We start from the raw sequence: 144,179 nt of genomic DNA on the forward strand, positions 1-144,179 counted from the left end.
GAGGATCTACACTGGCAAAAGCGGATGGGATACCACATAGCAGCACGAGGCGGTGAAACTGCCGCCTGGAGGAGGCAACGGGACGGTGCACCCTCAACAGAGACTTAGGGTACAAGGCAAACGAGGAGGTAGGACCGCACAACGGCGAATGAGGATGTGAGAAGATGTACACGAGGTGGGGCGTACACTGACAAAACAGGCGGTAGACCTGACACTGCGGAAGGAGGCTCTGGGACCGTCCTCAAGTGAAAGCGATGGTTGGACGTACGGTCCACGTGCAAGAAGCGGCAGCACCGTATACCCTTGAAGTGCAAAGGGAAGGCGAAGTGAGATGTTAACGTTGCAAACGAGGTGGTGGGATGTACACCAAACAAAGGAGCTGCGAGGAGTTTAATGAAGTGCAGCGATTCACCCCTTCAAGAAATAGTGGAACTGTAACAACACCCCCCACAACCCCTAAAATATAAAATGTCACAGTGACTGGATGAAGAAGCAGTAAAACAATATTCCCATCAAAAGTAGCAGGTATAATCCTTAGTCAAAGAGTCGGGGGCATGCTGCACTGAAAAATAGGCAACGATACACTTACCACGGGGTCAGTGTGGTCATAAAAGAGGCAGTTACACAGTCGATAGGGGAATAAATGCATAAAAGTGGCTACAAAAAATAATCATGAAAGACACAGATGAAAGAGAGGCAAGCGTTGGTTGCAGAAGACAGGGGTACCTATAATTAACAAAGGAGAGCAGATTGAAAAACGTGGCGTGCGACAAACCTTATAACAGTGGCAGTTGTACTGGTAAACTATTGAGTGAAACAGTAAGGGAAGTGCCAGTGACCCCTCTCCATGCTGTACAATTTTTTTTTCAAATGACAAGCTAGACATAAGAGGTGGTTGGTGGCAGAGACTCGAGTATTGGACAAGAGGATGTTGGTGGTGGACAATGACTAAACAGGATCAATCTGGCAATAAGTGGTGAACAAAAATACGGATGAGTGACGCTGGGTTACAGATAAGAACAAGCGCCACGGAAAAGGTGGTAGTTTCTGAACAATGAGCGGTGCAGAAGTGGCTCTTGGACAGTAAGGTTTGGGTGCTTGTGCTCTTAACAAGAGCGGAGGGTTGTGACTAAAGCAGTTCTGACAACGTAGCTCACAATAAAGGCACTGGCATTTCACTGGAGGTTGTAAAACCGCTGTTACAAACTCCCTAAATGTTGAGACCGTAGTGTCAAAATAACTGTTTGTAAAGATCATGAGGCAGTCAGCAGAAGTAAGAGAATTGTGGAAAGTCTACTCTGCTAATATATGCTAGGAATTGAACGACAAAGCCCAAAAGTCACTTAGTCCAAGGAATAGAGACCTCAGTGCAGACTGGAACACGTGATCAATGTTAATTGGGAACTCTAAACTAGGTTGGTCACAAGGGAATTGTATAATTCTTGTGCTAATACAAACTGAAATCACACAACTGTCGGATCTATCCTAATTCTTCATCTACCCTTACACTCAGTCTGGGTAGCAACTAAAAGTGTTTCTATACACAGTTTTCCCCGCTACAAGTCCACTTTGTGACACACTGTAGAGCACCAGCTTTGGGATGTCGTCTACACCTTTCCACGTGGAGCCCCCTGAAGCATTTAACTTTGCGGAAACACAGTCTTGGCCCCGCTGGATCCGACGTTGGGAGCGCTTTCGTGTGGTGTCGGGCCTGGATGGGAAGCCAGAAGCCTTCCAAATCAACTCACTGATCTATGCGATGGGCGATGAAGCTGATGACATACTAGCCTCTCTGCCACTCTCTGATGCTGACAAGGAGCACTATGAGACCGTGCGAGAAGCGCTGGAGAGTCACTTTGTAGGGCGCCACAATGTGGTGCTTGAGCGGGCCCGCTTTAATCAGCGAGTGCAGGAGCCTGGCGAGCCAGCAGAGTCTTTCGTTAAGGCGGTTCACGGCCTGGCTGAGCGATGCAAGTTTGGTGCCATGAAAGAAGAGCTCATCAGGGACCGAATAGTGGTGGGGATCAGAGATGTACGGTTGTCAGAACGACTGCAGCGTGATGCCAACCTCACCTTAGCCAAGACAGTGGCCCTGGTGCGGCAGCAGGAGAGTCTTAGAAGGCCCCTTGAAGGTCCTCGGTGCCAGGGCAATGACGGGTATCCACTACCAGGCCACCCAGACTCAGCTAGGAACTTTGATTACAAAAAGAAAGGCCAACGAGGTGGTCCATCACTACACGGGCCTCTACAGAGCACACCACCCCGCCTCTACACCAACAACAAAGATGGACGCAAGAAGTACTGCAACCGATGCGGCCGCTACCCTCCCCACTCCTGGACAGAGTGCCCCGCACGGGACATAGAGTGCCGCAAGTGTCGGAAGCGGGGACATTTTGCCTCCTCTTGCCGGTCACAGCCCAATGAAGTAGTGGCTGTTGCTCAGCAGGACGGTGCTAGTGGGGATGGAGGCTTTACTTTTTTGGGGGGTGCTATGGGAAATTTGAAGCTCTCTGAAGCCTGGCAGGCTGTCAGTGGCCAGGTCCAGGATGGGAAACCAGGTGTTAAGAAGAATGCTGGTCGTGGCACTGCATCACCAACATCATATCAGGCCAAGCGAAGCTCCGGAAACTTCCAGAAACCTGGCCCGGTGTTGTGTGGCCAAGAGAATCCACCTGTGGGGGTTCCTGGATAGCTGGGGTTCTGATGCGTTAAATATGTCTGCTTGCCCCCCCATTACCAGAATTGAACATTGAACTCTTGCACAAGCCAGTCTGGAATAATATTTCTCAAGGGAGTTTTTTGAAAACCAGATACATGTAAGGTATGTCTGTCAGCCGAGTATCTATGGAATCCACTGTGTTTCCCCCCTCCATTCGCCCGCCCATTCAATTATGGGTGGAAGAAGAATGTGCTCAAAACTGCGTTTACTTTGTGTGGAATTCTACAGAAACTATTTAGTTCATAAGATTTTGTATAGAGGCCTTGATAAAACTCTGGAAATACAAAGAATTCTGTGGAAACTTCTATATCATTGAGACCACCTTTTATAGACATTTGTGGGATTTGTAAAACGATTTCAGAATTCAAAAGGGTTATTTTATATGTGACTACAGAAGTTGTACAGAATTCTTTGTATTTTCTTTTTAGACAAAGATCATGTCCAGAATTCTGTTTATCTCATAGACATTTGTTTATTGGACTCCAGAACATTAGGACAGAGTTATATTTATTTACAGCAATGTAATAAGAGGCACAGGTCTCTGCTTTTTCTGAAGATTTGTCTGCAGAGCTCTTGTGGTCTCTGTACAGAATTGTTTGTTTCCTGTGCATATTTTGTAGAACTCTGCATTTTCTGTTTAAACATCAACTGTATTTTGCAGTGTGTGTATCTAGAACGGAGCTAAGCATGTGGACCTCTGGAGAGTAAAATGCGCTCTGGTTTACAGGATATCCAAAATGTCAATGTAAGAAGTGAATCTGCATATAGTGATTTTCAATTGAGAATAAATAGTAATTCTGAAAACTCTGCTGGATTTTACTATTTGACTGAACGCCTAGCCCATTTTAGTGTAAAATTCTGCCTGTTTTTAATGGAAACGTTTTGGTGATCCACAGAAAGTGTACTACATTTGGTCTTTTGTATATCAAAACTGACAAAACAATTTAACGTGAGTATAGAATCAGAATTTGTTGTTTATAGAATCATCTTCAGCTCTTAAAGGTAGAGAATTGGGCTAATTTTTTAGTAAAAGAACTACTGATGGTGAGGTGACACCATGTGGTTGATCTGTCTGTAAGCGCGCTGAAAATCAATGAAATACCATGTCATCTACAGGTATTCCCAAATGAGTTGATTTACTCATTTCCAATTATCACATTTTTGCTGCACATGCTACTGAGTTGTGTATTTTTTCCCGTGGAAAATAAACGGAATTGCAAACACTTTCTATCTGCAGTTCCATTTTCTATAAAATAATCAATTGAACTCTATTGAAGATGCATTTTCTCTGAACATTCTATCGAACTTTAGAACATAATTCTATTTCTTTTTTGTGGAAGTGTCAAATAAACTTTCTAGAAGATATCCAGATTTTACTTATGTTAGAAGTACTTGTGGGTTTTTTAGCAAGTGTACGCAATTCTTCCACTCGTTTCCTGATTTCTAACGGCTGATATAAAGCACCATTAGTATACGCATTTGGTAGGCATTCTAGAGACTCTCGTGGAATCTTTTCATCGGGAGATGCTCTCTGCCTTCCTCCTATGCTTATGCGGATTATCAATGTTTTGAACATATTTCCCGGTTAACAAAATTAAAGGAATCAAACTTAAAACAGTGTTTTAATGCATTGAAAAGGGTGTGGGGTGATCGTGGCGATATGTTTCGGGGCCTTACTTCACTCCCCGCCATCACCTACAGACCCTTCCTGGGGTGAGTTTGGCTTCTGTTACTACGGAAAAGGGCAGACAGTTTTTCTAAACATTTGATATTTGTATTGAAACACTATTCGGGCCCTTTCTCTGCAGTCTGATCCAGCATCAGTTGGGGCTGGACCAGCAACAATGGGATGCTGTGAAAAACCCTGGAAAGCTGACAGACGTGGATGCTTTCATGTCTACGGGGGTCTTCAACCTATACAATCTTCAAAAGAGCAAGAAGTGAGGATCGCACTTTCCCATAGGAACATGCATGATTTGCTACCACAGAAAAATAATGCTCCTGGCTATTTCATCATGGACCATTTCGAGAGTTTTCCTTCAGAACAGCCTATAAACCAAGCATTGGCATAGCCAATAGGTCTCGCATTTGGGACCTTCTAAGTGTTTAGCCACGCAACAGTTGGTGGTGTTGCACCAAGGATATTCTGCTGCATAATTAAATACTTATAAGGTCCCAAAAGCGAGACCTATTGGCTATGCCAATGCTTGTTATACAGAGGTAGTGTGAATAATTGTGGGGATGATTTGTGGAAAACTATACCAACCGATTATTGAACTACCATTTTTTTACATCACGATATAGAGTAATTGTCTATGAATGCTGGGAGGACGTTTTGTTCCCAAGCTGGTGGACTGATTCCGCACTTGCATTTCCTATGCCAGATTAACCAGCTAAACTCACAGATGTGGGGATGATTTGTTTAAAAATCATGTCGGTGGATTCTGCATTAGCGCCTTTTAAGCTGCGATATAGAGACATCACTTATAAATGCAGGGATGAATTGAATACAATCTTGCCAACTATTTTTGCTCTTGCACTTTTTATGCTATGTTAGTCTGCAATGGGAGAGCTTAGTCTTTTACGGCAGGTTTGACCTTTGCCACATGTTTTCCCTGAAAAGCTGTAACCATAAGGCTGCTTTTTTTGCACAGTCCTTGTTTGCTATTCTTTACTAACATTGGGGATGGACCGCATTAGTATCACTCAGGCCGAGACAGTCCATGTTAACTGGGGATGAATTATTATTCACAATTTTGGTGATTTTCTATTGCACTAGAACTCTCCAACCTATGTTAATCTGCAAGGGGAGAGTTTGGCTTTTAATGGCTCTTTAGATTTTTAATAATAGAATACATTTTAAGGACCTTTTTTGAGTCTCCATCCGGGACGGAATGTCCCTCGTATAACCGCAGTTTTAATAGCAGAACTTTCTCTTAAAACTTAAAATGGGGTGGGCCAAGGACACTTTGATGGCCCGAATTAGGGCAATTAGCATGTTGTATTTTTGCACAGTTATTGTTTACAAAATGCACGAGGTTCGTTTTAACAGTCCTTGATGCTACAGGTGTGATTTTGCCGTGATTTTAAGTAATTATGCAATAAAACTATTTAATTTATTTATTCATTCATTCAAGTTTAGAACAAGAAAAGCCCTGATATTTGAGTGCAAGATTAGGAGTTTTTCACATTCAGGCAATAGCAATCTGTATATGTCCATTAATCGCTGTCTCAGCACCGTCACATATTAAACATGCAACTTACCCAAAACAAGTGAAAAGCGATGGAAAAAGAGAATACCCCAGGTCCCCTACCCCTTCCCAGTGGCTTCCAGAATCCACATGACCTATTGATATAGTAGAAGTTGTTCCATGCGTGTCCTCCGTTACCAAACATATGAGCATGTTTAAGGATATTTTAGAGCGACAACAGTAAGTGTGTGTTGCATGCCAGCAATGGCCAAATTCATTTATTCCATCCATTAGGGAGGTGGTTCTGGGTCATCTGTCGCCTTCAGCTCCAGAGGTAGCTTCTCCCGCAGTCTCAGATAATGCCTGTGTAATTGCCCCCTGTTGAAGTAGGGCCTCTGCCGCCTTTGTCTTTGCGGGTTTTCCTCATATGAGCATTTTCTCCTCTGGCCCACTCAATTACATTTTTCCAGTCTAATTGTCGGGGCGGAGGGCAAGCAATGGGTGATCTGTTGTGGTATCGTCCACCCCGTGGCACGCTGTATATGTGAAAGTACTGTCTGCCAGTATGGGAACAGTAGTGTGCAGTGCAAGAGCAAGTGTATAAGTCAGCCTCTGCATGCGCCACAGTGGGTGGTGCCTGTCAGGGTAAATAAAGTGTGGTCGCTTGGAGGTAAAATCTACCATATGCAGTATATTATATTGTGTTTGTTTTAACGGCGCACAGGCAGATGCCCTGCAGACCCCAGTGTGTATTTGACACCGATCTTTTTGTAGTGATAGGCTCATCAGAGATGTTGCCAAATCTCCTCCAATCGCAACGGCATTGTCAGTTTGTCCACCGAAAGCGCTCTGTACAGGTGTTAGCCTTTGCCCACGTGCCATATTGAGTAATGCCATCATCGCGTGAGGATTCAGGTGTGTCTGAGGAATGCTGGCCCCAACTGTCGGGCAGTGGCAGCTATCTTTTCTTTTTTTATATAACTTTATTTATAATTTGTAAGACAGTCAATATAACATAGTTAGGACAACCAGAAAAGCCATCTATAATTGGCCAGTATGTCAGATAACAGGACACATGTAGATTACAATACAGTATTACAATCAAAACATACATTTCGGCCACATTGGGTATCCAAGGACTATGGTGAGCGAAGCATATGGGCATACAGTGTACAGCAACATGATTGGGATAATGCGGTAGTGTGGTCTAGTGCCGATATATGTATCGTGGGTCCGTGTTGGTGCAGTGCATGCGTTCCAGTACCCCTGTTAAGTAGGAGCTGGGGGGGCTGACCGCTGTATGGATGGGATCGTCTCCACCAAGCGCCGGTGCCGCAATTGCTGTCAGAGTAAAGCAATAGAAAAAAATATCTATTTCTTTACTTTTGCTATAATCGCGGCACCGGCACTTTACTTTTAAAATTAGAAGTAAAGCGCTGGTGCCGCGATTATAGCAAAAGTAAAGAAATAGATGTTTTTTTCTATTTCTTTACTTTTGCAGCAATCGCGGCACTGGCGCTTTACTCATGGTTAAAGGTAAAGCGCCCATGTAGCGCGCTGGTGCCGCGATTGCTGCAAAAGTAAACAAATAGAAAAAAAATCTGTTTCTTTACTTTTGCTATAATCGTGGCACCCGCGCTATACTTTTAAAATTAAAGCGCGGGTGCCGCGATTATAGCAAAAGTAAAGAAATAGATGTTTTTTTCTATTTGTTTACTTTTGCAGCAATCGTGGCACCGGCGCTTTACTCATGGTTAAAAGTAAAGCGCCGGTGCCGCGATTGCTGCAAAAGTAAAGAAATAGAAACAAGCATTGGCCGCGCGGAATGCATAGATGGAAAAAAAAAGACGCAAGTACAGTGGAGGGCGAGGGGGCAACGCAGGGGGCAGGATTACAAACTCTAAGGGAGAGGGGAGCAATAGGAGAGCGATGGAAGCAATAGAGGGCAGGGAATGCGTGGGGGAAGGGGAGCAACACGGTGGGTGGAGGGAAGGGAAGCAAACTAACAGGGAGAGAGTAACATGGAGCAAGCTGGCCGCTGCGCGCATGCACACTCGCGTGAACGCAAGCGCTAGGCCAGCAAAAGCCTGGGGTAGCACTTTTAAAAGCACACTACAAAATGTCTCGCAGAGCAGCGCATGCACTGACTCAGCAAGACCTAAAAACATGTAGGTTAATATCCTTTTAGGAGTCTGTTTTGCAAAATCAATTGTTTAGCCCCTGTTTTAAAAGAAAAATTGCTGGATTGGGTCGGACTTGTTCACTAGCTTGTTTTAATAAGAGACTGGTATTAAAGAGTTTTTCAGGCCTGATACCTGGGCTTATTGGAACACATTATGTTTTTTCGCCAAAATGGTGCCCGCCATCATTCCAGGAGCAGAGTTGGTAAAAAGTCAAAAAACAGAATGCTGGTGGGCTGGTCAGCATTTTTTATGTTTTCAAAGAAGTCATTTGTTCAATAGTCTTTATTCAGTCACAAAATTGACCATAAACATAATTTAAAAATATATTAACAGATCAAAGGAAGACAAATTTTAGAAACTAAATTCATAAAATAAAAAGGCATCTAACATGCTTAGGAGCAAACTTTAGTATGTTAGCACGTCATTTTCCATAAGTTGATGACCACAGAATACATTTTATACCAACTAAAAGTTTTGACATGCCATAAAACATATTCGTTCTAAAAAAGCAACAGATATTATTTAAGGGCAACAGATATATAATACAAAAATTAATTAAATATGTGTGCTTTTAAAATATAATGTATGGATTACTTCACAAACAGACAGTGGGGCTTAAAACCTTAAAAATTATCAGTCTCATGAGGTAGTTATCTATCATATATGAATATATATCAAGATGATATAAGGCATGCCTCTTCTTCAGTTTGATTGCAGCAGAAATATAGTTAGAAAAATAAGTCCTTGTCCCTGATCCTTTTGGAGCTTTCCAGCCCGCATAGGACAGTCAGTTTTTAGGTCGAGCCTGGACAGCGCATGCACTGCTCTGTGAGCCATGCTGTAAGTATGTACTTGAAGCCCCGCCCATATTTTTCATTGGCTTGTATCATTGTCCTTCGTAAACGTTTGCTTCAGATTATTCATTAGGCTTGTTAGTACCGCCTTAGTAACACCCTGTCTTCATATGTAACCTCCCATGAGGACTGGCCTTTTACTTCGGCTGTTACACGGTCCGTCTTATTTCGTCGGGAATCACTTTTTTCTTTAATGAGTTTCTGGTACTGCAGGCACGAGTGCTTTCCTGCAACATTTAGGCGCCATGCGCGCTTTCACTTTTATTTAGTGCATTTGTTTTGTTGACTTGTTTATGCCTACATGGGTCGCCTTCGCTAGATCTGCAATTTTTCCGCACTTGATCTTTAAAAAGCTGGATTGCACACCTTTTATTTATGTTTTAAAAACCAACACATAAATAAAAGGCATTGTCATTTTCAATGCCAATAGCTCAAACTTGCATAAATGCGAGACCTATTGCATTGCAAATGCTTGTTTCCTTCATGGGACCATGATAAACAAGAAAAAAAACACCAGACATGACACACCAGGATGAGCCAGTTGTCCTGCACCAGTGAGGGTTTTCCCGCTGGCAGTCAACTGTTCCTCTGCCTTCAGAGACACAGTACTTTCTCTATCTGTAAGAGAGGTAGCGGGTATTGGAAGGTTGGTGGAGAGGACAGCTGATCATTTTTGATGGTTTCACAGTTACTTTAACTTTTTTAATGATTTCCCCGGAGATTAATGTGGCTGATTATTGTGATCTTAGTCTATCTTGTAGGTTACAGGCTCCAGACCCAATAAGATTGCTGAAGGGTTTAATGAACCCAAGCGAGATGTGAGAACCGTTAAGGTCACAGGTTCATTCTAATCCCAGCACAGTAGCAGACAGTTAATTCAAATGTTGGTGTGGAGAAATTAGTTTAATCTGCTAGGTACAGGTTATAATCTTTGTGAATCAGATCAGTGCAAACATGCCTGCTTCAGAAATGTATGCTACTTGCAGAACGTGAGCTCATTATAATATCAGTTGGTGCTATGCACCAAATGATTAGCCCACCTGCCACAGATATCTGTATGTCAAAAGTTTCAGTCTCCGTAAAATGGCGTAGGTTAGCCAAGCTACTGCTTTCTCAGTAGCTGTAGACTATAGGTACTCCATATTTTTTCTTAATGATACCATATCTAGGTTGAGAGGGACTAAAAGACTCGGGGCATCTAACACAGACTGCCTTGGGTTGACAGGTACCGTGTCAGCCAATCAGCTGCTGCTGTGGTGTGCCCAACCGAAGAGAGGGTGGGGATGGGCATGTCACTGCCTTCCATGCAAGCAGGGGTTGTGCACTAGATGAATCTGGCTTCTGTGCTGGTGGTGCCGAGTGAAGGCATGGGGTTCCGATGGACTACCACCGCAAAAGTCCATCACCCTGCAAAAATCTATTACTGTTGTCAATATCACACCGTCTCCTTTCTAGTGTTCTGCATACACTGGCTCCTCAAAACATGGTTATTTACCCCAGCTTATGACTGAACTCAAGCATATGATAAACCAACAAGGCCTCAGCATATCCTAGAATCCGCGCCAAGAAACCAATCGGTATATGTGCGCTCTACAAGAAATTTTAACATAACATTTCACATAACATAACTGGCTAGCCTGCTATTTTTTCATTTCTGAGATATATGGTGTTGAATAACAACGAAAGCCACACATTTCAGAACCCTATCAGTGTCGTATAATCAAGAAAGCACTTTTATAAAGACCATTTTGAAAAAGAACTTATACGGGTATTTTTTCAGTACATGCAATTGTTTGGAGAGTTAACGATTTTGGAGTGTAGTTGTTTTCCATGTGTGAGTCGCGCATGCTGACTAGTACATGTCCAACAGAGTCACCATAGTGCAGTCGGAATAAAAACACCTGCAGGGTGACGAGACCAGCACCAATAACAATCAAAACAACTCTGCTTCCATTGCCTGCCCAAAGCACTTCAATGCCCGAGAAACGGTTCTTAAGCATACACAGCGCCGGAAGTGCAATTATCTGGCTTGAACTGAGATTAAATTTAACCTGTGTGCAGCACAAAGAATCAGGCCAACTAGATATTTTATTATTTTGATACCAGAACATTTAGTCACTGAATTTGTGAAGAAGTAAAACAGTTTCTGTGCAGGTTGCAGTAGCATGACTCTATAAAGCCAGTGGCGGCCTTCGACAATCATAAGTTGCAACACAGAGGGTGGAATTGCACAGTGCCTGGTGCATGCACATTCACAATCTTTTGAAAGAGGTTCTCACTTGTTTGCCTGTCAACAGCATAGTTACTTTAGCTGTGCCTAGGCTGCTCCATATAACAGTGACCTACTAGGTTAGGACTACTATTCAATAAGCGGAAAAAAGAAATAATCAACACAAACTCTAGCAGTTTGTGAATGGACCCAGAGCTTCATTTTCTTCAATTTTCACAGTTAAAGATGTGTTTTTTCATCTTGAGTTGATCATCACTGCATCGATTTTCAATATGCTGTCCTGTATCTTTTTTTTCTCTTCCTCATCAACAGGACCTATAAGTCGACTTTGCCTAGTTATGGAACACATCAGCATAACTTAAAAAAATTATCGTTCGGCATATGAATTGGCGATAGGAAGCATAAAACCAGGCTGTTCTTGAGTGTGCAATGTGGGTAAAGGAGAGAAGGAGCGGGATATGAAAAAGAGAACACACGTGTATGGGAGGTTAATTGTGAGATGGGCAGATGTGTGTGGGGGCAGAAAAGAGGATATTTGAGAGGAAGGTGTGCGGTGAAATGAAAAGATATGTGAAAGAAAGATGCGATAAGGAATGCATGAGATGATCGTGAGATAACTGCCAGGAAGAGTGGTGTGTGTGGTCAAGCTTGAGGTAAGAGGATAAAGCAGGGTATCCAGATGGACAGAAATGGGTGTACGAACTAAAGGTGAGGTAGGACAGTAAGTGGGATAGAGAAAAGGAAGCAGTGGCGTGAGAAGGGAAAGTTTGAAGGTCATGTGTTTAAGAAAAGGAAGAATAACTAAAAAAAAAAGAGTTCTAGAGTACCTGTGAGAAGAGAGGACAGTGTGAGAGACTGAAGAGATCCGGGGTAATTTTGGATCAGAGAGTACTATGTGGATGTCTGAGCTCCCACAAACAAGGGTTTCACATGTATGAATAGCAAATGTGGCACAGTTGCTAGACTGGGTGGTAGGGAAAAATGGACCTTGAACTAGGATGGCAAAAACCCTTGTTCTTGGCCCTAGGTCGTTCAGAGTGATATGAAAGTAGTAGTGAAGAGGAAGTAAGAGAGGGGTGAGTGAGAGAGTGGGAAAATGTATTTTGACTAAAGGCATGAATAATACATTGAGTTGAGAGAGAGTTGCAGGTGTGAATGAAGATACATGTATTCCCCCCCCCCCCACCTCCCCCCCGGTGATAAGCTGTGATATACAAGTACTTGATTGATTGAAGAGCGTGAGGGAGTGGAGGGGAAGAGAAAGGGATGATAAACCAAAGATGAAACAAGGAAATTAGTAGGAACAGATACATGTAAAAGGAAAAGGTGAATATCAGGTGAGGCAATGGGAAACAGAGTAAAGCAAGCGAATGAATAGAGCGAAAGGGGGGATATGTACTAGATGGAGAGACCTATTGAGGAAGTAGGGGCAAATACCAAAGAGAAGCATGGAGGCATTTTGTATTAAAATTACCATACTGGGCTATTGCCTTGTCATCCATTCCCTGTCGCACCAGTTGTGAAAGTCTACTGGCATAGCAAGTGGTCAACATTTGCAGAATAAAACAGCAGTCATAGGAGACACACCAGGTCTCCGAGTGACAGCAGGAGGACTTTTGGGATGCTGACATGTAATAATCCCTAAGTGAGAATGGAGTCAAAAGTTTGTATATTCACTCTTGCGTATACATTCCTTTTAGTGAATTATGCACCTGCTCCAGAGATCAGTCTATAACCTACACATCACTCATACCTTAACTGTACATGTTCTGAGAGCATTGTAAGTTTGTACTTATGTGCCTAGCTGAATATGTTCTGTGGGGAATAGAAGATTACACTTGCTGCCCTATGTGAGAGGGAAGCTTGCTTTGCCACAGCCGTGCTGTCCCTGTTCTATATGGAAAGAAAGTGGGCATGGCTGCTTCCTGATTTGTATGTGCCCTGTGAGTATGTAAACTTGGGCTGTTGCCTAGTTTTACATGTTTTCTGGAGGGAATATTGCACACTTTTTGCTTCAAAGGTACCCATTCCACGATGAAAGCGTGTTTCCATCACTATTACCCTATCTTTTGAAAAAGCAATGGATAGATTGAATGCACCTGCATAACATGCCTTTGGACTGCTATTGGACTATTTGCTGTGTGATATTAAAACCTATAGTCCTGAGGAAGGTGCCTGACTTTGTAGGGACAATATCCGTGCTCTGAAACATATCTACAGAAAATAGAAGCAGTATCTGTTGCTCAGTACTCCTGTTTTTAATCGACACTAGTAAAATGCATTTTTAGCTAACCTACACACAATTTTATTTTAAGTCTGACAATAACAAAAGGAGAAGATGCATGTTGCTGTATGGGATATATCATCTCCCAAACTAGGAAATGCAAAACTATGAGATTGTAAAGCCAGTGTACAGTAATATGTAGAACCTATTGAAAAAACATACCACACTAGTTTGGTGAGGATTAATCACCATATGCAAGTAGAGGAATATGCAGTAAATTCCACAAGAAGTTTGGCTGTTTCTTCCAGGAGTGTTGTACTTCTAGTATGCTTTGTCTATTTAGGGATAGCGTACAACCGTCCTTTAACTTGTCTCATTCCTTTTTAACTGTGTTGGCTACTTGTGTTGTACCTGTTCTGCATGAGTAAGAAGACTTGTGTGATTTTCCTCCTGCCACTTGCCCTTTTCTTGTTTTGTGTCAGAGAAGGTTGCACTGCTGCTGCCCATGTTGTACCTTTGTTGTGAAGCGTGATATTAAACACACCAGACAACATAAGTTGCATTGGCCAAGCTTGGTTTGATTAATGATGTGAATGAAAGAGTCAACACTCAAAATATGTGAGCAGTGTTGACTTTTACATGTGAATTAGGCATTTTTTTATATGGACCAGACAACAGTAAGATTTTAAAGCATAGCTGACAAGCAGATAATGTAACATATTACACCCTTTATCCAGTTCTCGCATTTAAGCTGAAAGCATTTGGCACGGTGTTTTTTAGCCCATAATGATAGTGTTAAATATAAAACTCCAAGTCCCACAATGCAAAATGCTGTTTGCTGATAGTGTTATGTGTCGCAGTGTCACTTAACAGATTTGTAAAATGTAATATAAAATGTAGCTCCTAACTTTCTGTTATTTATCTTTTAATCAATCGAGGGTTAAAATGCCAAGTGGATGAGAAGGCAAATATAGACTGCTAATGGGCTAACAATAACAATTCTTTAAAAAAAGAACCTGGCATGCTAAAAAGACATTACAAGAACAGTGTGAGCAGCAGCTGAACATGTCTCAAGAGACACGAAGAAAGGAAAAGCAATGTGCTAGTACTCATCTTCTTGAGCCTATCCCTGGTTTAGAGGTTGGTATGATTTAATAGGAGGACCTGCAACACAACTATGATGCCTCTTGTCTAGAACCAGTGCAGCATATTCTGTCCTGCAAGGGCTTGTAATCCGTAAAGCACTGTAAGGTGAAAAATAGTGTGCTACGCTATTTTGAGCTTGCTAATTGTCCCTGAACTGCCTGTAAAATGTTGATGTGTAGATTGGTGCCAGACAAGCGTGGTACACAGCATAATTCAAAACGGTAACAGTGTTTTAAGTTCAGTCTTTTGCTAGTTATTGTTATTTGACATTCCATTGCACAGTCTGGCAATGACAATGTTTTGCAGCACTTTTCAATTGCGTTGATCTCATCTAGGTCAAAATCCACACTGCCACTTTATCTGTGTCACCTACAGAATGACGTTTTCTGTGCTGCAATGATCCAACCCAAGGTCATGTTATGTGATTTTTAGTGATGTCATCCAAATGTTTATTGGTGAGCTAAAAAAATATTTTTGTCACAGTAAGTTGGCAAGCATGTCCAACATAGCGATCCTTAATGTATTGTTTAAAAGATACTTTACAGCCCTGCCAAGTAAAACTCATCAGGGGTGAGCATAATGCATTTCAGGGCTGGTGGCCGCATCACCACACCACAATGCGTTAGTCACCTTTTTAGGTCTCGGCCTGATGTAAGCAGCGCACGCGCTGCTCTCGTCTTACGAGGCTTCTTGGAATCAATACGATTCCAGAAGCCTCGTCTCAGCTCCGCCTTAAGTTTTGATTTGTGCGTGTCGTTTTGCGTCACGAATTATACCAAAGGCAGTGCAATGATTGCACTGAAGGCATGTCAATAGGCACTTGTTGCCAACCTGTCTCCTTTAAGCTCCGCCCACCGGGATTTGATCTTTTACTTGCGGCGGGAGACAGTGTCTCCTAATTAGCCGCTACGCACTTTTTGTGATCATTTCCCTTTGGCAAAGGCAGCGCATGTTTAGAATTGCATCGCGCTTTCACTTTAAGTGAAAGCGCGATGCAATTATAAACACGAGGCTACCTTTGCCACAGCCGAGAGCTTTTTATATATTTTTTTAATCTTTGTGTATTTACTGCTATGGTTTGCACGTAAGCACTAGCCTCGCCAATGGCGTCCACTCTAGACGTGTGCATCAGCACTTGGTGGCCTTTCGGTCGGAAAAATGTAGAAGCAGATGCCCCGTACTGTCCCAAAGGCCCCCGTGGCCTCTGCTTATTACAAACCAGGAATGTTCCAGGGCAGTGAATGCTGCAGCGAGAAGAGTGCATCAGAGAGTAGGGTAAAACTTCAAAAAGTCTGTGGTTGGTGATGGTTGTTCTCTGCTCCTTCCTCTAGAAGCAGAACATGGCTATGCTTCAGTTCTGCCCTTTGACAGCGATTACTCTGGGAAGAAAAACAAAGTGTCTGTGATGGGTAGAAGGTCCCCCAACAACAGGTAAAACTTCCTTGAATTTTTGCTTAGGGTGAAAGAAGTAAATGTGACTGGTTTACTTGTTGCGTACCAATGTAAACTCCTAGTGGTATTTCAGCAATCTTACAAGGTGGATGTGAGATTTTCCTAATATTTCCAGCGATATGTGTTCGAGGTGCATATATAATGCACAAGGTCTGACTGCATCACTGCCAAGCTTTTGCATGGCACGCGTGAGACTTTCAGCAGATCCTGGCTTTTAAACAGCAGCACTTTGATTGTTCGGATTTCTGGTTCTCTACCTACGACCTTTAAACGCACAACTACGTGCCCCACAATTCAGCTATTTGACAGAACAGCCAGGCCTGGCGGGTGGTGTCATACTTACCTAGTAGCCAATAGATTGTGTTGCTAAGTGGCTGTAGAGACATGGGAGTCAGATGGGTGTGAACGCGAGTTCGGGGTCATCAGTTTACTTTTGAGGAAGGATAACGTAGACCTATCAGCCAGCCCCCATCCTCTCCGAGGTTAGTCCCTACCGGCGGCAGGGGACTTAGGAAAGTCCCTGCCAGTGCGTCGGGAGGGACCCCTGCGCCAGCAGTCGCCATCTTCCTTGGCCGCCGATGGGCTTGGCTCTGTTTTGATCTCATATAAACACTGCTACGCGTACAGCGCCCCTCTCCCCGCCCTGCCTCCTTGCAGCCCTCCTTACTCCCGCCCCCACTCCCTCCTGCCTGCCTCTCCCTGCAGCGGCCTGTGTGCTGTCATCGGACCTAGCCTCAGTTTTGTCTCCTGAATCCTCGGTTATTTTCTGTTACAAAGTTGCTGCAACTCGCTCGTTGCATGGAGTTGCCTATTCTGTGCACCCTGACCTGTGGGTAACCTTGTGCGGTGAGATGCACCCAGCCAGCTACCTTTAAAAATAGCCCCAGCCAGACACCGGGGACCTGATCTGTGGTTGGGCCAAGGTCACTGCCTCAGAAAGGGAGAGCTCCCAGTGTCTTCTTCGCCTGCGGGCCTGCCAGCTCTGTATCCATTTCAGGTTGCACAGAGGATACAGAGAAAAACACCCGGCATGAGACCACTCATGACATTTCGTTCTGGCAAAAACAAGGAAGCTGCTAGCATTTAACATAGAAATGCATGTTTAGCCCATTAACCCCCGTAGCTAAGAGAAACACTTCCAGTAAGCTTTTTTAAATTGAAAATGATCAGGTCGGGGTTCCAACGCCCCCAGGCCGCCTGGTTTTTATTGTATTTCAAATGTTCCGCTATTTAAATAGTACGATTGTTAGCCACACACAGCGCCTAAGTGCGCTGTGCATAACAACACCCGAAGTATATATGACATTCGTAAATAAGAGGTGGGGGTGCAAATGGGGGTGGTGGGAAGAAAAATGTTCGAATGTAAATAATGCCATGCACCATCGTTCCAGCGTGAACGTGGCGCTGTTGCTCTCTTTGCTCTCACCGATTTCGGATGTACCGGGAAAGGTTGCAGGTTAAGCGGTAGGTTAATGCCTGGCACCAGAACTTCAGAAGACCTGGAGCCGATGTGAACGAGAAGCAACGCCTGTCTCAGTGCACTGAGCAAGTGGCCATGCCATTGAGTATGATAAACCTGCCCCTGCTTTTCCGCCTGCTTGCTGCATGCTTTCTGCAGGGTCATGCGAGGACAGCACATAGTTTGCGTAACTCTGTAATTTTTCCATGATTGCCCATTGTTACTGTTGTGCGGGACACAGGGGGCTTGCATGTCTCCCGCTGCCTGCCCTTGTCCAGGACAGACAGGGCAGTGACAGTGCATTCTCTGCCTCAACATGGTTCATAGCATCCTCCAGGTCATTGCATGAGCTGCGGAGCTGGCTTGGGCCACCTGCCCTCCTCACCGCCCCCCCCCCCCATGTGATCGGACTGCGAGGGTTCATTGCATGCGAAGGTCTGGCAGCCTGTCGTAGTATTCCACCTAGTTTAAACTCATGGCCACGGTATGGGGTGTATTACAGGAACTGATTTGCAGTGTGTTAGTGCATAGGTCTTGAGACTCGGGATTCCCACCCGGATCTTACAGTCTGCGTTGCAAAAACACAGGGGTGGCAGGGAGTGACACAGGCATTATTTTCAGGTTATCTGGCAGTACTTTTTAGGTCTCGGCCTTGCGAAATCAGTGCATGCGCTCCTCTCGCCATACGAGGGCTTCTTGGAATCGATACGATTCCAGAAGTTGTGTCGCGGCTCCACCTCCAATTTTGTTTGGTGCGCGTGGTTTTGCGTCATGGATGATGCAAAACACAGTAATGATTGCACCGGAGGCAATCATTACACTGAGGGTTGCCACCCTGTCCGCTTTTGGCCCCGCCCACCGGGATTTGATCTTTTACTGGCGGCTTTACACACTGGCCTTTAAAAGACAATACGCACTCTTTTCTTTACATTGTCAGCGCCGTCGTCTTTGGCTGCGCTTGTTTTTATTTGCATCGGCTCGTGCCCAGCTCGGCCGCGCTTATTTAATGTGCCTTGATTTTTTTTTTCCAGTACTGGTTTACTTTATTTCGGAGTGCGGCGCCCGATTGAGGGTCACCGCGCTCCGTTTAGTTATTTAAACTTATTTTTTTGAGTACTTGTTTTTTTTAGGTCGAGATGTGCGCTGCTCTGCGAGGCATGTTCCTGGACTGCAGTGTCAATGAGAGAAGTCCGGACTCAGTCGCCGTGAGCCCTCAGTGCAGCAATAGAGTTCGCCACTCGCATTTCACTGCCGCGGTATTCATCCCGCAACTGCGAGAAAGCTTCGAGCTTTCAAACTGCAACATGTCCTCTTAGCCGGTTGTGAATTCAGGGAGTGGAGCCTGCGCATTAAAATCAGAATTGGCGGGGGTGGTTGGACCCTGGCCAGAGGGGCAGCAAGCATCGAGGGACTCACACTCTCAGCATGGGATGGCGCCGGTGCTGCGGGAGGGAGAGGCAGTGGCTGCATGCAGCAGTGTGCAGTCCCGTGCGGACGTGACCGGTGCGGCCCGTGGCCGCCAGGACGCAGTGTCGACGAGACAGTCAGTAATTTTTAAAAAAATGTCATCTGCCCTTGTGTTTGTGCAGACAGTCCAAGCACAACACCGCCCACTGCACAAGCATGCTGCTGTGCTAGCAGGGCTTCACTGTTGTGTGTGTCTGTGTGTGTATGCGTGCTCTGCCTGCCAGCAGGGGCGGACACACAGCTCCCGTCTGAAGCTCTCTCCCGCCACCATTGTGTACCGAGCCACATAGCTCTTTAAAAGGACCTCCCTTTTCGAGATGCAACCCCTGCGCACCCAGAGTTTGGCGCTATTTGTGTTCTGCACACTCTCACTTTATAGCATCTGTCCCTGGACTGTGCCTCTAGTCTAAGCCCCTGAATTCTTGGGTAAAGACCGTGTATCGACAGGCAGTTCAAACGTTGCCACGCTAATGACTGGGGCACGTGACGTGGACAAGAAGGGTCTGCGAAGTGTGGACAACCACAGGAGCATACGAAGTTTGTAGTACTTAGTGAATCATGAAATGTGAGGCTGCTGGGGACATCCAAGAGCGGGTATTTGTTAAAACATCCAAGTTAAAGCACACAGCACACACTCCACCGAAATTCACAAATAATAAACCACAGGGAATACATTCCCCCCACATGTTCCTGTAGCAAAACATGAAAAATGTAGAGCTCTGGAAAATGGTTAAAGTTGGGGATCTTATTTAGGTTTACCCACTGCTTAATTTGTTAAAGAGACCGGAAGTGCAGGGTGGTAGAATAAAATACACGAGGTGGTAACAAGACAGGCAGTCATGGTATTCGGCTATGGACTCCATATTGTCTTTATTTATTTACAACATTACAACATTTTAGCTATTGCCATTTTAAATCAGAATGCATTTTATTTATGTTTTACAAAAGAAAACCAAAACCAAAAAACAATGTCATTTACCTATTGCTTGTAAAAGGGGCTCCCGGTTTTATGGTATTTATTTTTTGAACATATCCGTCTGTATTTATCCATATTTATTTTTTGCCCATCTTATTGGTATTTATCCTTATTTATTTTGTGTTTTGTAAACAGATGAGGTGATAACTCGTATATTTCTGCATTTATTTAACCAATAAACGTGGACTCATACTAAGATGGCTGTCAGGTTTTAGCACATTACACAGCCAAAAATACGAAAATAATAATCCATATTAAAAAAATAGTGTTAACACATTTACATGTTGAGATATGCAGTAATTAAAGTACATCTCATTGAGCTTTATAGCTCCGCATGCTGTCATTATGTACAGCTACTAACCTGAAAGTCATTGATCTCAGCATCGTGAATCACTGAAATGAAGCTAAATTATCTGTACTTTTCTGCTTTTAAAAATAAATACAGACAGAAGAGACAGTGTTTTCTGTCTGGTTTTATCTGTAAAAATCAGTAAAAACGGAAAACAGGGAGCCCTAATTGTAAATGATACAGTGACAATGTTGGAAGGTTCTACCGAGCAAAGATACCTACTATTGTGAAGAAACATTTCCGTTATTGTGCAGACTCTGTATGGAATTGTACACATTGGTTGAGCAATCTGCCCCCCCCCCCCCCTGCTTGTTGAAAAGTGCCTGCCAGACGCCGTATTTCCTGGAGGGCGGCACGGTGCTACTTCGGATGAATGAAATCACGACTGGCGTATGTGCACTACACTAACGGGGAAGAGGGCTCTGCACACTCACACTAAAAAAACACACCCAAAAAACATTACCCTGTTTGTGTACTTTAAGCACAACACTTGGCTGTGCGACGAGTCAGCGATAGGACACACATTACTGTGTACATAATGTTTAATCCTGAAGTGTCCAAAGACGGCTCTTGCCTTGTATAGTGTCAAGTACATAAAAGAGTATGGGGTGGGGAGGTTCAAGTGTGGGTCGTTATTGGAATTGAAGACAAATGGGTATATTTGAAGATGCGTTCTGTGTTTTTTTAAGCTTCCTGTTGCTGTTTATGTGGGAGTCTGGGTACAGTGTGTGTGCGCTCTCTCAGAGTCTGTAAACACACGCTGTGTCTGGGACGGATCCAGATGTGTCCTCCCCTGGGAACCTCTCTGCAATAGGTCTCACCTTTCATTAAGTTAAAGCCACTTGCTTTGCTATACAATACCATTAGCAAAACTAATGGCTTTAACTTAATCAAAGGCGAGACCTATTGTATTTTCAATGCTTGTTTTTATAGCTCCTGGGACCAACATAAGCGGCGCTGCATTCCTGTAAGGCAGTCAGCTAAGCGCTCGGCTTGTCCAGCTGCAGTTATAATTATCAGCTCATCACTTAATCAATCTCTCAAATAGAAGTAACGTTAAGATCTTGGCTCTAGCATGCAGATGTCTTTTAGTGCATAGTTTGTATGTATAAGAAGCAGGCACGGCGGAGAGAATGATCCTGGATTTGCCATTATCAACAAACTGATATTAAAATGTATAGTTTGTCTTGCATTATTGTACTAAGTCTAAACGTTACTTTGTTTATACATCAGTTGTCTCTAGGTGACTGCACTGACTTCAGCACCTGTTAAAGCAATGGGCGGTCATTGTCTTTACAAGTAGTACATTAGCTGCGATCTGAATGTTGAATGTATTTCTAAGCACACTTTGAAAGAGTGGTATTATATTAGCAATTTCAGAGAGTAACAATTATTTTGTAGTGTTAGGTTGACCCAATGAATGAAGCCAACAGCCTATTGGTGTGGTTACATCCCCGTTAAGACCCGGTGCATGGGTTTATCACCTCATTTTGTTTTATAACTTCTAGGACCAACATTATAAGGGGTGCTGCATTTATATAGGGCAGTCAGCACACTTCGTGCTCCAGCTTGTTCAGCCGCAATTATTATCAGATAATCACTGACTCAGCCCAGCCGGGAGGTGTGAACTTTTCTGAGCTAGTAATCAATCAAGCAGCAGATTTCTAGAGCGCTACTTATCACCCTTTTGGGTATCAGGTGCTGGCAGGGTCCAGTTGATTAGCTTAATAGCCAGGTCTTCTGGGACTTTCGGAACTCTGGAAGAAATGGGGAGGTCCAAGGATGAAAGGGTAGCTCGCTCCATGTCTTCACTGGTATGCTAGGTAGGATAAGGAGTGACCTCCATATCTGCTGTGTCGGTTGAGGGGGTGAGGGTTAGAGAAAGGGACGCAGAGCGGAGGCGGATGGAAGTTCAGGCAGTGGTGTGAGTAGGCAGGTCCGCAGTTGTGTTGGACCTTGCATGCATGGGTCAGGAGCTTGAATTGGCATCTCTTCTGTTCAGGGTGCCAGTGGAGTTCCTTGAGGTAGGGAGTGGTGTAGATTTGTCTTGGGCTATACAGAATGAGTCTGGTTGCAGCGTTCTGTTTGGTCTGTAGTCGGGGGAGGTGAATTGAAATTCCTGCGTAGAGCGCGTTGCAGTAGTACAGTCAGCTGAAGATGAGGGCCTTGGTGATGGTGCGTCTTGAGATTTGGAGTAGCTATTTGATTATCTTACGAAGCATGCAGAGGACGAAGAAGCTGGTAGAGGAGACGGAGTTGACCTGAGTCGTAATGTAATGGTCATTTATAAAGCATTCTGTTACTCCGGGGAGTGTCCTGGCACTATGCATCACTATTAGTTCTGATTTAAAAAGCCACATTTTCAGATTCTTCCAAACTGTGAGGTGGCTGAGATGCTCCATAACTCCTGAGGGAGTTTGTTCCATATTGAAGGTCCTAAGAATGAAAAGGACCTGCCTCCCGTACTGGGCCAGCTCATGGTTAGATTGTTATCCAGAATGATGCCTAGGTGGCTAGAGTGGTCAGTGAGGGTAGGAGTTGGTCCGTTTTCTGAGGGCCACCAGGATGTGTCCTATGGGGAGCTTTTGTTTCTGAAAATCAGTACCTCTGTCTTGTTCGTGTTGAACTTCAGGCAGTTTTCCTTCATCTAGCTGTGTGTAAGACTGCGTCACCATGTGGCTGCTGCCTTATCTGCCACGCCTGATGATTGGCTCATGCAGCTCGGCCTGCTGTGCCTGTCTGTTATGGTGGCGCCATACAACCCCTGTGCTCTTTGTGGCACAAGTGCAGTTAATAATGCTAGGGGGCATTGCAGGATGTTTTCTTCAACTGCTGCCAGACATGGTCTCTCTTCTCTAGTCCAGCCAGCCCCTCCAGGCCTTCTGACATACTGCCAGGCCCGCCAGATGCTATTAACTTAAAAGTCAACAAGTTTTAGGCCTCATCTGCCCTCCTGTCCCCTGTGTGGGGTCTTTGTAGTCACGTCCAATGCCGACGGCCAAGCGCACATTTTAGAAATGCTAGCCAACCTGCCGTCAGCTGTCATGTGTTTGTCCTCCAAGCAGTGATGCTGACTTTATGACTGTGATTCCACCAGAGCCTGTCAGTAGCACATGCTGCACTCAGGGGAGCACGGCTGTCAATGGCAGCAGTCTGAATTCAGTGGCCCCAAAGCACACTCCAGATCCAAGATGTTCTCTGCTGTTTGAGTATTAGCCTTCCCTAGCAGTCACTTCTGAGTTGCACAGATAAGTTCGACAGCAGGACAATCTACTCAGTGCAATGAGGCAGTGTTAGCGCATGGGGGTGTGTGGGGAAAAGGGTGGATAAAAAAGACGAAATAATTCTGTCTGTATTTTGGTTGGTTGTTCACCTTACGGTAACTACATTTAAAATATCAGTCTCACTTTGTGAAACTCATTTGGCTACTGCAACCCCTCTGCAGGTGTCTTTCTGTGTGTAACCAGCGAGAAACAGAAAAGAATCCAGCCTGGCGGAGTAGGGAATAATAAGGTGCCTACTTATAGAGCTACGACATCACATCCTGCAACTGTGAAAACTCTTAATGACTGTACAAGTCATTAATTGTATCTCGGACAGTAAAAGATAAGTGTCAAACACTTGGCTTCAGAATGCCACTCCAAAAGTTTGTTCGTAAACTTTCCGGCACATTTTGGAATGCTTGGACCTAAGATTAGCGTTCTCTGGAAGCCTACTAATTTTAGGTTGTCTACTCTTTCCCATTCCAAAATGGACATTTCTTCGTGTTTATGGTAAGGATGCACCACAACGTGCCGCAGCGCCCTAAAAAGATTGCCTGTATATCATCATTCCGAAAAGATCGCAGGACCTACATACTGTCAAAGGAGTACCACCTACTCCTCTTGACCTCTCGGAAGTCCGTCCTATAATAATTTGAAAACGGCGAATAGAGGAGTCCGCTACTGCCTAGTTAATGCCGTTCCAAGATGGCCACTGTTTTGACGCAGACACGTGGGTGTTTACAAGTCTGCGTGACGGCGGTGAGTCAGCAATGCGCAGGCGTGGTGCGAAAACGTTGCGCAGCTTGTTTTCCAGAAGCGGGAAGAGCAAGGCAGAGAGAGCTGTGCAGGGGCGGCAGCGGGACTGCGTCACTCACCAAAGAGCTACTATCCTAGCCCAAGACTGCGTTCGTAGCCAGCGACTCGCGCGCTATTGCAGTGGCTCCGTCTCAGGCATCGGGCTGCAGCAGCCGTGCAGGCGACAGCGTTATTTACTCCTTAGTGCGTCACGAGCGCATCTTCTGCGTCATCACAGCACATCACTGTTAACTGTCATTGCAAACACTGAAGGGGACATTGGGCGCTGCCGAGGGAGGGGGCGCCTTGCACTGATGTTCCTTGCGAGCACTGCACTGAGGGTGGGCGTGTCTCACTGCACTGAGCGGGTTATACGTTGCAGGAATTGCAACAAGGGACTATTTCCCTGTGAGTTATATTTGGTTACTTGCATTCGATCGAGGGAGTGTTGATCGCTGTGCATTTATAAGCTTGGATCTGCTCGCTGCTAAAGGGGGTGTGTCTGAAGGCCCTGATACGGGTGCGCCAAACACGTGTTTTGGTGAGCTTCCTTGAGAGAAGTAGGGGAGGCTCACTGCTAGATAGCACACACAACGGTGGAAAGGCACTGCAAGGATAGTTTGGTGCAGTGTTAGAGATTGGGGATGCGCTACACGCACTGCATGGCAAAGGGCGTGGTCAAAGTACAACCTCTTAGAAAGTACGTTAGAAAGATACAGTGAGAAAGGGTTGCTAACGTGACAGCACACTCGTACTGCAAAGGAGAACAGCAAGCGTTGTGAGGGCGCACACACTGGGGTTGCTCAGAGTGGATAAGGAGCCGTCCCTTGACGCTTCAACTTGTTATGGTGGCTATTGAATAAAGGCACAACAGGCATTGCAGATTTAGGGCTTTGCTAGAGCATTGCGCGGGTGCTTCTTAGCGAATAGACGGCTGCAGGCCGTCGGTGTAGTGCAAGAGGGCGCCCACCAAGAGCTGAAGATTGCGGCCCTTGCCCTAGCGGGGCTCTGCCCTGTGCTGCCGCTGTCCGAATCTACTCTTCTCTCCTGCTCGCGGCAGCCACCCTGCACGATTGAACCGCTGAGTCTCTTCCCGCCCTTCCGGGCCCTTGCTGCTTTCGTGGGGCCCCGTGTCGAGCCTCTTACACCGCCCCGGGCCTCCAGCCCCGACTGGTGCATGGAGCTGTCAGCCATCGGAGAGCAGGTCTTCGCTGTGGAAAACATCCGCAAGAAGCGCATCAGGAAGGTGAGGAGAAAGCAGCGCTTAAGCATCCAGGACCCCCATCCTGTTTCAGAAACCCTACCATTCCCCCGCTTGGTATCTGAAGTCCACGTGGATCTCTGTCATCTAATTCCTCCTTGTGCATACTCCAATCTTTACATGGGCCTGCATCTCCCCAGGTGTTTTGCAGCCTGTGACTGTTGCCTGAAAAGCCCGTTAAAGGGACCTCCCCTTCACACCCCTATTGTACACCTGTAGAACATAGCCACACCTAATGTACATTGCCAGCTCCAGCCCCTACAACCTTGTTCTTCATGCCTGCTCAAATAGAGGAATTTACTCCCTTCCCATGCCACTCTTAACGTATCATTTCACCTTTGCCGTATTCTAGTCATGGCGTGACAACCTTCAAAGGATTCGCCAAGCCACCTCCTCTTCTTTGTCCCATTGGAGCATGGTTGTACAATCTATACATAACTCGTCCTTCATCAGGTACGAGCTCCACTAATTAGATCACTCGCACGTGATCCTGTCTCCCCAGACATTTTACACACTCTGGAGTGGTGTATTAACGCCAGGTGGAACAACAACCCAATATGTCAGTTCACCCTTTGAAAACGTCTTGACCCCGTATGACCCTTCCCCTTGCTTATCCCAGCCATCTTTAGAACACGTCCTGCTCTCCCAGGGAGGTTTTGGAAAAGTCTTAAACATTTGTTTTAAAAAGCATTTGCCTTAGGAAATGTCATTTGTTTGACTCGTGCGATCAATTCAGCGGACCCATCTGTATTTGTCACATGTACCAGAGAGTTCACAACACAGGTAACAATGTTAATAAAAGATATCTAGATTTGGTTTATTGTTGGGTGTGCTGTCCTGTGTGCATAACTTGAGGGGTTCACTGTTATTGATTCAACTGTGTATGGCTTCTTCAATTGGCTTGGCCAAAATGTTCTCTAGGTGTCAGATGGGATGATGATGTAATGTACTCTGTCCTCGAAGAAATCCTAGAAGGGTAATTTCAGGTTATATTAGGTCACACTTCCTAGAACGATTTGCTGCTGAGATGTAATAGTCCTATTGGGATTACTTTGTGGCTGTGCTGAAATAGCACCTCTCTAGGTGATGTAATAATTATTTAAGTTTAAAAAAAAAACATTGTAATGCAGAAATATCGGGCCACAAAATGCAGAATGTTAAAGGCATCGCAAACGAAGATTTGTTGAGAAGACAGGCAAGTAAAAAGATTAAGAGTAAGATTACGTATGTAAATATATCTTGAGAGTATGTAAATATTACATTACACAGTGGCGCTAGGTACTGTGTAGTTATGGTGCAGCTGCATTTTCTATTTTTATTTTTTTGTTTGCCCCCCATGAATTTAGATCCTGTGGATGGATTTGCACAAAATTTGGCATATCACGAGTTTAATCACCTACGGTCCGACATGCCAATTTTCGTGCAGGGAAATAAAGTTCAAGGTGGGGGTGTTTAAAATTAAAAAAAAAGGGGGGGGGGGGAGTAATTTCCCCAAGTTGGCTCCCACAGGAAACCTTGCTTATACCTACAGCCCAAACTGCTGAATGGAAAATTACGCCAGTTGGCACGAAAGTAAAACTTTACTGAAAAGCGAGCTTTGGTGTAAATCTGTTAAGTAGTTCTTGAGATATTAGAATTTAAAAAATTATTTAGCAGGCTTTAAAGGGTTAATACGTTTGTGTATACACCTGCTAAGAAATGTGATTAGCTTAATAAGGGCTGATATTTGTTTCAGCTATCTTGTCCTTGTGTAAAAATGTTTGCACATCCAAGGGCGGCCCTCACAGGTGCCTGACCCTATGGGAGGGTTAAGGGGTACTGAAAGGTGTGGAAACTGAGGGTCGGTCCCACACTAGGAAAAACACCAAGATTAGCTAGTGTCGCGAGTCACTTAAGATTCAAGAGTCGTGAGTGGCATTTAGGTGCCGGAATCAGCCACCATTTTGTGGTTAGCCCTCAAATCACTTCTGACTCAAGAGTTTAATGCTGTTTATTAAGAAAAGGAAAATAAAGCTTAACGAGTCTCTGACCACAAGCAAAGATCAAGCCCTTTCCCGGGCTCGCTCAAATGCTGTGCAATATAGGCTGAAACTCTTACTATGTATGGCCGGTTGTGCACAGCGGGGTTGACTAACGGTCGAGAGCTAGGCGCAGAACCTGGCCCTCGGCCCAACTTCTGGAGCACAAACCTTTAGTGGGCGGTGGCCTATCCGCACGGTTTGCCCTGTACCCAACCCCGTGGCATACAAAGGAGGTGAGAGGGTTGGCCAACTTCTGTGGCCTACTGCTGAAGTTCGTGTACAGCAGGGATTGGAAATTAGGTACTATATTTTTAAAAAAAAGTGAAGTTCGATGAAAAGACAGTTAAAAAGCTATTTATGGTTGTGGCTCAAACGTGATAGACCACTGAAATCTGCTAGTTACGGTTGCAAACGCGCACAGCACACGCTCAAAACTCTAGTTTGCAAACTGTGCAGTAACAGAGAGAGCTAAAAAGAAAATACCATCGCTTGTGGCGCATGTTCTTGTGTGTCTTATTTGGTAACTATAACCAGCGATTTTCAGTGGTTTGTTACATACGAGCTAGAAGCATAATCCAGTTTTTTAACTGGTATTTTTCAGTCACTTTATATACGAAGAAGTTTAAAACGAAATGGAGGGGCAGCGGCTCACCTCTGTAAATAAATATTATTCATATTTTATGAATCTATTTAAAACATGAGGGATTTTTAAAAACACTGAAGAAAACTGCAGTACTCCCCTTAAAGGAGAAAGTCGAAATACAAATAAATAAGCTTAGGGGAACATTTGATGGCATAAGAAAAGGAAACACAGCTCCGTAGGTAATGCAAGACTGCCATCTACAGGGGAAACCTACTCACAAATGTTTAATTATTTGAATTTAATTCCAAACATAAGAAGTACAAGAACTACTTCCTTATACCGTTCTTGATTAATGTTAAAGGACTTATTTGCATTGAAATAATCAGACAACCCTTCACTGGTTTTGTGGTTGGAATTAAAGTAGGCCTACAGGTTTGTCCTTTCACATCATCTGCGGTTTCCATCCTCATTTCTCGTTTTCCCCAGTCGAATCCCGGAGAATACATCCCATCCCACTTTTCATTGCATTGTATCGTTTTGTCCAGAAAAGACATAAACGCAACTTTGCTCCTGATCCTGAATGCATGTGCAATACCACTGGCTTTCTCCCACAATTTGAGGGTTTTCATGATGGAAAAGAAGTGTGCAAGAGGAGTATTCCTGCCACGAGGGCTTGATTAGTCGATCTTGCTTTTGTGGGAAGGATTGATGAAATGTTCAAGAGTTGTAGCAGCCATCGGACTGGAGCGGATTGCCTCGCCGGATTGGTCTTGGTTAAAGAAATGTACGAGAGGGCTACAGTCCCTCCCCTCCATTAATGCACTAGTTTGAACACCCATGACAAGTGTACCCGTACTCTAGCTCTTGCCCCCATCATCAGCGGATGGCCCAATAAAGGCATACATTCTAAGGAAGAAAGGTAGCCTCACACACAGCTGGATCTGAGAAATACTGGGTGGGGTAGTCAGATGGAGTGGGCCAAATGAGGAACGGGCCAAAGCAGCCCATTTAGGTTTCATCCTCATTCAAGAGACCACAGCCCACTTAATACCAGCTGTATACATTTGTGTTTATTTATAGCGTGCACTGACACTTGCCTTTTTAAACTTTATTTCTCTTTCTCCAGGGAAAAGTGGAGTATTTGGTGAAATGGAAAGGATGGCCACCAAAGTAAGCTTTATTAATTTCTTATCACCTTTTCCCATGCTTTAATAGTGCTAATAAGAGTACTTTTATATTATTAGAACAAAATTGTCATGTTTATTCACAGCCCAAAAAGGAACAAGTCCATCACTAAGAGGGGATAAGCGATCCAGAAAAGGTGCCCATGTTTTGTCTACAGACCCAAAGCAAATCTTTTATCTATGGCATGCACAAATAAGTCTTGAACTGAAACGTGCGAACGAAATAGAATATCGTGGAAAAGTAAATTACAATTCTAAAAACAAGAAAATCAAGATAGGCTAACTGAATTTTTGTTTTCTGAAAGATAACTCGGTTTCTCCTTAAAATATCAGTGCTAGGCATTCATGTAATCTAAATTTCCAGGTGAGTCTGGGTTCCAGAGCTTTACTTCCTTGTCTTAATATTCCCATCACCAAAAATAACGTGTATGTTCGCCTTTAACGGAATCTGTTTCGCAACTAATTGTCTTTTGCTGCACGAGTCCTTAAGAATGATATTACGAGACTGAACGGAACCACCTGCTTTGATCTTTTATTCTTCTGCATCTGAGCTTCACCTCATCTCACAGGAGCGCCAGCAGAGACTTTCGCTTCCTACCCACTGTGCTACATTTTTGCAGGCTTCTTGAAAAAGGAAACACATACTTATAATCCTAGTTCTCCAAAGTTGATATTTTCATTTAAGTAATACAAGTTAAAATAGTCCCATCCATGTGCTTGGTCCCAAAACACTTTTTAAATTTATATAAATCCTATACATGCTTTGGGTGTATATGTAAGCAGTTGTAGCCTATCTAAGGCACATTTTCCAGATTGTGTTTAATTCTCTTTTAAAATGATATGTTTAATTTAAAACGGTGCGCCTGATCTTCTCTGCATAAGTGTTAAAGAAAACCTGTAGGAAATAGTGGTGAATATTGAGGTGGATGGCCGAAAAACTAACAGTCGTTTAAGGGGATTGAAGCTTCCATATCTCCATATGTTTTGTATTGTGAGTTGCTTCAGAGCCTCAGTCATTTGTGATGGCTTTGTGGAATCCCACCTCACAGCTTTTAACCATTATGAAGTCTTAGTCAGGGAGCTGAGTGGGTTTATGACTAGATGAAGATTTCTAAGAGACAAAATTAGATTGCAAACATGTAGATTTTCCTTCTGCATTGCAGACTTTACATTAATAGTCATAAGCTCTAGAATAGCAAGAAAATCTCCATAACTCGCGTGAACAGGCTGGAGTAGGGGGTGTGGGGGGGGCGACTACACATGGAACACCAGGCAATACGTAACCAAATATTTTTTTAATGCTGCTTCGGCTACCACGATATTTGCTCAGGCAGAGTCAAGGCAGTAGTATATTGTCAAAGTGCAGAAAAGTCTGCATGAAGCTATTTTACAAATGGCCGCAAATTGGGGGGGGGGGGGGGGGCACCGGGAGCTGCTGTTCCTCCCTTTGGTCAAATAAGCCATTCGCTTGCCTGTAAACATTTGTTTGCTGATAGCGCAGCATTATGCGAGACACAATGCCCAAGGGAGCGTTGGTTCTTTATAAGTAGAGACCCTGTTGTGATTTCGCCATAATAAAATCGAAGGACTTTTCTAACAGCTGCCATGTAGCAATCTCTCTACTGGAGAGCTGTGATTCTTGAAAAAATAGAAGTCCGCATAGAAATGGTTAACAAGAAAATCTGAAACATTTTGAAAGAAACACAGTATGGGTTTGGAACACTGCAGTTCCCAGAGTAAGTAGAGGTTCGTTATCTCTTCTAAGTGGCTTTGTGTATTGGCTCAGATGGTAACGCTATTTTATTCAGAAACAAGGACGATGTCCATCAGTTTTCCATCATAAGGGCTGTAAAAAGGATATCCTGGGTTTTTCCTCTATGCCATTGTGGCTGCCAGGTATACATTTATGAAGTACTTGTACAAGCCTGTTTTAGCCACAGGCAGATTAAGACGACGCGGTCTCTTCCAGTCAAGCAATGGTAGAAACCCTCTGCTGAGACTATAGATGGAGTATCTTTTTCACTTGTAGGTGAATGCTGATCTATTTTTTGAAATCATCAAATGTTCATAATGTCCTCACTGTATGCATTCTGAAGACAAGGTGCAAAGTTCACTATTGTACGATTGGGACATTTTTGACTCCTAGAAACTGAACTGCCGTTATTGTCTTGAAATAAATAAGCCGACTTGAGAGCAACAGAGTTCTTGATCTTGTGCCTTCTTGATTTGGAGTATTGTTGGTTGTCAGGGATTGTAGGAAAGCCCTGAGGGCTAAATGTGCTGCCCTAAATTACAATAGGGTGATGTTATAAGTCCACCTATGTTCAATCTGGCTTCTTTCAGAACGAAATAAATGTGCAGAATCACAGAGCTCAAGTGTGATGATTTGGCATGAAGTTGGGTAATAGATTGGCTCGTGCTGATTGTTTCTGCTATAGGGATCTTGAAGCTCATAAGTGTCACAGATGTAACATAAGATACAGTGCAAACAAGGCTTACCTCAGCAGGTTAAAGTCCTCCCCATAATTATATGTTTGAAGTCCATTCATCCAATCATGGTGTGTAGTGCCTGAAAAAACATAAGCGACTCAACATTGGGGGCGTAAACGTTGGCTAGTATAACTGAATGGCCCGCCAATGTCTCGGTCACGAAGACGTACCTGCCATCCTCATCTAAAATGGAAGCTGTTGGATGGAACAGGAGATTCTTATGGATTAAAGTGCAGACACCCCTTGAATATGTGCTGTAGCAGAAGTAATAGCTGTTAGGACCCCATGTTGATTCAAACAAAATGAAATTTCCCAGAGGGGAGGTGGGTTTTCTGTAAAAAAAAAAAAAAAAAAGAGCGTGGCCAAGATGGTGGCGAGGTGAGCCTTGCTGTCTCTCTGCCGACTTTCAGCACCAGCCTGCAGCCTCCCGATGTACTGTCCTCGGGGGCGTCAGTTGCCGCCAGCGACCCTGCAGCTGAGGGGTGAAATCCAGCCAGCGCCGGAACTGACATCCAGCCGAGCCCTGGGGCTCCATGACGTAGGCGCGGCCTCCCTCCACTCTGTGGCCGCGCCGCGAAAGAGACTCACTCAAACATGCCGCTGCCTTCGCCTGTGGCAGATGGTGCCTCATGACTGCTCAACCAGGGGCAGCTGCTGGACGCTGGAGGAGTGGAATCTGGCCAGAGCCGCAGTGGACGTCCAGCCGATCGCGCCGAGCCTCAGGGCCCCCACAGCGGTGGCGCGGCCTGCCTCCATGCTGTAGCCGCACTGCGGAGAAGACTCACTCCTGCACACCGCCTCCTCCAGTGGAGGATAGAGCCTGACGACCGCTCAGCTCTGCGTGCCCCCCCCCCCCCCCCTTGAGATTTGTTACAGGAGTTGGTGGGGGCGGACCTGGGGGCAGGAGGGGATGCCCCAGCGGCTTCGAGGCCTACAACCTGACGGCGTCCTGGGCTGCCTCCCCAGCCCAGGGTGACCATACAGGGCTTCAGGACGGGCGACTTCCTGCCGCCGCGGGCTGCTTGACTCCTGGACTTGGAGTGATGGCGCTTGCCTAGCACCTGGGGCGCTCCTATGCCTGGCAGAGAGGAACGTGCCACCATGGCTGGCATCCCCTAGAGGTGGGCTACACCTGGCACGCTGATGTCCAGCTCCTGCCGACTGAATTGGAGGCGGTAGCGGCCGCCCGACCTGGGGTGGACCAAACAGAGAGCCCTGGTGAACAGGCCCGGCACTGTCCCCTAACTGGCCTTCAGAGGAGGAAGCTTCCTGAAGTAGGCCGCACCTGGCTGGGGAAGTGCAGCAAGCTTCTGAGACAGACAACAGCTGGCCCTGTGTGGGAGACAGAAGTTCCCGGGATATCGTGGCCCCTGCCTAGGGGTCTGAAGGACGTCGCCGGGCTTCATCCATCGATGTGGCTGGCCCTTCCTGGTGTGGGTGACTTGCGGCCTGAGAAGGGTACGGCCTGGGGGTGTGCGGAGTGAGTGCCTGCTGTGAGACGACTGGGACGGGCGGGGTGCGCTCGACGTTCTGGCTGCCGCACCCCGGGCCCTGCATGTGGTGGAAGCTGGACTGGGCTTCGAGTTGCTATTGAAGTTGGCCCCGGGCTGACCCGCGCGATCTTGTTTCGACCATCATTCGACTCACGCCAGGGATGTCCTCCACCCGATCCAGGAGAGATAAGACTCAGAAGGACGCCAAGCCTGAACTCCCAGTGAAGGACCTCTTTTCGCGCACACAGCGGCCCTCTCAAGATGGCCCATTCATCCCAAGTACCGGCGGCCATCCGCTGTCTCGAGATAACCCAGGATGAACCGGTGATCCGGGCCTTCATTGAGTCCCTTTTTACGACATTCCGGGAGGCTCTACAAACCATGAAGCGCGATCTCCCCTCCGAGATAAAGGACATCCGCAGGGACGTCGACAGCATTGGGGAACGCATTGCGTCGTTGGAGGATAGAGGTGATGACAGGGACACTGAACTCTCCTCGCTTCAGCAAGAGGTCATTCGCATACACGAGCAGCAGGTCGACCTCCAAGCGCATTTGGAGAATCTCAAACCGCTCTCTGAGGCACAACATAAGGATTCATGGGGTGGCCACGAATTCGGAGGCAGGGGACATCTTCGCCTATGTGCAGGGGCTCTTCAACCACTTGCTGGGGAATCTATCCACCTCCGAAATTAAAATTGACAGGGCCCATCGCAAGATTGTTTGTAAGGCCAGGGCCATGCACCTGATCGTTTTTATCAGGATCAACGTCCCACCCTCTACCAAGACCTAGCGGCGACTACCTTGCAGAAACGTAGGCTCTTCCGTCCCATAACGGCTCATCTCCGCCAAGAGAAAGGAATTAATCGGGGCTTGAGCCTAGTGGCTGGCGTTTCACCATCGGTCTTGCAGAAACAGCAATGCCGCAGACGCCCTAAACGGCCAGACCCTGCCGAAATCGCGATGAGCCAGAAGGCAGCCTTGGAGTCACTCCCTGAGGAACTGGTGAAAACCCACCCTTCATGACAGTAGAGGAGGCTGCCTGTTCTTTATATTTTGAGGCGGTAACCTTGGCCACTCCATGGACCCCTAACCAAACTCTTTCTGTTCATCCTGGGATGACTGACTTTCTTGTTCCAAACATGATGTTGTAGTTTTGATTCTTGTTGGGGTTGTTGTTTCCTTTTTTGGGGGGCCCTCGTCCACTGTTTTTGTAATATTGGCAGTGATGGGCCTCCTTTGCTTACTATTCATCCCTGCTTGCTAGACCCTGGGACTCTGAGATACAACTGGACTCTTGCCCATTAGATGACTCCCCCCTACACTTCGTATTCTTACCCTGAATGTGCGGAGACTTAACAATCCCATTAAGCGGAGGTCAATCTTATCTTATCTAGAACTCTCGGGGCGGACATCTGCATTCTTCAGGAGACATACCTGTTGGCCAGGGTCTTTCACCGCCATAAATCTCGTCTCTTCCCCACTCAGCTTTTTTCCTCTAGCGCCACCAAAACGGCAGGGGTGGCCATCCTGGTCTCCCGCTCCTTCCAGGGAAAGGTTCTTCAGAGGGAGGCCAAAATTAGAGGGAGACTTCCCACATACCAGTTCAACATTGGGGCGTTGACATTCACGATAGGGTCTATCTACGCCCCTAACGAGGGGCAAGAACAGTTCTTGCATGAAGCACTGACTGAAGCCACAGCGACGGTAGAGCGTAGAATTTTGCGGTGTTTCACAACTCCGACAGATCGTCGCAGCGCTCTGGCCAGACGGGCGCACTCTCCCAGAGGGTACTAGATCGCTTGAGGACCTGGGGATAGTGGATCTTTGGCATACTACGCACCCTAATAACCGCAAATACTCATTTTATTTCAGTGTCCACAAGACCTGTGCCCGCCTAGACTATTTTCTGGGCACGGAGGTGCTCCGAACCCTGCTGGCAGAGTCGAAGATCTTAACCGCTACTCTCTGATCACGAACCTGAGATGATAACCCTCACGCTTCCTCCACTACAGCGACCCTCCCCCCCGCCACTTGCGCGACACCCTCTTATACCATGCAGACGTTGTCCAACAGATACAACGCGCGATAGACTACTTTATGACCCATAATGACAACAATGACACCCCACTTTCTACATGCTGGGCAGCGCTTAAGGCAGTCTTAAGGGGAGAGATCATTGCTATTGCAACGGCAGATAATGCTGACTGTAAGAGGGACAAACTTACACAACGAACTAAGGAGCTGGAACAGATGCTCCAGCGCACCGGGGCGCCTAGGATCTGGAGGCAGCTGCGCGCTGTACGGGCCCAACTTGCGGCCATTGATAATGATCAGGCGGAATACGCTGCAACAGGCTTTTTACACGCGGGGCGGCGACCGTTTACTCGCTAAGAAATTGCGCACGGTTCGGCAACGTCAAGGGGTCCAGGAACTACGCAATGGTGCGGACGAGCGGTAATGACTGATGCGGGCATTGCGAATGTCTTCCGCGACTTCTATGCTCAACTGTATGCGCCGCAAACATTAGATAGCTCGCTTAGCGAGACGTGTATATAGCTCCAGCACAACTTCCTTCACTCACGCAACCTCAGGCTGACCACTTGAGAGGGAGATTTGCGTGGAAGAGGTCACGCCTCAAGCTGGCAAAATCGCCCGGACCGGATGGCTACACAGCTGTGTTTTATAAAAATCTTCTGCCTGACAATAGCTCCCCTTTTGACACGCCTCTTTAATTCCTTTGCGATCACTGGGGCAATACAGGAGGACATGTTGGAAGCGGCCATCGCGGTCATCCCGAAGGCCGGGAAGGACAAGACCAGCTGTGGGGCCTATCGCCCCATCTCGCTCCTCAACATTGACCTTAAACTTTTTACAGGGATCTTGGCTGCCCGACTGGCACCCCGCATGCCGGGACTCATTGACCCAGACCAGGCGGAGTTCATCCCTCAACGCCAGACGAGTGATAACATTAAATGTGTACTTCACATGATTGAGAAGGCCTCTCGTGTCCCCGGGGAATTCATGCTCCTTACCATAGACGCGGAGAAGGCCTTTGATTGGGTCCATTGGCCATTTTTAGAACAAGTGCTGATCCACGTGGGTTTAGGGGAGAGATTTCGTACTTTAATTTTCAGCTGCTATCAACACCCTACGGCCTCGGTCCGAGTTAATGGACATACCTCGTCCCGCCTACCTATCTCCAGGGGGACCCGCCAACGATGTCCTCTCTCTCCCCCCTGCTTTTCGCGCTATATATGGAGCCCTTTGCCCAATGTGTTCGCACAGCTCTTGTATTACTGGGATTAAATTCGGGGAGGACGTCCACACCATTATCCTCTAGGCTGATGACGTCCTGGTGTCTCTCTCTGATCTCTCTCGAGCTTTGGGTGTTTTCATGGTGGAACTGGATCGCTTTGCTCGGGTGACTGGCTTCAAAGTTAATGTTGAAAAATCAGTTGCGCTTAACCTCTCCATGCCACCCTCTACCCAGGCGCGCCTACACGCCGCTCACCCTCTTCAATGGGCGAACGGACTTGTCCCCTACCTTGGCATTCGGCTGGCGCCCACACTGCCAGAGATAGCCGCCACCAACTACGCTAAACTGCTGACACAGATCCGAGCGTATCTGCGGCGGTGGAAGAACTTCCCGATTTCCTGGCTGGGGAGAGTGGCTGCTTTAAAAATGACTATCCTACCCCAAATACTATACATCTTCCAGACTCTTCCTTTACGACCACCCGGCGGGTGGATCAAGCAGTTTCATTCGGAGCTGTCACAATTCATCTGGCGGAGCCACCGCCCCGCATGCAGGGAGCAATTGTGAGGCTGCCTCCAAGGAGGGCGGACTAGGGCTCCTGGATCTCTGACTCTACTTTCAAGCAACACAACTCAGACACTTAGTAGAAAGGAGCAGACTCGAATCGGAGAAACACGGATTGTTTCAAGACCAGGGGGTGGCAGCCACGACTCTGCAGAGAATTACCTTCCTGCGCAGGGCCGACAATCCTGCCAATCTTTATGCTTCCCATAGAACTAGGACGATTCTTGATGCCTGGGATCAGACCTGTCAAATACAACCTGACTTCTTTCCAGTCTCCCCTCACTCCGGTCTTAGATAACCCTTAATTCCAACTGGGGATGGGTGAGACCTCCTTCGTTAGCCGGCGCCCTACAGGTTGCCTGTCTCTGGGACAATTTGTTTGATCTTGATGGGATTCTCCCTTTTACTCAGGTCCGGTTGCACTATGGGATTCCAGAGTCGGAGCGATTCCACTATCTCCAGCTCCTACACTGGTCTCTCCATCCACTTGTAAAACCACATGCATAGCGTTTCCTTGCGTCATCTGAAAAGTGGTTGCTAACGCACTCATCCGACAAAAAGCTCTTTTCAGATATGTGTGTAGGATGCTGCTAGCTGGCCATACACATGCTTATAACGCAGGGCGCATGCGCTGGGAGCGCGATCGGGCCCTCAGCCACAAAGAATGGAAGGGATATATTACAGAGCACGACATTCAGCAAGAAATATGGGACTGACGGAGACTCTGACTAAGGTAACCACATACTGGTACTACACACCTGAATGCCTCCACTCGATAGACCCCCGACAAAGTGCTGACTGCTGGCGGGGTTGTGGACAACGGGGCACACTGGAGCATCCTATAAATAACAAGATTAGGGAGTGTAGAGGTAAAGCCCTCCACGGGCATTGGAGGTGGATACGTCCTCCACACAGAATCAGTTACAAAACATAAAGATCCACCTCTGGGGGGGGGGGGGATAAAGACCTGAGTTCAGATAACTAAGGTGGTGGTGTGTGTGTGTATCCCACTATGGTTGGACACACACTGTTTGTTTAAATACCCCTCACACACCAGAATTGCCCTTGGTGTCCTGCTTCATCATGGGGGTCTTCCCGCCTCGCTACGGGGCGTGCTACGACCTGCGACTACGTGGGAGCACTGATGATATAGTGCTATGTGTGATACTGGTACTGTTAAAAGAAAGTGGTGCGGAGATGTCCTGCGTAATGTGAGGTTACTCCTAGTATGTCAACATGTTTCGATGCAGCAAGGCATCTTCATCAGGACAAGAACCAGATCCCTCCTGTATAGATAACGTGTACTTATTTTAATGACTATAAAAATAAGTGAGAATGCAACTAATAAAGCATTAGTATACGATACCTAATGGTATGCTTGTATGTCTGAAAAGAAAGAGAAAAGTGGTCGCTTAGTGTCCCAGGAAACAATACGTGGTACCTGCAAAAATAAGCGGTGCGCCACAAAGTGACATTACGTGAAATCTAACTTTGCAAGAAAGAGGTGCGGTGACCTGTAAGGAAAAAGAACAATACGAGACACTACAAACAGAGAACAGAAAACACACACTATGGATTGGTGAGCAATTCTATATTGAGAGAAAGACAACGTGGTGTAAGTCTGATCACTTTTCTCTTTCTTTTCAGACATACAAGCATACCATTAGGTATCGTATACTAATGCTTTATTAGTTGCATTCTCACTTATTTTTATACTCATTAAAATAAGTACACGTTATCTATACAGGAGGGATCTTGTTCTTGTCCTGATGAAGATGCCTTACTGCATCGAAACATGTCGACATACTAGGAGTAACCTCACATTACGCAGGACATCTCCGCACCACTTTTTTTTAACAGTACCAGCCTCCCATGACCTATTAAAGTTTTACGTCTAAAGAGGCCAGGTCCTTTTTAATACACTTAACCTACATTCACTTCAGACCCTCCCTTTGCATCACACACAGCACTATATCATCAGTGCTCCCGCGTAGTCGCAGGTCGTAGCACGCCCCGTCCCGCAGCGGGGCGGGAAGACCCCTATGATGAAGCATGACACCAAGGGCAATTCTGGTGTGTGAGGGGTATTTAAACAAACACAGTGGGTGTCTAACCATAGTGGGATACATACACACCACCACCTTAGTTATCTGAACCCAGGTCTTTATTCCCCCTCCCTCCGCCCCTCTCTTCCCCTAGAGGTGGATCTTTGTTTTGTAACTCACACTGGAGCATCACCTGTGGGACTGAGAGCAGCTGCATGCCTACTAGGCACAGGTCGTTGACGAAATAGATAAACACTTCGATACTCTGCTTTCACGCTTCCCAAGCTACATCCTCTTGGGCCTCCCCAACCCTCTCACATATCCTCTTCGCTTACAGCGAGGTCGCCGGATGGTGGTTGCGCTGGGCTCGGCTACGCAAAACATTCTGTTCCACTGGCGGACTACACGTACTCCCACATTCACTGGCTGGCTACGTCGTCTCTGGCAGGTCCTAGGGATGCGAAAGATCACTCTTACATTGGCAGGGAAGAGCTCCACCTTCGTGGATCTCTGGCAGCCATTTCTAACCCACCTTGGCTCAGAGTTTAGAGAGCTTACCTGCCCCGAGATATCTCTGTTTGCTGCGTTTATCAACACCGCCTGAAGGGGAATCTCAGGGAGCTCAGCGGACTGAGGAGCAGTAAGCCTATCTTGATTTGGTATCTTAGTTGGGGGTCGGGGTCGATGGAGAGGGTAGGGTAAGTTTTCTTTTTTGGCCATTTGCAGTAGTAAAACAGCTGGTTTCCTCCATAAACTTCAATGTACTGTTGCTTGACTTGACTAGCGCTGGTAAACCTATGCGAAGCTTACTGTTGACCTTTGTTACGAAATGCAAATAAGATTTGAACCATTTAAAAAAAAAAAAAAAGAAAAATGCTGTAAAACCTGCTTGCCCTTTTGTGGATTTGTTAGGCCTCTGATGTTCCACGACAGGAACATGAAATGGACTGGCTGCGGTGTGGGGGAGTGCGATGGCTCCATTGAAAGGTGTGCGGATTTCTGCGCTGCAGTATGTGTATATGGTGGGATCAACGATTGACAATTGCAGAGAAACAACAAATAGGAACTTGATCAACTCCACTCCAACCACCCACACTAGGTAGTAACTAGCCCAGTGAATCCCTAACCAAAGATTCTCATAAATTCAAAAAACATGTACAATCATCATAATAGTGTATGCCAATGGGTGGTGGCAACGCTGCGGCAGGTGACCCAGCCCGCGGGTGGATCATTAAAGCAATAAGTGGAAAAGGGCATTGTCAAGTGTGTGAGTTTCGGACCTAAAAAAAACAAGCATTTGGCATAGCCAATAGGTCTCGCCTTTGAGACCTTATAAGTGTTTAGCCATGCAACAGTTGCATAACTAAATACTTATAAGGTTCCAAAGCGAGACCTATTGTCTATGCAAAGCGGCCGCGAAAGTGAAAGTGATCGCTATCGTGATCACGATCAAACATTACGTTCGAAAGTGAAAGTAATCACGGTAAAGCGCGGCGCGCGCCCGCGCACATGCACTGTAGCTCTAGGTTGGCCTGGTAGCACTTTTTGGAGCCCTCTCAATAAGTCTCGCCAGACCAGCGCAGGCGCTGGGTCAGGCGAGACCTAAAAAGAGGGGGGGGGTAATATCGTGGCAGAAAACAGAGAATTGGATCATCGTATGAGACACAGCAGGATAAGTCAGCGGAGCACAATGATCACCCCGTGGGGAAGAGATCTGCACTGACACACTCTGTGTTTATCAGGGAGGGATCTTTCAGGGTAGATCGCAGCAGGAGTGTACAGTCCCACGGGCAGTGCTTGCAGAAGTCCTGGGCCACTGCTGGGTGTTGAAAAAGTGTGCCTTTCAGTCCATACCAACCCAGACGTGTTCTGTGTAGAGCATGCCATAGCGGAGCCCTAGCCTGCAAATGTTTTTTTTTTTTGGCGGGCCTCCTGTACCGCCGTGGTGAAATCGAGGAATAAACAGATTGTGGAGCCCTGCCATTGTAGCGGGCCAATCTCAAGGCAACGTCACGATCCCGGAGATTGAGCATTCTGGCAAGTATCGGTTGGGGGGGGGGGGGGGGGGTGAGGCGGGGGGGGGGGGGGGGGAGGCGGGGTTGAGCGGGGCGTTGGCCCAGTGAAAGGTGAGCATGCTACACAACAAAGGTGGACGTAATGTTCCGCCTGCCCAGCAAGTCCGCTAGCGGCCTTTCTATAAACAGATATAGGATCTGGTGTTAGTGGACTCTGCCACCCCCAGAATGCACAGGTTGTTTTGTCGACCTTGTGCATCCAGGTCCTCATTCTTCATGCTCACTGACTTCAGCAAGCGTCCCAGCCGCTCCAAGTGCTTTCTAGTCTGTTATGCCCCATCCTCAAGCTCGAAATCCGTTCCTCTGCGGTGACTAGCCTAGCATTGGGTAGGTCAGCTGCGCACCCATGTTATCGAGGTGCCCGACTAAGGCATCAAATCTGTTGTCGACGGCTCAGATGCAAGCCCTGAGTTCTGCCATGATGTCGTCTGTGCCAGGCAATTGTTTGGGTCCTTTCTTGACCCACACACACACAGCCCCCCTGCTCTGCCATGGGCACTGGCTTCACAGTGTCTTAAGTCTCCGCTGTTTAGGATCTCCACGTACCATGTCTGATGGGGCTAGCATTGGGGAGCACTCTTTTACTGCATGTCCGTAGTTCTGGTAGCCTGTTCCTCTCAGCCACGGCATGATCGGGTACTCCAGGGCTCAGGAATGTAGCACAGCGTTGTTAGCGGCAGGCAGACTTGCAGCGAGGGAGTCTTAAGAGGTGAGTGATTAGAAGAGTGCAGGAGCAAACCTGCATCGTCACCAGATGTCCTGGGCGTCCCAGCATGAGCAGCGGGCTAGGAGCCAGCCGGGCATAGGGTCAGTAAGTGCGTTGCTGTGTTGTGACACCCACATAGTCCGACCCCAGGCCTATATAGAGGCAGTCTCTGGGATGGGGTGGTGCAGGTCAGGGAGGGGCCGCTCCCTAAGGTGCCATGGTCAGAGAGACAGGAGGGTAGCGACGCGCTATGGTGAATATCTCTGGCTTACCCCAGGAGGCAGAGATAGTGTGATCTTTCCGGCTTTGTAGCCCTCGCCAGCGATGTAGGGTATGGAGGTGGCAGCCGGGACATAGGCCACCACGCTAGGCCATGTATCAGCCAGGAGGACTGTGCAATGTTGGGGGCCCCCACCACGGTGAGGAGTTTGCCCACCCTTTCTTGCCGTCCACGCTCTCGCCAGGTACTGATGGAGCTCCCAGTCGGTGGCGCGTGGTCGTGGAGCCCAGCCGGGAGGCTGCATACACTCCTGGCCGGGCGGTGGATAGTCCCTGACTGACACCGAAGCGTAGCCGGGAAGATTGGTCGGGTTAGGCAGGTCTGGCCCTACGGAAGCACGGATAGCCTTGCTTCGTAGGCAGGTGCAGTATTTTCTTGGGTTAGGGTAGAGTCAGGTGGCCCAGCAAGGCCTGGTGGTCTTGTTACCTCAGGCTCACCTGCAGCCTCTGTGCCACGGGTATTCCGAGGTAGAGGCTGGGTCATCCGTTACTCCACTGAGATTGTCACAGGTATGCCCCAATATACGGCCACCGTGTGTCGCTGGCTACGAGGGGTCCCAGATCACATGCTGGATGGCAGTGGAGTTGAGGTAGGACCTGTTCCAGCGGAGGATTTGGGCTGATCCCGCTGGAGCTTCAGTGCTGCGCAGCCATCGTGGTTGCTGGCTTGTCCATGCCCAATTGGATGTCATGCTTGAGAGATATTCAGCTTAGCCACAAATATATCTATGGTGAGGGACCATGGCTTATTAAAAAAATGACAAGGTCTGTTGTGTTAAGGGAGGCTGTAATGAATTGATCTGAACTAGGAAGACTTCTTTCAAGATCTCAAGGAAATGTTACTTCTTTCTGAAGGACCTCCGAAAACTGTTGTATGTACTGCCACAATGTAATTTTTTTAACATCCCAAAAGTTCTGTAGCATTGGATGCTCCAAGCGCCATTCCTGGTGTACCACACACATTTCTCCCAGTAAAGTCTGAGTATTTGCTGTCTGTCAGGAGGCATTAAAGTTCCTTGTGCTGGGGCATGACATTTCCTCAGCTCAGGCCCTACTACCAAGTAGGTTCTTGAGTCTCCTTTTAGGAAGACTGCTATTGTTCAGGTGACTTACTCTTATTCAGTAGTCTTAGGGCAAGCACAAATGCAATAGAGAAGTCTTGTTTAACTTCTCAGTTGAATGTGTTCCGCTATTACTTACACTGACTCCTGCAGAGTCGTCAAGGGGAATTCAGAGAATGTCTGCACAAAATGTATATCAGGTGGTGGATCATTAATTGGCGCCCTGCGTGGATCAGTGTGTCGGACCTCAAGGTCCTAGATCTTTGTGGGCTGTCAGTTATTTTAGGTTTCTGATTTAGCACACCTGTTGGCAATTACAGATGTATGTGTGTATAACTTTGCAGCAGGGATGTGGAATTCCTATAGCCCGACGCCCAGGGCATATTTTTTGCGGTCAAGGGCAACCAGTTTTCATGTGTAATTTTGTCCTTGGAACAAGATGGCCCAGCCCCCTGCAGCACAAACCTTTTGGCTGCCAGTTTGCAGTAACACATTATGGATTAGGAAAGGGGCACTGTCTTCAGTTAAGGTAATATTTTTGTCCATATGTTAATGCTGTTTAAACTTGTATGTTCGAGGCATATGAGCTGCAGATCACACACTAGCATAGTAGATCGCCATCTGGTGTTGGGCTTGGATGCTTGCACGTTGTTGTGGTCTTGGAAGAAGTCTTTGTAGTCACGAGCTAGGTGCCTCCTCCCTTGGACGATGGTGCGCATGGGCATCAACTCCATCGTTAGATTGTTTTTTTCCACCATTGGGTTCGGATGCAACTTTTCCGCTCCGGTTGGAAATCTCAATTCCAAGCTTCTAGAAGCACAAAATTTACAGAAAAACCATCGAATCACCTTCATCTTCGACATCGATCTCATCGGCTCGATTCCGGACGTCGACGTGGGCTGCTGGGCCTATCTATGCCGGAAGGCCTACGGCTCATGGAAAGGACGCATTTCAAAAAATGCCCCCAGTGTGGAGCAAAATTTCCACACAGTGACAATCACAAGGTCTGCAACCTGTGCCTATCACCTGAACACGACGAGTCCAGCTGTCCAGCCTGTGCATCCTTTCGATCCAAAAAGACCATCCGAGATCGAAGGGCTAGACGACACATCATGGCACAGAGACCAGCTCCGGAACCAGAGGACATCTTTGATGAAGACCCCCGATGTCCCAGAAGAAGATTCCGAGGATCTCGAAATCATCTCAGAGGCAGAAGACTCAGACTACCTCATCACTCCTGGGCAACGTGTGAGTACTACTGCCCCTGCCCCAACCCCTCCAAAACCAAAGGCAGTGGTCAAGACTTCGCCTGTTGGCCCCAGTCGAGACCGAAAACATCCTTCAGAAGCCCCGCCTCCGGGCTCGGCTGCGAAGAAAAAAGACCAGCCTTCCGGTAGTTCGGGACCGAGCAAACCGCATGTCATTGTCCCTTCGGCACCGAAGCCAAAAGAACACTCTGCGCCGAAATCGGCTCCGACGCCTTCCTCCTCCAAATCTGCCCCGAAAACGCCAAGGCCCATAGACAAGCCGGCTTCGAAGGTTCCCAAGCCTAAGGATCCAGTTTCGGCTCCGAAACTAACATCCTCGGCACCGAAACAAACGGCTAAGTACTCTGATAAACCTCCTAAAGCCAAAACTTATAAGGATCAACCACAACCTCGCTCGAAACCGAAAAAATCGGCACCGAAAACTGTTACCGAGGAACAAGAACTTTTTCACCCAGATCCCATCTATCCAAGGCAGAAAAAGATTTATATCCACCCAAAAACTGGACATGTCACCGCTGTGCCATGTAAAAAACGAAAACTGGACACCATCTGCTCCAGTTCCTGTACACAAGAAGGACTCTGCAACATCGCCTATGCCCCCTTCTTCTTCTACACTGCCTTCTAACCCACCTCCTCTGCCTACACCACCCTTACCTAACTTCTCCACCACATACACCACCTCCGGATGATGATGATGATGACCTAGGGGGTGGAGGGTATCCTAATGACCCGTTCACGGATCCAGATACCTCACCGCTTGATGATTGGGCATTCCCTATCCCAACAGACCTACCAGACCCACAGCCATATCCCTCAAAACCATCTCCCCCAGATGATCACCTGGAGTTTGGCCAATTATTAAATAGAGCTGCGCTTTATCATGGTGTTACAATGTACTCCGACGCACCAGAGGAAGATTTCCTCTTGGATACTTTTGAACAGTCTCAAAAGTCAGTGCAAATATTACCGATGATCAAGGGAGTCATTAAGCTTGCCCCTGAAGTATTTAAAGACCCCGTCCGTGCCAGGGTTCTTAATCCTAGAATAGAAAAGAAATATAGACCTGCCCCTGAAGATCCTACTTACATCAAAGGACAGTTGCCTTTGGATTCTTTAGTCATTTCCAATGCTAGGAAACACGCCAACTCCCAGACCTCCGGAGATGCACCACCCACGGATAAAAAATCCAAACTGCTAGAAACTTCTGGCAAAAGAGTAGCAGCACAAGCAGCTAATCACTGGCGTATTGCCAACACCCAAGCACTACTCGCACGATATGACGGGGCACACTACGGCCAGTTAGAAAATCTCTTACAACATCTGCCTGACAAGTATAAAACCCAGGCAAATGACCTTATCCAAGAGGGCAAGCTAATTTCAAATGCGTCAATTAAATGTGCACTTGACGCAGCAGACACAGCCTCTAGATCAATTAACACCAGTGTGCTCCTTAGATGACATGCCTGGCTACGCATTTCAGGCTTTAAGCCAGAGGTACTAACTACCATACTCAGTCAGCCATTCAACCAAGAATAGCTATTTGGGCCGGCTGTAGACACTGCCCTTGGAAAAAGGACACCGAGACTGCTAAATCCATTGGAGCATTAGTCTCCACACACACGTTGCTCCTTTCGGCGCTCCTTCTATAGAGGAGCATCCAAAAATATGGGCACAGAAACCTCATCTACATTCAAAGCCACTACACAAACATCCCCCAGTAGAGGATATTTTAGAGGCGGGTACAAAGGGAACAACAACAAGGAACGAGGTCGAGGTAATAACACTCGCACCTCCCCTGCCACAAAACAGTGACTTTACTCCGCTCCCCCCAGACCATTCCACTCCAGTCGGGGGCAGACTAACACAGTTCCTACCTGTCTGGAACTCCATCACATCTGACAAGTGGGTAAGACAAATTATCCAGTATGGTTACTGCCTGGAACTTACAGCTACCCCCCCCCCCCCCCCCCACACACACACACACACACACCACCCAAACAGCGTCCGATGTCCACAGACCATCTTACGCTGGTCGAACAAGAGGTTCTCTCACTGCTTCAAAAGCACGCAATAGAGCCAGTTCCCTTAGTGCATCAAGGAACAGGGGTAAACTCACTGTACTTCCTAATCCCCAAAAAGGAGGGGACTCCGAGACCAATACTCGACCTCAGACCCCTAAATCTGTATATACCCTCAGATCATTTCCATATGATCACTCAACAAGTGCTCCCACTGCTGCAACAAGGCGATTTCCTTGCCACACTAGATCTCAAGGATGCCTACTTCCACATTCCCATACATCCTGCTCACAGGAAGTACCTAAGGTTTGTGGTGGATGGACAACACTACCAGTTTACAGTCCTTCCATTCGGGGTAACAACCGCGCCCAGAGTATTCACAAAATGTCTTGCAGTAGTAGCAGTACATCTCAGAAGACAACAAATTAATGTCTTCCCGTATCTAGACGACTGGCTAATAAAAGCCAAGTCATTAGACCAATGTGTACTACACCCTCACCAAACCATCCAACTATTACACAACTTGGGGTTCACTATCAACTATCCCAAGTCTCCTCTCCAACCCTCTCATATACACCAATATCTAGGAGCTACCATAAACACCTCCACAGCCCTAGCATATCCCAGTCCAGCCAGTATACAAGCTCTTATCACAAAATTTCAAAACCAACACACTCTTCCAGCCAGAGTGTTCATCCAGCTCATAGGCATGATGGCATCTTGCATCTTCATTGTGCCTTATGCAAGACTTCAAATGCGTCCCTTACAGGAATGTCTAGCACGTCAGTGGAACCAGACTCACGGACAACTCACAGATCTGGTGTTGGTTGACAGCCGCACACATCGCTCTCTACAGTGGTGGAACATAACAAACTTGTCCAAAGGGCGGCCGTTCCTAGAGCCTCTTCCACAGATAGTGCTAACAACAGATGCATCACTCACAGGATGGGGAGCCTATCTCCTCGGACAAACCACTCAGGGCAAATGGACCACTCAACAGAAAGTGCTCCATATCAATTACCTAGAACTGCTAGCAGTATTCCTAGCACTAAAATCCTTCCAACTACATGTACAGAAAAAGGCTGTCCTCATCCGGAAGGACAACATGACAGCCATGTATTACATACAAAAACAAGGAGGCACACATTCTCTGCAGCTGTCCCAGCTTGCACAGAACATTTGGAGATGGGCCGTTCCTCAGAACATATACCTACTTGCAGAACACCTTCCAGGGGTTCACAATCAGATTGCCGATCTGTTAAGTCGACAGACACAACAGATCCATGAATGGGAACTACATCCCCAAGTTCTACTGCCGTTTTTCCAAAAATCAGGCCAACCAGACATAGATCTGTTCGCCACACACAAACGCAAAATGCCCAACCTTCGCTGCCAGGTTTCCTCACCCGGGGTCAAAGGGCAATGCGATATGGATGAACTGGTCAGGCAGATTTGCGTACGCTTTTCCGCCTCTCCCACTCATTCCACTAGTAGTACGCAAGCTCAGACAGCAGTCTCTCAAACTGATCCTAGTATCTCCCACATGGGCCCGCCAGCCGTGGTTCACAACACTACTGGAACTCTCTCTAGTTCCACACCAAAAACTGCATCTCTCCCCGTCCTTAATAATCCAGAACCATGGAGAGATCAGACATCCAGATCCAGGTCAACTGAATCTTGTGATTTGTCTTCTGAAGTCCTAGAGTTCGGTTACCTAACCCTGCCACCAGACTGCATGAACATTATAAAAGAAGCCAGAAGACCTAAAACTAGAGCTTGCTATGCTGCAAAATGGAAAAGATTTGCCATTTACTGCACTAACAATAATATACACCCACTGGATGCATCCATCCAGAACATCATTTGCTACTTACTACACTTGCAGAGATGTAATTTAGCATACTCATCCATACGTCTCCATCTAGTAGGATTAGCAGCTTACTTACAAAATCGACAGCACTTGTCACTCTTTAGAGTCCCTGCGATCAAAGCCTTCATGGAAGGACTTATAAGAATTATTCCTCCCACATTACCACCCTCTCCAGTGTGGAATCTAAACATTGTTCTTACTAGGCTCATGGGACCCCCATTTGAACCTCTACATAAATGCGAACTACAGTTCCTCACATGGAAAGTAGCTTTCCTTATCGCAATCGCATCCCTCAGAAGAGTAAGTGAAATCCAGGCTTTAACCATAAAAGAACCATTCTTACAATTACATCGTAACAAAGTAATTCTTAGGACAAATCCAAAAGCCATATCGCCTTTTCATCTTAAACAATCAGTAGAGTTACCAGTGTTCTTTCCAAACCCAGACTCTGTAGCAGAAAGAGCTCTTCACACCTTAGATGTTAAAAGAGCCCTTCTTTACTACATTGACAGAACTAAATCTTTCCGCAAAACAAATGTTTGTAGCTTTCTCTCCACCACATAAGGTCAACCCCATCTCCAAATCTGGGATTGCTAGGTGGATAGTTAAATGTATCCAAATATGCTACCAGAAAGCTAAACACACTAACAGTTCCCCCTAGAGCGCATTCCACACACAAACTAGGGGCTTCCATGGCATTCTTAGGGAACACTCCCTTAGAAGACATTTCTAAGGCAGCCACATGGTCTACAACACACACCTTCACTAAACACTATTGTGTTGACGTACATGCAAAGAAACCAGCTTCTGTGGGCCAAGCTGTCCTTAAAACTTTATTTCAAACTGCTGCAACTGATACAGGTGACCACTGCTAGGGGAGATACTGCTATATAGTCTATGCTAGTATGTGATCTGCAGCTCATATGCCTCGAACGGAATATGCTACTTACCAGTATGCATCTGTTCTTGGCATGTAGAGCTGCAAATCCACACACGCCCACCCACCTCCCCGGGACCTGTATCTGTTACAGCTTTATCTTACTTAGATATCACACATGGACATCTTTCTCTTCTACTAACTCAATTTCCCATCATGGCGAAAAACAATCTAACGATGGAGTTGATGCCCATGTGCACTATCGTCCAAGGGAGGAGTCACCTATCTCGTGACTACAAAGACTTCTTCCAAGACAACAACAACGTGCAAGCATCCGAGCCCAACACCAGATGGCGGTCTACTATGCTAGTGTGTGGATCTGCAGCTCTACATGCCAAGAACAGATGCATACTGGTAAGTAGCATATTCCTTATGGTTCATTAATTGAAAGCCTTTATTATTGGGGTGAGCGCTCTAAGTAAATGTTGTAAGCTTTGACTGCACTATTGACAGTGGATCCAGTTTAAAGATGTGTACACGTTTTCAAAGCTAAGCAATATGAGGCTATGTATAATGCTCCCAGAATGCTCTCTGATTTGATGCAAATATTTGCAGAAGCTTGAAAGCAAGATTGATGATTCTTTGCTTTCAAAATAAAATGTTCATAAAAATTAAAGCGGGAAAAAAACATTTAGCTTAACTACTGTAAAATTTCAGTTACCATTTCTTTGCAGCATCATTTAGTAACATGTATTGATGCATACTAGTATTTCCGAAAAATATTCATAATGGAAAATAGTAATCAGTTTCAATAGCAAAGACAGTAGGTCTGAAGTTGGTGGTCAGCTTTTTAGTTTTGTCAGTGTGTGAATTATTTTGGCATGGTTTTTGTAAAACCTTATTGGTGTGGGAGCTGCACGGCCCTCACCATTATGCCAAACATTAGCAAACGCAAAATTGTTTTTGGCCTCCAAAAGCACGCACTGCCACAGTAGTTACAAAACTACTTTGTGTGCTAATGTGCTCCTTGTGGAAGAGCAGAATGCTATCACTCGCAGTGAAACCAGCCGATATAGAGAGAGAGAGACCGAATTTTAATAAAGGCAAAAGGTCATGGTCAACGCCAAACCAAATTAAGGTCCCAATTATTAAAGGAAGTCTAAAAAGTGCACCCATGGAATATGTTCTTGCATTAAGTGGCTCTATACGGTTTTCATGAATTCCCAAGAATTTACAGAAGTAGGAAAAGAAATGGTACTAGAAAATATTTGTTGACTGCATTTTAGCATGAGCAAATATACATGTGTAGATTTGCTTATGCGATAATCTGAGTGTTTGCAAGTTCACTTTCCCACCGACCACTTTTCCTCAACCCTGGAAGAGGATTTACGTCTGCCATTGTCAGGAGTAAATTTCCAACATTACTCAGCATTGGAAAAGATTTGAGTTGTTGTTGAAAACCCTTAAAACATGCAAGTTAGTGGGTTTGCACAGAATCAAAAAGGCATTCTAACCCTGGAACTATTGCTTACCACTACCTTCAGCCCCAGTATGTAGATCTGCGGAAACGTAGCAACATAAGGGGATTACAAGTATTAAAACACCACTATGGTATGAGCCCTGCCATAATCAGAGAGGCTCTATCAGAGCTCTTATATAGTGAGATTGCTGCCATAATGTGTTGCCGCACTACATGGCACCAAAGGGACAAGTGGATTTTGTTACAGGACAAGTAGGTTTATGAAGCAACCTGCACCATGGACAAGTAGCTATTTTAGTCAATTCCACACCCCTGTTGCAGGATGATAAATCTTCTGTAATGGAGAGACTGATCCCTTACTCAGGATGATCAGTGGTACAAGAGGCTTCTGTGGAAGCTGTTGAGGCTGTGAAGGGTTTGCAGTGGACACAAACTGGAAAAAAGATCTGAGGTGCTTGAGCAGCTGCTAGTACAGATGATTATAGGATATGGAAGCTGCTGTGTTACTAAAAGAGCTGTGTTTTTATTTTCAGCTTTCCATAGCTGTTGCCTATGTTTGTAGGCCTGGGTAACATTTCTGATTCCCTGGTGGAATCTTGTGTAAATTTTGCGTTATATGGAATTCCAGAAATTATGCTTTTATATCGCATAATTGCACTTTGTTCAGGTTTTAGCATGAGCGCAGGGGAATAATGTGAATAGGCTGAACGTTAGTGGTTGCTGTTTGCAGTTCTTGTGTGCTGTGTTTTTAGCATAAGATGTTTTTCATGCTAAAATACAGCGCCATATGCCAGTTTTGTATAAAGTTTCTGAAACTGCAAAATTACACATATTTTACCCACCCCTACTATTTTACTGCACCCTACTCCGTGCCATGCAGGTTTTCCTTTATATTTAGGCAGCAAAGTTAGTTTGTGATGCAGTGTTCTTGTAAATAACATTTGATGACATTTTAATTTGGCTGAATTTGAAAATGTACCCTTAGATAGGCTACACTATTTTAGTTACCTTCAAATGGCCTGTCCATTTTGTCATTAAAAAAAAAATATATATATATATATATATATATATATATATATATATATATATATATATATATATATATATATATATATATATATATATATATATATATATATATATATATATATATATATATATATATATATATATATATATATATATATATATATTTGAAAAGTGTTCTGGGCTCTCAGTAGGGAACTGCTCTTCAATGGCGATTCCTAGGATGCAGAAACTGACTTTTAGAGCGCCAGCCAATGATGAGGGACAACACTTGCCTTCAAGATGTCCCCTGCAGTCTGTATTAAGACCAGGCTGGAACCTTGTTGGAACGATGGTGTTCCTTGACAGATCATGCAGTAAGATAACCAGAACCTTGCCTGGAAATAAGCATCTTCTAGACTACAGGAAAGGCATACCTCTGAAGAATTCTTGAATATTTTGCATGCCAAATCTGGTCTTTTTTCTGCGTACTGAGCCCTGAAGTCCTAAATTTGTAAAATCCAACCTAACACTTCTATATAAGATTGTGACATCCTACCCTAATTAAGATGGGATTGCTAGAAAGCATTAATTGGTTATTGTTCCCACTTTTTCCTTTGTAAAACAAAAAAACAAGACCGAATGTACAAAACGTGAGGGAAATTATTTCTGCCAAGTCTCTTCTTGCTGACCGACCTCCTGACAGAACAGTCTCTCTGATCACAGGAATGGTCCTAAGAGGAAACGACCCCCAGGTTATCTTCTGTCTTCCACACAAAGAGCTTGCACATAGAACCTAGTGATATCAAGCTTATTGGTTTGCAACAATAGAGATACCATGTAATTGTATGAACTACAGTTACGTACACGTGATAATATAAAGAATATATTCAATGTTAGAGGGACACCAGACCAGGTGAGCTCTGTTCTTTTCGTGACATCCAAACCCGGGTGACTATTTAGGACTGATAAATGCATGTTACCAATCCCTGGTAATATTGGGTGGCCGGAATACTGATAAAGACTTTGGCCATCTATGTGTGGTTTAAGATTCTTACACCAAGGACTACCCTGTTATGACTGATACTGTATTGACTGATATATCACTTATAACTTCTTGCGCACAGGGTGAATGGGTCACCTTGACCTGATTGTTGGTTTTCTGACAACACCCTACCAAGGGACTCCTCCCTAAAATCATGTACATTTATAATTGTAGCCCTGAGGAAGTCTGCGGAGACATCTGCAGCATGAGACGAAACACTTGTTGGCGAAATTGAGACACATTGTGAAAATAAAGAATGTTGTTAGCACAAACTCAACGTTGACTTGTTTGGAGTGCTTGGAAATCTCATTTTGTCTTTCTCAGATACGGCATGTCAGATCTATCTGATGACCGAATGATGGCTGGTGCACTTGATCACGGTCTTGCCTCCTTGACTCTGGTGAACCTCACAAATAGCTGATCATCCCCTCTAGCCTGTCGAATGCAGACTATTTAGTAGGGAATTGCACGCCTGTGGTCCAGTCTTTGCATTTGCTCCTCAGTTGGATGCAAAAGAGGTAAAAAAAAAAGTTGCATAAGCAGGGGTTGCAGGCCTCGGAGTTGTTCCAAGCCCAAATAGTGCATACAGTTGTCATGTGGCTCCCAACAAGGACATTTCAAAACACTTAAATCTTTGGAGAAGACACATGACCTAGTTGCTGCGAGAATGTGCAGTAATTTCATCGGTAAAGCATGGCGAGCACTTCAGAACCTTCAATGATGAGGTGCGGAAAATAAGGAATTGACTCCAGGGCGCTAATTGGCAGCTAATCTACTCCAGTGTCATAGCACTCAGTGGGCAGAATAGCGGCTTATGCCGCATGGCACCCGCTGGTGGTGCTGGGGAGTGATATTGCTGGAGTAAGAGTTTTCAGACTATTCTGGAGTTTGAAGTAATATTCATAAGGTGAGGAATCTGAGAAGATGTATTCATAAAAATTGGTCCTTTGGAATTTATCTGCCTCTGATTGTTTGTTTGATATGCCTCTGTGTGATATTTCTATTGCCAATTTGGACTACCTCCTTAGCAGCATAGTCAAAATAGTGATTTATAGATCTCTGTGCTTTGACAGCTCGTTTTGGTATTCAGATTGTCTGTTTGCTTGCTTTGGGCTGCAAGGTAAATAAAAATCACAACTTCAAATTTAGAAATTGCTGTGCATTGCAATGCTGATTAGAGTTCAGTTCCAAATGAAAATTCAAAGTAAGCTTATGCTACAAAGCTGTGAATATCTTTCTCCCTTCTTTAATCTAAATTTGAAGTGCCTACTTAAATTGTTGATGAATTGCAAGTTTGTAGGCTCTCTGATCCACAAATAGTTAATCTAAACTGTCCAAGATTTTGTATATCCAAGTGCATGCGCAGAATTACTCTGACTTGACTGTTTGTCATATATTGAGCTTAGTGTTAGTCTGCAGTCCATTGCTAAGGCTACTTCACAGTCTGTTTCTGCCTGCTGCAAATGTTAATTTGGCTGCCAGGTTAAACAATTGTGGCTCAAAAAGTGTTTTGGCCCGCTGGATTTGCGAATGTTTTGAGCAGCATGAGAAAGGGAGCCAAGAGCTGCGATTTCTCTCCAAGCATACAGAAAGATGTTGGCTTTAAGTTAATTATTGAATGAAAAACATTTTACCTCCACTAGGGTTTTATATCACTTTTCCTCCGGATACATGTTTGTCTCTGGACACCATCGTTTTCTGGGAGAACAAATGTGTGATTGCAAAGAGGGCGGATTTATATGGCCCTCCAATCCTAGCTTGCCTTATTTTAATCTTTTAACTGTCTGGCTTTTGGATTTCCTAGGTACAGTACGTGGGAACCAGAGGACCACATTCTGGACCCACGTTTGGTGATGGCGTATGAGGAAAAGTGAGTATTGTGCGAGGAGCTGCTCTTTGAATGATAAGATGGGAGCCCACAGATTTCTAGAATGTTATTGTAGAGCACAGTATTACTGCACAATCTATATGGAAGCAAGGTATTGGGTAAATTATGACTTTCTTTACGGAGTTGCATTTAGAAACTACTAGACTTGTAAAGAGTTAAACCATTAGTTTATACCAAATTCTAATGGGTATTGAGTGGCAAAGCCAATATGTATCGCCTTTTGGATGTATTTGCTTTGCCAATGCCTTTTGGCCATGTTGTGCTGCATAGCCAAAAGTTGAAAAGAAAACTCAATTTTTCATTTTGTAGGCACGTATGCCTCGTTACGCATTTGTGCACGCACAATGATGCTGGCGTCATTTACAAAAAATTGGTGATCCGAGATGGATTGATATAAAAAAATATATATATTTTGTTGGAGGTGGGAGGAGCAGCAATTTGCCTCCTGGTTCTCCCCCACCCGCAAAAAAGGTTTTTAAAAAGATGGGTGCAGCGAGGGGGGGAGAGATGAAGGGGCAGGGTGGGGGAAGGGGAAAGCAGCGTACGAGGAACGGCAATAAGGAGGGCAGAGGGAGAAACACATGAGTGAGAAAAGCAACTCAGGATCTTTGGGGACATTGTGAGTTTAATGGGGGACATGAGAGAACTTGCAACACGAGGAAGACCGCACCACTGAAGTCAACACAGGGAAGAGGTGCACAAGGGGGAGAGCTGTAAAACACATGTACTCTCATTGAGTGCTTGAGCAAAAAGAAAATGTTTCCTAAAAGTGAGCAGTGGAAGAATTGAAACACGCCAATGAGGTGTTAGAGGCTATGCTCCAGGGTAGGGACTAATGCAAAATGGACAAAGAAAGCCATTGATTAAGAAGCAAGCAAATAAAAGAAAATAAAGCCAACCAATGGTAACCAATAGGAGGGCTGCAAAGCCCCTGTAGGTTCCTGGTAAGGTTGCAATAGGTATTTTGCAACAAACCGCTTGCGCTGTCTGATACGCTTGGCCTAAAAATCATGACACAACAGCCAAACCTGCCTTTAAGTTGTGATACAGCTGCCTTAAGGACAATCCTTTTGTTTACAAGGATCCTTCCCTGGTGGCTTTTTACACTCTCTTCCCAGCACTTTATGAAACTGCCTCATGGCTACATTAAGTGTTTTTTTTTCTAAATGAACAACATTAATTCTGGTTTACTGTGATAGTTTAATAACACTAAAGACTATTTAACAGGGGATTGGATCTCCACTTTTCATAAAGATCTTTGCAGTAGACTTTCAAACAATTGAGTTATCGGTACGCTTATTTTAAACCTGGTTACAAACGGGGACTGACGGACAAGCTCCAAACTTAATAATTTGACAAAACGATAAGGGAAATTTAGTAAACGAAGCACCTCTAAATTCAATTTCATAAATAAAATTCTGGTACTAAAAGAGTAAAGTTATTCGAGTTATATTAATAGTTTGAGACTGTTCCGAACTTAAAGAAAATCCTGATGAATGAATAAAAAAAAGTCTCCTAGGACTTCAAACTGATCGTCCCCCCCCCCCCCCCCCCCCCCCCCCATCATTCAGCATTGTCAATACGTTGTCAACACGCATATTTAGTTTGGAATCGTTGATAAGCGTTGACTGCCCCTAGCAGGTGCAACTTAAAAACGTGCTAGATCAGGTTACATACATCTATGATGGCTTTTAAGCAGGGCTTTAAGTGGGCTGGGTCTTGCTGGTGCTCAGCCCCGGCAGTTCAAAAAGCAGCTGCTAAAACGCGTCCCTATCGGGTGCTCCATTTTTGCCCTCACCCTCGGGGTGAAAAAAAAATACCAACTGCAGCAATAATCTATTCAACAAAGCCATAGTTGTTGCTGATGTATTTTATGCAACTAACGGCCATTGACACGGCCAATAGCCCTAGCCTGTTGTAGGTAATCTAACTTTATGTATTATATTTCTGGTTTCAATCACAGAAGTAGCAACATGCCAGTGAGGAGGCAAACTATGCTAAACACAGACTTTTAGTTTACGCGTTTTAAGCCACGCCCTTAACTGCATCGGCCACGTCCCTTCGAGAGACCCCCCCCCCCCAGATTTTTCATCCCACTTGAAGCCCTGCGTTTAAGTGAGGAGAAATTGTATCATTTTGGTGCCCCAGTTTGTTACCGGTGTTTTCGATACTAGGCTGCTGTGAAATTGTCTCCCAGTATATTGATCTGTTGTATGATCTGCTAATAAAGCGGCCGAGTATTCGAGGGGGCACGTTGGAGGTCGCCATACAGGTTGGCTCTTCTGCAAGACCAGTGGGATTGTGGCAGAGTCAGTCGCATGTCCTAGACAACCTAAGAAAACTAGTTTTAAAGGGTCTGCCTTAAGCTTTCAAAAATGTATCTCCGTTACGTTCTCGGGTATAGAAATACTAAATTTACGCTTTTGTTTCTGGAAATGGCAACGTTTTGTTTAGCAAAGTCAGAAAAATTACTGGCTAGGAATTAAAGCAGACAAGTACAGATCTAGCTGAACTGAAGTGCATAACTTGGCACGGATTGGGGGTGTTTCTAGTGACGAACCTAGGGGGATGGTTTGTGTCCCACTTTGTAATATGTTTCCTCTCTTGTAGGGAGGAGAAAGACCGTGCATCGGGATGCCGAAAGCGAGGACCCAAACCAAAACGCCGCGTTCTGCAGGTACTTTTCAGACCCAGTCTCTAACGGCCTCTTTCCCAGAAATCCTCGTTGCCCAATTCCCAGAACTTTGATGTGCTGTCGGTCTGAATGTGGAAACTGGTTTGGGGACCGTGTTGATTGAAAGAAGGCACCATGATTCAGATGTGGCCATGGTGGGACCTTGATGAAAGGTGCTATGAAAATTAAATTGGGTTACCCCATCCTTGCGGCAAAACTCGGGCCCTTATTAGAGGTGGTTCTGTATTACAGTAGCTTAACTGAGCACCAGAGTAGGACGGAGCCTTGATGCTGGGTACTTTTTACTTTTGGGGGTAAAAAAAAGTTGTGACTGATTATCATTATGTTCTCTAGAGGCTTTATGGCATGGACCTGCGGAGTGCTCACAAGAAGGTGAAGGAACGCAAGCTCTGCTTCCACTTGTCACGGAGGTTTGGCACTGTGGACCAATCCAAGCCCATCCATGTTGATCGGGCTGAGGCCCAGGCCAAGCCCCGCCACCACCCTTTGAGTGTCCGCCGGCAGCGCAAGAATCGGAAGTTTCTGCGTCTCTCACGCAAGCTGGGCCGGGCAGCGGCACTCGAGGCTTTGAAACGACGCCGGGAGTACCTGGCAAAGGAGTCTGAAGTGAAAGTGGCCAGTTTCGACCCCCCTCCAAAAGCTGACAGTTTCGACCCCCCTCCAAAAGCTGCCATTGACTGGCCAGAGCAACCTACCAAGAAAGATGGTAATGACGTTTTTAAGTGTTTCTTTTATGCTTTTTGGTGTTAAGGGGCAGTTGTTGGCAGTGCCGTGATTTGTTCATGTTATTTGACCAATACGTCACAGATTTATGAACGAGTGGTGTTGTCATTCCACACAAGCCTAAATTAATAATCTGAATTTGTGGCCTTTCTGTTGAACATTAACAAAAACTGGAATCTTGATCTACGAAAAGCCAGTGGGAGGTAGTTAGTTACATTGCCTTTTTTTTGTAAACCCTGTCACTTGTCTGAGTTGTCAAATCCATGCGGATTTCTTCTTAAGTCTTGTGACCAGAAAATTGGTTTACCCCATTCTTGAAACAGATGGCTGAGAGAATTGTACTTGAGGAAAGGTGAGAGCTTGCTTTAGCACGTGTCTCACAGGCAGTCCTCTGCAGGTAACCGCTTTCAGGCCTGACCAGAATGATCAATTCCCAACACGTTTTAAACCCCACATTTCCTCTTCTTTCATTGCTCTTACAGTATATCCCCCTTTATTATTATCCACGTGTCTTTCAGTTCAGTTTGAATGTACCACCTTTTCTGTGAAGCAAAACCCACTTCAATCTAGAATCTCCCTTGACGGGTCCTGCCTCATGGTTTCTTGTTCCAGAGTCCTTTCTCTACTGCAGAATGCTCACATCCCACACTACATTGTTAAAGCATTGGCTCGTCTCTCACATATGTGCTCCACTGTATTAGGCCTTTACTCTTTTAATGTGTCTCATCTGTCCATTTTGACTTTTGCTATGTTAATGCCTTTAGGTAGTTAAATGTTTGATATCACCTCCCAGAATATACATATTTAAAGCTGAGCAACTCATAATAAAATGTTGAAAGCATTTATGGCTGTAGATGTACATGCTCTGCATACTCCTGCCTTCCAGTGTTGGGTTCAGACTTTACAACTGTGTAAAGCATCATGGATGCTTCAAGTCACAGGTGTTGTTCTGTGACTCATCCCTTACTCCATAATATGTATGGTCACCGACTCCACCTTGTGTATGCTTTTTTTAAAATTATTTTATTAATGCGCTGTCTTGTTCAGACGCATTTACCAACACCTCCAAGATCGATGTGCTCATCGCAGCCTTTCAGGTCTAATGGTTTGACTTTTCGTGACCAGCGACTTGTAGAACAGAACACAGTTGACCGCTGTTCAGCTGCTCTTGGTAGGAGCACTGCTTTAAATCTGCCGACCAGTCTGTCTTGCTTAGATGCCCCTGTGACTGACATTCTGGGTCTTCAACTTGATTGAGTCTCCTTCAATCGCCAAGGAACTCCCCTCAGAGAGTGCTGAATAGAGGGTGATGGAACGCACACCCTTTCTATTGTGCCCACAGTGCAATGCAAAGTACCTGTTCACAGACCAACACGGCGTTTGCCACCTTTGCCTGGCCCCAAAGAGACCTCTTGTGAGCTCTGCCTCACTTAACTGTGCAAGAAGACCCTAAGTTACTGAAGGAAAAGAAATTGGGCGCACTCAAAAATGCAACAACTGTCATCCTCCAAGATGGCCAACATCTTTGGCAAAAAGTAACCACTCAGCATAGAGGAAGAAAAGTGTGTTCCTCCTGGATCCTGATAACTATTGATGCCTAGCCCTGAAGCTTTTTCCTCAAGTGCCGCTGAAGATGACCCAGAAGGGGCTCCTATTTGGCCTACAAGACCTCGCACCAAGAATACACTGGACAACACAATTATAAGTACTAAGGCACAGGCTGGCAGCCGGCCCTTTTAAGCACCCTGTCGGAGTGGCAAGGCAGGAGCCAGGCAGCCTTCAGTCTACTGCCGCCCTTGGGCTCCGGTCTGCACCAAGAAAAAGCTGCTGAGCTAGCTCCCCCCAAAAGGAGTTGTACCTTGGCATTTACCTGACCATGCTCTTGTCCTAGGGGGACAAACTCCCTTCTTGCAGTTGAAATTGATGCCAACACTGCCTCCAGAACGGAGTGCTAAGCTGAAACCAAGGAACTTTTCCCACACCCTTATCGGAGGAATCTAGAGTCTCCTATCCTGGAGAGACTGGCAGAGTATCTCAGCACCAGACAGAAGAAGCTCTTAATCCACCCAGAGGCAGGCATTATTTCTGCTAAGCAGCCCCAGGAAAGACTGGAACTACACTGACTCAGATTCCTATGAAACGGATGCTAACCTTTCAGAATGAGCTCTGGCGCCTTGATTTTGTTAGATCTGTCGGCAGCCTTCCACACAGTGAACCACGAAATACTAGCCAACAGATTAGCAGAGCTGGGGATCCAAGATACCGCCCTCACTCTGTTGTCATCTTACCTAGCGGATAGAACTTTCTCTGGTGAACTGGGAGCCTCCACGTCCAGGTCTTACAAACTGCCTTGTGGGGTGCCTCAAGGCTGTTCTTTGAGCCCCACACTTTTCAATGTATATGTGGCCTCGATCATTAGTCAGTTTAGGTTTTCGGCTGTCTCTTCTGCAGACGACACACAGGTGGTGGTGTTAGTCTCAAGCAACGTGGAGGAGACAGCCAACCGTTTTTATTGTTGCATGACACCGGTAAACCAATGGATGCAGTCCAACTGCTGGAAATTGAACGGCGAAAAAACCTAAGTCATGCAGTTAGAATCAGATTCATCCCTTTGGTCACCTAGATGGTGGCCTGCCAGTTTGGGCGACTGCCCAACCCCAGCGCCTAAGGTAAAAAATCTAGGATTCATCTTTGACAAACTGACATTCAATAGTCAGATCAACAAGCTTTCCTATACCATCTGGCTCATTTTAAAAATGATCAGGATAATCTGCCCATTTAGCCCCCCCGACCCAATGCACTAAAACACTAGTCGTAGCCTTGGCCCTATATGTGGGGATCCAATCCCAGTATTTACTAAAACTGCAGTGACTACAGAATGCAGCAGCCAGATTAGTACTGGATATCCCTAGGTTTAAGCCAGTCTCCCACAGATTAAGAGCCCTCCACTGGCTTCCAGTGGACAAAAGGATTACATTTAAATCACAATGCTCTGCCTTTAAAGCTCTACATGGCATAGTGCCTCAGTTTTTGAGGACTCACCTGAAATGGTATGTGCCGGACAGAAGTTTAAGATCAGCTCATACAAAAACTTCTACAAACACCGAAGTTCAAGCAGGTCCGCTGGAGTGGAAGAAGTTTCCTGTTAGGGACAGTTAAGACCTGGAACCTTCCAATCACGATCAAGAGCAGCACATCACTAATCTCTTTTCGAAGGGCGCTAAAAACCTGGCTCTTTGCCAACTGATTCAGCTTGTATCCCATACCAGCATCACTGTCTCCTACTGACTCTAGCGCCAAGACGCACCTGGGCATTCATGTGCTTTACAAATATATCAATCAAGAGATGTTGGGTCAGGCAACAAGTTCTCACCCCAGCCTCTTACACCCAGGCACTTGCAGCCGAATACGCCACCACCATGCCTAAACTTACACACTTTCCCACCTTCTGCTCAGTCTCCTGATGGATCATTCAATTTCTCTTCTCATCCTGGCGACTAATATGGTGAAGGAAACCCTTATGGCTAGCCTGCAGGGTATGTAGATGATCCCTGACACAACTCCAGTGTCAGACTTCCTATACCTCCCGCCCCCCCAACTGTATCCAGCCAAGCCATTTCCATCAGATGATACCACTGACTTCATCCAGGTAGCGACCCGCCAACAAAGTATGCATGCATGTACTACAAGACAAGGACGAATTTGTGGTGGAGACCATCTCCAAGACAGAATTCACTGTCCTATTTCTGCGCATGCTCAAAGGCCCGCTCAAGTTAGCCCCTGATAACCTATAATACCCTATCAGGGCTAAGGTGGTAGTGCCATAGGTTTAAGTTTAATGTTCTTCAAATTGCCCTCTAATTCAGGCGGTCAGCTCCTCCCAGATTCCCTGGTGGTACCCACAGTAAGGGAATGGGCCTCAGCCAAAGCAACAGGAGACGGTCTCCCAAAATAGATGGAAGCATTTCCACCCTTGCTGCAAGAAAATAACTTCAGATCAGGGTACTATCAGTAGTTAAGCAGGGCTTCTGCTTCAAATTCAACAACTTCCCTGCCCACATTCCACTAGGTCAACACATCCTCAGCCAAGAACACTTGACTGTACTTGAGGACCTCAAGGATGCCTAATGTCCGTCTAAACAACGCCCCTCTGCCAGGTAATTTTATGGCCAGAAATTCGAGTCGAGCGGATATTGATAACCTCTGCTCCATACTAACAGTCTCAGCCCCCGGGGCTCCTTACTAACAGTCTCCGCCCCCGTTGCCCCGGAGGAGTGTCTCTTCTCCCCCCCCTCCCCAACGTTGGTTTTCGGCAGATCTGAAGTCAAAGAAACTAGCCTTGAGGAAAGCAAAACGCAAATGGCGACGTGACTAGCCCTATTCAAAAGGCTGTTTTTGTGTCCTTATTAAAAGACTACAAAACAACTATCCTTCAAACTAAGGCAGAATATTTTTCTGCTAAAATATTAAGTTACACCAATAAAGTGAAGGACATTTTCTCCATAGTGGACTAACTCTCCAAATTAGACCGAGCCATTGCTAAACCCACTCTATCGCAATCCCTATGTGACTCGCTCAATAATTTTTTTATCGAGAAAATTGTTACCATCAAAGCTAGCATCCCTAAATCCTCTAAACCCCCCGGCTCCCCCTCACTTTCGCACAAATTCTGTGCTTTTAGATCACATTCCACCCATTACTAGAGATGCTTTCCTCGCCCTACTCAAAGTGGGATCAGGCTCACCCACAGACAGCTGTCCTCCCCATATCCTGCGGTAACATTTTTCGCGCTGTCTGGCTCCTCCTTTACTGCTTCTTAACTCCCTTGCCCAAGGGACTGTCCCCAATCTATTAAAGATGGCGGAAGTTGTCCCTGTTCTTTAAAAAAAAAAAAAAACAGTCTAGACCCATTAGCACCCGGCAGCTACCGCCCCATTTCCCTGTTGCCCTAACTAAGCAAGGTTTTAGAAACCCATGTTGCCACCTGTTTTAGCTCCTTTGTAGAGGAGACCCATTATCTGGACTCTCACCAAGCAGGTTTTAGACCTGAACACTACTGAGTCGTTATTTTGGCAGTTACGGAAGAACTGAAAAGGGGGTCTGATTAGGGCTCCACCCAGGCCCTGGTGCTTCTCAATCTGTCGTCTGCCTTCGACACGGTCGATCACCATCTTCTGATCGACTGTGTCGGCCGCGCTGGAATTCAGGGCCTGTCTTTGAAATAGACCACTTCCTTTCTTAGCAACCGCTCTCAATCGGTGCGTCTTGCTAGCTTCAGGGCAGAGCAAAATAAATTGACCTGCGGAGTCCCGCAGGGCTCTTCCCTTTCACCCTTGCTTTTCAATCTGTATGTTCTCCCCCTGCGTAAACGAGAGGTTGTGGTCTTTAATTACGCTGACGACCGTCAGTTGGTATTTAACATTGACACACCTGCATTATCTGTGTTCAGCTTCCAATCTACTATGAATTTCATCAGTGATTGGATGAATACTAATCAACTCAAGTTAAACCCAGACAAAACTGAGTTGATCCTTACTGGTGGTCTGGTCAACCCCTGGAATTCTAACTTCTGGTCACCGCTATTATGGAACCCCCTCCCGTCAGCTCGGTAAAAAGTCTGGGAATCGTCATCCGTAACGACCTAACCATGAAGGTTCAGATCAGCTCAGTGGTCTCTGCGTGTTTTTTCCATATCCGAAGAATTCGGAAAATCAGCAGATTCCTTTCCACCGCAGATCTGACCCAAGTGGTTCTTGCCCTGGTCATCTCGCGTATTGATTAAGCAAACTCCCTGTATACTGGCATACCGGCCTACCAGTTACATCGGCTGCAACTGGTCCAAAATCGGGCAGCTAGGCTTATCTTCGGTCAGCCTAAACAACGGCATGTGAGCCCACTGTTGAAAAGCCTTCACTGGCTTCCTTTACCCCAATGCTGCCTGTTTAAACTGTGCTGTACCATCCATAAAGCCCTCTCAGGACGTGGCCCCGCCTTCATCGCCTTCAATATACAGCGGTGCATTCCATCTTGCGATCTACGTTGCTCAAATAAAAATCTGTTGGTTTCCCACAGCTTCAAATGAAAGAAACATGGAGGTCTTAGATACATGATCTTGGCCCCCCAGTTCTGGAATACCCTCCCCTCCAATCTACGCACCGCCGACTCCTACACAGAGTTCAAAAAAATTACTTAGGACCTGGCTATTAACCCAGATGCACAACTGAAGACTCATTCACTATTATGCAACTACCGTCCTCCCTCAGCGCCAAGAAACCGCCTGGTGAACGTGCGCTCTACAAATCCCCTGTAACATAACACCAGTACCTCTGTTTTTAGGTAGGATTCACTAGGTCATCAAGTGTCTGGTGGTGGTAGCTGCTCATCTGCGCAGAGCGGACATCCACGCCTTCCCATATTTTGATGAATGGCTTATCAAGAGTTGAAGCAGGCAACCATGTCACAGCTCTAACCCTGCTCAACAGCCTGGATTTCACAGGAAATGCAACAAAGGTCCACCTCCAACCCCACCAGTTTCAGCCTTTCTTGGGCTCCGTGTTAAACAATGCCAGGGGGAAAGCATATCCCAACAAGCAGTGTGATGGCATTCCAACAGGTGTTGCCTTTTTTTATTTAATCCGCTAACTGTAAAAACTGTAATGAAGCCCTTGAGTATGATGGCATCCATTGCAGCAATTGTGCTGCACACCAGATGGCACATGCTCCACGTCCAGCAGTGCCTTGATAGGCAGTGATCACAATCGTAGGGTTTATGGGAAGCTCTAGTATTGTTAATGGCCGGCACTCTGCATGGTGGCACAGCTCTCTGTAATGGTGAAAGAGCAACCTGTTGCACAGAAGGCCTTTTTCTTGGACCTTTTCTGTAGGTGACTATTGCCACTGACTCATTGCTCACTGGGTGGAACTCACATCTCTGCAATATGACTGCAGGCTGTTGAACCCCTCACTAGCAGGGTCGATAAATCAACTACCTTGAGCTATTGGCCACCCCCTTAGTCCACATAGAATTCTGCAAGTTGGTTTACAGCAAGATGGTGCATATAATGACAGCCATGTATTACATGCCTACGCTCCAAAACCAGTCCCCCCTTCCACTAGCCCAAGAGAATTGGCACTGGGCTATCTGCAACAAGATACTTATTCCCGCAGAACACCTGTCAGGAGGGGCTAACGATTCTGCAAACATTTTAAGCAGGAAGTATCAAAAAGTCCTTGAGTGAGTACTCCACCCGTAGGTACTTTCAGCGGTGGGGAAACCCAGCACTCAACTTTGCCCCCACTCCCATGAAAATGCAAAATGCCCAGGCAGGCATCCTCACAGACGGCGATGGACAATGCACTATGAATGAACTGGTCAGGGATATTTGCCTACGCTTTTCTGCCTTTGCGACACATAGCTTTCTTGGTGAGGACAATGAGACAGATGTCCATGATCCCCAAACTGATGGCCACAATGTTGGCTAGAGTGTCTTCATACTATATGCTCTTATAGATGTTCATCACGCCCCATGAGACGCTACCAATCAGGCTGACACTTCTCTTACAATAATGTGGACAAATGTGGCTCCTAAATCCCAGTTAGATCAACCTAGTGATATGGCACTGGAGGTCCTGGCTACAGACACCTCTTTGAGTGTATTGACATTCTGCACGGGGCATGTAGGCACACCGCACACGTTATGCAGCCAAGTGGAAGTGATTTGTTCACTACTGCATCTCTAAGCAACTAAACTCCTTCAGTGTCAAGGTTCAGGATATCATTTGTTAACTTCTACACCTCCTGAAGGCAAGTCTTGCTTATACCTATATGTGCCTCCACTGTAGCAGTATACATGCAGAACAGGTAACACTCGGCTCTTTTAAGGATTCTGATGCTCAACTCTGCTCTCTTAAGGATTCTGATGCTCAAGGCGTTCATAGAGAGACTCAAAATGGAAATGCCTCTAAGAGCAGAGTCAACCCCTGCGAGGAACCTTGATGTGGTCCTCATAAGGCTTATGAGGCTTCCTTTTAACCTTGTCTCTTGCAACTTACAGCTTCTTGCCTGGAAGTTAGATTTTATCATAACAGTAACTTTGCTCAGGCGCATCAGTGAATTGCAATCCCGCTATTCAGGAACCATTTATTCAGGTACACTCAGACAGGGTAGTGCTTAGGTTTAATCCGAAATTCCTACTTGAGTAACTATCACCTTTCCACGTTAGCCAAACTATTGAGCTACCCGTATTCTATCTACAACCTGATTCTGTAGCGGAAAGGGCATTGCGCATCTTAGATGCATTACAGTCCCTCCACAAAACTAACCAGCTCTTCATGGCTTCTGCAAAACCCCACAAAGGTCACCCTGTTTGCAAGGCAGGCTTTGCAAGGTGGATTGTCAAACGCATCCATACTTGTTATGCCAAAGCTAAACAGTATGTTCGAGGCATATGAGCTGCAGATCACACACTGAGGATAAGTTCGCCATCTGGTGTTGGGCTCGGATGATTGCAGGTTGTTGTTGTCTTCGGAAGAAGTCTTTGGTCACGAGATAGGTGACTCCTCCTCTGGACAACAGTGCGCATGGGCATCCACTCCATCCTCAGATTGTTTTTTTCCGCCATTGGGTTCGGATGAACTTTTTTCCGCTCCAGCAGAAAATTGAAAACTCGACGTCGAAATCCACATCGGTCCGGACGCGGCTGAAGGAAAGGACACCTTTTAAAAAATGCCCCCAATGTGGAGCAAAGTCTCCTCATAGTGATCACCACGAGGTCTGTAATTTGTGCCTTTCACCAGACCACAACGAATCCAGCTGTCCAGCCTGCGCCGCATTCCGTTCGAAGAAAACTATCCGGGACCGAAGAGCTCGACGCCATATCATGGCCAAGCCGGTTCCGGAACCAGAAGACATCTTTGCACAGGATGTCCCTGACAACGACTCCGAAGATCTCCAGATCGTGTCCGACGATTCTGATCTGGGGCAGCCTGTGAGTACCAGCCCCCCTACCCCAACACCACCCAAAAAGACATTGGTCAAGACAGTCGCGATCCAAAAACATCTTCAGAAGCTCGGGCCCGGCTCCGAAGAAAAGTAAGCCTGCAGGTGGCTCAGGCTCGAGCAAACCTCATGTCATTGGGCCTATAATACCTTCGGCAACGAAGCAGGCTCCGAGACCGAAATCTCCATCGGCCCCAAAACGTCACTCGGCACCGACATCTCCACCGCCACCGAAACGTTCTTCGGCGCCGAGGTCTCCACCGACACCGAAAGGTCATTCGGCACCGAAGGTTCTTCGGCACCGAAAAATCCACCGGAACCGAAAAGTTCTTCGGCACCAAAAACATCCTCGGTGCCAAAACAAGTCCTTAAAGAAACAAAAAAGTCAGCGCCAAAGCCGCCTGCGGACAGTGAGGAACTCTTTCGGCCTGATCCAAAGCAAAAACGGATTTACATAAATTCAAAAACGGGACATGTCACAGCGGTGCCCTACAAGAAAAGGAAGCTGGACACAACACCTCCTCCAGCACCTCCAAAGAAGGACTGTGCCACTTTACCCATACGTCCTTCCTCTCCTACATTACCTCCTATTCCATCCCCCCCACCCCCTTCACCTCTACCATCTCCTTCTGACACACCACCTCCACAGGATGATGATGATTTAGGGGGAGGGGGAGACGCAGATTTCTTTACTGATCCTACTGATCCCTTTACACTCCCGGACACAGCACCAGTAGATGACTGGACTTACCCTATACCTGATATGCCTGACCCCACTCCATACCCCTCAAAACCCTACCCTCCGGATGACCATTTAGGGTTCGGTCAGCTTATAAACAAAGCGACATTGTTTCATGGCGTCACCATGCACACCGACACTCCTGAGGAGGATTTTCTCCTCGACACTTTTGAGCAGTCGCAGAAGACCGTTCACATTCTACCCATGATTAAGGGAGTGATAAAGCATGCCAGTGAGGTTTTTAAAGACCATGTCAGGGCCAGGGTTCTCAACCCCAGAATAGAAAAAAAATACAGACCGGCGGCACAAGATCCTGCGTACATCAAGGCGCAACTCCCCCTAGACTCACTAGTCGTATCAAATGCCAGAAAGCGGGCGAACTCCCAAACAACCGGAGACACGCCGCCCCCAGACAAAGAGTCTAAACTCTTGGAGGCTTCCGGCAAAAGGGTTGCCGCACAAGCTGCTAACCACTGGCGTATTGCCAATACACAAGCCCTATTGGCTCGTTATGATAGAGCTCATTATGATCAACTAGAGGATCTCTTGCTACACCTGCCTGATCCATACAAAACACAGGCCACCGACCTCATCCAAGAGGGCAAACTAATATCCAATGCCTCCATTAAATGTGCATTAGACGCAGCGGACACCGCCTCTAGGGCAGTCAACACGTGTATTGCTTAGACGCCACGCATGGCTGCGCATTTCCGACTTCAAGCCGGAAGTCCAAACCACCATTCTTGCTCAACCCTTTAATCAGGAGCAACTATTCGGGCCTGCAGTAGACACTGCCCTAGAAAAAATGAAGAAGGATAATGAGACTGCCAAATCAATGGGAGCATTGCAGTCTACTCAACCCAGAGGCTCCTTTCGTCGCTCCTTTTATAGAGGAGCTTCCAAAAATGTGGGAACAGACAACTCTTCCACCTTCAAAGCATCAGGTCAAACATCCCCTAACAGAGGATATTTTAGAGGAGGTTATCGGGGAAACAATACTAAAGGCCGAGGATGGGGCAACAACAACACCCGCACCTCTACAGCCACCAAACAGTGACTTGCCACCACTCCCCCCAGACCATTCCACTCCGGTCGGGGGAAGACTTCAACAGTTCCTACCTGTCTGGAATACCATCACTACAGACAGGAGGGTAAGACAAATTATCCAATCTGGCTACTGCCTCAAACTCATAAACCCACCCCCAAACATACCACCCAGGCACCGTCCCATGACATCTCACCACCTCACGCTCCTCAAACAACAAATACAGTCTTTGCTTCAAAAACACGCAATAGAACCTGTTCCACTACAACATCAGGGCACAGGAGTATATTCCCTATACTTCCTCATTCCCAAAAAGGACAAAACCTTAAGACCCATACTGGACCTCAGACTACTAAACCAGTACATACAATCGGATCATTCCCACATGATCACTCTCCAACAGGTCCTTCTATTACTTCAACAAGGAGACTTCCTTGCCATATTAGACCTCAATGACACATATTTTCACATCCCTATGCATCCCGCTCACAGGAAGTATCTACGATTCGTGGTAGACGGTCAGCACTTATCAGTTTACAGTTCTCCCATTCGGAGTAAAAACCGCACCCAGGGTATTCACCAAATGCTTGGCAGTGCACCTCAGGAGACAACAAATCCATGTCTTCCCCTATCTGGACGATTGGCTCATAAAAGCCAATACTCTAGACAAATGCGTTCTCCACACTCACCGCACTATTCAAACCCTACACAACTTGGGATTTACCATCAACTATCCCAAATCTCAACTACAACCCTCCCAAGTACAACAATACCTGGGAGCCACCATAGACACATCCAAAGCCATAGCTTATCCCAGCACAGCCAGGATAGCCAACATACAGAGTCTCATCAAAAAATTTCAAATACAACACTCTCTCCCCGCAAGAGTGTTCATGCAACTCTTAGGCATGATGGCGTCATGCATCTCCATAGTACCCCACGCACGCCTTCAAATGCGTCCCTTACAGGAATGTCTAGCACAACAGTGGAACCAGGCCCACGGGCAACTTACCGATCTGGTGTTGGTGGACAGCCGCTCACTTCGCTAGCTGAAGTGGTGGAACACCATCAACCTGTCCAAAGGGCGGCCGTTCTTAGAGCCTCTTCCACAAGTTGTGCTGACCACCGACGCATCTCTCACGGGGTGGGGAGCCCACCTCCTTCAACACACCACTCGGGGCAGGTGGACCACTCAACAAAAACCGCTCCACATCAATCACCTAGAACTTCTAGCTGTGTTCCTAGCACTGAAATCCTTCCAAGTGCATCTACAAAACAAGACTTTCCTCATCCGCACGGACAACATGACCACAATGTATTACATACAGAAACAAGGAGGGACACATTCTCTACAACTGTCCCAACTTGCGCAACAAATCTGGAGATGGGCAATTCCCCAAAACATCTACCTGCTAGCAGAACACCTCCCAGGGGTTCAGAACCAGGTGGCCGACCTCCTAAGTCGCCACACACAGCAATTACACGAATGGGAACTACACCCCAAAGTCTTACTCCCATTCTTCCAAAAGTGGGGACAACCAGACATAGACCTGTTCGCCACACAAGAAAACGCAAAATGCCCAACCTTCGCCGCCAGGTTCCCACACCCACGGTCAAAGGGCAATGCAATATGGATGAACTGGTCCGGCAGATTTGCGTACGCCTTTCCGCCTCTCCCACTCATTCCATTTGTGGTACGCAAACTGAAACAGTCGCTGACACTCATCCTAGTAGCTCCCACTTGGGCACGTCAACCCTGGTTCACCACACTTTTGGAACTATCGCTAGTTCCACATCAAAAACTGCGTCTCTCCCCGGATCTTTTAACCCAGAACCATGGAGAAATCAGACACCCAGATCCTCAAACACTGAACTTGGCAATCTGGCTCCTGAAGTCTTAGAGTTCGGGTACCTCAACCTTCCTCCAGACTGTATGAATATCATTAAAGAAGCCAGAAGACCTACTACTAGGGCATGCTATGCTGCAAAATGGAAACGATTTGCCATTTACTGCGCTAACAATGACATACAACCACTGGATGCTTCCATCCAAAACATCATTTGCTATTTACTACACTTGCAAAGATGCAATTTAGCGTATTCCTCTATACGTCTACATCTAGCGGCATTAGCAGCCTATTTGCAAAATAGACAACACCTGTCCCTCTTTAAGGTACCAGCCATTAAAGCATTTATGGAGGGTCTTAAAAGAATTATTCCCCCAAGGTTACCACCTTCCCCGGTGTGGAACCTTAATATTGTTCTAACAAGGCTCATGGGTCCCCCATTTGAACCAATGCACAAATGCGAACTGCAGTTCCTAACATGGAAAGTGGCTTTCCTCATCGCAATCACATCCCTGCGAAGAGTAAGTGAAATACAAGCCTTAACTCTCGAAGAACCCTTCCTACAACTACATCGTAACAAAGTGGTTCTTAGGACGAATCCAAAATTCCTCCCTAAAGTCATTTCCCCTTTCCATCTAAACCAGTCATTCGAACTGCCAGTCTTCTTCCCTAATCCAGACTCGATAGCTGAGAGGGCACTTCATACCTTAGATGTTAAGAGAGCCTTGCTGTATTACATCGACAGAACCAAACCTTTTTGGAAAACCAAGCAACTGTTTGTTGCTTTCGCTCCACCACATAAAGGCAACCCTATTTCCAAATCGGGTATCGCCAGGTGGATAGTCAAATGTATCCAAATATGTTACCAAAAAGCTAAACGTACTCTTACCGTTCCCCCTAGGGCGCACTCCACGCGTAAAATAGGGGCTTCTATGACATTCTTAGGGAACATCCCCTTAGACATTTGCAAAGCAGCCACATGGTCTACTACACACACCTTCACTAAGCATTACTGTGTTGATGTGCAATCCAAACAACAAGCTTCAGTAGGCCAAGCTGTCCTAAAAACTATTCCAAACTGCTGCAACGGATACAGGTGACCACCGCTAGGAGAGACACTGCTATATAGTCTATCCTCAGTGTGTGATCTGCAGCTCATATGCCTCGAACGGAATATGCTACTTACCAGTATGCATCTGTTCTTGGCATGTAGAGCTGCAGAGCCACACATGCCCACCCGCCTCCCCGGGACCTGTATCCGTTCCAGCATTGTCTTAATTAGACACTACACATGGACATCCTTTCTCTTTACTTCTTATACACTCCATCATTTCCCATCATGGCGAAAAACAATCTGAGGATGGAGTGGATGCCCATGCGCACTGTTGTCCAGAGGAGGAGTCACCTATCTTGTGACCAAAGACACAACAACCTGCAATCATCCGAGCCCAACACCAGATGGCGATCTTATCCTCAGTGTGTGGCTCTGCAGCTCTACATGCCAAGAACAGATGCATACTGGTAAGTAGCATATTCCATTCTACACGTATGAAGGACGCCACCATGGCTTTCCTAGGTAATATAGGCTGACCTCTGCAGAGCATCGACCTGTTCAACACCCACCAACTTTACAAAGCCTTACTGTGGACATGCTAACTTGTGATTGGCCGGACTGTGTTAATAACATTACTCTAAACATCTGTATCCTCTGCCCTCTAGCCTCTGCTTGGGAAGAAACTGCTTTATAGTTCATGCAGAGTAGGTCTACGACCACACGTGCTATGAACCGGAAATATTACTTACCTAGTAAGTATCTGTTCATAGTGTGTGGTGCTGTAGATTCACAGGGGCCCACCGTCCTCCCTGGAAGTCAGTAGTAATAGCACATTTCTCTCTTACACACGGTTTATCAACTTGCAATGCAACAGAATATAATAGTACTCCTACTCTACATTCCACTTTACTGAAGATTGAAAAACAGTCTAAGGCAGCGGTTCTTAACCCATTGACTTGTGTGGATCCCCACCGACTCATTACTGGATCAAGAGACCCCCACTGAGTCATTATTGGAAGCTCGGAACTTACGTTCTACGCAATTTCTATCATTTGAACTTCAAACAAGTATACACCAAACAAATGCTAAAATATTGAAATATTTTGTTTAATTCACAATCAAATATAGAAAAAAATAATTTTCAATTTTGCTTCTTTAGTTGCGTTTTATTAATTTTAATGTTAATTATAATTTCATTTGATAACAATCACGGAACCCTGAGTGGGAGTATGCCTTGCAGACCCCCATGGGTCCTCAGACCACAGATTAGGAACCTCTGGTATATGCAATATGGACTTGAAGAGGAGGTGCAGCACATCTCGTGCCTTGAAGCTTATTCGAGGAAAAACAAGTGGTAATGTCTGAGCCCAATGCTAGTCGGCAGGATTATGCAGACAATATAAATCTACAGCACCACATGCTACGAACAGATGCTTACAGCGCAAGTAAAATTTTCCTTCTGCTCAAACACTCTCATTTATTTGGTGGCTTTTTTGTTCTGTCAGTAATCTGTTACTAACCCCATGGGCATGTCCTCTGAGATCTAGACACAATACTCCAGACAATGCCTTTAGAATTTAATACACATCTCAAGATCTATCTGCCATAACTGAACACATTATCTTCAGATAAGACCTCTTGAACTGAACAAAGTACAACGGATGCACACCCTAAATTGGATGCAATAGCTGTTGGTGACTGGGTTTTAAAATGGGTGAAACAGAATCTGATTTGTCTCTGCCAGCGATGGTAGGATCTAATTTCTCTGATTCCTATGATCCCACACAGTGGGATTTGACAGTTCTGTTGGTTTTCAATTTAAAGTTCAAGAATTTGTTGGTGTACCGCACCTGTGGTTGGATCTTACACCTCTGAAAGAGCTGCAGGACAAGAGGTTGTCCATATAGGTCTTGAGTAAGAAAGCTTTCCTTCAGCCATAGCATTTCGTTCTGACTTCTCAATCTCTCCCAATACTTTTACCTCGTTTTCCAGAGGGGTAATTCCTATTTTTGTAGAAAAAAGGCTCCATTGTGTTAAGGCAGTAGAATCTACATTACTGGTGACGGGATGCACTCCTGGTTTTAATACTGATTATTCAATGTTATAGTATTGCTGCGTGCAGCTTGGTGAAGTGCCATGCCCAAATGATACCAGGGTTGACGTGAACGTATTGAAATGGGGCTTCCGTTCGCCCCAACCAAACGCACTGCGTGAACATGCCTCATTGGTGATAGTGTATAATTCGTAAATCCAATCTTATTCTTAATCTTTTCTTTCATGTTTCTCAGTTTATCCTAGTTTTCTCCAAATTGATTCCCACATATTGTCCAACCGCCATTTCCAAATTTCTTAATGTTTGAACTGTGCTCTTTCGGCCTCTTGTGAAAACATGAACAAATGCGAGGTTTGTCAGACAGTGTTTATTCATTAAAAACCCAATGCATTTCGGGCAACGCAGTGCCCTTCGTCAGGGGTCACTGTAAATGAACAATAAAATAACCAATTAGTACTTTTTACCAACATACTTCAATTCTTTTCATGAGTCAATGTGCAATACATCATTATAAACATTCTTTTTAAACCCTCTCCCACATTTATATGGCGAACAAATTCATGGGTGTATAAATCTCATCTCACCAATTATTAAAGTTTCACTATTTTGTTTACGAGACATGTCACTAGCTCTAATAATCCATACCCCAAATGATTTCCTTCTTTCAGCCTCACTGCTTTGCTTAAAAAACTTTCCAGATTTCCTTGGAACGGGGAGGAGGACAAATGGTTGGAATGATTTGTGACAGGTAGGCACTTAGTAATGAAGTTCAGAACGATTGAAAAAAGTACACCTTGTTGACGAGTTTAAATTGAGCATACAGGTAGACAACGCAAGTGTAATGTTATAATGCACAGCTTAAAGAGGAATGAATGGAAGTCACAGTAGACTTGAATCAATTGTCGGAACGTCGTGATAATGGGCAGGAAGTAAATGGGGTGGAAAGTTTTTTAAGCAAAGCAGTGAGGCTGAAAGAAGGAAATCATTCGAGGTATGGATTATTAGAGCTAGTGACATGTCTCGTAAACAAAATAGTGAAATAAATGGTGAGATGAGATTTATACACCCATGAATTAGTTCGCCATATAAATGTGGGAGAGGGTTTAAAAAGAATGTTTATAATTATGTATTGCACATTGACTCATGAAAAGAATTGAAGTATGTTGGTAAAAAGTACTAATTGGTTATTTTATCGTTCATTTACAGTGACCCCTGACGAAGGGCACTGCGTTGCCCGAAATGCATTGGGTTTTTAATGAATAAACACTGTCTGACAAACCTCGCATTTGTTCATGTTTTCACAAGAGGCCGAAAGAGCACAGTTTAAACATTAAGAAATTTGGAAATGGCGGTTGGACCATATGTGGGAATCAATTTGGAGAAAACGAGGATAAACTGAGAAACATGAAAGAAAAGAATAAGATTGGATTTACGAATTATACACTATTGCCAATGAGGCATGTTCACGCAGTGCGTTTGGTTGGGGCGAACGGAAGCCCCATTTCAATACGTTCAAGGCAGTAGAATCTCCCATTCTGATACTCCGACCTGTTTTTGCAAGGCCTCAACCGAGGTGAGAACCATTAGTTAATATTCATTAACACTAAACATTAATTCCCCTTGATGCTGGAGTATTGTTGAGCATGCTTTCAAAGGGCAACCTTGTAGTATAATTGGTTTCTCTGTAAGTTTGAAGCTTTTACCTGTACCTTCCCTGGCATTTCATTTTATAATGTAGGCAACCTTCCAATTTTTATCCTATCCTATCTCTAGGAGAGTGTGATATCGTATTGAGGAGACTTGCGTCCCTGTGTTCATTCTGTCTGTGTTCTGTGAGGATTGGATTAGTTAACTCCTATGGGTGTGATGTACAAATAGTACCTGTGCCCATCTATTCCCAGGTGGCTTGGTCTAGCAGACTTGTGTCCCACTGTAGACCCTAACCACGATCCTTCACCTGTATTTACATTGTCACGTACAAATAGTGTAACTTGCAGAAGGTACACCACTTGTTTCTAAGCATCAGATCTTTTGGAGATTTACATTCTTACATTAACTTAATCATTGGGGCAAATTATTCCTTCCTTGTCTATTGAAGTCAGGAGGCACCTGTTTTCTTTAGACACATAGACTTACCATTCACTTGGTCTCTCTTACATCCTGGTCTCTACATGATCAATTACCAAACCTCACACTTTGTAGGAAACTGACTAATGGGACGTGGCCACCACTGTTGAGCGGTTTGAGACCAGATCTTCACTTAAGGCACACTGCAGCGGTTTAAGGCTTTGTGGCAACCTGGGGTACATTTATAGATGATAGTTGTGGCGCAGGCTGCTTTAGGCACTATAGTGGTTTAAAATGTAGTGGTGCTAAACACCCAAATGGTTAGTTAGCAAAGCCGCCTCTTCTAACAAACCAGCACATGAGATGCCCTTCCGCAGCTTTCTGCTCCTGTAGACCACATTGACAAGTTGTTCATGCTTCCACTTGGTAAATCACAAGGAACCTGAATTGGTGGGATCATTTCCAGAGCAGAACATACTTTCTTTAGCCGTATTGCAGAATGCTGTCACCTCAGACACACACACATGGTTTAGCTGCCCACACAAAACAGAGTGCTAGTCCCATCCCTTCTTACACAGCTGTGCCACCTTTAAGGTTTTCAGACTACTTCCAGCTTTGGATCCTCTTCAGGCCTGGGAAAGTAGAAAATGGGCAGTGAATCGGACTGGCTACCTACCTAATGAGGTTCTAAAAAGCACCAACCAGCTTATTGTGACATTTGACTTAAATTTTACATGCTTAACATGGGAGATGAACCCTACACAGTGGGCCAACTTTCACTTTTAAGAAGTAAGCCTTTTAGTTTTCAACAGTTTCCCTACATTTTTGCTTATTTTTGTGTGTAAGCGTTTTATGTGAGATTTTTGAGACAAAACGTTGCACATTCTGATTAGGGCAGCTCCTATCGATGATTGTGGCCAGATTGTCTGGCTGGTTCGTATCCATGTGCTAAGTTTACTTGGTGTTCTTTCCACAGAGTACAACAAGAAATGGAAATGTCTAAAGATTTGGCGGGCTGGGTCTACTCCTAATCTTAGCACATGCTTAAACTCCATCTTCTCTCAGATTTAGTGCAATTGTAATGAAAAGGAGAACAAGCATTTGCAAAGCCAGTAGCTCTGCCTTATAAATCGAGTAGCTCTTTAGTTACTGCTGAGTTTCGGTACTCGATGCCTCCTCATACATAAGCACTTTGTCATTCATCCTTGAACTCCTGCCTCCATTCATCCACCCAATGACTCATTCTTACACTTATCCACTGACCCAGCCACAATAAAAAACACAAACTCTTCAAGTGTATGCAAGTTAAAGAAAAGTATAAACAGAAAAATGCTACCTCATAAATGTGGCAGTAATTTAAAGTGATATTAAGAATAAGCAAATATACATAGCAGTGAGCAGCTATCTTTGAATTGGGTTCTCTACAGTGATTGTTGTAGAAATCCTAAATGGCTTACATAATGCTTCTAAATAAAGAGGTCATCATGGAATGGTAAATAAAACAGTAATGCACGATGGTCAATGACGTTTAAGATGGCTCCTCGTTTTAGAAACCATGATCACGAAAAATGCAGTGCAGATGAAATGAGCAGTAAACGAGCTACCTTGTAACACTGTCTGGGGAGGTGTCAAAACAAAAAAAAGCTAGTAAAATGAAAAAAAGACAAGGGGAAAAAAAGGGTGACCATTAAAGGAGAAAGTCCAACACAAAAGTGACTGACGGTCAAGACCTGGCACTGAACTGCCCTCGATTTCTGTTGATGTGTGAATGTGATCAGTCAGAGGGCAATGGGGCCAGTGGATTAGGTGAAGGTAAATTGACCAATTGCTGCATGCTATATGCTGGCATTGGCAGAAAATGAATGAGTAACATTCAAACCAATGTATGAAGAAGGCTGACCCCAAGCCCTTCAGAGAGAGAGTGTGTGTCCGTGTCTCTCTGTAATTTTATGTTCGAGGCATATGAGCTGCAGATTGTACACTTTTGCATAGATCGCCATCTGGTGTTGGGCCCGGATGTTTGCAGTTTGTTTTTCTTCTTGGACAGTCTTTGGAAGTCACGAGTTCGGTGACTCCTCCTTCGGTCCGTACTGCGCATGGGCTTCGGCTCCATCCTCAGATTGTTTTTTTCCGCCATCGGGCTCGGATGTGATACTTCGTGCTCCGGCTTCGAACCTTTCCAGTTCGACCTTCGACGGAAAATCCTCGTCCATCGAGATTCTTAAGAGAAATAATCTTCTTCATCTCTCTCGGCGGCACTTTTCGATCCCAGACATCGGCACCGGCCTACGGGCCTCCCTCGACTCCGGTCTCGGCCGATGGAAAGGACTCCCTTCAAAAAGTGCCCAAAATGTGGGTCTAAATTTCCCCACACCGACCTCCATCAGGTGTGTAACCTCTGCCTCTCTCCAGAACACGAGGCTCGAGACTGCCGCGCCTGCAAGTCTTTTCGATCGAAAAAGACCATCTGGGATCGAAGAGCTCGACGCACCATGGCGCACTCATCGACTTCGGCTCCACCCGACCTCTTCGGAGACGACACCGGAGCTTCGGGGCAACAGCACACAGAGCAGGAGGAAGAACTCGTCAGCGCTTCCGAGGCCGACGACTCTGATCTGGAGGAGATAACACCGGCGCAGAGGGTCGTGAGTACCTTGCCCACACCGAAACAGACTCAGGTTACACCTTCGCCTCCGGGCCTAGGGAAAACCAAACATACAGCTTCTATCACCCCATCTTCGGGCCCGGTGTCGAAGCATCATAAGTCTCCCGGCGGCGCGGGCTCGAGCCAGCCTACTGCTGGTACCGAAAAACACCGTTCGGCACCGAAGAAAACCACGCCCAGTTCGGCTCCGAAGTCATCGGGCTCGAAACCTGCACTCTCTGTGCCGATTAAGCATAAGTCCCTCGGCACCGACGCTCCGGCGCCGAAGACCGCCTCGGCACCGAAGAAATCGGAGACCCCAAAAAAGCATGGCATGGAGAAACCATCGAAGCCCTCAGCTCCGAAAACGTCGGCACCGACAGATGATTCGGTGCCACAAGAACTATTTACGCCTGATCCTTATCAAAAAACTTTAACAAAGGATCCAAAGACTGGTCATTTAACTTTGTCTTCCAAAAAGAGACATTTACACAAGCCAGATCCCCCTCCATCGCCGAAACAGAAGGACTCTGCCACATCCCCCTTCAGAGTACCCTCTCCTCCACTTTCTCCACCTCCTCCTCCACCTTTGCCTCACCGCTCTCCGACTCCATCTCCAGACCCTGATTATGGAGATCCAGATTATGACCCGGCAGACGCCCCAATAGACCCCACACCTCCAGGGACACCAGACCCATGGGAGGATTACCACAACCCCGATGTGCCAGATATACCTCAGGATGACATTTATCCATCCAGGCTGTCTCCTCCAGAGGACTCCCTGGGGTTCCACCACTTAATACAGCGGGCGGCACACTACCATGGGGTAGAATTACATAGCGAGCCAGTTGAGGACGATTTCCTACTGGACACCTTTTGATATACAAGATAAGGCCTCAGCAATATTGCCCATGCTGAAAGGGGTAACCAAACATGCTGCAGAGGTGTTCAAGGACCCGGTCAGAGCTAGGGTACTAAACCCCAGGATAGAGAAAAAATATAAAGCAGCCCCCACAGATCCTGCATATATTAAAGGACCTGCTCCCTTGGATTCTTTGGTGGTATCCACAGCTAGAAAGCGGTCTAACTCTCAATCCTCAGGGGAGGCTTCCCCACCAGATAAGGAGTCAAAGCTCTTAGATGCGTCTGGTAAACGCACTGCCTCGCAGGCCGCAAATATGTGGCGCATTGCCAACACACAAGCTCTGCTTGCACGTTATGATAGAGCACATTACGATGAACTGGAGGCTCTCATGCAACACCTCCCAGACGAACATAAACACAGGGCTCAGGAGCTAATACAGGAGGGAAAGCTCATCACCAATACCTCAATTAAATGTGCCCTCGACGCAGCAGACACAGCTTCGAGAGCGATAAACACCAGTGTTTTGCTTCGTCGTCATGCCTGGCTCAGAATCTCAGGGTTTAAGCCAGAAGTCCAGGCATCTATATTAAATCACCCCTTTGACCAACAACACCTATTTGGTCCAAAGGTGGACGAAGCATTGGAGAAAATGAAAAAGGACACTGATACGGCAAAGTCTATGGGGGCATTACAATCCCATACCCCTAGACGCTCATTTCGTCGTTCCTCCTTTCGGGGCACAGGCAGAGGTTACTCTGCCGATAACGCCTCTACTTCCTACAAGTCCCCTCCTCAGAATACCTTCTCAAAGGGCTATCAGAGAGGTGGTTATAGGGGAAACAATAATAAAGGCAGGGGCAAAACCAACAACACCCGTTCTGCCACACCACCTGCCCAATGACTTTCCCCCGCTTCCCCCAGACCATTCCACTCCAGTCGGGGGCAGGCTACAATATTTTCTTCAGACCTGGGAGACCATAACATCAGACAAATGGGTGACACAAATTGTTCAGTCAGGCTACTGTCTCAAACTAACATCTACCCCACCCAATATTCCACCAAGGCACCGTACAATGTCACAAGAACACACCGTACTGCTCAAACAGGAGGTGATCTCCCTCCTCCAAAAACAAGCTATAGAGCAGGTCCCCGTCAATCAGCAAAATCTAGGGGTCTACTCTCTGTATTTTCTAATCCCAAAGAGAGACGAGACCCTACGGCCCATTCTAGACCTCCGGCCTCTAAATGCATACATACATTCGGACCATTTCCATATGGTCACCCTCCAACAAGTTCTCCCTCTCCTGTGTCAGGGAGACTTTCTCACTACACTGGACTTGAAAGACGCATACTTTCATATTCCAATACACCCTTCTCACAGGAAGTACCTCAGGTTTGTGGTGGACGGTCAGCATTACCAATTCAAGGTTCTCCCCTTCGGGGTCACAACCGCACCACAGGTGTTTACCAAATGCCTAGCAGTAGTAGCAGCTCACCTCAGAAGGCAACACATTCACGTCTTCCCTTACTTGGACGACTGGCTCATAAAAGCCGCGTCCTACAGCCAATGTGTGCAACATACAAACAGCACCATACAACTGCTCCACCAGCTAGGCTTCACGGTGAACCATCAAAAGTCCCACCTCATACCATCTCACACAAAGCAATATCTCGGGGCCACCATAGACACCTCCAAGGCTATAGCCTATCCCAATTCAGCCAGAATCGCAAGCATACAAGCCTTGCGCCAAACATTCACTCTTCAACACTCTCTCCCAGCACGAGTGTTTATGAAGCTAATGGGGATGATGGCATCTTGCATCTTTATAGTGCCCTATGCAAGACTCCACATGCGTCCACTCCAAGAGTGCCTAGTACGACAGTGGAACCAGGCCCAGGGACAGCTAACGGACCTGGTGTTGGTGGACGGCCGCACCCATCACTCTCTGCAGTGGTGGAACACCACAAACCTTTCCAAAGGGCGGCCGTTCCTGGACCCGGTTCCTCAGGTGATTCTAACGACGGACGCATCGCTCTCCGGCTGGGGAGCGCACCTTCTACACCTCACAGTGCAAGGTCTATGGACGCCACAGCAAAAAGTACTCCACATCAACCATCTGGAGTTATTGGCGATCTTTCTAGCCCTGAAATCCTTTCAGAAACAAATTTCAGCCAAAGCAGTCCTCATTCGCACAGACAATATGACTGCGATGTATTATATTAAAAAACAGGGGGGGACACACTCTCCCCAGCTCTCCCGCTTAGCACAGAGCATATGGAGATGGGCAATTCCACAGAAAATCTTTCTCCTGGCACAGCACGTCCCAGGCATACAAAACACCATGGCAGATCTGCTCAGCAGACAAACGCAGCAAATGCACGAATGGGAACTGCATCCACAAGTTCTTCGCCCATTCTTCCACAAGTGGGGGCATCCTCAGATAGACCTCTTCGCCACCCACGAAAACAAAAAATGCCCAAGCTTCGCCGCCAGATACCCACACCCATTGTCCAAAGGCAATGCGATATGGATGAACTGGTCAGGCAAATTTGCATACGCCTTTCCACCTCTCCCGCTAATTCCGTTAGTGGTAAGGAAGCTACAGCAGCACTCCCTCACACTCATTCTGGTAGCTCCAACATGGGCCAGGCAGCCGTGGTACACCACACTTCTACAGCTATCGGTAGTACCACATCAAAAACTGCACCTGTCCCCATGCCTCCTAACACAGAACCATGGAGAAATCAGGCACCCGGACCCAGCTCAGCTCAACCTTGCGATCTGGCTCCTGAAATCTTAGAATTTGGATACCTTAACCTTCCCCCTGATTGCATGAACATTATCAAGGAAGCCAGACGTCCTACCACTCGAGCATGCTATGCCGCAAAGTGGAAGAGATTTGTTGTTTACTGCCGTAACAATACTATCAACCCTTTAGATGCATCCATACAGCATATCCTATGCTATCTGCTCCATCTTCAAAGGTGTAACCTGGCATATTCATCCATACGTCTACACCTCGCAGCAATTGCTGCTTACCTACAAAACAGACAGCATTTATCACTGTTCAGAGTTCCTGCTATTAAAGCCTTTATGGAAGGCCTAAAACGATTAATTCCACCCAGGGCACCACCTTCCCCTGTATGGAATCTAAACGTAGTTCTAACACGGCTAATAGGTCCGCCTTTCGAACCAATGCATAAATGTGAGCTACATTTCCTCACCTGGAAAACAGCTTTCCTCATTGCTATCACTTCCCTTATAAGGGTTAGTGAAATACAAGCGTTCACTATACAGGAACCCTTTTTGCAGATACATCACAGCAAGGTGATACTTCGTACAAACCCAAAATTTCTGCCCAAGGTCATTTCCCCCTTCCATCTTAATCAATCGGTGGAATTACCGGTTTTTTTCTCGCAACCTCAATCTGTTGCGGAAAGGGCTCTACATCCACTTGATGTTAAAAGGGCTTTGTTGTACTACATACAAAGAACGCAACCTTTCAGGAAGACCAAACAATTGTTTGTCTCCTTCTCTCCACCGCATAAAGGTAACCCCATCTCTAAATCAGGGATAGCTAGGTGGATTGTAAAGTGCATACAAATTTGCTATCACAAAGCAAAAAGAACATTATCTGTTCCACCTAAAGCCCACTCTACAAGAAAGATAGGGGCTTCTATGGCTTTTCTAGGGAACATACCCTTAGATGACATCTGCAAGGCAGCCACATGGTCAACTCCGCACACCTTCACAAAACATTACTGTGTAGACGTGCATTCCAAGCAACAAGCTAGTGTGGGCCAGGCTGTACTAAAGACACTATTTCAAACCGCTGCAACGGATACCGGTGGTCGCCGCTAGGGCTGGGTACTGCAATATAATGAATGCAAAAGTGTACAATCTGCAGCTCATATGCCTCGAACGGAATATGCTACTTACCAGTATGCATCTGTTCTTGGCATGTAGAGCTGCAGATATGTACACGCCCACCCGGCTACCTGTATCCGTTCCAGTCTATCTTATTTAGATACAACACACATGGGTTTCTTACTGTTATCACTACGCTCCATCATTTCCCTGCTGGCGAAAAACAATCTGAGGATGGAGCCGAAGCCCATGCGCAGTACGGACCGAAGGAGGAGTCACCGAACTCGTGACTTCCAAAGACTGTCCAAGAAGAAAAACAAACCGCAAACATCCGGGCCCAACACCAGATGGCGATCTATGCAAAAGTGTACATATCTGCGGCTCTACATGCCAAGAACAGATGCATACTGGTAAGTAGCATATTCCTTATTTTTAAATGCCTGACAAATGGCTAAAGTTGTCTGGTTGAATCTAAAAAGTACTTGGTAACATACACACATCACTAAATGCTAAGAATGAAATTACAGATGGCAAAACAATATGCAACCCTTTCAGCCGAACAAGGGTTCTCAAATGCACGTCTAAACCCAGGGCTTCACAGGAGGGAAAAGCCAATGCCCTTGCTTACCACATTAATCTGCCCGTGTCCATGTGACTACATTCTTCTCTATAGGCTTCAACACAGTGTAATAACCTAACCTTAAAATCCTATTGTCTTCAACAAATCTCTTTTTAACTATCAATAAGTCAGCCCTACTGCATTTGTAATGGCTTTTTGTAATAAACACATCAGATAGAAGGCTTTTAACAATGTTTTCTAAATACACCTTCAGGTCTGTAGCCTGTATCGTTGGCTTGTCACCATAACCACTGCTTGCCTACTGCATTGAGCGTAAGCTTTGTCACAAGTCTAGGCCTAACAAAGATTTTCACAGAGCAAATTTTCTACCATGCTCTTTTGTCAGAGGAGGTAACCAACATCACAAACCTTGCCTCCCCTGGCAGTGTGAGAAATTAAGTCACAAAATACATGTATACAGACAGGCTTTACCACAGTATATTAACAAACTACCCAATAAGGCCTATTTACTTTAACATATGCCCTTTGAAATAAATAAGCCAGGTTGCCTTTTCTTATTTTAACATTTCGTAATAAACATAGTTGACCTGTGGCATCTGAAAAACAAGTTCCCAGTGAACCTATTGGCTTTATATACTTTATCATTATCTTGTCTGCTTAACCAACTCAGACCTGCTATATTGGTATACGGTCGTAAAATTGTTTAAAAAACGAAAGGACTTTAGGAGGAATTTCACAGTCTAAATCTTCTACCACCAGGTTTTAGCCAGAGCAGCACACAATCTCTTGCTTACGGTGGTAATCTTTGTTTTCATTGGACAAAATACAAGTTTATAGGCTTTTACATGATTTAACTCTTATATAATCTGAATTATCCCATGGGCTTCAACACAGAAGGGGTAACCAGCACCAAAACCCTGACCTATTATGGTATTCTGTGAGATACCAATTAACCAAATGCCCTTTTGCAGGCTTTAATACAGTGCAATAACAATCCACCCTTAAAGGTCTAATGGCTTTAACATATGTTTTTCATTATAGATAAATCAGCCCTATTGCCTTTGTTGTAACATTTTCTAATAAGCTGATCAGACATAAACATGGCTTTTCCCAATGAACCAATCGGTTTTGTAGCCTTTTAGCATTGACATGTCATAATAGCTAACTTTGGCCTACTGTATTGGACATAAGCTTTTGTCTGTCATTGTGTGCCTTCATAACAAACTGTATCACTTCCTGAAAGCTATGCCTGTGTCAGCACCATGAAAAGTATATCCCAGCCCCATAATCCCCCAACATCAAAAGGGGGCTCGTTTCTAGCTCAGTTGTCAGTTCGTCACAATAGTGGCAATGGCATAATAATAATCATCCTTGACATATTTTTGGTGTTCTTGGTTTAGCTGTGGAATACTTTCTTCCGGTATTGACCTATTAAGAGCATGACTAGCCTAAGTTTACCCACCCATTTCACAATGGTGGCAGCACCTGTCATAATAATGGCATTGTTGGTATCCTGGTAATTTTGGTCAAGCATTGGCACAATGGCGGCTTCGGTATATAGAAATGAGCATTATAGACCCTTTACAGACATCTGTGTTATGTTGAGCATCCATTTCCTATAGTTGTAATATCTAGGCATGTGAAGCAGACTATCCATCCGAGGCACTTGTGTGTGTACTTGATGAGTTACAAGCTAATGTGTGGGTACTGTGTATTATTGACTAAAAATCAAAACTGATATTTTGAAGCAAAAAAATGTTCTTTCAGAAAGGTTTTCTTCTGGGAAATTCAGTTTATATGCCCAAAATGGAAAGTAATATTTGATAGTTAATATGCATATTTTCACAAACTGATATACTGAATAAGACTAGACTTTGCAATTACAAACACAAAACATATTTTAAGTGGACAAGACTTGTAGTGGAGTATGGAAGAGAAGCCCCGCCGCCTCTCCGCCCATATTTTTAATTGGCTTTTGTCATTGTCCTTCCTAAACGCTGGCTTGCGAGTGGTTATTAGGGTTGTTAGTTCCTCCTTAGTACCGCCTTGTCTCCATTTGTAACCACCCAAGGCGACTGGCCCTTTTCTTCGGATGCAACACAGGATGTCCTATTTAGTTTGTAAGCACTCTTTTCTTTAATGGATTTCTCCTACTTTAGGCACGATGCGCTTTCCTCGCCATGCCCGGTTTCACTTTCAAGCAGCCCAGGGCAATGGCGGCCACTTCTTTGAACTTCAATAGGTCAAGCATTTTCAAGAGTTTGAGCTATTGCCATTGTAAATGTCAATAGCTTAAACACTTGTAAATGTGAGATCTATTGCATTGCAAATGCTTGTTTAAGATTTTCAACAGTAAAAGCAAAAAAACTACTAGTTCCATGAACCTCTGGGAATGGCTCAACAATAACAGTCCAGTCATAAACACATTAGTCCCAACAAGATCCAATCAGACTTGTCCAGGATTTGTTAAAGTCCCTTCTTCGTATTCTGACCTCTTTCTTCGCTGCTCGCAGCCACAGATAAGTCCCCTTACTCATGCCTTTTTGGTAGTGAGAGTTGTTGCTTGGTTTTACACGTTAACAGTGTGTTTGAGAGCTGTTTACAGGAGCGTGCAGCTTGTGTTTTTTAGGGCTACGGAACGATTCTTGTGCTCCTCCACAGCCGCTGTTTTTTGAAGTGGCTCTGCAGTGCGGTCCTCTACCTGCTAGGTGACTCTCAAATACTCGGCACTCTGCTCCCAACGCACAATTCCTGTCCATTTCCTCTCAGTCAGAGCAGGAATCACGCGCCAGTAACTGCCAGCCTTGGAGCCTTGCCTGGAGGGTGAAGTGCAGGCAAGAACTGGAGTCTGTACAAAATTTACAAAAACTATACTCTGACACCCTTGATAGGGTCGGTATTATGTGTATGCTAAAACGCCCCTCAGGGTCTGTATTAACTCAGGTGGCCACCATGGCCTCTTAAAGGAAACCTGCTCCCAGGATTATATACCCCACTAATTACTGCCACTAGAAATAAGTGTTCCAAGACATGACCCATAGCAGTACGCCTTTGCCCACAACAAACCCTTGACTGGCTCCCCAGTCCCTCATCTGCAGCCCTTTGACTGCCCACATTTGCCTCACAAGGGCCGTATACAACTAGTTGCGCTGAGCAGGTTATAATTCCCTGCCTTTCAACCTACCTACCTGCGCCCTACAACTTACTTTATAGAGGGCTTAGGTGACCTATCTGAGGATCCCTTGGAAACCCTGCCTTGGGATGACCACGTCTGAGGCAGTGAATACTTCCATATACTGGGCAGTTGACGAGGCCGTTGGCCCCATGGAAGAGCGCATTACGCTTCTAATTGTGCCAAACGGCACCATACAGCACAGGAGACTCCTAGTCCCTCCACGGCGCCCCCTAGTCCTGCTAGATTCAGACGCCAGCGAAGTGCCTCCAGGAGCAGGGCAAGGATCCACAGTGCGTTTTCCCACTTGATACAGGCCTTCATGGCCCAGAGCCTCCAGGCCTTGCCCCCTGCTGACCGAGCGGATCTGCTGGAATCCCTATCACCGTACTAACTAACTGGACAATGAATGACTCGCACTCTGAAGATGTGGGGTCTTCCAGGCCATGGCGACCTCCCTGCCTCCCCTAGTGAACACCCTGCTGGGATGGCTGAGTCTGACATGTTGGACCTGGATGACATTCTTTATCCCTGGTCATCAGTGAAGGTTCCCGGCGATAAGGTGGTTCACTACGTGGCAAACCACTGGTAAAGGAGGCCCGTATAGGCCTGAAAGCAGGGTGCCCACGATCTGGTTTGAAAGGCTTCCTCACACCGTACATAGACCCTGGGATGGCCACATTCCTGGCCAAATTTATTAAAGCTCCCACAAAGTGCATAGACTGGTCCTGGAGAGTGTGCTAGAACATGCTCTTGGACGTAGTGGGTCCGCTCACCAAAATCCTTGACATGGCGAAGGATTCAAAGTCTTCAGGTGCCCTGCTCTCCCCTGAAGTGCGTTCGGGATGGGCGCAAAGGGCAATTATCTTTCTAGGTAACACCAACTGTGGCGCTCCCTGTTGATCAAAGTGGACCTGAATCTTGGGGTCCTCAACACCTTGGAGGCAGGTGCAGTGGCCCATGGTGGGCTCTTTGGAGAGCCCTTTATTAAAGAGTTAGGAAAGTTTGTAAATACTTTCACTTCATTGGACAAAGCCCAATATTCCCGTAAGCAGGTATTCCCCCACCTGGATTTTTCTAGTGGCCGTTCAGCCGGACAGGATGCATCACAAGCCCTCTCCAGAGGGCAAGACACCAGGCGAGGCTAATACCAAGACCAGAAGTGCTTACCCAGCTTTTACCCCACCAGGGGTCAGCAATGCAGAGTCTTCAAGAGGCAGTCTGCCCCTGCTAATTCCGATGAGTATCCACCCTTCTTCCTTGGTTCAGGGGGGGGGGCCAGACTAGTTCCTTACCCCACAGGTGGGGGACTATCACAACGGACAGTGCAGGGTTTCCAGATAGTTTTATGTTACCCCGCTTCAGGCCACCAACCCACGAACGGGCCAATTCTCTTCCCAGGATGCTGCGCTTACAGACGCAGAGGTCCAGTCGCTCTTAGTGAAAGATGCTATTTGGCCAACGGTCATCCACCCCCACAGCTTCGTCAGCCTTTTTCTAGTGAACAAGGCCAATGGGGGGGGGGGAGGGGGTCGTCCTGTGATCAGCCTACGAGAGTTCAACAAATGGCTGGTGTATCGCTATTTCAAGACGGGAGACATCCACCTTCTGCACGATGTGCTGCGGTCAGCTGATGGGATGGTCCATGTGGGTCTCAAGGTTGTCTCTTGTCCTGATTTTCCTCCTCACCTAGAGTTTTCCAGTATTGCATTCTTGCTCTCCGTTTCCCCTTGGTGCATTACCAAGGTTCTTAAACCAGTGATGGAGCACCTTCAAGCGCAGGGGTAAGCCTCATTCTATATCTGGACAACATGCTCACTATGGACCAATTACCCCGTCGGCTATCGCTCCAGTTGCAGACTGCGATAAACTTTCTAGAAAGTTTGAGGTTTGTGGTCAACGAGTCCGTCCCTCATGCTTCCTTCCCAGAAGGCATCTTGGGCACGTGATGTGGTGTGTTCTCTCTCCCCCCCCCCCCCCCCCCCTATCCCCCCCTGTTGCATTCGTGGTCCGATGAAGGCCAGAATTCAATCATGTGATCTCAATATAAACAGTCTCGGCAGTCCGAGGCAGTCCGATACATCAACCATCTGGAGGGCACACGGTCCCAGGTCCTCTCCGACATGGCAACTAATTTTTGGCAGTACTGTCTGGAACAACAGGTCTCGGTGATGGTTGAGTACCTTCAATACCAGGCGAATCAGGTGCCGAACTAGCACTCTTGTCATTTCTGGGACCCCATCCTGTGGAAGCTCTGCCCAGAGGTGTTCGCCAACATCCAAGAAAGGTGGTGTCCCTTTTCGGTGGTTCAGTGTGCATCTCGATTGGGCCACCAGCTACTCAGGTTCTTCAGTAGGAGGCCAATCCCGCTAGCGGCACCGACCGATGCCTTCATTTAACATTATGCCCAGAGTAAGGTTAAATATTTCCCCAGTTCGCAATGATCACTCTGGCTTCTGCACAGATCCGGAGACAGCACGTAGACGTGGGGATGATCATAGAAAGAAAGAAGAAAGAAAGAAAGGTAGGTTTATATAGCGCAACTGTCACTCCAGACGGAGCCTCCTGGCGCTGAAAATAACCGGACTGACTGTTAATGTGCGAACTAAATAAGGGCAAGAGAGTAGGCGTCAGAAAAACCAAAGATCCAGGTCTTAAGGGCACGTTTAAACGGATCTTGCTGTTGTATTGCCCTCACTTCCTTAGGTAAATGATTCCATGCTTTTGCTCCCAGTATCATAGCTGATTTTCCTCCCTTTGTTGACAGTTTAAACCTGCCCACTGCCAAAAGATTAGTCTAGCTTGATCGTAGTGTTCTGGCAGTAGTGTATGGTTTAAATCTGGCGGAGAGATAGGCTGGGCCGACTCCTCGAACGGCTCTAAAGGTCGTCAAAAGAAGTTTAAAGAGGATTCTTTTGGGAATTGATAGCCAATGTAGAGTCTTCAGAGCAGCTGAGGCCGATGATTTACGGGGAAGTCCCAGAGCCAGCCTAGCAGCTGCATGTTGGACCACCTGAAGCCGTCTTAGGGAAGATTTGTTAATCCCAACAAGAAGGCTGTTGCAGTAGTCCAACCGCGACAGTATAAGAGCTACTGTTAGTTTTCCTTGCTGCTGATGGAATGACATTGAAGAACTTTTTCAGTGTACGAATGTGGCCAAAGCAGGTCCCCGTTAGTTTTGAAACATGAGGCTTGAATGAAAGTGAGGTGTCCAACAGAACTCCCAGATTTCTGGCAACCTCAACAGTGGATGGAGGGGCTGCCGTAGCCTCTGGCCACCAGTCTTTGGGTTGAAACGTGTTGTTTTTACCAATGGGAAGAATCTGTTTTGTCGGTGTTACAACAGAGATGGTTGTTAGTCATCCATTTAATGATCGCTGCGAAACAGGCTTTAAAATTCTCCTCAGCTGATGTGGATCTATCCTCCAGAGACAGAATGAGCTGTGTGTCGTCAGCGTAGGATGTGATCATGCCGACTTGGAAGTCTCAAGTACGATTTCCGGTTCTTCTGGAACTTTCCTTGGATTCTCCATTCCTCCGTTTCCGCCTCTTCTCAGTCCTGATCAACTTCCACACTGGCTAGTGTTGGAGGGTTTCCTAGGTCTGATGGTTTGGCGGATTACAGTGGACATGGTCAGACCCAGGCATTTCGAAACAGGCTGAGGAGCTCTTATCCAGAGCATGGACGGATAGTACCATCAAGAGCTCCAGGTCGGCTTGGACTAGATGGACACTGAGTATGGATCCCGTGATCACAGACATAGTTCAGATCCTCAATTTCTTGGCAAACCTGGCAACTGAAGGTTTGGCCTGTCAATCTATTAACACTTTTCGTTCTGCTATGTGGCCGGGTCACATCCTGGTGGTGGGATCCCGGTGGGAGAACACCCTTTTGTGTGCGGTCTTCTTAGAGGGATTAGGTTGTCTCTTCCTCTGGGACCACGCTATTCAGTGCTTTGGGACATCAAACCAAGTGCTCAGTCTGTTCTTTTCCTGGCAACAAAATAGATTCTTATCCTGAAACTGGCAATGCTGTCATGCCTGATATCCTGCAAACAGGTTTCTGATGATAGAGCCCTGGATATAACAGGCAGAATTTTTCCCCCATTAGGGGTGTCGTCTACCATTGGTAGATGGACAAAGTCCAACACCAGGACTATTTCATATCCTGCTTTTCAGGATTCTCCAAGGTTGTGTGGTACAATGCCTCAAAGCATATGAGGAAATGTCTAGGAGTTCAGACCTCTCAGTGAGCATAAGGCAGTGTCCTCCCTCACTGTTGCCCGATGGGTTCCTTGGCTGTTGTAGGTAGCTGGTATTGACCATGGGGCTTTTGGTGCCCACTCTGCTAGAGTGGCTGTGGTATCTAAGGCTTTTACGCTTGGAGCGTGCTTGGAGGCCATCATGAATGGAGCAGATTGGTCCTCGAAGTCTACCTTCAAGAAATTCTTCTTTAAGCCAGTGGTGAATATGGCTCATTTGATGTTGAGCAAACTTTGAACCCGCATAATCCTCGCTTCCGGTCCTGACATAGAATGAAAATTGTTACTAATGTGTAGAAAACTTTTAATTCTATTAAGGACATGGCGATGAGGATTATCCCTCCCGTCGAGGGCTATCCTCTTCATGGATCACACCCTATCATTAGTAAGTGTGTAGATTCTGAAATGATATGTTTTGTGGTTCTTCATAGACCCTCTTAATGGTTTTCTTGCAGTTGTAGTCGTGGTGCAACCTATTTGTACTGGAATCATCCATACTGATGACTTAGTTTATAGGATCTGAAGGGCAGTACTGAGGTTTGATTTGCACAATGAAAGAGGAGGTCACAACATGGAGTATGGACTATTGCCAATCCTGGACAAGCCTGATTGGATATTGTTAGGACTAATGTGTTTATAATTGGACTGTTATTGTTCTGCCATTCCCAGAAGTTCATGGAACTGGTACTTTTTTCGCTTTTACTGTTGGAAATGATGAAAAATGAGGGACTGGCTGCTATAATAAACGAGCGAAGGAAGCAAACAATATGCTTACCTCTGGATCCTTAATAGAATTGAAACTTTCCTACACGTTAGTTAAGGACAATTTTCGTTCAGTCGATGAGCCTTATTGCTGTAATGATGTCCTTTGTGCCTGTGAGCAATTGCTGCTTTGGCTATCAAGTTTTCTGTCCTGGAGATAGCATATTGAGAAGCTTTTCCTGACATTTCTGCTGGTAACCTCACCTGAAATACTTGGATAGTCACTGTTTAGCCCTATGATGGTCATAGGGTCACTTTAACTGATGTAGTCACTACTTTACATTGATAAAATGTTGCATTGGCTGTTAGGAATTTCCCTGAGCAGAAAAGAAGCTCTCTCTGTGGGAACTCCTTGATTAGATGCTGTATCCCCTTCCCCTATATTTGTGGTAGTCCTAAGCATGTGAATACACAACATGCTCACATCACCTAGTTCTTTTTGCAGGTAAGTGTCTTTTTCTTTGATGGCACCAGTGTTACCAGTGGGGAAATGTCATTGTTTTGGTAACTTAACAGGTGTTTTGGCGTCACCCAGTCATATGCCAGTTTAACCTTGGCTCGGTAATTTTTCCTGCCGCACACAGAGAGGACGTCTCGTGCAGGGTTTCGCGGAGCCAAGATGGGCGCGCCTGAACTGGAGCCTCAGAATAACACCCTACCAAAGACAACTGCTGTTAAATCATTATTATTTTAACCCTTTTAAAACTAATCTCTATATGATTTTCTGAGTATACATTTAAATGGTGCAGTTTTAATTGTAGTTTGATTACTAGGTGGCAGGTATAACTTGGTATTCTTAAGAGCATGTTCACCAATGCAGGCTGCCCTTTTTAGAATAATTTTCTCTTTCACCAGTATGCTCATTGGATTTATGCACACAATACCTGTGCAGGGCAACGTTTTAGCATTTCATCTTGTGGCCATTTCATGTATTTTTTTTTTCTTCTTATAATTGAGAATGAAATTGGTGCCATCTTTACATTTCGTCTGTCGCTCGTCTAACGGAAGTATTCACACCATAGTTAATTTCATTCAGTAACATAACTGTTTAGTTTTGGCACCAAAGACTTTTGGGTAAACTTAAAATCCGTACATTGCTGATCTGCTAAAGAAGCACCAGTGTGGTTTTTTTTCCACCAGAGGGTGGAATTGAAATGCTTATGGGTGTGGACCCTACATGGCAAGACATCGTCATCTCAGGGTATAGTTGTAAAATTGGAGGACTTACAAACCTGCTGCCTTTGGGTTGCAACTATTTGTGTATCCTTCGATGGTAAAGGTGGGGGGATGAGAGCCTTGGTTGTGAGAATGGTGCTTTCTTCTCGAGAACCTTTTAAAAGATTAGTGGCCAGGAAATGGACAGTGGGAAACAAATCAGGCTCTGGTTCTGTGTGTACTCTCATCTTGGCAACGAGTGTGGATCTTCACATTTGGTGGCAGCAGTGGGATCTGAAAACTGAATCTGGAAGCATGGGTAAGTTGGCTTGGTGGTTATGTGGTGAAAAGGCATCTGGGAAAGAAACCAACTCCTAGTTACAAGCAGAGAGGTAGACCAGTTAATTTTGTGAGTCGTAGCCTTCTGCTGGCAGAAGTGTCTTTACTCTTTCTGCCTGGAGTGGAATATTGGTAATGGGGGTAGTAGGGAAGGGAATTATTGCATGCTTTTCCTAAGGTGTTGGGTTGGAAATCCACAACAGTAGTTTCTCTTTTCTCAGTAGTTTCTCTTTTCTCAGTAGTTTCTCTTTTCTCAGTAGTTTCTCTTTTCTCAGTAGTTTCTCCTCTCTCAAGCATGCTCCATACAATAACCCGTGATGAGTTTTAATCACCCTGTACATGTTGGACACAAATTTCGACCAACATGTCCTACATAGTCAACCCATCAACCTCTCCCAAGCGAGCTCGCACTGGTATAGATCTACTCCTACTTGGCATGCCCCACACAGATAATGGCCCAAACTAGCATGGAACAAGTCTGCTCTTCCCTGGCATGTCGCATACGACCGACACCCTCCCACAGGGGATAACAGCCATTCTCTTCTTGGGATACTTGTTGCAGTCACCCAGCCTACATCAGCAATGCTCCATATAGGTACAATGACCCAACCTGGTGTACTGTAAACCCGGCCCCTTGGGTACAATTGCACTGACAACCTAATTTTTGATCAAGCTTGGGTTGATAAGGGTACGTGCACCTATGTTAGTCTATAATAAGCTCCTCTTCAACCCACTCTTCATGCCTACACTTGGCATAGTACCCTGTGTTTGGATCCTTCATAACATCTGCGGATAGTTAAACACTGTGCCCAATCTCAATAAGTGAGTGAAATGGGTGACCAGTTGAGGGCGTGGACTACCAGCAAATCGAAATCTCATCATTCCCACCACTGATTGCGTAGATTATTTTGTACAGCTGATTCCTCTGCACAGGATTTGCATGACCAAGTCTTTCAACAATTATTTTTCTCTTTCTAGATGTTTCAGAGAACACAGAACTCCCTCCATGGCAACCTGCCCTCTTGACGCCTAGCGAAGTCACAGTCACTGACATCACTGCCAACTCAATCACCGTGACATTCAAGGAATCTCAGACAGCTGAAGGCTTCTTTCGTGACAGAAGCTTGGAGATTTAAGAAGAGGAACTATATTTTTCGTTTTTAGTAAAAAGCGGGAATTCTTTGTCCACGTGAGGTATCCAGTGCTTCTCCCAGTTCACCCCCATTCATCTGTACACTACAACAGGAGAGATTGGTGTGTGCACGTACAGAGAACAAGTGAGGTTGTTGCTGCGGCATCAGTTGGAAATTGAAAGAGTAGTAGGGATTGTAGTACTTTAGGACTGGAAGTATGGTCACTGGGGGGAGGGGTGGGAGGGGATTTGTCATCTTTCCGACAGTGTTGTCACTGCATCTGGGACCGAATCAGTGTCATCAGTAAGTTAGGAAGTGATGCCATTGTCAGGAAAATTAATTGATTTTATCCTGAAGATAGGAACTAGAGGAAATTGGGACCGAAAAGATGGGCACTGCGAATCAATATGAAATGTTGCGAGAGCACTATCGGATGAAATTGGACCTTCTTTGGAATAGGAAGGAATACTACTGCTAGTAGAGATCAATGTCTTCTAGACGACATGAAGTGTTATTTCTTCTGGCGGAATTTGTAGTCTTCAGGACGGGAAGCAGTGATGCTGGGCTTCCTCTCGAGATAAAAAAATGGCCACTATTTGAATGTATGAGTGCAGGCTTTAGCTTTTGTGGGTTGTTGTAAAAATCTGCTCTCACCTCCCTGCAAGCAAAGTAGGTGGTTGTGGACTGGGCAGAGGCTACTGTGCCATTATTTATTTTATTATTTTTTTCAAGTTGGAACAAAGCATGGGTGCACAGCTGAAAGCTGTTGCAAGCAGGTAGAAGTTAAAAATGTTCTAGTGCACGAATGAACAATCCACCCTGAATGCCTTGGATCCAGTTCCATTCTACAGTCTGCATTCTCTTAAGTAGAATAGACCTATTGGGAAACTAAATGATTTTCAGCAGAAAAATGGCAGCGTTTGAGGCACTTTTAGTGGGGTTAATTGCCTGTGGAAATTTCCAGCATTTTGTTAACTTTGATTTTCTGAATACTGGCTTCTGCACTTGTGTGTGTGTGTGTGTGTGTGTGTGTGTGTGTGTGTGTGTGTGTGTGTGTGCCTGCGTGTGCATATCATTTATTCTCGCCTGCAAAAGGGTTGGGCTGTAGCACATACTTGTCCCCCTGATTTAGAGAGCTGCTCTACGGGAAATTCTCTGGTAGATCTGACCAACAGCAGCGAATGTGTTCTCCTGTATTAATTTACCAAGGAATACCTGACCTTTGAAACAGGCACTTGTTACTATTCAAATAAGGTAAATGTAGAAGACCTTTTTGAAGTAAACTGTGCTACTCGAGGGACCTGCATTCTCCAAACATAATTTTGGTTGGAAACCAAATGCTATCATTAATACTAGATTTGGTTTACTGCTAAAGTTTATCTTTTATATATATATAAGTGCATTGTTTCCTTTGAAAGTGCAGGATGGTGGGCATAAAGTTCCCACCTCACAACCCCTTCTTGCATAGAATAAACTTCTAAGGCTAAGCTGGCATTTAGGACACCTCACTTTGAAGACAGGCGTGTATCCAGGCATGTGAGTGAGTTCCTTATTTTTGACTTATCAGATTTTTCATTTGGGAGGACAGCAGTATTTCTGAAAAACGAGTCACTATCTCACTCTTGTCAGTTTGGGATGTTTTTGTTTTGCATCCAGACTTTTTTTTTTTATATATAATCAATTTTTGTTATTCTGGAAATGTCTTACCATGTACTTTGTCCACTACACTGTGAACCAATCAAGTCTGAAATTTGAACATAAGGCAGAGGCATGGTGTGTAAGGCAGAGAAGTTGCTAGGATTGCCAATCATAGTGGTAGAACATTCTTTAGTTTGTGCCAGTACTGACCATATGCCCTCCATAGTGTCGAGGACACTATTCCACATGTTCAAGGAGTGATCCACTGTCTCTTCTGGTGTTAGGGGTTCTCTTCCATATGCGTTAGCCCTGACCCAGTACCTCCTAGGGTGCTAGGGGCACTCTTCCTTTGACACAGCATTCACCCAATGCCCTCTTGGTGTTGAAGCAGTCTTCCTCTGAGACAGCCGTCCATTATGTTAAGGGCTTTCTTTCTCCGAGACCCTACTGACACAAAGGCCAAATTGTGTTGGTGGCAATTCTTCCATTTACGCTAGTCGTGGCCCAGTGCCACCCATGGTATCGGGGGCGTGTGACTACTGACACAATGGCTGCTATCATGTTAAGTAACACGCTTCGTTGTGGCACAAAATGGGTAGGAGAAAATGTTCGATGTGTAGAGTCCCAGGAAAACGCTCATAGGGAATGAGCATCTGAGAGAGCCATCTCCCATGTGCTAGGTAGGGTATGTGAAAGCTATGCAGGAATCAAGAACACAGGATAGTGTCTTTGTTGAAAGAAATGCAACCAAAATACCCTAAAATAACTTCCGTGTCACACAAGCACAGTCAAACTGCAGGAGGGAAGTAAAGACTGCTCATGGTTTAATTGTCTAGTGAGGCACAGTGGCAGTTGGTTTTTAAAGAAGACGGGCACACACTGGTGGTGCCCTAAGCACATCATATTCAACAGCCAATGCGCCAGCATGTGATATTAAAGGCAAATTGATGCCCACCTTTTTAGACACCGGTTTTAGTGCAGAGAGGGTGCTCAGCAAAGGCCCATTCAGTACATGAAACTTTGATTTGCCTGTGCTGAAATAGCAGAGAACCGGTACACTTGCAAATAAAAAAGGAACAGAAGGGTAAAATGAAAAGAATGTAAAGCTATCAGACAGGCCTGGACAGCTGAAATAAGTTATAACCAATGTTTTAGAATATGGTACAGACGAATTAACCTGAAGATCTGCCATTCAAAAAATTAATCTTCCCACAAATAAAGGGATTAATATTCAGTGTTTCCACAAATTAATTTGCAACTTCGGGTCTTCTTTAAAAAAAAAAGTCAGTAGAGGCTCTCAATGTCTGCTCGATCAATGTTGAGATAACTTGTCATGGAACTAGGTTAAACTTTAAAGAGAACGTGTTCCTCGGTGCATGAAGGAGGCTTGGCTTTTCTGAGATAATTCCCCTTTAGTTGCTGATGTAGTTCTAACGTTCTCCTTTAAATGCAGTCAGATCTGAAAATATGACCAACAAGAGATCTATGGAGAGCCAATAAAAGTGCTCTCTAGAGCTGTTTTTTTCCTAGAGATGTTCCTGTCCATGGTTTGTCCATTAGAATTACCTATGTTCCAGGGTAGTTGGCCAGTTCTCTCCCTTCATCTGTGGATTTGCTGGATAATTTACGCTGTTAGCCCTGGAGCACCACCCACTGATTAAACTGAAGTGAGCCACTGAAAAAATAGGGGAAACCAACTGCTCACTTTTTCCCCCAATTCGTTAGTTGAAAGATCATGACTAGATTTATTAAACAAATGTTAATTTTATTCAGTTTGTTAAAATGTAAAGAAATGAGGGTCTATAGGAGGACAGCGGTGGCCTGAAAACATATATTTTGGGGATGGGTAAGAACCATACTCTGAGGCCCCAAAAGTATTGGGTATTTTCTGAAAGCTGATGTGTAAAAGGACACCTATTAGAAGCTGCATCTGTATGTGTGAGATTTGTCACAGATCACCAGGTCTTGTCCAGTAAACTCTCTATTTTTTATTTGTTTTGCGGGGGCTGAAATGTGATATGAAGTGAACAATGTGCCGTTTCGGACCTAGAGTTAGGGAGAACGAACAGTCTGATGCAGAGGTGGCTGTTGTTCCCCGTTCCCTCCATGGGGGAAAAGCATTAGCAAACTCCATATAACACATTTTTAATAAGCCCATAGGAATTTTCGTGGTTGCAACATGTGGGTGTATAGCTTACTTTCTGCATCAAACTATGCAGACTGTACTTTTCCTTTTCTCCCCTTTCCAGTTCTCTGCCCCACCCTCCCCCAAAAATCCTTAGCCTACTACTCTTCTAATGATTTCCTGCTCTACTTTCCATCCTTAGCTTTGCATCCCCCTCATCGGTTCTGCTCTATCTGTCCTTTACTCTCCTTGCAACACTCCATCCTTCTTTATTTTCTTTCCTGCGCAATTGTAACTGATTGTCAGCGCTTCTTTTTCTGCCCCTGTCTCAACAGTTCCTGCCTCCCCTATTGCTTTTCCCTTCTTTTCCTCGCTGTTTTTTCTCTCCACTAGCTCCTGATTATCATCAGGTATTGCTGTTTGTCACTTCTGCCAGACTCTTTAAATTGGGGTCCAAATCCACAAATAAAAGCGTAATCTGGGTTGTTCACCTCGATCTCCTATAGAAGATCAACCAGTCTGTTTTGTTGACAGCTTGCACACTTGCATGTGCTAAATATTTTTACCTCCTCTAATGTTCTCTTTATCCCATCCACAATAGAGTTCAGTCTTGTCTGTTCAAAGAATATTTTGTTCCCCAGTGCAGCTTTTTGCTGTAAATCGCCTGGCTATTTTATGGGAAGTAGGTGAGCCAGCCTTGGTATATGGGGGTCCTGGTGTCTCAACTCGGGAGAATCTATGCTTCATGTCTAGCCAATTTAATTCCAGGCTGGGATGCAGTTCTTGTTTCCTTTTTATAACCAGACCCAGTTTTGTAAAACTAACGACCAATTGTAGAGTATAGTTCCAAATTTGTGTCTGATAAAGCAGTTTAGGTGACTTAAAAAGGAAGTGGACTACAGCGGGTGTATGTATGCTTAGAACAGGTTTCCAACGATTCCTTCCATATAAATGTGCTTCCCTATATGCAGCAGACGCGTTCCTTCTCCCTCGCTCATTTTTTGCAGCACTATGTATGAAGACTTTCATGTTCAGTTGATGTTTGTTTTTCATTGGAAAGCTTTTGCGCCGAAAGCAATGTGTTAAATGGTTGTTTTAAAGAGACTGCCTTGAATGTATATTTTTTGGGAGGGGGGGGGGGGAATAGGGAGGGTTCGAGCAAATGGGGCCTGGAAAGAAATGTGACTAGCCTGCCCCAATTAGCCTTGCACTATATACATAATAGACTATATATGAATGTATATAAAGTTTATTTGTCAGCACTTAAAACGGGGCATTAACGTTTCTCCATAGGAATAAACTGCAGTATGTTTGAAACTCCTTTGACCTCCAGCTAGCAGGGTACAATGACTTATTTCTGCCACCCCCGCCCCCCCCCCCCCCCACCCACCCCCCCCCCCCCCCCCCCCCCCCCCGGATATTTGCATTCAAGCCTCTTTCATCCCTTGGCTAGTACACACCAGTCAGTCTAGTGTGTGTGTGTTAGTATTTGAGAATAAAGGGATCTTTTTTCGAAAAGAAAATATTAAAAAGTAAATTTTAAAAGTAATTTCCAAACAAAAAAGTACAAATGTGCTGGTACTGGACTTTTTGGAGGAGGTGTTGATGTATGTATAATAGTGGAATTGAGCACATAAACACAGTTAATGTTATGTGAAAAACTGGAGTGTCCTTTACAAAGAAACAAATGGCAGCCCCTTTAAATGAGGTTTACAAGCAGCGCAATCTAGGACTGTTACTGCTCCCTTAATCTAAGAAAGGTCAGGCAGAGTAGACTTGCACATCATCTCTCTTCAGCTTTTACATTATCCCTTGTGTGGCAGGGATGGTTGTTTCTTTAAGCCTTTTTGGGAGACCGTGGGTTGTTCTGATGTATCAATATACATTGATTCTTCTTAGAACTAAACTTGTTTATTCAGTGTCTCACCAATGCAGGTCTCCAGAACTTGAAAGCAAAATCCTTTCTTTACTTCCGCTTCAAAACTGGTTCTTCACTGGTACCAGTTTTCAACACCTTTTTTTCTTGTACACTGGATGGTTTATACAAAACTTGCATTTGTGCTGGCCGAATTAAGCCCTAGACAGAAGGAAACTGACGAAGTGATCACCAGCCTGCAGCAATGAGGCATTTTGAATTGTCTCTCACCTTGGGCTAGAACTATTACATTAATTGCTTTTTTGCATACATGGAAGAACTGTGGGATGCCCACTGACTCTGAACCATATTTTTGTTACATTGACATGGTCATTTAAGTTTTGGTATCTTTAGTCTAGCCCCTTAAATTTGCTAAAATTGAACTGCACATCCAATACACTTGCACTGAACCAGCGAGGAGTGAACTCTTCTTTTTTTTTTTTTTTTTTTTTTTTTTTTTTTCTTTCCTTCCACAGGGAACATGGAAGATAGATGATGCTAGCTACCGTAATTCCCACTATTACAAAGAGCAAGTTGAAGCAAAATTTACCAGGATTAAAAAAGAAGAGGGCGACTAGACTGGAAGCAAAACAATATAATTTCTTACTGCTTCGGATAGGCTTACTGCTTTAAGAGAAGTGTGTGGTCACATTCCTTGCCAGACCTTGCTCAGGGGTGGGCTGGGATAACTAGGGAGACTGGGCAGGCGTTTTTGTGTTTTCTGCTTGCTTACGAAGAGAGGTTACTACTATATTTTTGTACGGATGCAGTAAAGGTACATATAGTGTCTATTTATGTAGAAAATTCTATGCGACTGTGGGGAAAATTATTTGTTTGATTATTAAATGCAGAACTTCAAGGTTACGTGTGAGGTGTCTTATTTTTGCATGGCTGTCTAACTAATGTGGTTCCCACCTGGAGGACCACAGGGCAGATGAGAGCTATAGGGCCCAAACTGGTGGCTGAAATAATTTGCCCGGGTTCCCTGAGGCCTGTCTTAAGGCTTTGCAAACTGGGTCAAGTCCAATCCTTCCTTCTTTGTTTTGGGAGTAGCAAGGGTTAGTAGTCACAGGCTTCTCATGCTGGCAGTGTTGGAGAATGAGCTCAGAACTCTACAGCCCTTTGCTGGCCTTTTATTTAACAGAACCTTTTTTCACACAGTAGAACTAAATACAACACAATTCAGTTGATTTAGCCAATACAGGGGTTCTACCTTTTCAGTACATTCACCTGCATGGTCAACACTGGCAACTATAGTCCCCGGAGACAGGAGGCCGTTCTCTGAAAATGGCTGGACCGCCAAGTTCCTCTGGGGAAAGGCTTGAACAATGCCAGGTGAGGATTACTTTAACCCACAAGAGTTTAGATGCTTTACTCTGTTCTGCAGTTTTTACCCCAGATATTGATGTGGGCAAAAAGTCTCAAATCCACTCAAATTAATCCTTGGACCATGTTTTATTCCTGGTGTTCTGGCCTCGGGCAAAGTCCTGGGTTACCTGCTTGATGGCTCTGCTGATGGTGAGGGTCAGATGAAACACACACCCACTGCCTGCACGGCTGCTTCCTTTCGAAACACTGATCACCACACAAGTTCAGGATGGAAGCCCATTACGCTGCTGCACTGCGTCGTTGGCAGTTGCTAACCTCCAAAGCAAGGGCAGACTGGTACTATGGCAAGGCAGTAACAGCCCCCCTCATGACAATTTGCCAGTGATGTTGTGTCTTCAGTAGTTGTGACCTTCCAAGGCAGTCGTGGCTCCTTTTCAGTAGTGATGCAGCTTTTTCCTCCATCGGCAGTGGCAGCACCATTGTGACCCACAGTGACTGCCAGAGGACACAATGGTAGTTGTGCTTGTAAAGTGTTTGTAGCAGGGACTGTGTTGCAAGACTGGTAGACCCACTGATGACACGGGTTGCTCCTGGCTCCACTCAAGCGTAATCTTATGTTCGAGGCATATGAGCTGCAGATTGTACACTTTACATAGTTCGCCATCTGGTGTTGGGCCCGGATGTTTGCAGTTTGTTTTTGTTCTTGGACAGTCTTTGGAAGTCACGAGTTCGGTGACTCCTCCTTCGGTCCGTACTGCGCATGGGCTTCGGCTCCATCCTCAGGTTGTTTTTTTCCGCCATCGGGCTCGGATGTGATACTTCGTGCTCCGGCTTCGAACTTTTCCAGTTCCAGCCTCGACGGAAAATCCTCGTCCATCGAGATTCTTTATCAATCATCTTCTTCATCTCTCTTAGAGGCACTTTCTCGATTCCACACATCGGCATCGGCCTTCGGGCCCTCCTCGACTCCGGTCCCGGCCGATGGAAAGGACTCCGTTCAAAAAGTGCCCAAAACGTGGGTCTAAATTTCCCCACACCGACCTCCATCAGGTGTGTAACCTTTGCCTCTCTCCCGAACACGAGGCCTGAGACTGCCCCGTCTGCAAGTCTTTTCGATCGAAAAAGACCATCCGGGATCGAAGAGCTCGACGCACCATGGCGCACTCATCGACCTCGGCTCCACCGGACATCTTCGGAGACGACACCGGAGCTTCGGGGCAACAACACACCAAGCAGGAGGAAGATATCGTCAGCGCTTCCGAGGCCGATGACTCCGACCTGGAGGACATCACACCGGCGCAGAGGGTCGTGAGTACTCTACCCCCTCCCACCCCCGCGCCCATATCCAAAGAGACTCCGGTTACACCTTCGCCTCCGGGCCTAGGGAAAACCAAACATGCAGCTTCTATCACCCCACCTTCGGGCCCGGTGTCAAAGCATCACAAGTCTCACGGCAGCTCGGGCTCGAGCCAGCCTACTCCTGGTGCCGACAAACACCGTTCGGCACCGAAGAAAGTGACACCCGGCTCGGCTCCGAAGCCACCGGTGCCGAAGCCTGGACTCTCGGTGCCGACAAAACACAAGCATAAATCCCTCGGCACCGACGCTCTCGCGCCGAAGCCTACCTCGTCACCGAAAAAAACGGAGGTTCCAAAAAAGCATGGCGCAGAGAAACCACCCAGTCCTCGGCTCCGAAAACATCGGCGCCAGCGGACGATTCGGTGCCAACGGAACTATTTACACCTGATCCTTCTGAAAAAACCTTAACGAAGGATCCAAAGACTGGGCTCTTGATTTTGTCTATCAAGAAAAGACGTCTTGACACACCAGCTCCTCCTCCACCGCCGAAACTGAAGGACTCTGCCACATCTCCTCTCGGAGTGCCTTCCCCACCACCTCCTACAGCTCCTCCACCTCCTCTCCCTCCCAGGTCTCCGCCACCCTTGCCTCATCACTCCCCAACCCCATCCCCAGAACCAGATTACGGGGATCCAGATTATGATCCAGCGGACGCCCCGATGGACCCCACACCCCCAGGGACCCCAGACCCATGGGAGGATTACCAAAACCCTGACATACCAGATGTGCCTCAGGATGACCTCTACCCATCCAGGCCATCTCCCCCGGAGGACTCACTAGGGTTTCACCACTTAGTGCAGCGAGCAGCACACTATCATGGGGTAGAACTACATAGCGAACCAGTTGAGGAAGATTTCTTACTGGATACATTTGATATTCAGGATAAATCTACAGCCATCTTGCCCATGCTTAAGGGTGTTACCAAACATGCAGCAGAGGTGTTCAAGGACCCAGTCAGGGCCAGGGTCTTAAACCCCAGAATAGAAAAAAAGTACAAAGCAGCCCCCACAGATCATGCATACATTAAAGGACCTGCTCCTTTAGATTCACTAATTGTGTCCACAGCTAGAAAGTGGTCCAACTCCCAGTCCTCAGGTGAGGCTCCACCGCCAGATAAGGAATCAAAACTCTTAGATGCGTCTGGTAAACGCACTGCCTCGCAAGCCGCAAACATTTGGCACATTGCGAATACACAGGCGCTGCTTGCGCGTTATGACAGAGCACACTACGATGAGCTAGAGGCTCTTATGCAACACCTCCCAGAGAAACACAAACGTAAAGCTCATGACCTAATACAGGAGGGTAAGCTCTTTACTAACCCCTCCATTAAATGTGCCCTCGACGCAGCGGACACTGCTTTTAGAGCTATAAATACTAGTGTCCTGCTTCGCCGTCATGCCTGGCTCAGGATCTCAGGGTTTAAGCCAGAAGTCCAGGCATCCATACTAAATCACCCCTTTGACCAACAACACCTATTTGGGCCAAAGGTGGACGAAGCATTAGAAAAAATGAAAAAGGACACGGACACTGCAAAGTCTATGGGGGCATTACAATCCCAAACCCCTAGACGCTCCTTTCGACGTTCGTCCTTTCGTAGCACAGGCAGAGGTTACTCCACCTATAGTGCCTCTACCTCCTACAAGTCCCCTCCTCAAACTACCTTCTCAAAGGGCTACCAAAGAGGTGGATACAGGGGCAACAACAATAAGGGCAGGGGCAAAACCAACACCACCCGTTCTGCCACACCGCCCTCACAATGACTTCCCCTCGCTCCCCCCCAGACCATCCCACTCCGGTCGGGGGCAGGCTACAAAACTTTCTTCACACCTGGGAGTCCATAACATCGGACAAATGGGTGACCCAAATTATTCGGTCAGGGTACTGTCTCGAACTAACATCTACCCCACCCAATATTCCACCAAGGCACCGTACAATGTCACAGGAACATTCCACACTGCTCAAACAGGAGGTGATTTCCCTCCTACAAAAACACGCTATAGAGCAAGTCCCCGTCAATCAGCAAAATTTAGGGGTCTACTCTCTGTGTTTTCTAATACCGAAAAAAGACGGGACCCTGCGGCCCATTCTGGACCTCCGGCCTCTAAATGCATACATACATTTGGACCCTTTACACATGGTCACCCTCCAACAAATCCTCCCCCTCCTCTGTCAGGGAGACCTTCTCACTACCTTGGATTTGAAAGACGCATACTTTCATATTCCAATACACCCTTCTCACAGGAAGTACCTCAGGTTTGTGGTGGACGGTCAGCATTACCAATTCACGGTTCTCCCCTTCGGGGTCACAACCGCACCACGGGTGTTTACCAAATGCCTAGCGGTAGTAGCAGCACACCTCAGACGCCAACACATTCACGTCTTCCCTTACTTAGACGAATGGCTGATAAAAGCTGCGTCCTACGACCAATGTGTGCAACATACAAACAGCACCATCCAACTGCTCCACCAGCTAGGCTTCACGGTGAACTACCAAAAGTCCCACCTCATACAATCTCACACAAAGCAATATCTCGGGGCCACTATAGACACCTCCAAGGGTATAGCCTATCCCAATTCAGCCAGAATCGCAAGCATATAAGCCTTGCGCCAAACATTCATTGCTCAGCACTCTCTCCCAGCAAGAGTGTTCATGAAGCTAATAGGGATGATGGCATCTTGCATTTTCATAGTGCCCCATGCAAGACTCCACATGCGTCCACTCCAAGAGTGCCTAGCACGACAGTGGAACCAGGCCCAGGGACAGCTGACGGATCTGGTGTTGGTGGACGGCCGCACCCATCACTCTCTGCAGTGGTGGAACACCACAAACCTTTCCAAAGAGCGGCCGTTCCTGGACCCGGTTCCTCAGGTGATTCTAACAGCGGACGCATCGCTCTCCGGCTGGGGAGCGCACCTCCTACACCTCACAATGCAAGGTCTATGGACGCCACAGCAAAAGACGCTCCACATCAACCATCTGGAGCTATTGGCGATCTTTCTAGCCCTAAAATCCTTTCAGAAACAGATTTCAGCCAAAGCAGTCCTCATTCGCACAGACAATATGACTGCAATGTATTGTATTCAAAAACAGGGGGTACACACTCTCCACAGCTCTCCCGCTTAGCACAGAGCATATGGAGATGGGCAATTCCACAAAACATCTTTCTCCTGGCACAACACGTCCCAGGCATACAAAACACCATGGCAGATCTGCTCAGCAGACAAACGCAACAAATACACGAATGGGAACTGCATCCACGAGTTCTTCGCCCATTCTTCCGCAAGTGGGGGCATCCTCACATAGACCTCTTCGCCACCCACGAAAACAAAAAATGCCCAAGCTTCGCCGCCAGATACCCACACCCATTGTCCAATGGCAATGCGATATGGATGAACTGGTCAGGCAAATTTGCATACGCCTTTCCACCTCTCCCACTAATTCCATTAGTGGTCAGGAAGCTACAACAGCACTCCCTCACACTCCTTCTGGTAGCCCCAACATGGGCCAGGCAGCCGTGGTACACCACACTATTACAGCTATCAGTGGTACCACATCAAAAACTGCACCTGTCCCCATGCCTCCTAACTCAGAACCATGGAGAAATCAGACACCCGGACCCAGCTCAGCTCAACCTTGCGATCTGGCTCCTGAAATCTTAGAATTTGGGTACCTTAACCTTCCCCCCCTGACTGCATAAACATTATCAAGGAAGCCAGACGTCCTACCACTCGAGCATGCTATGCTGCAAAGTGGAAGAGATTTGTTGTTTACTGCCATAACAATACAATCAACCCTTTAGGTGCATCCATACAACACATTATATACTATCTACTCCATCTTCAAAGGTGTAACCTGGCATATTCTTCCATACGCCTACACCTAGCAGCGATTGCTGCTTACCTGCAGAACAGACAGCATTTATCACTGTTCTGAGTGCCCGCTATTAAAGCCTTTATGGAAGGCCTTAAACGAGTAATTCCGCCCAGGGCACCACCTTCCCCTGTATGGAATCTAAATGTAGTTCTTACAAGGCTAATGGGTCCGCCCTTCGAACCAATGCATAAATGTGAGCTACATTTCCTCACCTGGAAAACAGCTTTCCTCGTAGCTATCACTTCCCTTAGAAGGGTTAGTGAAATACAAGCGTTCACTATACAAGAACCCTTTTTACAGATACATCACAGCAAGGTGATACTTCGTACAAATCCAAAATTCCTGCCCAAGGTCATTTCCCCCTTCCGTCTTAATCAATCGGTGGAATTACCTGTCTTTTTCTCGCAACCTCAATCTGTTGCGGAAAGGGCTCTACATACACTTGATGTTAAGAGGGCTTTACTGTACTACATACAAAGAACGCAACCTTTCAGGAAGACTAAACAATTGTTTGTCTCCTTCTCTCCACCGCATAAAGGCAACCCCATCTCTAAATCAGGGATAGCTAGGTGGATTGTAAAGTGCATACAAATTTGCTATCACAAAGCAAAAAGAACATTATCTGTTCCACCTAAAGCCCACTCTACAAGAAAGATAGGGGCTTCTATGGCTTTTCTAGGGAACATACCCTTAGATGACATCTGCAAAGCAGCCACATGGTCAACTCCGCACACCTTCACAAAACATTACTGTGTAGACGTGCATTCCAAGCAACAAGCTAGTGTGGGCCAGGCTGTACTAAAGACACTATTTCAAACCGCTGCAACGGATACCGGTGGTCGCCGCTAGGGCTGGGTACTGCTATATAATCTATGCAAAGTGTACAATCTGCACCTCATATGCCTCGAACGGAATATGCTACTTACCAGTATGCATCTGTTCTTGGCATGTAGAGCTGCAGAGTTGTACACGCCCACCCGCCTCCCCGGCTACCTGTATCCGTTCCAGTCTATCTTATTTAGATACAACACACATGGGTTTTTTACTGTTATCACTACGCTCCATCATTTCCCTGCTGGCGAAAAACAATCTGAGGATGGAGCCGAAGCCCATGCGCAGTACGGACCGAAGGAGGAGTCACCGAACGCGTGACTGTCCAAGAACAAAAACAAACTGCAAACATCCGGGCCCAACACCAGATGGCGATTTATGCAAAGTGTACAACTCTGCAGCTCTACATGCCAAGAACAGATGCATACTGGTAAGTAGCATATTCCTTTCATAGTGGTCCTTACACTGGGAACATGCTGAGCCTCTTAGTCTCTCTTCCTGCAGAACGAGGCACTCCCCTTCACTCTCTCAGCACACAGGCTACTAGGCAGACCCTCTGCTACTTCAGCAGAGAGTGCAGACTTCAGGTGATGTCCCTTCTCTTCTGGGAGACTGTCAGCCAGACACCAGTTCTAAGAACACAGCAGTTCTTAGAGTACTCTGCAGAGCTCTCCCTTCCTTGATCCTGAAGAACCTGGAACTGGAATAAAGAGTGGTTTGGATTCTACTTTTATATAGGTTATCTGGAAAGGACATATTGATCCACTGTCAGGCTTCAGAACCAGTTTGGGCTGTTTTACTTCAAATATCATTTCGGATAGATGGATTCCTCACCTTTTAAATATTTGCCAGGCATCTGACTAGGTCTGGAAACTTTTCGGCAGTACCTCTGTATAACAGGAGGTGGGCTCCGCACTGATTTCAGTCAATTCCAGGAATGATGTGTGGGGCCTATATAGGAGCCGCATCTGTGCACTGACATTAGTCCCTTTTTTTCTGCACCTCCAGATGTAGATCTGGAGCCCCCTCCTGTCTCAAGACATTAACCTTGATTTTTTTTAATTTATTTGTTTTGATTTTTATATTTCGGGTTCAACTATAAACGTGCTGAAGTCACACCAGACTCCTCAGATGCTCCCCTTTATCGGAGCAAATCTGGACACAGTGATATGTGGCTTCCCACCGGGAAAGAGAGTACGGGACATTCAGGGGATGATACTTATCTGTTAGCCTCAGTCCTGAATTTCAGTGAGGTCGACCCTGAGGCTGCGGAGACTGACTGCCTCCTGGCGGTCGACCACTCCAGGTGGCATATGCTGGTTCTCTAGTGGAATCTGAAGTCCCAGTGGGCCCAAAATCACGTGGCCCTCCCTGACCACATTAAGGTTTCAGAGGAGCCTGTGAACAATCTGCAGTGGTGGATACTTAACCACTATTGGGTCAGTGGCATACCGTTACCCACCCAGAGCTGACAGTGGTGACCAATGCATTGCATCTGTGCTGGGGTGTCCACCTGGGGGAGGTGGAGATCAGAGGCCTCTGGCGGAGTCCCGGTTCCACTTTGAGATTTTCCTGCCCACTGTCAAGGCGTGGCTGGTACAGGTACTCGTTGGCAACACCACTGCCATGTGTTACTGCATCAAACAGGGCGTTATGTGGTCATGCACCCTGAGACAGGAGGCCATTCTCTGAAAATGGCTGGACCACCAACAAATTTTCCTGGTGATGAACCATGTGGTAGAATCATTAACTGCCAGGGTGGACGAGCTCAGCTGTCTACTCCTAACGGAACGTTAATTGCAATTACACCCGAAGCTGGCGTAAGGTCTCTTGCACAAATGGAGATTTGTTCTTAATCGCCGAGTACATGCAGCATCAGCGCTTCTGTGCGTTGACGTTTCCAAGTAGTCTCTCTCTCTGAGGAACATTCCACCTCAAATGGAACTCGGGGCTTTTTTTTAAAACCTATTTTATTGCAGTTTTAAATCATTTGCTCCAACATTTTACAGGGCACTATTGTGCACCTACTCACAACTCTGAGTAGTACAACAATATTCATGCAAGTGTGATAGCAACATACAAGTGGTAGATATTGCATACAGTATCGTGTATTTAGAGCTGTCCACTCCAGACTCTCTATTTGCGCACTACATTGATAGAAGAACATTCCCCTCTTCCCTCAACAGCCCTCTCTCTTCCTTGGTCGTGTGTTAACTGCTCCAGTTTCCATGAGTGGAGTGGTGTGTGTGTATATATAGATATCCCTGTGTAAATAGTGCTACATGAGTCCATATTCCATCTTGGGCCTCTAAGGTCTCTTCTCCATCTACCTCCCATGTGTGGTCCCTGTGGGAAACCTAGCCCCCAGTTCAGCAGCAAAGATCGGGGGTGCCTCGGGCGACGAGTCAGGGTGCTATAAGACATCTACCAATGTCTCTCAATCCCTAGCTGTGTCGTGTGAGCCTGTCCCTGTTGGGCCTTTTTTTTTTTTAAACAGATTTTATTTGTCAACATATCACATATGGCGCAGATCTCTGTACCCCAGAGACAACTGCCGCATGTAAGATACAAAAATTGAATTTGACAATTTTTCAACTAAAAAGAGCAGGAGAATATGAAAGGCAATACAAATAAAATCAACCCTCAAAACACCCACCCCCCAGAGCACTGTCCTCTTATCCTGGAGCAACTTATCACTGACTCGAACTGCCATTGATCAACAGAAGAGCCCATCCTCCACCAAACAATTTCCTGCCTAGGAATTGCAGACAAATCACGGGTAGATACAAAGAGCGGGAGAAATTAGCAGTAAGGGAAATGGAGGTCACACTGGGTCTCGGATTCGGTCCCCCCGCGGCGGTTCAAGCTCCAGGCCTCAGTAGTCTGCCCAGCGCCTCCAGATCTTGTGCTTCCGGGGACACCCCCTGGCCTCAAATATTGGGATCTCCAAACCCATACAAAAGTTCATACAATTTTTCTAAGCCGAGACCGAGGGGGCAACTGCCGCCTTCCAGGCTCTAGCTAGGTCTCTCTTTGCCAGGGTGAAACCCAGCAGCATGAGATGATGCTTATAAATATTGCCCCCAATCCCTTCCATCACATGTAGGAGGACTAGCTTTGACGAATTAGGGAGTTCCCACCCCAGCACTTTAGAAAGACAGGCCAGCACCCCCTCCAGAATCTTGCTAGTTCAGTACAGTGCCACACCGTGTGCAGCAGGGTCCCTTCTTCATGCTCTCATCGGAGACACACCGGGGAAGCCACCAAGCCCGCCCTCCAGAGCCTGACCCTGGTATAATCAACTTGAAGGTATTTAAATTGGATAAGCTGCAGGCTCATTGCGATAGCCGCCCTCGCAGGGAAGCCAGAGCCTCTGTCCAGTCCTCCTCTTCCAGCTGACCCACGTCGCCCTCCTGGGCCCCCCTTAAACGCTGCAGCGAAGGGGAACAGGGTGTGACTATGGACTGGTAGATTTTGGAAATCTTATGGTCCAGGAGGTCCCCCGTAAATACCTTGGCCTCCACCAGGATGAACTCCGGCAGCGAGTCCAGACCCTCCAGGCTTGGGTAGATAGCATGCATGAATTGTAAGTATTTTTTAAAAATTGGGTCTTCGGCATCTGAAAGTCCTTCTGGATATCTTGAAAGGATTTTAAAACCGGACTCCGCATGACGTCACCCAAGGTGGATATCCCAATACTGTCCCATTCCTGGCACCTAGATAGAATCGCCAATTGCAGAAAGCGGCCATTATGCCATAGTGGGGTCTCCCAAGTAAACCTGTTCCACCAGCCCATCCTCCGTAACGCCTGCCTCCCAGATCTGGAAAACAATCCGCGTGGCAGACAGTAGGGAGCGTCTCAACAGGGCAGAATAAAGAATAGTGTGGAGTGTGGTCACCCATGCGCTCCACGGCATAAGCCGGGTCTGCCCTATTCTCGTACCACCACTCATTTCAAACAAGTAGATGTGATGCAACATAGTAAGCCCAAATGTCAGAAGTTGCCAGCCCCCTGCAATACGTGGACAGAAAACCAGTCCGGATCACCGCCCCACCATCCCAGAGGAACTGACCCAAGGCAGAGTTCACCTGATGAAACCACTGCGGGGGATTCGGATAGGGATGACTCTGCAGTTGATACAGAAGGCGCAGGAGCGACACAATCTTGAAAATAGCTGACTGGCCGTAAATGGACAGGGGCATGTGGGACCAGGTCTTAATATCCACACGCACTCGCTCCCATACCGGTGTAAGGTTTCGCTCCCAAGCCGTGGTGGGAGAATCGGACAGAGTCCCCGTTGGGCTTTCTAGAGCGTTATGGCACTCTCATTGCCTGCCCACCTTATTAGTTCCTTTTTCCAAACCGCCACCCTTGGTCCCCCTGGGGCCTTTCAGTTCCTGGTTATTTCCCTCTTTGTCAGGATAGCACCAGATTTTGGAACCTACTTGTGGTCTTAGTTTTGGCAGTGTGTGGGAACCAATTCAAAAGACTGGCCAGAAGTGCACGGGACCTCCCTCTTGGTGACCTCAGCTAACACTCCCATAATGCCTCCCAAGAAGCCATCAACCCTGGGCACTCAGAAAACATTTGGAGAAACTCCGCCCCTCTCTTGCCCCACCTAGGGCATTTCGCATCATCTACTGCAAAGTGTATGTTAATCCTCCCCTGTGTAAAATAGGCTGTGTAGTACATAATGATTGATCTGTTTAAAACAGGCATTTCTAGGCACTTTGGGTGTTCGTTCCACAATGGTCTCCCAGTCTTAATCCGAAATGGGAATCCCCAAGTCTTCCTCCCAGCGGGCTTTAAGGGTTTCTAGGTGTGAAAGCATGTCCCCTTATGACCTTCCATACAGACAGGTGACCGCTTTAAAGGTTCCTGATGAAGTGACCACGTATTGGCAACCTGTGGCATTTGGTGGCTCGGCCAAGTCCATCCCCCAGTGCCTACGCATGGCTGTCATGACTGCACCATGAAGAAGGAAGTGACCCCTAGGAAGCTCATTTCTCGTGCTGAATTCTTTGAATGGAAGTAATAGTTCATCTCCAAAAAGAGCCCCGATTGTTGTTGCTCCTGCGGCCGCCCAGTCTGCCAGTTCTCGCTAATCTCCCCCATGGGAGAGCTCTGTCAGGCACCCCAGGGGGATGTCCGGAGAATCCAGTTGCTTCACCCACGTCTTCTGCAGAATTCTAGTCCAACATCGGCACAGCACTGAAATTCTGTAGTGTCCCCAGCACTGGGACTATGAAGACAAAGCAGTACTCGAGAGAGCCTACGAAGATAAGAACAGGAGGGCCCATATCCCCCCATTGGGATGAGTCTGCCTGCCATCCACTGCACCAGCCATTAAAGCTGTGCTGCCAGATGGAAAGTTTCGGAATAGGGAAGAGCCAACTCACCCTCTGCCCCTGCAGTGTAGTCAATGGCACTCTCCTGCGGCCTGATCCCCCAGATCACTCGTCAGGAGCCTGTTCATGTCACAAAAACTCCCAGAGGAACCCCAACCGGCAATACTACAAAATAAATCCAGCAGGCCAGGGAGGGCTATCATTTTTATTAATGCAACTGTTCGCGCAAAGGAGAGGGGCAGTGTTTTCCAAAACTCAGCACTGGATCGGAGTACACGAATAGCCTTTCCCGCGTTTTTCTCCAAGAGATCAGTGGAATCCTGGTAAATCTGCACAACCAGCAGGAGTGTGGAATTCCTTTAGCCCCACTCCCAGGACATATTGTTTGTGGCCAATGTCAGCAAGTTTTCATGGTTATTTCGTCCTTGGGAGAAGTAGGCACAGCCCCCTGCTGCACAAACCCTTTGGCTGTCAGTTTACAGTATCACATTATGGATCAGGGAATGGTAGTGTCTGCAGTTAAGGTAATATTTGTGTCCATATGTGTATGCTGTTCAAACTTGTATTTATGGTTCATTAATACAAAGCCTTTCTTATTGGGGTAAGCGCTCTAAGGTAATGTAAACTTGAACTGCACAACTGACCATGGTTTCAGTGTAAAAAATGTGTGCACAGGTTTCCAAAGTTTAACAATCTGAGGCTACATACAGTGCTCCCAGAATGCTCTCTAATTAGGTGCAAATAATCTGCAGAAGCTTGAAAACATCATTTGCTTTAAAAAAAATATATATATGTTCACAAAACAAATGCAACTAGGAAACCTAAAACTTTGCTACACTACTGTGAAATTGTATTGTAGGTAACATTTCTTTGATGCATCGTTTAGTAAAACATACTAGTATTTCAATAAAATATCATGGAAAATCAGTGCAAACAGTTTCAACAAGATAATGGGTAACAAAAAAAAAAGCATTGGCAAAGCCGTAGGTCTGAAATAGATGGTCAGCCTTTTCGTTTTGGCAATGCGTGTGTTGTTTTGAGATGGCTTTTGTAAAACTTTGTGGGAGCTGCGAGGTCCTCACTATTATAGCAAATATTGGCAAAAAGCAATAATATTTTTGGGACTCAAAAAGCACACATTGCTACATTAGTCCCAAGTACTGAACAAAACTAATTTGAGTGCTGATATGCTCCTTGTGAAACATAGGAAGCCAGTCAATGTATAGATCGAGAAAAAAAAAAAAAACGAAAGGTCTTGGTTAACCCTAGACCTAATTAAGGGCCCAATTCTTAAAGAAAGTCACTAAATTGTACCCATGATATATGGTCCTGCATTAGGGCAGATTTACAGTTTTCATGAATTCACAAGGATTTATGAAAGTAGGCCAGGAAATCGTAGTCCTAAAAAATATTTGTGAACTGCTTTTAGCACAAGCAAAGCTTGCAGGTGTAGATTTGCTCATGGTAGAATCTGTTAAGCATTTAAAAGTTCACGTTCACTTTCCCTCCATCCACTTTTTCCCCAACCCCAGAAGAAGTTTTACTTCTGCCATTGACAGGAGTACATTTCCAACCTTTCCCAGTATGGGAAAAGATTAGAGAAGAGTTGCTTAAACCCCTAAAACATGCAATTTAGTAGGTTTCCACAGACTCAAAAGGGCATTCCAACCCTGGAACTATTGCTTAATGCTAGCTCTATCCCCAGTATGTAGATCTGCGAAAGATGGCAAAATAAGGGAATTGCTAGAATTCAACGCCTATTATAGTATGACCCGTGGCATAATCAGAGAGGCTAATATTGGAGCTTTTATATAATGAGACAGCGCCATAATTTGTCGCTGTACTACTGGGACCAAAGGGAGAAGTGGATTTTTTTTCAGGACATGTATATTCATGAACCAATCTGTCCCATAGACAAGTGGATATTTTATAAAATTTAGCACCCAGTTAAGGCAGGCACCTAGGCTCCCAATTCAACTCCCTTAATCCCTCTGGCAAAGCTCTGGATGCCAGCTTAAGGAATAGGTAAGATGCCTGCCAGCTAAAGCGAAGGCCCGAGAGTGAGCTGAACCACGGCAGGAGCTCAAGAGTGCCTGTTAGGGCCGCCTCTGCATCGTGCAGGAATAGCAATAAGTCATCTGTGTATAACACAATGTGGTGGGTCTGTTCACCCACCTTAATACCCTGATAATCATCCCCAGCCTTGGTGAAACGAGCCAGTGGCTCCATAGCCAGGGCAAAAAGCAAGAGGGGTGGAGGACATCCCCACAGCACTTCTACCTCCTCCGGTGCAACGGTTGGGAAAGCCACTGGTGCCAAGAAGGCTTCAATGTCATCGAGTGAGAAAGCAGCAGCTCTATGACAAAGGGCAGAGTAATAGCCATAAAATTCAAGATTAATGTCTTCCTGCTGGTACAGTTTGTTTCCCCAGTCAGCGTTTAGTTCCACAATAACCGAGCCCTGTTTCGCTGGGTTAGCAAGCCATGTCAGTAGCGAGCCAGTACAGTCCCTCTCCGCATGCACTCGTACCATATGGTTCTTGTTGAAACATCGAAGCCGTTCTACGTGGCGGTCTACTCTCTTTAGCTTCCAAGACTTCTGCTTGTAACTCTGTGCCCTGGTCTGCATCACTCTAGCACTCAGCGTATCCTCAGATTCCATCGCCTCCTTCAGTAAGGTCCTTCGGACTTTGAAATAAACCTGCCCCTGTTCACCGTTTTAAATGGATCCCACTCCACTTGATGAGACGAAGCAGAGCTGGCTTTGTCGGCAAAATACTGTTTATTGGGCATTCCCTTGGTGTCTCAGGAGACCTGGTCTTCCATTGCTGCTGGCTTCAACCTTCATGATGGAATGCAGGTCCACTCCCCCTCCCAACCCAGCCTAAGAATCAAAGAGTTGTGGTCAGCGATAGTTATGGAAAGATATTAACTGGTTTTGACCAAGCCGTGGACATCAGGTGTGCACAAGAATGTGTCAAGTCTCATATGTAGGTAATTCAGATGGGAAAAAAAAGAGTTGTCGCATTCCCCTAGGTAATATGACTGTCAGGATTCAATGAGGCCCCGTTGTGTCTGCCAGGTTGTGAACGCGTGGATCACCCTGATTGGTAGTCCCGCAATTGGAGTGTGAGTGATCAAGTATGGGGTCTGCTACACAGTTGTAATCTCATCCCAGGATAACCCGAGCCCACCAGATTGGAGGGGGGGGCGCGCGCGCGACCCTCCTCTGTTCATTGCTGCCACCACTTCCACTGCTCTCTCCTTTTCCCGTTGTGCTTCTGCTCTAGAACGGGGGCCCCTCCTGCTTCGCTGCTTCATTTTCTTCCACTTGGGTGTGCATCATGGGGACCCCCTGCTGTGGCCTGCCTGTGCGTGTGTCTCAATCTAGTTCCACAACTCTTGGTGAGTCCAGAAGAACTGCACCCCCTCTGTGGTCACTACCCACAGCCGGGCCGGAAACAACCTTGCATAGGGCAAGCCCAACTGGCGAAGTTGCCGCTTGGCGTCCAGAAACGTAGTGTGTTGCTTTTGCACTTCCTTGGTAAAGTCCCTGAAGATCATGACTTTGCTGTTAGCAATGTGGATGTCTCGGTTCCTTGTGTGGGCTAGTATGTGGTCACGGTCCCTATAGTAGAGGATCCTGGCTCCCATTGGTCACAGTGGTGCCCACGGCAAGGGCAGCCAAGACCAAACCATGTATGCCCCCTCCAGGGCAAAGAATGGGGAGAGGCCCTCCAGTTCCACTTCCTTGAGCAGCTAGCGCTCCAGGGAGACTTAACGTACACTTTCCTTCGATGCGCTCTGGTAGGCTTATGATGCAATGTTATTCCTTCTTGATCTATGTTTGCTGCCTTCTGCTGTGCCCTCTAGCGTCCAGACTTTGTCCTCAATAAGAACAAGTGTTTCTCACAGTGCTGTCATATCTGAGGGAACATCCGCTAGTATACTCTCCGTTGTGACTCGTTCAGCTAAGAGCTAGTGGTCATCCTTCAGGTTGCTCAGGTCCACCACCAGGGTATCCATCTTTGCTTCTGGCGCCTCCCAGGAAGCAGTGATGGCCTGCATACCCCCCCCCCCTTCCCTGCCCCCATGGAAACTAAAAATCATTGGGCCCCCCTGAAAGTTTTTCACAATTAATCTATTAGAATTGTATCAATTAAAAGTATCCAAAGTGTGTGGCTGGGAGTTTTTAAGAATATTTGGAATCCCTTGAACACATTACCAGCTAGGATATAAATGACAAAAGATGTTAGTGATGGCCCTTTACAGAGTATAATGCTTCTCTTGGCCAGAGCCTGGAGCCCCTACTGTGATCTCCTGAGCCCCCCTCCCACCCCCCCCAGTTTGAATACCTCTTTACTAGGGCCTGCCTGAGCGGGGTCTAGGGTCGCTGCACTCGCCACCACAGTGGCGAACCTCATGAGCTGTAGTCGAACCCCCAGCGTCCGGGTCCCTTCTGGTGACTTTGCACATTGCTACAGGGCAGCGGTTAGAGGCCCACGAGCTGCTGAGGACACTTGCGTCTTTCCCAATTAGCCCTAGGGTCATTTGGGCTGTAATTCTCCGTCACCCAGCACCACAAGACTTCAGGGAGGGATAAGATAGGACAGCCCTTAGTAACGTGTCTTCCTGCTGATAGTGGGTCTTCAACACACATACCCCTCCTCTCCTGTCCACACTGGAAGCCCAGCAGCGCTTCCCTTCGGTGTATTGGCGCATAGGACCAGTCACTCTTGGCCCGCCCCAGCAGCAACAGTTAGGGCCTCCGACCAGATCACGCAATGGCCACAGCTCCACAAAGTTCGCTAGTGTCCCAGCGAGATAGGCCCTCTTTTCCCCTTTCATGAGCAGTCCACTTCCACCTGGGTTTTGTTGTTACTCACCATGTCACACAGCCCCTTGGTCATCAGGCAATACCTCGCCCAGGCGTTCCTCACAAGGGCAGATGGTACCTGTCCAGTGCTCACTAGGGGCTTCCCGTTTTCAGTGGCTCAATTACTGATGGCCACTATGCTAGGCTCTCGACGGTTGTCTGCGGGCCCCAAAACCATGCCATAGAGGGTCCCCACCGTGGAGTAATGCAGCCAAGCTCTTCCCAGCCGTGGTCTCAAACAAATCTGCATTTTGTCTGGGTCGCGGTCAGCCCCACGGGGGCCCTAACAGCACCTTGCCCTGTTCCCTCACCAGCCGCCGTCTTGTCGTTCTAATCGCCCTGCATGCTTGGCTGTTCTCGGGCCTCTCAGTCCATGGGACTCACCCCATACCAAGCCCCTGTCCGGTTCGGGCAGCTGAGCAGCTTGATTCCCACCACTGCCAGATCACTTCACCAGGTCTCCTGGGGAGGACACGCACAGTGTGGGAGGTCACCATGGGGCCTAGTCTCTGACAGCCACCATCTTGTGTATACCGCCACACCGTTGGGACTGACATTCAGTCCTCGCTCTGCACAGCACCGCCAGGGGACTCCTCAACACTTCTCTGAGAATAGAGCTCTCTTGCAGTTCAGTGCCCACGTCCAGGGGACCATGTGCTCTCCCTCTCATGGCTGGCGCGTGGCTGCATCACCGCTCTCACACAGGTGGCCCTAGCATTGTCGACAACCCAGTCGCGCACTGTGTCCGGCAACTCCGCTGCAGCTCTTTGCAGATGAGGGTAGCTGGCCGGCAGCAACTCCGCTCCCTGGTGCCGTCATTCAGTATCGCAGACCCTGGTTGTATTAATGGTCACGACGGCAACCAAATACAGGATCCTATGCTGGGATCAGCAATCGCAGACTGCCATCTTGTGCCCGCTGCTGCTTCAGGATCACATCCTAGCCAAAAACCTTTCTCCAGCGTTGACAGGCGCCCAGAGAAAATTGCAGCATGCAGTGGATCTCAGGAGGTATGTCCATGTATTTAGGGGTCACCGGGTGCATTATAATGACATGATGTAGTCTGATGGGGGATCGCCTGGCGGGATCTCAAACCTACTGCATCGGCGTTTGGCCACGCTCTTTTCAACTCTGGTCTTCTTCATGCTCTTTGTGTCATATACTCCCTGTTTCCCGGACAAACTGGTTCTGCAGAAAAGTGCAATTCCTGCCGTAAGTTGTGATGCTGTTCCACATCAGTTAAACCATCATCCTGCTGGTGTTTTATGCTCTGGCTCACTCCTCTAAGGTGGAGAGACTTCATGGCTTGGACCTCCAAGAGAGTACCGAGCTCTTGCATAGATTGCACCAAAGACCACTGGTTGGGTGATCAGCTCTTTTTCGGTTTCTCATCAGCGAAAAAGGAAAGGCAGAACAGAACCATTTGCCGCTGGATTGTGCTTTGCATTAAGATCTGCTACGTATTGACCATAAAGCAGCTTCGGGTAGGACTGCATGCTGATTCTACCAGGGCCAAAGCTGCTACCACTGCGTTAGCAAAGAGTCTCTGTCCTAGACATTTGCCAAGTAGCTACGTAGGCATCCCTCCATACATTTATGAAGCATAATTGCCTGGACAATCCGTTACACTGTGCAAGACACTTTGCCCACTTGGTCTCTTGGGACTGTCTGGTTTGAGTCTATTCACCATTATCTGGGGAGTACCCAAAGGATCCTTTCTCAGCCCACCCTCTTAACACCTCCTGCCAGCATCTCCAAAAACCACAGACTCAACATATTATCTTATGTCTGACACACAACTCATCCTTTCCCTCTCAAGGACACCACCAAGACCAACGCCACAACTGCATGACAGACCTCATTCTGGACAACAAGCTAACCATGACGACTCAGGTCAACTCAGTCTCCTCCTCCTGCTTCTTCATCCTCTGCATGCTTTGTAAGCTTTTAAAACGGCTACCCCAAAGTTCTAGACGCATTGTCACCCAGGTCCTCCTCTCCAACTGACTGGATACACAACTGCAGACGCACCTCCTGAATTTACATCAGCCCACTAGACACCTCCCCTCCGTGTCCCTTTCTTCAACCCTCACCCTTCCCTCCACATCTGACATAGCAGATGCGGTGGTCGCTTCGCCTACCTAGCAGCAAAGGCATGGAACGAGCTACCCTTTTATCTACGGACCTCCCCATCTCTTCCAGAGTCCCTGAAGACCTGGCTATTTGACTAATCGACTGGACCCTGCCAGTGACTGGATACCCTCATGGGTGATAAGTAGTGCCCTACAAATCTATTGATTGACCGGCCCATCTCTGAAAAGGAATTGCTTTGGAATCTATTTCAAAGGTTAGGAACCTGTGGCTAGAAGTTTCTATCAAAAGAACAAGTTACTTACCTTCGCTAATTCTCTTTCTGGTAGAGACTCTAGCCACATATTCCTCACTGATCCTCCTTGTTCTGTGATTGGACTCTCTCAGTTTATAAGATCTTAAGTCCAGTAACCTGCACACTGTGTATTGTTATGCTATGGGGGCTCCACGTCTGGGGGCATGGTCAGTCTTTAAACCAATTGATGCAAGCACCAGGAGTGGCATCTATATAGGCCTTGCACGTCCTTTCTGGAGCTGAATGATGTTCGTGCAGAGCGGCACAATGCCATCTTCCAGCACCCAGAGGTACTTTTGAAAAGTTTCTGAATCCAGTCTGACGCCTGACTAATATTTAAAAAGATGAGGAATCTGCAGCTAGATAAGAGTCTCTACCAGAAAGAGCGTTACCGAAGGTAAACTACTTGTCCTTCAGGCACATCCTTGTATATAGTGGTGCTTCACTCTGGTAGCGATGGGGCTGGCTCCAAGCAAGGAGTACCCAAAACATAACTACAGTGAAGTGGGAGGCCTCTGTGCCTGGCTGTCACCATAAGCCTTCTTGAAGCACTAATTGTGGACGGATAGAAGGGGAACCATCTTCACCTTAAAAAGAATTGCATTCCTGCCCCTTTCCTACCATCAACCAGGTTGCAGTATTTCGGACGAACTAATCAGCAGCCTCTTGCTATAAAATAGAAGGTATGCCTGGCTCCTTCCTGCTCACGTTAGTATCTGATTTTGATGTGAGAACCTTACACATGCTGTGCATTATTCCTCCCTCTACTGGTGGAGTCCAGAAAACTTCCCCTAGGATTTAGTTTTTTTTTTTCCAGGTGTTGTCCGTCACCATTTGGTGGCTTTTCCATTACTTTGAAATGTCAGGCATGTCTATGGAAGAGTAAACATAGTTTACCCCGAATCCGGAACACCGCATGCAATTACGAGGTTGTTACAACGACTGTGTCGTTGTAACAACCTCGTAATTGCATGCATGCCATTACTCTGCAAGTTGGAACATCTATTTTCTCAAGGAGTCAGAAGGTGTTGGATATAAAATCCAACACCTTCCCTACTGTTGCACAGACTGGAGTTTGAATAGTAAATTATACTATTCCAACATCCAGCCCCCACCCCCACAGCAAGTCGTTCCGACTTGCGGAGTAATGGCATGCATTGTTACAACGCGGTCGTTGTAATGACCGTGTTGTAATGGCATGTGGAAAAAAAGCCTGCGTGGTAACATGGCATATTCCTCCGGAAGACCCGGTGCGTGTTCCCTATCTTCTGATTCTTTTTTCTGCTGTTAGATCTGGAAGCAGAAGTCAGAGCTCAAGGAACGCTGGTAAAAATTCAGGAAAATATACAGGCTGAATTGTGAGTAAACAGTGAAGGGAGCAACTACAAAACAATTAACTTGCGAGGACAACTGATGAGTACCTATAACCACCCAAAAGAAGTAGGCATTCCATATGGGTGTTTGACCAGTCAATTTATGTGAGGCTTGGGTGGGGAGGGGAGTCGGAAATCCAGAGAAATGGAGAACACTGCCTTTAGATTCTGTCCCAAGTGCCACCATAAATTTGCACAAAAGGACAGTGACAAGGGCTGTGATTTTGCTCTGAGTTGAAGCCAAAGACACTTGGAACCACGGATAAATAGGTGGGCACATTTAGCTACAATGCAATCATAGAAGAAAGCACAGCTGTCCCTGAGAGACCTTGGTTGTTTGAGCTACAATGATTATGTTGAAATTTCAAAGGTTGCACAAGGTGAAGGGTAAGCCTGTAGAGGAACAGCCGCTGAAAAAGTAGTCAAAGGAGGGAGACCACTAAAGACCTATTTAGGTAACGTCATAAAAGCACAGTGGGCATGAGTTGAAGCATTTTGACATAAGGACCCAGAAGGCACCCTCGAAGCCAAAACCCTCTGTGCGGGAAGGAAAATAAAGAGCCTGACACATGGACCATGTTGGAGGACATCCCTCTGACTCCTCAAGGATGAGAAGCAATCGAGGCCAAGGGTGGGGGGACCAAAACAAGACACACTGGCCCCAAAGAGGAAGGCAGTGTGTGTCCTCCAAACTGAACAAAGGATGCTCAAGGTCAAAGGTTTAGAGGCACCTCAAAGCCGAAATGGAGGTTGCCCCCAATATTTAAAATTCTATCTTTTTAGGCCATCACCCCCAAATGACATTGCAATATACACTATGGTGATAAAAAGAAGCTATTGACTGATATGTGGTGTAATTAGAAGAACAATCCCAGTCTTGCATTTTTGCTGGAAAGCCTTTTGCGATCTCAAGAGACCATACCTCTTGCCAGTATTCTGGATCAGAGAAGGGGAAGTTGTTTAGAGAAACTGCAACAAGCAAACTTGTAACTCCAAGGATGTTAAAAAAAAAAAAAGGTATAAGCTCACCGCTATATATCTCTTGTACATTATGGGCAATGCAGTGGTGGACTCAAAAATTGTGGACACAGTCTAAAAGAGAGGTTATGTCTTGACATCAACGGGCCTGCTACCTGAAAAGAACATAGTGGAGATGCTGGGGTGCAAAGTTGAGAGCAGCCGCCACAAATGAAAAATGCCAAACTCAAACGCACACTTTAACTGCTAAGCATGCCAACAGTCGGAAGAAATCCGAACTAATGCACCTCGCTAAACCATACCAGAAGAGGGTAAACTATGTTATAGGAAGTCAAAACCATATCCAGTCGCCTTCAAAACGGTGGATATGGCAAGTTGGCAGCTGTGCACTGTCAACAAGACTGTACAATCATGGACCCCTGCAGTTCCGAGGACACCCATGAAGGGGATCTACTGTTAAGAGACGGTCATCAAGAAAAGAGGGTTTTCAAACCTTGGCCTCACAAACATCAGCAAACGGGTGCACAACAGTCAATACCACCACAGTAGCAATTTCCTGCAACTGCTTGGCAGCCTTTTAAAGGCAAAGCCAGGGTAAGGGGCCAGCTTCCAGAAGTGGCAAGCTTTTTAAGCATGTGACCTGTTACAAGAAGTGCCCTACTACATTGGAGGCAGAATAGGAGATTTCTTGCAGGAGTGGCAGCCATCACCTCCGACAAAAGGGTACTGGAATCATTCAGCAGGGTTATTGCATCAAGCTCCTAAAATCGCCTATGAATGTGAAACCACAAAAACGGAGACAAAGAAAGAACTACAAAGTCTACATTAGGATATGGAAGAGCTCCTGCAAACTCAATCAATAGTAAAGATACAGAAGGCAGAGATCAATTAAGGAATCTATATATTTCCTGGTATCCAAATTTGACAAGACAATGAGACTAATTCTGGATGTTTGATTTTTTTTTTAACACATTCAAAATAAAACAAAAGTTCAAGATGGCAACACTTAAAGGCCAGCCCCTGGCTGCAGGAATAAGACATCAAGAATGCCTCTGTAGGAGTCTGTGAACACGAAGCACAAGTGATTTCAACGCTTTCTCGTGAACCAGGTACACTATCAATTCAAGTAACTCCTCTTAGTACAAATCAGCACCACAGTGTTTACAAAATGGTTACAGTAGCAGCATTCCTAAAAAGATGGGATACATATGTTCCCATTCCTAGATGACGTGCTAGTAAAAGTGAACTTGTTCACTCCATGCCAAAGGAGTATACCAACAGTTATGCACATACTGGGCATCTCAGTAAATTCTGTAAAATACCAATGCAGAGAGCGGTAAAAGGTCTCCTTAGGCTCAAAACTCAATACATCGGAGGCCAAATCCTTCTCCACAGCTAACGGGATCCTAGCATTGACAAAGCAAGCTTGCCTTTACCAGAAGGGACAATCTCAGTAGTGGGAAAACTGATGGGTATGATGCCCCCCCTGCATTCCATTGGTCCCACATGCTAGGTTACATATGATACCAATTTAAGAAAGGCTACATAATCTATGGCCACAACAATAGGAGTTGAGAAGATCTAGTGGTGGTTACACATAGGATACAGAAGGAAATGGCATGGTGAACAGTAAGCAGTCCCTTTATTCAGCCAATTCCATCAGTGGCCATCTATCACGGATGCATCCATCAAGGGATGGCAAGCACACATAGGGACCCTCCACACCAGGAGCGTGTTGGAAACAAGGGAGGCAGTACAACGTCACGTGTTGGAACTAAAGACAGGTTTCCTGGCTCTAAGGCCTTCCATTCACATGTAAGGGGGAGTACAAGTCCTAACAAACAACAGAACCACAGTGTTGTTCCCCCTTGCTTGTTGATTTAAAAGGTCACAAGCATTGTCAAACCTTGGCAAAGACATTTGGAAATGGGCCATCTAAAGATGAACAACCTTGATAGTTGCACACTTGTCAGATGTACAAAATGTAGAGGCAGATTATCCAAACAGATAAGCCCCTGTCTCTCACAAATAGGAAATAAAAAAATATAAGTGTAAGAAAAGGTTCTACATTATTGAGATACACAAGAAATACACCTATTTGCAACATCAGAAAACTCAAACTGCCAAAGCCTCACTTTAAAGTTTCTCCTATTGAAAGACGGGTCAGGGAAATTTACGAATGACCCACCCCAACCCCCGCTCAAAAATACCTTTGATACGGCTAGTAATAAATGCAAACAGTTGTACATGAGGATAATCTTGATAGCCCCGCAATGGGCAAGTTTAACCTGGATGTCGGACCTAATGGTAATGTCACAGGTAGAGTTCCCAGCCTTGCAGCACTTACTTTCATTGCAAAAGGGCAGGTCTATCACCCAGAACCAACCAGCGTTCGCCTGGCAAGTTGGCTCCTGAAGACTTTAAATTTGGACATTTGGGCCTCCAAAAAAGAGCTATGGATGCTGTAAGAGAAATTAGAAATCCAAGTACAAGGAAATTTTATACATCTAAATGGAAGAGAAATATCTTGTCGTGCGGCAAAGAAAATCTTCTTGACAATAGAACAAAAGACACCAGTCATTAGATACCTAACATAACTCTTTGATGAGAAGCTAAGTTACACTTTGCTAAAAGTCCATTTCTTAGCCATAGTCGGATACACAGGGTAACGCAGGTAGAAGGTTTTTTTTGGCAAACCTGTTATAAGGAGAATTCTAAACTTAGCAAAGATAATAGCTTCACTGAGATCTGCACCAACCCCCATGTGGAACCTTAACCGGGTGAGCACACAGTTAATAAATGGACCCTTTGAACCACTGCATAAAGCAGAACAGAAGTTGTTCCTAACGCTAAATAAAGCATTCCTTATAGCACAGTACTGCCCGGGTTGTTCTTCAGTGACTGCCCCATGTACAATCTCCCAAGACATAAGTGGCTAGCCCCTGTTTGTAGATTGTTGGGAACTCGTTGCCACCAGGAAGTGCTTCGTATTGTAAAAACAGACTGCAACTCCACATGCCACTGAAGGCCAACAAAGTTCCTTGGGAAAATGTGGATTATCAGAAGGCATGCACTCAAGACGTGTTAGAGTGCATATCGTATTTTTATTAAATCAATAAGTACAGGTTCTATAATATCAATTCTATGTTTTATTCTAGGCAAATTGATCAAATTCTGATGCTCGGCGTGCTCCTTTTCACATTGTAATGTGGTATATGCTTTTTAAAAAATATATTAAATGTTATCTTTTTAATGTTGTTTTAACTTTTTAACAGCGATGATTCTAAACTTTAGGCAAATGATGTGCCTTATCCAGTGATTGTTTTCTTTCTTTCGATTGTTATCTAATGCTGGATTACTGTATTGTAAGTACTTGCACTTTTATGGTCGTAATGACCAAATAAAGCTTATGATGATGATTATCATACTTTGCATTCCTTATAGCAATTACATCACTATGCAAAGTAAGCAGGCTACAAGTGCTAACAACACTAGAACCCTACTTACAGATCCACAAAGAGTGATCATGCACATTAACCCACAGTTTCCACCTATCACATTTCCTTGTGAATCAGACAATCCAACTACTGGGGTTTTTCCAACAACTGAAGACGCAAGCAGAAAAGGGCCCTACATATCCAAAAAACAAAACCTATCGGGAAAGGAAAACAATTTGTATCATATTCAGAAGCAAAGAAGCGCTAACCAGTAACAAAAGGTACCATCGCACGATGGATCATTCAAACAATTCAAATAATCCTCGATGTCATAGGACATGTTATGAGGGATATAACATATGAGGTCATAAGCAGTGCAGGAGGGGGTGCAAGTTATAGTTAGCTGTGATAACTATAAGGGCTACATTTCCTTTTTTTTGATAAGTAAAAACTTTGTTGTCACTGACATTTTCAACTAACGGTAACATCCATTTAACCTTTGCTTTTCCCAGTGAATTTCTAAGGTTTCTATTTTAAAAACAAACTCAGATCTTTTTATCATACCTAGATATGTTTTTGTTTAATGTAAAGTAATGTTTTATTACCATGGTTGAACGCAGACCCCCCGGCAGCCAACCCCTGGTACTGAGGGTAAGGAGTCTGAAGAGGGTTCCTTAGGGCTGCAGCATGCATTGTGCCACCCTAAGGGACCCCTTAGTGCCAGCATGCAAACTGCCATTGTAGGCTGCATGCCATGGTGCAGAGAAAAGTGAAGACATGACTTGGCACACCATTGTGCCAGGCCTGCAGACACTGCAGTATAGGTAAGACACCCATACAGCAGGCTTTACAGTCCTAGGGCAGGGTGTACTATAACACATGTGTGGGCAGATCTGCATGAGCAGATATGCCTCTGTGATGTCTTAGTCAATTCTTAGATAGTACACGTGAACAGGGAAGCCATTTTGAGTACATGTGCTGGACACTGGTATTTGCGAGTTCCCAAGCTACATGATGGCTACACTGTTTGGTATCAAACATCTTGTATTAATAAAACCACATTGATTCCAGTGATGAATGTATTAATACATTCACCCAGAGGGCACCTTAGAGGTGCACCCTGAAAACCTACCTACTACTTGTGAACTGGCTGACTGGTGTAGACCAGCCTGCCACCACAGACAGGTTGACACCCTGCAGGTGAAAGCCTACGCTCTCTGAGGGCAGAAACCATGCCTGCTCCAGCTGGAGGTGTTGTCACCTACTCCTAGTAGGATGGCTAAGTGATCAGCATATCAAGGCAGGAGGCTTCAAAGGCCTCTGCCGTCTTTGATATGCGACCCAATGCTTCTCTAGACAGGGGAAATTCAGCCCCGTGTCCATTTGGCACCAGGACAGGCGAGAAAATTAGTCATGAGGCGCATTCCCCCCTCAGACTAGTTTCACCCCTAAGGTGGGCTACCTGATGTGGACATGACATTTAGAATTTCACCATCTTGGTTTTGGCGGAATTAGGCTCTCTGGGTTAGGGTTATGCTCACTTCCCACAGAAAGTGGTCATATAAAGGGTGTAGTCACTCTAAAGTTAAGTAGCACATTGGCTAATACCCGTCACGCCCCTTAATGGCCCTAAATTGAGTATTTAGGTGATACCGCTGACACCAGGAACTCCGATTCGAAGGATCCAGGAGAGGACAAAGAAAAGGCGCGAGAAAAGCAAGATTTGAAGACTTGCTGTGGACGTTTGGTGCCAAATCCTGCCTCTCTGCACCAGTCTCAACCGTCATGACCAGCGACTCGTCCTGCAGCGAAACATCTTCCAAGAACCACGGGAGACTGCCAGTCCTTCACAAATTGCCAGCAATCTCCCTTAGAGGAGCTATTCCCCTGCAATCCGCAGGTACCGAAGACGCAAAGTCCGGTTCACTGAATTGCTGCTCCCCGGCCGCCCCACTAAGTGAGAGGACACCTGGACCAACCGGAGCCGCACAGGACCAATACCCAGGGTACTGACCATTTGCTGCAAACAGAGCCCGTGAGAATCCAATCTGGACTCCCACTAACCGAGACCAAGCAGCAGTTGAAGGACATCCGTACCGCAGAGACCCACCTCCTGAGTGGCCCAGCTGTCCTGATTTTAGCACCCTTAACTGGCGAGACCAACAACTGCAAGGCTCTAGGATGTACATAGCCCAGCTGACCTTTCTACTCTGCACCGAGTGCCCCAGCCCGGGTACCGACGAACTGGCTGTGCCCCCTTGTTCCCATGATCCGAGCTTCCCCGTTGGGAGCTTTGGATTTGTCTCCCTCAGCAGCCTGTTTCTGAGTAGACCCCTTCTTTCTACCGGCGTAGCACGCAAAGCTACCAACCCGACCAGCACTTCTGCACCCAGGTGCCCCAGGGCAGGTAATGAGCAATTGCTGGTGGTACTTTTGGACCTTGGCCCCGTATAACCCTTAACCCTAATTCCTGAAGGAGACCCCCTCAGAAACCAACTGTAAATAACTGTATTCAACATATGCCTTTTCTCTCATACGGAAGCATTTCTGCGTAAAGATGCATATAAGTAAGCAATTTACTTGTGAAAATTTAATATTTAAAAAAAGTACTTACCTGATAATGAAGTTCTTGGTATCGCAATTTATATGTAAATGTCCAGTATTTGTAAAGTGCGAACAATTACCCAAAGGTGTCAAGGCGCTGGGGGCTGTCGGGAAGAATAAGCAAGCTATTGCCCAGAGTCACATGGTGCTGGGCAGATCTGCCGCCGGCACTGGGGATCTAACCGTGAGCCCCAGCATTCCAGAGTCAGTTGCCCTGACCGCTGCGCCACACCTCTTCCACAAATATAAAAATAAGTTATTTTTCTAAATTGGTCTTGGATTTATTGTTGAGTGTGTGTGTGTCTCATTCATTGTCTCTATGAGTACAACAAATGCTTAGCACTACCCTCTGATAAGCCTAAAATGCTCGTCCACACTACTACAAAGGAGAGCATGTAGTGTTATCATTTTTGCCTCTGTAAACCAATAAGGGTTTTCTGGACTCTTTACACAGTGTACCTCGTTTTGGTGCATTATTTAAAAAACAGCTTCCTACATTGGTGGTTCAGCGGTGGGATACAAAACTTTGCATTTGCTGATACCACTTGGCAACTCCACAAAGTAAATCCACAATTAACATTAGTTAAAAAGTACTTTTATTTTTTTTTACTTTCGTCGATTGTATCCAAGTTTCTAAACTTAATCTGTTAGGGCCTTGGTTAAGTTCCCCAGTCCAATTGTATTAAAATATTCAAAGTATCCTAGACAGGCCTGAAAAAGTATAGTCTGCTATTTTTTTTCTAACTTTCTAAAAAGGTCCCAACTGATCTAATACTCTTCTGAGGCAAAGGGTACTAGCCAGGTGCTCAACCTGGGTCCCTATAAGGAACTTAAATTGACCCAACTTAAGCGCCTCTGCACAGCATGAAACCTTGCCATGTGGTCTGAACCTACAAAGGCTCATTTGCCGACCCTGCTTGCTGAGCATGATAGAGCCATGGCAATGGAAGAAAGCCCTAATGATAGAGAGAATGGAGATGTCAGTGAGGAGGACAAGTCCTCCAATTTCCCTACTGACAGTACCTTCACTGGGAGTAACTCTAGTGGTACCCCAGAGAAAGTAGATGAGAAAGATGCAGATCTCCAAAAGGTAGCTAGGAGAATAGCTCTAGCAAGAGCTGAGAGGGGCCTAACACCCATCTCTGGTGGCAGCAACATTTTGAATAGGGAGGAAGATGAAGCTTTTGACCCTAAGATCCTCAAAGGGATTGTACCCAAATATGTAGAGGATGATGATATCGCCAAGTGGTTTACAGCCTTTTAGAGGGCTTGTAAGATAAAGACAGAAGTATCAGGGCTCTCTACTCTGGGAGCTGGTTTCAGCAAAGTGCAGGGATAGACTCCTTACACTGAATTAGGCAGACAGTGTGTCCTATGACCTCATTAAAGATACTTTAATTGAGGGCTTTCAACTCGCCACTGAGGACTACAGGGTTAGGTCCAGGGAGACTTAAAAAACCTAGAGTCAGACCCAGGTAGAATTCGTGGACTTCAGTCAAAACACTAGTTGGCTGGTTAAAAGGTAACAAGGTGCAAGACTATGATAGGCCTTCTAATCTTATAATGAAAGAGCATCAGTTAACTGTGTTTCTGAAAACTTGCATCAGTACTTGGTAGACCTAGGCCCTCCCCAAGAATTGGGAAAGAAGGCTGACCATTGGGTCAAGACTTGGGTTTCCAATAAGTCTCATGGAGAGGGGGACCAAACAAAAGGGGTTGCTAATCCCCCCCCCCCCCCCCCCCCCCCAGGGAAATAGAGTGGGCAACCTAAGGATAAAATCAAAGAGTCTTCTAAAGGACCCCAAAAACCTGTTCAGAAGGGTGGGCTCAAGACAATGCACAGACCATGGGTGGGTACCAGGGTAAGAACTTCAATTAAAGCACCAAGCCTTCTTGGGATCCCAAAGCCAATGGGCACCGACCTGGAGACCCTGTCTGTTCCAAAAAGGCTTTCTCTTGTGCACCCCTAGGTAACACTGGGGTGGTGAGTCTCCAGATGGGATCCTTGGTGTGTCCTGACCAGGTCAGAGAGCACACTGGAGCCACTTAAGTTTCAGAGCGTGGGGTGGATATAGCTGCCCTGGCTGTTGGGCCCAGTAATCTGTAGACGTACAAACAGCATCCTCAAATTAATGGGATTAGAGTGGACGCACTGAGAGATACTTGTGCAAGTCTCTCCATGGTGACTGAAAAACTGGTATCTCCAGAACAGTATCGGACTGGATAAACTTATCCAGTCACCAATGCTGATAATGTGACCAGAGTTCATTCCATGGCTATGGCCTTGGGGTGGGAAGGAGTTACTGGCCAAAAGAAGGTGGTCATATCCTCTGCAATTCCTGTTGAATGTCTGCTAGGAAATTATCTGGAGTCCTCAGCATGAGCTGAGGTAGAGCTAAGATCCCAGCAGCCATGCTGGGAATCCCTGAATGGGTGTGCATAAAAACCAGAGCACAGTCAAAGCTCAGGGTGAAAAAGAGGAGTTGGAGTCTGAAAGACTGCCCCAACCCTCCAAGAAAAAAATGTAAGAAGTCTGGGAAGCCGGCTTCTCAACAGCCACAAGCTCAGGTCCTCTCTCCTCAGGGAGACGACCTGTCAGCTCCAGAAGGAACTGAGCCCCAGGAAATTGGGCCTTACACGGCAGAGCTCCTAGGCCCAGGGGGGCCCTCTAGGGAAGAGCTGTGCCAAGGACAGAGGACCTGTCCTACTCTTCAAAGACTGAGACAGCAAGCTGCTGTACAGGAAAAGGAAGATGTCGGTGGCTCCCACAGGACCTATTAGGTGGAGGGAATCCTGTACACTGAGGTCAGAGACCCCAAACCTGGTGCCGGTAGGAGTGGCAGTGCCTCGGCAGTACAGAGAGTTTTTACTCTCATTGTCCCATGACATGCCTCTAGCTGGGCATCTTGGCCAGAGCAAGACTTGGAGTAGGCTAGTGAGCCAAACCTACTGGCTAAACATGTCCCAGAAGGTGAAGGAGTTTTGTAAATACTGTGTTACCTTCCAAGCAGTGGTTAAGCACCCAAAGGCCCCCTTATTTCTACTTCCAGTAGTTGGGTGTTTGCTTTGAAAGGGTAGGGGTTGACGTTGACCCCCTGGACGCTCCAACAGCATCAGGGAACAGATTAATAAGGGGGTAGGGGATCCTGCCACCAGGTACCCTGAAGCTGTACCCCTAATAAATGTCACTGTACTGCAGTTGCCAGAGCCCTCTTAAGTATTTTTACTAAAGTGGGTTTCCCTGAGGAGGTGGTGTCGAACAGAGGTAGTAACTTCATGTCTGGCTACTTTAAGGCACTGTGGAATCAATGTTGTGTGACTTACAAGTTCACTATCCCACATCCTCTAAAAACCAATGGTTTAGTTCAGAAATTCAAAAACATGAAAGGTATGATTATTGGACTCGAAAGGAGATAGGATGTCAGTTTGCCATGTCTGCTTTTCGCTGAGAGAAGTACCCCAGAAGAGAGTACGGTTCAGTCCCTTTGAAGTTCTGTTTGGGCATCCACTATGTCTAGTGAAGGAAAGCTGGGGGAGCCCTCTCAAAGAGCCTAAACAAGACATTGTGGACTATGTACTTGCCTTGCTTTCAAGGATGGCAAAGTACATGGGTAAAGCATCCAAAACCCTTGAGGCAACCAAGAGATCCAGGATCCTTGATATGACCAAAAGGCTGCATTGGTGGAGTTCTAACCAGGACAGAGAGAATGGGCTTTGACGCCTGTGGCACCCGGGGCACTCCAGGACAAGTGGAGTGGTACCTACCCTATGCTTGAAAGAAAGGATGAGGTCACCTATCTGGTAGACCTAGGCACTAGCAGGAGCACGCATAGGGTCATCCATGATAACCGCCCGAAACCTTTTTATGACAGGGCTGATATGACTATGCTCATGGTCACAGTTTCAGGAAGCAGGGAGTGAACATCTCCCTAACCTCCTCTCCTACAGCCCCAAACATGGGTCAGTAGATGGACTTGTTGTCTCGGATACCCTCTCTGCCCAACAGCAAGCTGACTGCAGGCAAGTTCTGGACACTTATGCTGAGCTCTTCTCCCTAACCCCTGGTCACACTACCTCGTACACCATTGATGTGGACACTGGAGACAATATCCCTGTCAAAAATAAAATATGTAGACAGTCTGATCAAGTTAAAGAGCGCATCAGAGCTGAAGTCAGCAAGTCATTTAACCCTCTGAGTGGGGCGTGGCTAAGTCAACAACCAAGATGGCCATCTGACTGAAGCTCCGGAGCTGCCACAGACAACTGCAGCAACCCATCGCTCCACTGGCCCCCCTGGCTGACGATTACGAATGGCAGCGATGCCGCATTGATGGGGGTGCAGATTGAGCTGCATGCGGCCTCGATCGGCCCAAGAGTGGTGCTGCTGCGGCTCGCTCTTCTCTAGTCCTGACGCGGCTTTCTGAGGCCAAAAGATGATGGGGGTCTTCGGTGAGCCTGAGGGCCGGGGCTTCAGGTGCACGGAGCGGCGGTAGTACACGCCTCTGACTCCGTGGTGCCTGCGACCTGCTGAGCCTGTGTGCTATCGTTTCACCACCGCTGGGGGCCACCTACTGCAAAGAAAACCCAGAATGTGCGCGGTGACGGGCCCTTTGCGGTGAATGCCAGTGAGTAGGGAGGGTAATGATATCTCGGACACCAAAGGCACTGAGAGGAGGGGCATCGCGCTGAACCCATGCTGATCCCTGGGACCTGACTGAGAGATGGCACTCCTGTGTCCCAGGGCAAACGCAAGGAGATGATGGACGGAGCGTTGAAACTTTGCAGACACTCACCCACAGTCATACTCCACCCCCCCCCCCATCTTGTGAGAGGGTGGGGTGTGTGACAGGGGGGAACATCTAAACATACATATCATGCGAGCGGCGTGGCGGGGTGCTACTGGTTTGTCCCACCTTTTGGGCGCAAAGCTAGACCAGGCAAACGTGCCCACATAGTCTAACATTGGTGGGCGCTACTGAAAAATCACAAGTCGAACCAGTTGATCTGGCCTAATCAGCCCCCCAGTGAGGGAACTGGATTTCCAAACATGAGCTGCTACACATCTGGATATTCCTGTACCTGATACTGCTAGACTGCTTTACCCAGCGATGGGGCGCACAGATCCAAAACAGTACTGGATATCTTTTGACGGCGCAAAGACCCCCAGGCGTGAAGACGCAGAGTGCCCCTCCCGGGAGGTGAGGCCCCTCCGTTTGATGGCACTGCTGCTATCATGGCAGAGCTGCGGGCCGGATTTAAGTCCATTGATGCGAGGCTGGACGCGCTATCATCCTGACTGAAAGACCTGCATGGCTGAATCGAGCAGCATGGGACCCGTATAGATGAAGTTGAACAGCGTGTATCGAACTTGGAGGATTTGCAGCCCACTACTAGTAAAAGACTGGAGAGAGCTGAACGACTTCTTAAAGTGGTGGCCACCAAGTCTGAAGACTCGGAGGCATGATCACACCGTAACAACATACGCATAGCCGGAGTGGCTCAATCCACAAACACTGGCCAGATTTGTCAAAAAAGTCCTAGTTGACTTGTTTGGCAGAGAAGTCTTTTCCGCAACGTTTGCTGTGAAGAGAGCACACAGATCACTTGGGCTGCATTGGGGGCACCTCCAATATTAATTATTGCGAAACTCGTCAATTACCATGATCGGGATGTGGCGCTCTGGTTTGCTAGAGAACGTGGGACAGTTACATATCCAGGCTCAGAACTGGCGCTCTTCCAGGACTTCACACTGATGGTGCAAGAGGCGCGCTGAAAATTTAGGCACATCAAGCGTATATTCCAGAAGGCACATGCGCTATGCCATGCTCTACCAGGCACGGCTACGAATTCCAGTCAATGGCAAGGTGCAGATTTTTTAATCACCGGAGGAAGCCAACAAATTCTGGAACCAATACCAAGTCAAACTGAATTCCCGAGTGGGTGGCGAAGAGGCAACGGGATCCCAATCGTAACCGGTTGGCACATAAATATTTCCTGTGCTGTTTGCCTGTGCCTGCTCTAGCTGGGGCTACCGGTTCTACTGGAAACTATGGGGTATCCGGAGTCTGTTGATAAAATAACAATGGGTGTGTGAAGGTGGACATTCCCTGGTAATAATACATTTGTAAGATGGTTCTGAACATTTGCGAACACACGTTTCTAATTGGCGGGCTCCCAAGAGTGTTGCCTGCCCCCTAGGAATTTTCCTACATTGTTGAATTGAAGTTTCTGTGAATTGAAGTTTCTGTTAGGGGAAAATGAAGGGGTTCACCGGGTGCTGGTTTATTTTTATCTGATGTGGGTGGGGGGGAAGGGTTTTAGATTGTTTAGAAATTGAATGTTTACGAATTTTATTGCACAGGGCAGAGCTAGCATTGTTGAACAGACAGGAGCATATCGCACTCCTGCTTAGATATTCATGGATAACATTATCACATAAATGTCCCCACCAGGCATGAAATGGGATTAGTACTTAAATGCCTGACGTGGAATGTCCAACCCCTGGAAAGGGAGCCAGGTTCTGTCATATTCGGCTCGGCACAGTTGGCGTTTGGAAGAGACTCGCTATGCTCCGCTTCCCACACATTGCTTTGCAGTGACAAGGGAGGGGACAATCGATCTTTTTTGCCAACTATAGTTCTTATTCTTGGGGAGTGTGCATTTTGGTCCATAAGTCACTCCCTTTCCGAGTCCTGGCAAGTGGTGGCTGACGAAGAGGGGCGTTACTTTCTGGTAGCGGGTACGATGGGAAATGACCCACTCCTGTTGATTAATGTATATTCCCCAAATGTGGACTCTACTGAATTCTTCCCTAGCATAGTCATCCATGTAGCACGATTAGACATTGACAACTTACTAATGGGGAGGACTTCAATCTTACCCTGGACCCCACAATTGACACGATGAGCACAGGACAGACCATTAAACCCCACGCTGTGCGGACACTCACCTCTCTATTGCAGTCTTTGTTTTCTTAAAGACCCTTGGAAGGTATTCCACCTTGCGGTGCGGGATTACTCATTCTATTCAGCCCCGCACGGCTGGTGGTCACGAATAGACCATTGGTGTCTCTATCCCCACCTCCTGTTAGCTGTTACCACAGTCGATTATCAGCCGCATACACAATCCGATCACTCACCTGTAATCCTGACATTACCTTATCCAATGTTGCACGTCCCTATGTGTCCTGGCGATTTCCCTCTGAGGCGCTTCTTGATGAGGTCTTTCGTAGTGAGGTCAGGGAAGCCATAAACGAGTATTTCCAATTAAACACAGGAACATTGGAGCAATAATCCACGCTCTGGGTGGCGTGCAAAGCATCCATTAGGGGAGTGTGTATTGCTAAACAGGCGGGAGTGCTGCGGTCCATACGTAAGGAGTTTGAGACAGTAGAGGGGAAACTCTGGGATATAGACAGACGAGCTAGGACAGCAGATTCCCCCCCTGCTTTACATGAACGAGTGGTGCTTCTGACAGAATTTCAGGAACTAGCAGTGCAGGAGGGAAACTACATGGGCAAGTACGCTAGGGCACGGTTAAATGGTGAGGGTGAGTGGCTGGGAAGGACAATAGCCAGATAACTCCCCTCCCCCCCAGTATCAGTCGTCTTATGTGACACAACTTGAGCTAGAGGATGGAACAACACTCGTGACAGGGGACAAGATTGCTACTGCATTTCTCTCTTCTAATACCAGTCTGTACACCTTGCGCAACTCCCTGGTGGGAGAGGCCTTTGCGAACTACCTTGAAGAGGTGGCGATGATTTGGATAGAAAATGGCAATGACAATTTTTAGCGGCACCTATTGACGTGGACGAAATCTTGCAAGCAATAGATGATTTCACCGGACGCCGAGCCCCGGGCTCGGACAGACTGACGGGATTGTTTTATAAAGCCTACAAGACCCTATTGGCTCCCCAGCTGCTAAAGGCCCTGGAGGGAGGATCGCTCCCCCCGCTATGCGGGAAGCAATAATCATACTCTTACTTAAGCCTAACAAACCATCTCAGTACTGCACTTCTTATAGACCCCTAAAGATTATGAGATCTTGGCCAAGGTTCTGGCAACCCGTTTATCTTTACTGGCATATAAGATAATATGCCCATTCCAGGTGGGATTTGTTCCCAATCTTTCCACTTCAGTGAATCTGCACGCAGTGTTTGCGGGTGTTAATCAGCTGGTTCCCACACTTCCGACAGCAGCTATTTTATTGGACACGAAAAAGCGTTTGATTCACTGGAGTGGTCCTTCCTGCATGCCGCTCTCCAGAAGTTGCAAAAAGAACAATCGATGGAATGAATGCAGAACAATGTCATACATTCACCCCAGTACAGAGATCTGGGCCTAAATCTAGGCTTTTTGCTCACCATGCCATTCCAGTTTGGACCCAGCCATATGCATATCAGTCTTGACCCTGCGCCCAATGGGAACAGTCCAGCCCGAACTGCCAGGCCAGGTCCTCCCTGGACTGGAAACAAGCATCCTAGGACCGGTTTCGGGCTTTCAGCCCTCATCAGCCAGTATAGCTTGACTCCAGTGGCATGGAGAGCAGGGGACGCACGTCTGGGCATACCCGCCCCACTTGGGGTGACGAATGCAAAAAGAATAATTGATGGACAGAATGCAGAACAATGTCATACATTCACCCCAGTACAAAGACCTGGGCCTAAATCCATAGTTTTTTTGATCACCATGCCATTCCAGTTTGGACCTAGCCATATGCAAATCAGTCTTGACCCTGCGCCCAATGGCAACAGTCCAGCCCGAACTGCCAGGCCAGGTCCTTCCTGGACTGGAAACAAGCATCCTAGGATCAGTTTCGGGCTTTCAGCCCCCATCAGCCAGTATAGCTTGACTCCAGTGTCATGGAGAGCACGGGACCCACGTCTGGGCATACCCGTCCCACTCGCGGTCACAAATGCAAAATTGTGTGTCTTTTGTTGTACGGAAGTTGAGCATCCTAGATGGCTTCTCCAGCTTAATTCATCTACTTTACACTAGGCCGGTGGCCTGCCTTAGAGTGAATGGTGGACTAACCGCACAAATCCGGCTCACGCTGCACACGGCAGGGGTGTCCATTATCATCCCTGCTGTTTATTATTGTTATGGATCCCCTGGCGCTGCATTTCCAGAAGAGGCACCTACAACATTGACTGAGGTTTCATCAGGGGCCACTGGTGGCCTCTTTCTATGCGGATGATGTAATGTTATTTATCAGGGAATCTGCCACTAACCTGCCCCCTCTGCTGCGGGAGGTGGTGCGCTTTGTAGTTTTCACCGGTCTAGCCATCAACTGGAGTAAGTCGGATGTCTTTCCACTTATGTCGGCTACCACTCAATTTGATAGACTTTCCGCTACACTGGTGCACTGAACCTTCCAGATATGTGGGTCTTTTCCTGCATTGCAGTGCTCCAGAGGTGATCCACCTCATTTATGGAGCGGCAATGGGTAATCTCACAACGCAAGTTGAATGGTGGATCAGGCTCCCACATTCAATAGTTGGCAGGATCGCCATCTTTAAAATTTTGGTCCTTTCCAGTTTTTTATACCTATTTCTGAATATCCCCATCGCACTTACAACCAAATTTTTTTAGACATTACGTGGGCTGCTTATTCGACTTGTATGGGCCGGCAAACAACCGTGTATAGGATGGAGCATGTTAACCATGCCATATCAGTGCGGGGGGTTTGGGATCCCAGATTTCTATTTCTATTACTTGATAGCTCAAATACAATTTACCTATTATTGGTACCATCCAGATGCTCGATTGCAGTACGTGAAACTGGAGTACTCTCAGGCTCGCCCAAATCCGCTCTCTGCTATTCTGCCCCAGGGACTGCCTAGGAACCCAACTAAAATTCAAACTTTACCAACTACGTACTGGGCCTGGTCCAAATTACAAAGATATCTACATGCAGATTTCCTATATTCTACGCACATACCGCTGCTAGATAAGTCTTGGCTGTCCCCAACGACGGAAGCACTTACTAAGCGAACCTTGGCCCGAGATGGACTGCAGACTGGGTGATTTTGTTAGGGATGCACAATTGCGTACAGTTGACCACTTAATAACAAATCTAGATGCAACATACATGGACAAAATTTATTTTGCACAGGGTACGCAATGCCATATATAAAGAACACCCATCTACATCGCAGGAACCAGCGGATTTCCCCCGCTCACATTAATCATCACAGTGGCGCATTGGTCTCATCTTGTTTCACGACTTTATCATTTATTCCTTACACTCAGTCCAATGGCCTGGGCGAAAGCGCTAGCAGCCTGAGAAAGGAATTTAGGATATTCCCTGTCGGACCAGACATGGCTATATTGCTGTGAACAAACACGCTATGTGTCGAATAATCATCGGCACAAATGATTACACTTTAAATACTTATAGAGCATATAAAACACCACACCTGTTAGCCAAAATAGATCAACCAAATCACATACCTGTACCAGATGTGACATGGATCAGGCAGACTTTCACACTTGGCCGAGAATTGTAGACCCATATTGGGGTACTTGGGGGGAGGTTTTCCACCACTTATCCCTGATGATAGACCAAACTGTACAACCCACGCCACTGACTGCTTTGCTGGGCTTTGTCAAACCTCCACGGGCAGGAATGAGGAGATTTACTGTCCTGGCCCTGCTTATTGCCAAAAGACAGGTTTCTTATATTGGAAAGGAACTCGGGTCCCAACAGTGAAAGCTTGTATTCGCAATCTAATCTACTGCGACACCACTAGCAATTTATATGCCACATTACAGCCACTTACCTCAAGTCCAAAGAACATATGACAGCCAGTAAGGGACTATTTGATGGTGCATCCAGTAGAGGTTGATTGAACTATACGCATATATGTCCCCCCCGGGTGTCACTTCCTGGGTGTCCCCTTAGGCAGTTAGTGGGGAGCTGCTGGTGCCCTCTGTTGTACCAGGTGTGAGGCAGTTGACTGGTTGTGAAGATGTGTGCCTTTGCAGACAGACTGTATGTCATAAACTTCAGAGAGACATTAAACGGGGGGCTGATTTGGCACCTATGCTTATCCCTTGTTGGACTAACCTAAGGGTCTTTTCCAGAACACGGGATTATTGAAGTGATATGTGACAAAATTGAATTGATTTTTAGACCAGTATCATTAAAAGTAGAATATTATGCAATGTTTTTCTTTGAGAAATGATCTGTATTAATTTCTTTGTTTCTTTCTTTCCTGGGCTCTCCTGTGTTTCAAATAATTGATGATATCTCTGTTTGATTACCTTTTGTTTCCACACTGCTGTAAAAATGGCAATATAATTCAGTAACCAAGAGAGCTGCACACCCAGTTCCTAGAGCTGATGAGCTAAATGACATGTAGGGGCAGCCAGGTTTCTCAGTACTTTTGATTTGACATCAGGGTACCGGCTGATTGGTGTGACCCCAGGAGCAAAAGAAAAAGTCAGCATTCTCGACCCCAGATGGGCATTATCAGTTCACTTCTAGGCCCTTTGGATTACATAATGCCATTGCCACCTTCCAGAGGTTGGTGTATAAAGTCTGGAGAATATTGCTGTCTATATTTCCACTTGGCAGAATCACCTGATCCAACTTGGGAAGGCCCTGAAGGCTCTGCAAGCTGCAGGCCTCACTATCAAAGCAAGCAGGTGCTAGATAGGGCAGGGCACAGCTATTTACTTGGGCCACCTATAGCTGGAGGCTAAGTTCAACCTTTACAGCCCAAGTTCCAGACAGTTCTGGATTGGGAATCTCCAATAACCCAGACTCCAGTCAGGGTATTCCTTGGCTTGACTGTGTATTATAGGAGGTTTGTGAAGGGGTATGGCACCCCTCACAGAACTTACCTCCAAGAAGATGCCAAAGAAGATAAGCTGGACAGTAAGCTGTCAAACGGCTTTTGACACCCTGAAAGAAGTAATGTGCTTAGCACCCATTCTTAAAGCTCCAGATTATCCAAAGCTGCTCATAGTGCAGACTGATGCCTCTCTGAACATTAAATTAGAGTGGTCCTTTCCCAGACCTATGATGATGGCCATGACCAGCCTGTTGTTTTCATTTGCAGAAGGTTACTCCCCAGAGAGCAGCGTGTCATTTGGAGGGACCTTTGCTGTGGTTTGGTTCCTGAAGAAGCTGAGACCATACCTGTTTAGTATTCAGTCCCTTGTCGAAACCAACCACAGGCATCTCAAATGGCTGATGCAGATGAAAGGTAAAAACCCCTAACTGTTGAGGCAGTTCATCTCTCCACAGGGTATTGACTTTACAGTGGAGCACAGACCCCGGACTCACCATGCCACTGCAGATGGCCTTTCCAGGTTTTTCCATTTAAATGATGTAGACTCTCTTGGTTAGACTCAGTCTCTTTTGTTTGGGGGAGGGGGCAGTGCCCCCTTTTGACATGGCCACCCCCATGTTGTGCCTGCTATCTGATGCAATTTTGACAGAAGTACACTATTTCTGCTATTCGGGTCCCCAGTGCCAGATCTCTCTCCCTAAAACTGTTCAATTGTTCCATCTTTTGGCAATACCTGTCACTCCCCCTGTAGGGCCCTAGTAAATGGTGCCCCTGGTACCTAGGGAAGGAGGCTAAAGAGGATCCCTAAGGGCTGCAGCATAGATTGTGCCACCCCAAGGGACCCCTCAGCACCAGAATGCCAACTGCATTGCAGACCACGTCCCATGGAGCAGAGAAAAGTGAAAACATGACCTGTCACACCTCCTGTGTGCCAGGCCTGCAGATACTGCTTGCAGTATAGGTAAGCCACCCCTATATCAGGCCTTAAAGCCCTAAGGCAGGGTGCACTATACTACATGTGTGGACATATCTGCATGAGCACATATGCCCCTGTGATGTTGAAGTTGATTCTTAGATATTACAAGTGAACAGGCAAGCCATTTGAGTACATGTGCTGGACACTGGTATTTACGAGTTGCCCAGCTATATGATGATTTCACTCAAACATCGTATTAATAAACCCACACTGATTCCAGTGATGGATTTATTAATACATGCACCCAGAGGGCATCTTAGAGTTGCCTCCTGAAAACCTACTGACCACTAGTATACTGGCTGAGTAGTGTAGACTAGCCTGCCACCACAGACCGGTTTCTGACCCCCTGCAGGAGAGAGACCACACTCTGCGGGCAGAAACATTGCCTGCTCTGGGTGGATGTGTTGTCACCTTCTCCAATCAAGATGGTTAAGTGATCAGCATATAAAAGCAGGAGGCTTCAAAGTAGTCTGCCGCCTTTAATATGTGACCCATGGCTCCTGTAGACAGGGGAAATGCCACCCCCTGCCATGGCCCATTTGGCACCAGGACAGGCAGGAAAGTTAGCTAGTCAGGAATCGTGTTCCACCCCGAAGGTGGGCTACCTGATGTGAACACAACATTTAGAATTCCACCAACTTGGCTTTTGCGAAACTAGGCTCTCTGGGTTCCACAGGAAGTGGTCATATAGAGGGTGTAGCCACCCTAAAGGTACGTAGCCCATTGACTACTACTTGTCACTCCCCTTAACGCCCCTATATTCAGTATTTAGATGGCACCCCTGACAACAGGAACTCGGATTTGACGGATCCAGAAGAAGAGGACAAAGAAGAGCCACAAGATCTGAAGAGTGGCTGTGGACTTTGATACCAAACCCCACCTGCACCAATCTCAACAATCATGACTAGCGATTCATCCTGCATCTGAACATCTTCCAAGAACCCTGGAAGACTGTCAGCCCTTTGAACATTCTATTAGAGATGGGGTGCTAGTCATTTGCAGGCACCGAAGACGCAAAGTCTGGGTCACTGAGTTGCTGTACCCTGGCCAGCCAACGCAGCAGCTCCCCAAGAAGAGGTACCTGTACTCCTGAAGGTCTCATCTGTCCCCCACTTAGTGAGCGGCCACCAGGACCAACCGAAGTCGCAAAGGACCAACCGAAGTCGCAAAGGACCAATACCCAGGATACCGGATCCCCTTGTAGCAAATAGAGTCCGTGAGAGTCCAATCTGGACTCCCACTACACCAAGACCGAGCAGCAGTCGAGGGACGTCAGCACTTCTGAGTCCCACCTCCAGAGTTGCCCAGCTTTCCTGATTTTCCACCCTCAATCGATGTGATCAACAGCAACAAGGCCCTAGGGCGCGCAGCCCGGGTAGTGATGAACTGGCTGGGCCCCCTTGTTCCCAGATACCCTTGTGACTCGAGTCCTCCGTTGGGAGCTCGCAGACTTCTCCAAGTCCCCCTCTGTAACCTGTTCCTAGGTGGCCCCCCTTCCCTCCGGCGTAGCATGTACAGCTACCAACCCAATCAGCACCTCTGCAGGCGGAAACCCCAGGCAGGTAACGAGCAACTGCTGGTGGTACTTTGAACCTTGGCCCCCTAAATCCTGAAGGAGACCCCCCAGAAACTGACCGCAAATAACTGTATGCAACATACGCCTTTTTCTCCCATAGGGAAGCATTGCTACGTAAAGACGCATTTAAGTGAACTGTTTAGTTACCTGTGAAATTCTATATTTTAAAAAGTACTTGCCTGATAACAAAATTCTTGGTATCAAAATGTTATATAAAAACACAAGTTGTTTTTCTAAATTGGTCTCAGATTTATTCTTGAGTATGTCTTATTTATTGCTTCTTACAACAAATGCTTAGCACTAACCTCTGATAAGCCTAAACTGCTCACCCACACTACCACAAAAGAGAGAATTTAGTGTTATCATTTTTGCCTTTACACAGTGTACCTCGTTTAGGTCTACTATATAAAAAGCCAGCTTTCTACATTGGTGGTTCAGTGGTGGGATACCTAAAGAAGATACTAGTAAAAAAACCAGAATCTTTTTGGAAAGCTTCATGAAGATTCTTCAAATAGCGCCAAAGTTATTACCAACCCAAAATAGGCATTTCCTATGGAAACTCTGGCCTAACTATAACTACTCCGTGGTGACTGCCGCTGGGTAACATATGTATGGATACCTCCAGCAACACCATCAATTGTGCGTCAACGTTTGTGCAGCACTAAGATATGCAGCCATCAAGACCTACCCTGCTATGCCTACACCAGCTGTGCTACCACATCCATCCTCTCCACTCCTCCTAGATCCGTAGATGAGGATGGGATAGACGTTGCTGCAGCTGATGGTCAAGATGATGATTGAAAAGCTTAATACTGGGGATCTACAAGGGTTTTTCCATGGCAAGATCAGAGTTGGATCAATTTATAGCCCCCGGATAGTGCTAGTTCAGGACGTATGCCTTGAGATCTTCCATCGCACATCATTGAAAGATTTCAAAGCCTTCTAGAAAGGGCATCTCAGCCTTCTAGTCTTTTTA

The 144,179-nt window shown here is 46.3% G+C and overlaps 1 protein-coding gene across 1 annotated transcript; it reads left to right on the top strand.

Annotated features, from left to right (window-relative positions):
- Nucleotides 1-24,309: 24,309 nt before the first annotated feature.
- On the top strand, nucleotides 24,310-94,921 carry CBX7 (chromobox 7). Its single transcript, XM_085601276.1, has 6 exons — nucleotides 24,310-25,554; nucleotides 29,300-29,343; nucleotides 54,694-54,759; nucleotides 57,388-57,454; nucleotides 57,806-58,178; nucleotides 94,624-94,921. Exons 1-6 carry the CDS (start codon nucleotides 25,486-25,488, stop codon nucleotides 94,779-94,781), a joined length of 777 nt encoding a protein of 258 aa, XP_085457402.1. The 5' UTR covers nucleotides 24,310-25,485; the 3' UTR covers nucleotides 94,782-94,921.
- The last annotated feature ends 49,258 nt before the right edge of the window (nucleotides 94,922-144,179 follow it).

Source organism: Triturus cristatus, chromosome 4_2 (assembly GCF_964204655.1).
Source record: "Triturus cristatus chromosome 4_2, aTriCri1.1, whole genome shotgun sequence".
NCBI classification, from domain to species: domain Eukaryota; kingdom Metazoa; phylum Chordata; class Amphibia; order Caudata; family Salamandridae; genus Triturus; species Triturus cristatus.

What these genes read in the sequence shown, in the direction of transcription:
- CBX7 (XM_085601276.1), top strand. Translation starts at nt 25,486, where the DNA reads ATGGAGCTGTCAGCCATCGGAGAGCAGGTCTTCGCTGTGGAAAACATC. An exon ending in GTGATGGCGTATGAGGAAAA is followed by an intron (nt 54,760 to 57,387) that starts GTGAGTATTGTG and finishes CCTCTCTTGTAG; the next exon opens with GGAGGAGAAAGACCGTGCAT. An exon ending in CAAAACGCCGCGTTCTGCAG is followed by an intron (nt 57,455 to 57,805) that starts GTACTTTTCAGA and finishes TATGTTCTCTAG; the next exon opens with AGGCTTTATGGCATGGACCT.